The sequence below is a fragment of the Cryptomeria japonica genome, chromosome 6 (genome assembly GCF_030272615.1).
Source record: "Cryptomeria japonica chromosome 6, Sugi_1.0, whole genome shotgun sequence".
In the NCBI taxonomy this organism is placed as follows: Eukaryota; Viridiplantae; Streptophyta; class Pinopsida; order Cupressales; family Cupressaceae; genus Cryptomeria; species Cryptomeria japonica.
The window spans coordinates 376983542-377127720 of NC_081410.1; the positions used below are offsets into that span (position 1 = coordinate 376983542).

The window sequence follows — 144179 nt, forward strand, 5'->3', positions numbered from 1 at the left end:
GATCCTCAAATCTAACACCATTCACCATTTTGATGTATAGAAGGGAGTAGAAGAATTCGAGGATATATAGAGAATAGTCTCGCCTATATAAATCTGATCTGATCTTTTTTCTTATGCTGGCTCTGATAACATGTTAAGTTTTGATCAAATTATAATAGGTAGGTAATTTTAAATTTTATTTGAACTTTAATCTCCGTTTGATTTCAATTCAAACTATATACGATAGAGATCCAATCTGTAGAATGCATATCGAATTCACTGCAAGTGAATATCACAAACTAAATGTGTATATGTCAAAGATTGTTGTATATGTATCCACCTTTTATTGCTTATAGTTCTCTATATGAACAATGTATTTATTGCTAGCTGCTGATTATATATTTGCCTTATCGTATCATGTATATATCGTTGTCTGCTTATTATATCTCCGCCTTATTGTATCCTATATATATTCCTCCCAAAAGAATTGCATCGTATGATATAGGATACCCGAGGTCGTGACTCTACACGTAGGGACATGATACCTTGTAGGCAAACCGATACATTAATGTAATCGGTATTTATAACTAAACCAATTTTAAACATAATCAATTATGTGCAATGACACACATCACCGATAATTAGACAATATGGTGATAATAAAGATCGATAATGTAATATAGATATTGATGGTCGATTATACATATCGACAGCAATCATTTGCTAATGTTTTTCATATTGATTATATATATAGACATTAACTAATATCGATTGTAATATTGTTTAATATATTAGGCATTTAATATCGGTTTTCATTAATAGCTGATATACGTAATTGTCTAAGGTCGATAGGCCAATTAGACAATTACGTTGTCTCTGTCGGTCCTAATAGATTCTGACCGTAGCTATTCTATCATCAACAATCATGCCTTTTCATATTGCAAATTTATTCTTTAAGGAGATGGTGAGACTTCATGTCTACCAAAAAGTATAGTTTCAAATTGTAATACTAAGTTTGTAAGTCATTTTTGGAGAGCATTGTGGTAGAAGTTAGATACTAAGCTAAATTTCAGTTCATCTTATCATCCACAAACAGATGGTCAAATAAAAATTGTGAATAGGAGTTTGGAAAATTTGTTAAGATGCTTAGCTAGCAAGAGACCCACCCAATGGAATTTAATCTTAGCACAAGCAGAATTCACTTACAATAATTCAATCAATAGAAGTACAAAAAAGACTCCTTTTCAGATTGTTTATGGATATCACCCAAGAGAGGTAGATACTCTCAGAAATTTTGCAAAATACATATATCAATTGCAGCAAGAAGTTAGAAAGAATTTGGAGAAGAGTACACAGAGACATAAGGAATACATTGATCACAACAAAAGAAAACAAGAATTTTAGATTGGGGAACTCATTCTAGTGTACCTAAGAAAGGAGAGGTTTCCCAGGGAGCTTATAATAAGTTTAAATGGAAGAAGATTGGACCATGCAGAGTCTTGAGAAAAAATTTCAGCCAGCGCCTATGAAGTTGAACTTCCAAAAGGTATTGATATTTCTCTGATTTTTAATGTTTCAGATTTATCACCTTATCATGAAGAATCAAATGAAGATGAAGCATTGAGGATCAACAAGGAGAATGGCTAGAGTTAGGCCTGAGAGAGAGGAGGAATTTTAAGCTGTTAATGATTTCCTAACAGCAAAAGGACACGGAACAGGAGTACAGAGAATATCTGGTGAAACAAAGAGACAGAGCCATAGAAGAGGGTACTTGAATGAAGGAATCAGAAATGGCCAAAGAGGGAATTCCAGTTCCTGAACACTTAAAAGTTCATGAGTCTTCTACTCATGAAGATTTTTTTCAAATTGGGGTGCCTAATGCAGGGGCAAATTTGGTGTAATTCTATTTTTTGTTCCTTTTTGTAATAGTGAGGCGGTAGTCATTTATTTCCTTGCTGAGAGATTTCATTTTTTAGAGGCACCGAATCAAACTTACCCAAAAACAAAAAGAGAATGATTTATTGGCATTTTGATTGAGGCAGCTAGTAGAGGATGTTAATGGACTGTTATTTTAGGAAACATCTCATTTAAAAAGATACCATGTTACTTTAAAAGGAATCATGCTGTAGGTGCTGAAGGGAATCATCGAGTCATATAACTTCGAAGATTTTCTATGTTGAAGGGAGGTAGTTTGGTGGTTATATATGGTCTTTTGTGTGAGTCTTACTTCCATGTAATGGTGACTTCTGCTAATAAATATTTTGCTGGTTTTGCATGTGATTTCAAATTGTTATCTGCAATCTAATTTTATTTTCATTTGAGTTCTGTAAGCTGCCAGAATCAATCACCCTTCATTGGGTCCTTGACTATCAGACTGCTCATCTCCAAACCAAATACTATGGGTTTTTGCATTTAATTAACATATGCACCTCAAATAAAATAACTTGCTTAGGTAGGTATCTACTTAGGTTTATCATACTTGCACCATGTGACTTTCACTTCCCTAATTGGGTTTAGATGCATATACATGACTACTCATTTACATCACATCGATTGTACATCACATCTCTTGGTGGTATATCCGACATGCAAGCACTTGTCCCATTTGTTTGACCAATTTAGAATCATTATTATATATTTACATACTTTATAGAGCATAATTATTCTATCATCTTAAATCTCTTTAGTGCTTTCATTGAAGCTCCTTGATTTGGGATGGTTAATTCCATAGCCAGATCTTACAACATAAATGTCCTGCATTCATCACAACATTCTAGCTATTGAAGCCCTTCCCAGACATCCAACTAGTAAGGGATTATTTACCATCAATTTCTATCTAATCTCAAAGGTATACCATTGTTGCATGACATCCCTAAGAATAAGGTTACTAATCAAGTTGTGAGAAACTACAAATTTCAAGAAAATTAAAAGAAAACAAAAAAAAATAAAACATAATGAATTTCAATTGCATTGGCATGCCAGATTGTCGCACACAAATTTCCACATAACATAGCATACCTAGAAACTAAAAAGCAAAGAAAATTTGGAACAAAATTATCAGACCATCTGAAAACAGCCAAAATGAAAGAGATGTGCCTTATAAAGCAATATTTCCAAAATCCACATTGCCCCAAGTAATATAAGTCATTCCGTCAGGGAAAGTCAAGAACCTCTCAGGCTCTCAATTTAATGGAAGCTTTGTTTAATGTAATATTCCAAAATTAATTTATAATATTTTTTTTTGTATGCTATGCTTAAAACTGTACAATTTGAATTCTACCAAGCGGCTGCACATGATATCACAGGGTGATACAACCCAATTCAGGGAAAAACATACGCATACAATCTCTATTTGTTTCTGATTTATAAGGCTGATAGTATGCTCTGAATGGTTGAGGTATGCACAACTTGCCCCACTAATAATTAATCATGAGAATTCTTAAGCAACTATCAATGTCAGGAAGAATTATTTTGATTTCGCATGGTGCCACCAGTTATGTTCACTGCCAACCATGGCTTACTGCTAGATGAGCAATCAGGAAGAACTCTGATTCGTGTACCTGAAGAATGCTTTGTAGGGGGTGACATATTACAGGGTTGCTGGACCTCATCCTTAACTTCATTTCCTTGCACACTAGTCGTATTGTTTAGCAGTTCTTTCTTTGAACCCATACTAATTGCTTCTGAAGGTGGTGAATGAGAGACTGTAGAAAGATTTCTACCGAGACCAAGATGAGAAAACTGAACATGAAGTTCCTGTGTAGCCTCTTTTTTTGTGTGATTTTTTACATGAACTTGTTCGTGACCCTTTGGTTCATAAATCAATCTTTTCACTTTATCATCATGCAATTGTTGATTTGAAAAAGATGATCTTTTACCTGGATGAAAAAAGAATGTGAAACAAGGCATTAGTTTGCGATATTTGCTACCTAACAGTGTTTGGAAGCTTTAAATCATCTCAAGGCCACAGATAACTCTTTACTACGAAACACAGCAGTAAACATAAGCAACAAAGCTATTTTACCCTCTTCTTGTTTTATTTCATATTCTACAATAATAAACTGCACTCTCTTTGGACTAGAACAAAGATGATAACTTTGTCTTTGAATAAAACCAATATAATTAATTTATACAAGCAACCTCATTAGTTCCCAAAAACAATTTCTTCTTTTAACTTCAAGCCATTGATTCATTTCAGAATTGTCACCCTGTTGACCTCAAATGCTGTAGCCAAAAAATATGCTATATGTGGCTATATTCCATATTGCTTCCGGGATGGGAGACAGCAGGAATCATGGGGATGTGTTTTGGAGACAGCAAGAGACACAATTTAAAAAATGTAGGAAATGTCAACTATTCATATGATAATGCATTAACTGTATTCATTATATAACCATATTATATACATTACAGCTGAATTGAGAATTCACAAGTGACATACAAATTAACAAAAATTTAAAAATTAAAAAAATTGAATTTTGATTGTCATTATGCATGTATGTCACAACTACAAAATGACAAAATCTAGAAAATCTAGAAAATGATATATTCCATAATTCAGGGAACTTTTATCGATTGGGCAACTTTTTAAGTTGGTAACCATGCTTCTCTCTCTCTAAATCACTTTTAAATTTTTGCTGAAGGTTTTTAATAATTCGACAACTGACAAGCATCATATTATTTGTAATGTTCCCTATTCGAAGCTGTCATAGTTCAAATTATTTATCAATCATTAATCAAAAAATTGTCAATTTATCATACTAGATAATTAATTCTATCATCCCTAATCCCTAATTCTTAATTCAATGTACCAACCTCTGTTACTACTTCATCTTTAAGGAAGGAAGAGGGAGGATATGTATGTTACCAAAGCACTTAGAGACCAACTACAATAGGTTCCCTCAAAGTTTATAGATCCAAGCCCTTACCTCTCTTGGGTCTATACCCTCAAGGCTTATGGGTCGCTGATCCCCACCCTATCTTGGGACTTAACCTATTGCTTGGATTTAGATTGCCCCTCTTTGGAACATTGCATTCCCATCTTCTTAAATACTGACAGTAATAACATGATTTAGACTTAAGTATACTAATTTCTTATATATTATGATTTAGACTATAAGTATGACTGCCATACGTATTGTAGCCCATATTAGAATTACTATTAATTCTGCATAAAAACATTATCGAGCTTCATATATTAAGCATACTTATTAAACACATCCCCATGCATACCATCAAGAACGAGAATGTTACTGCCTGTAACTTAATAACAGTTCTGATCTGATCTGATATGATCAGTGGTGATATCATTAGATGCTTTTGATTCCTCCCCTTTATATCTCTCAGTGGAGGGAGAGGTCACACCTCTTCATCATGTATGTCCTTTGGCAAGAGACACACCCTTTCACCATTAGCACCCTTTGAAAGAGTGCAACTCTTCATTCTCTTCTCCCTTTTATATTTCATGTTTGAGGAAGTCACAACTTATCATTTCATGCCTTTTGACCATTCATTAACTTTAATCAAATTTTAATTATATTTAATTATATTCTTTTATATTTTAATTTAATTTTTATATTTATTCTTTTGTATTTTAATTTTTTTATTATTATTATTATTATTATTTATTAAATTATATTTCAAAGTAGGGACATTACACTCTAAATCACTTTTAAATTTTTGCTGAAGGTTTTTAATACTTTGACAACTGACAAGCATCATATTATTTTTACTCCAGTGATGCAATGTCATTGACAAGTTGCTTCGGATCTGTACAAAGCCACTTAAACCACAAAATTTGCAGCTGTTATATAAATGAACTGAAAACTCTGGTATACAATACAGAGGGAAACATTATAACCAGGTTTATCGACCATTTTCTGCCACATTGTAAAAAAATTCGGTTTCAACTATTAGCCATGATGACAGTACTATCATCACAATGAAAGGAAAAACAGTTTATGTGAGGTGGTGATGTATTGGCATAGAACAAAAGCCAGTTAGCATTTCATTGTTTCATTCTTTAACAAAGAGATCAAATTGATAACTGTATAGTATCCCAAACAGACCACAAATTCATTTGAGAACATTTGACTTTAAAACCAAAAAAATCACAGCTTTGTATGCAGGAGAACCCATATTAATTTGCATCCAAATCTTACAAGTGGAATGGATATAGAGTTGTGTCATCTAATTGTGAGAGTGAGTATTACAGTTTTACCTGAATCGAACCATGCCCGTTTTAACAGATCATGAAATTTATAATTTATTCCATGATTCTACAAGCTTTTTTTCCTTGGCAGATTGAATCAATGTGCTAGCTACAGCCATATGATATATTTAACAGCTACACTTAAATTATAAACTGGAAAAAGAAATGAATAATAAGTTCTGGGTTTTATATCCTGTGACTGCTGTCCATTGATGGCCGGCCATCCCTGGACAGCTGAGTGTCATTTTTGTGAAGCTTTCAGACATAAAAGGGATATCAGGACAGCAAAACCCCAGGACGCATCCTCATGTATCCCTGACATTAAGCTGCAGTTGATTTTGACCTCAAATAGTGTTTCATATAACAATGCTAGATTAAATATTTTTTGTATGATCGGTATCACAATTTCATTTTTACAGCCACAGATCCAAATTCATACAACTAAGTTATCAAGTCAGCAAGCAGAGGGTAATCTAGATTCTAGTCAATTCCATTGTTAATGCGATCAAAAGACCTAGCAAACAAACATTGTTATATACCCATAATTATCAATTGTTGAGATTGACATAGACCAGTAAAAAATCTTAATAGATCAAACAACTGAAACCAGAGAATGGCATGACCAAAAACTAACTTCATCAATCAATGGCCATGTTCAGGCTATGCCATTAAAAAGTTAATTCACAGAAGAGTCTTACAGTTTTCAAGAGCAGGCCATGCAACAGCAGCTGCACTCTTTTCTGCTTGTTTCTTAGTGTTGGCGTGTTTTCCTTCAAACGTCATCCCATCAAACTTCACAGTGCATGTGAAAACAGGCATATGTGGTGGACCAGATTTAGTTGTGTTGTACACTGGTAAAGCTTTCCCTTCTTTCTGTGCTTTTTCCTGCAACAAATTCTTGTACATAGATAACTCATCCTGTTCATTGAAAGTAACTATCAGATTCAAATTTCATGATATGCCAAGTTCAAGAAAGGATGATGATATCTAGCAAAATAAGCATCTGTCATATTTCATAAACCAATAAATGTTAACCCATGAAAGAAGCCGTAAAACTAGAGTTTGTACAAGCATTTTACCAAAGAAGAACCTTTCTCTAACAATGATTTGAGGGCTACTGTTGCAGCTGCATGTTCAGCTTGACGCAATGTATTGAAAAATCCTGGGCCCTCATATGTTTCACCATTAAATTTAACTGCTGCTTTGAAACGCAGTGCATGAGGAGGACCTTCTCGGATTGAGGAGTAACAAGGTAAATCAAAACCACCCTTATTGGCAAATTCTTGCAGCTGAGTTTTAGTCATATCTGCATGCCCACAAAGAGTGAACAGTGATTTATTTATTTACTTTTATAGATGTAAGGTACAGATTAACAGTCACATAACAGACTTGAGTTTTGAGCAAAGGAGTGAAATAATCAAATTCTCACAAATATGGTTGATGTTATCCGGAGAAATCTGTTTGACCTTCCTCTTGATACAGAGAGCAGCACTAAGAAGAAAAGAGAGTTTCTAATTATCTATTAGAAGATACCATTTTTGGAATGTTTAAGGAAAAATTCAAATGACTATGTACCCCTTGCATCCATTCTGTTCTAATAAAAAGCCCAATTTTTACATGTTATAACTTATATTAGTAAAGATCCCTCAAATTCGTTGTAGTTTTTTGTTATAAAATATATTACCTAAGTTTGTAACTTTCCTTTATTTTTCATTACAGCCTCAGGTTATATAACCAAATGGCCACAAATCATTTTTCAATTTTCAGTGTCCAGGAAATGTCATAAAGTGAAGATTACTTAAGAAACACCTCACAGGATATAAGCGGCATTACCGCTCTCATTCATACACCATCTACTCAACATTCCAAAATTAACATAATCCTTTTTTTCTGTTTGTGAAACTTAATATTTACTCTAAAAGGTTTATAGCCAATTCCTATGGTCTTTTATTAATTTTAGATAGTTTATGCTTGCCATGTGGACAATTATTGAAATATGGAATATAATCTGATTCCTCATCAAGGAATTCAGAATGAAGAATAGTGTTAAGGAATAAAAAGAATAAGATTTAAGAAAATGAAGCTACTTAATTTGCAAATATAATATGAATATGACTAAAAAAACATAACAGATCTATATAACTACCATCTGATCGCTCTCAAATCAAAGGAAAATAGGGAGTTTGCATCCTATTAGAAACAGAAACATCAGAATAACACTGGACAAAGTATTGAACAGATCAGAAGAATAGATGCATATGCATCTGCAGTGCAAATGATTTTCTTTGAGTTAATACTTCTCATTCAAAAAGTGATTACACAACAAATTGATTATTCTTTGTAATAGAAGTGTGAATCTTCAGCTATAATGCATTCATAGTATCTTGCATACTTTTGGTTGCTCATATTATATTTTTATTTAAAACCGTTCTTTTTCAATTTGTTCAAGAAACGCCTATTTTCCAGTAAGAGATTGTTGATAGTGGCATCAAGGCCACTTCCAAAGCTGATCTAACCACTATAATCAGTTAGGTTGTCCATTCAACTTCCCTATTTACTGAGCAGAGGAAACTGAAGCCCAGGTATATGGACAAGGCCCAACTCCACCCGTAAGAAAAAGTGGAGGAAGGAGGGATCCTCCAACCTCGACTTCTCTTTCCATCGGAGTTAATCTGCCACTCTGATATGCTCGCCGTGCATATTCTCTGATAGTGTCAGGGCCATTTGCTACCATGGTGTCCACGGTATGGGCAAATGTATCGTAAAGCTTTTTCATCATGTGAACAGGTGTTGGCTTGATCCCAGATGTCTCAATTACACAATTTTTGAAGCATAGACAGTTGATGTCTGTAATGTCCCTTTTTGGGATATTCCTAATTTTTGCCCTAAACAACAATTCCAACTTAAGATGAGGATTGCAATAAAATATAAATATATTTTATTCAAAAATGAAGAAATTTTATTATAGTATTCAACTTATAATTCTATTAATAATTCAGAATATAGAACTTATCTTGATTTTCTATAATAACTCTCCTTCAGACTGTCTTGTCAAAGATCAATAATACTCAGATCCCTAAATCACAGCCTATTCCTTGCAGCCAATAACATCATGAATTCCTTCAAAATGCTTACAAATAGCAATTATCAAGGTTGGTGATCATTGACTAGCCACGAGTGTGGAAGGTGAGCCACCCTTCCATCTCTCAGTCCATCTTGGAGGCTTGTTGTCCTCCTTGATCAAGCCCAAGAGCATGGAAGGCTGGCTGTCCTTCCAACTCCTATACAACTTGATAAGAACATGAAAGGGGGGTCGTCCTTTCATCTCTCATGGACTTGGAAGGGATTTGGTTCTTCCATTTGCCCACAAATTCAAAACTGATTTCTCAAGGAATTTGATTGTCACTTCTTGAAGAAGTGATGAGTGGATGCCTAAATGAGGTTGGAATGGATTGATTGTCATGACCACACTTAAGCAGCCACAGCCTTAATCAGATTGGGTCGCAGACAGTTAAAAAAAATAGACTTGGGCGATTAAATAAAATAAAGGATAGGGCCGACTCAAGGAAAAATGTATTAGATGGGAGGCCGACTCAAGAAGTAATGGCAGTGATTTTCTAGAAAAAGGGAACCGACTAGTTTAGACCAAGGGGTGGCAATTAACTTAATGGAGGGCCGACTTGATTTAAGGGAGATCATCAAGCTACCTTAAAAATTAATAAATTGTTGAGGGCCAACTAAGCAAATTAAAGATAATTATCAGCAGGGCCGCCTAAGTTTGATTTAGGATATTTATTGTATTTATAGATGGAAAAGGTGCAACTCTTCAAAGGGAAAGGAGGGGTTGAAGAGGTGTGACTCCATTCCTATTGAATGTATTAAAGGGGAAATATCTAAGAGGAGATAAGGAATTCAAAAATTCTGAGTTTGAAGTCAGATAAAGTATACATAATGAATCATTGAATGGAAAGAAACTTTGGTCTATAACCAGGAAAATCAGATATGACTCAAATAATCAGGCAATCATCCCAGCAAAGACAACAACAAGAACCAAGCAAGTGGAATTGAATAAGAAGGAAGACAGAGGCAGATTGATAAACTAAGGAAAGAGATCTGCAAATTCAGCATACAGCCATATTTGACCTAGTAGATATTGTGGTATGCATGAATATATGTTTAATACATAGTTCCCAGACTCGGACTCGGCTCGGACTCGGCAAGGCCGGCTCGACTCGTGACTCGGCTATGACTTGGCTACGACTCGGCAATGACTCGGCAAAATAAAAATACCCTTGAAATTAAGAGATTTTTAATGATTTAAAACTTGTTTCATGCACCCATTATTGAATAAAGCCCAATTATAATGTGTGCTAGCTTGTTATGCCATGAAAGGCATGCTGGTAGAGTATCTACTTGTTTGGGGCTTTTGTTTAGTATTTTCTTTGGCCAAATTGAAATTCTGGGAGCACCAACATGAGACATCATGAACATCTTCACTTGGAAACTGTAAGGAGTGCTTGTGTATGGTAGCATTAAATAGTGTGCTTGTTGAACTTAGGTTTTACCTTGGGACTATAGTTAACCTTGGTCTTTTTTGGACCTCTTAGTTTTTAGGCTATATATATGTTGGATGGAAGGGGGGATTGTGAGGCCAGAAGGGTTTGAAAATATGCTCCTCATAGACATGTCTCTTGCCAAAAATAACCTTGTGCCCCATGGGGGGATTTTTTGGGATGTGGGGATAGGTAGGAAATGTCCCCAACTCACCCCCTTTTTTCAAAATTTTAAGAAACATCCCTGTTGTGAGGTACTCACACATCGCCCCATTGCAAATGAAGACCCCCACTTTTTGCTTTCTAGAATTAGCTCTTTTAGTTTTGTTGTTGGTCGTTTTAGTGTCTTAGCCTTTGCATTGAAGGGATTGAGTTTCTCAAAGGTCATCAAGTCAGGTGGATCTCCTCAAGGTGGAGTGAAGGAGGTTAGGTCAGTTGAGTGATTAGGGGTTATTTAGATCATTCCTAGGGTTTTTGTGTAATATCCGATCATGCTTAAAGTTGCTAAATCAAACCTTGGTTGAATACATAGTGTCCTCCTAGGTCCCGTCCCTTACATCAAGGTTAGTTTGAATACATAGCGTCCTCCTAGGTCCCGCCACTTATACTTAAATGTTATATTCCATATACGAATCCTAACGGAGAGACAACTTCATGTTTTTTTTGTTTTTTTCAAGTCAAAACATTGACCTGTTGTGGCCGAGTCTTGGAGCTTAGACTTGGCGACTTTTGCCATAACTCGCCTGACTCGCCATAACTCGCCTGACTCGTGAGTCAGGCGAGTTATGGTCAAAACTCGCCGAGTCCGAGTCCCGAGTCAGCAAAACTCGCCAAGCTTGGCTCGACTCGCCAACTCGGCGAACTCGCCTGACTCACGGCGAGTTTGGGAACTCTAGTTTAATATGTATGCTTGATGTATGCAACATGATAATGGCTTTACTGCATAATTCCTCACATATTGATATAAACCATAATATGTATGTATAATAATGCATTTGATGCATAACCTTTCATATATCGAATATAGGCAATAATGCAGAATGTCTAGACTCCTTATCTGCTCATCCAATTGCTGCAATTAATCATGACGAGGTTAGCAAGGGAATACAAGGAGGGAGAAACTCATATGAGGTCCTCTTCTAAGTACACCACCTCATGGTGGATGGCTGGCGGCTTGCCACATGAGGCCAAGGGGGGCAAGGTGTATCCTGTCATTGGGCTTTAGATGGGAAGGATACTCCGGGCACCCTAATGCGGTTTCCCCTCCAACCACTACAATGGTTGATTATTGGAATGGATTCAAATAAGTCTCAATTATAAAAGAGCAAATAAGGTGGCACGAATAGGGAGGGCAGGTACAAGTTTCTCCACTAGGTACACCACCTCATGAAGGATGGATTGTGGAATGCCACATGGGGCCAAAAGGGATGGTATATCTGCTCTTGGGCTTAGTGTGAGGATTGCTTCAGGCACCCTATCATGTCTCCTTATCCAAGTCTCGTTACGGTTGAACCCTAATAATGAATTATAGATATCATATGATTAAGATGGTTGTGAATATATGTTCTTTAACCCTAGTAGTAATAATTGATTTTGTATATTGTATTTTCAATAATTGTTTAACATGATTGCAAGGTCTCAACCAGGATCTATCTTGCTTTTACATTCTTTGGCTAAAGTTATATCTCTAACTATATTATGTTTCTTGTTTATATTGAAAATGAGAATCTAGGGCTAAATTTAGGGTAATCCCAAAAGGGTGCATTACACTCTTTCTTGAATAATTGATATTTGAATGATTGAGACTTGTATAATTGATTGATTAATGGATTGTTGTTGAACGATTGATATTTATATGATTGATTGATTGAATGAATGAATGAATGAATTCCTTTGGTTTGATGATTTGAGGTATTAATGAGCGATGATTAAGTAACTGTTTATTAGATTTTGCTTCTGAGTAATAGTGCCAAAGACTTGGTGCCAAGTTTTCAAGAAAATCCAGAGCACTTTTTTAAGAAAAAAAATGCCAAAAACCGCAACATAGAAAAACTCGCCTAATGTTTTCAGAAAAACTGACTTCTTTTTCTTTATTTTTGTGATGATTGATGGCTAGGGCATGATGAGTTCGATGGGTTCATTTTCATCATTTTACCAAATATTTGAGTGTTATACGATTGCCTGTCCATAGCATATTTAGGATACAATAGTTTAAACTGCATTATTAATATTTATAGATTATAATATTATATTATAAATGTTATAGTATATTATTAATATTTATATATTATTTTTTAGGATATCAATAATTTGTGTTAAGTTCTTTCAAAATTCTGTGATCAAAATAGAAGAGATGGAGATATGATTTGAAAGTTGTATTTTATCTGCTATAGCATGTTTTAAAGATGCACCACACTTATCAATTTCGGTGTGTACATCCTCCTCAATGTAAGCATGCTATATAAGTGGATGAGGGGTTACGTAGTGAAGAGATATGTCTTCCCACGAGGGAAGACTCATCTCTTCCCTATGTACCTCTCACCACAGTATATAAACTAGTCACCGTTTACTTACCCGATCGAAAGGAGTGCGACTTGTTTGAGAATCGCTTTACCACCCGATATCATGAACGGTGTAATCGTTGGTCAAACGCGATAAGTTAACTTTGGTTTTATTTATCATTAGTTAACGTTAACATATTAGTATATGTAATCAAATTAATATATATATATATATATCGGAAGCATGAAATAGTACGACCGACGTTACAAAATTAACACTTCCTCTTAACTAGGGAGGACACATTTCATGTTAGAGATAACATCACAATTCATCCATTGATTGTGAAGAGAGGAGATATCACACCATAGTGATATTCAGAGATACGGTTCAACAATGAATATCAAGTCTCATGATACTCACCATAACTCATAGTTATCAAGTAAGGTATGTGCACTGGCATCAAGTCACCTGATGCCTACCATACTGATAATGATTTCATGGCATGGCCACGAATATTATGTTCATAATATTCACCATGAAGATCTCTATCATAATTATGGTTTATTTAATGATATCAACCAATAGATATCTACCATAATGTCTCAGAGATATATATACTATCATGACATGTCCACAGATATCAAGTCACATGATATCCATCAAGATAGTTAAATTGATAATTGTAAAATCGTCACCTTACAATATCAATTTGAAACAAGTGTTCATTATTGAAAAGTCGTCAGCTTTCAATAATGTTCACAGAAGGCCCATGCAGTCATGGAGTCACACACATGACAAATAAAAGAGTTTACACACTAAACATCTTTAAATATATTAGTATATCAGAATAAATGAGACTCTATCTCAAAATTAAATAACATCTTCAACCATACCAAGTTTATCTCTAAAGTGTTCAATCTTGATCCTGGAGAGAGGCTAGGTAAGAATGTCTGCAATCTGATCACCTGTACTAATATAATTCAGTCGGATCACATTCCTTTCCACCATATCTCGAACATGGTGATAAGGAATCTCAATGTGTTTAGACCTGTCATGAAATACTGGATTCATTGAAATCTTGATGCAACTCTGATTATCACAGTAGATGACAGTAGGATTTAAGGGCTGACCAAACAATCCTACAAGCAATTTCCGGAGCCATACAGCTTCTCTTGCTCCCATGGAGGCTACAATGTATTCAGCTTCTGTAGAACTCTGAGCAACTGAAGACTGTTTTCTACATATCCATGAGATCATTCCTGATCCTAAACTAAAGCAACATCCTAATGTGCTTTTCCTGTCAACTATGCTTCCATCCCAATCAAGATCAGTGAATCCATGTAGGTCAAGTTCTACATGTTTATATTTCAAACCAAAACCAATAGTCCCTCGAAGATATCTCAAAATATGCTTTGCAGCAACAAGATGTATTTCCCTAGGTTCACACATGAACTGACTTAGTGCATTTACAGCATAACATATATCAGGTCTTGTGTTTACCAAATACATCAAAGATCCAATAATCTGTCTGTAGAGTGTAGGATCTGCAAACTCTGATTCTGCAATTGTTTCCTTTAGCTTGTGCAGATTTGTCTCCATAGGTGTGGTCATGGATCTACAATCCAACATTCTAAATCTCTTGAGTATATCAATGGTGTATTTTCCTTGATTAAGGATTATACCATCTGTCTGCTGCCAAACTTCCAATCCAAGGAAGTAGTGAAGAATTCCTAAATCTTTCATATCAAACTCTGTGATAACCCCTACGGTATCACCTGATGTAAAATTATTTAATGTTAATTAAATAAGGTTATTGTAAATAAATGATTAATATGATAATATAAGTAATATATTAAAAATAGAGGAAATATATTTAATATATAATAAAGGAAAGTATTATTTAACATTTTAAATAATATATATAAAATAAGAAAGTGTTATTTAATATATTTAAAATATATATAAAATAAGAAAGTGTTATTTGTTATTTAATAATAAAGAAAGTATTATTAATTATTTAATGCATTTAATATATATATATATAATAAAGGAAAAGAGTTATTCATTATTTAAATACATCTTAAGTGGCAAGGTAATATATTTTCAAACTTAATATGACTAACTATGAAGAGCCCCCCGATCACCCCCGCACGAAGTGGTGCGATGGTAATCGCAGCCTTACCACCGCACCCCTTTATGCGGAAGGGGACCCGTGGAGGGGTACAACCCTTCACGGGGTATTAAGGGGAAGACAACCGTAGTGGAAGGGGAGGGGGAGCGAGTAGTATAACAGGAGAGACATCCACAGAGCAGACTACTGCTCCGAACGTAACAGGTAAGTGATAAAGTATTACTTTATTTATTAATGAAAATAATTAATATGTTAATGCTCAGTACTGTATATATCAATGAACATAGGTAATTAGTATGTTAATGCTAATTACTTTATTTATTAATGAATATAATTAATATGTTAATGCTCAATACTGTATATATCAATGAACATAGGTAATTAGTATGTTAATGCTATTTACTTTATTTATTAATGAATATAATTAATTAATATGTTAATGCTCAGCACTATATATATCAATGAACATAGGTAATTAATATGTTGAGGCTATTTACTGTGTATATTAATAAATACAAGTAATTAATATCCAAATTGACACATTAAGGAATGAATATGTTAATACAGATGTGATAAAGGAAATTAATGACAATGTAATGATAGTAAGACATACATGATATATATATGTTAACGAATACATATTAATGAATAGTTAAGAATGTATGTTAATAATGTGGATTATGAAATGGAAAATAATACTAAATTGTCACATGCAATATAAAGATGATTGAATGATGGAGGCCATAGGGAAGAAACTCCCTTAGCCTATTGGAGGGATTACGTGAATCCCTGGTTGGCAGTATATATATATATATATATATATATATATATATATATATATATATATATATATATATATATATATATATATATATATATATATATATATTGATTGTCTATATGCATATATGAATGGCTTGGTTGACAAGTTCATCCAAGAAGAGACAGATCTGGTCAGTCCCCTCTAATGGACTTGGGTGATGAGATACATCACCCAAGGCAAGGAATTGACTTATGGTCTTCCTTGGATGGCTTGGGTGTAAGAAATTACACTCAAGACAGGAATCGTATTAACTTTCAATCTCCTGGATGGCTTGGGTGTAAGAAATTACACTCAAGACAGGAATCAAATTAAACCTTGATTTCCTGGATGGCTTGGGTGTAAGAAATTACATCCAAGATAGGAATCGAATTCATCTTCGATTTCCTGGATGGCTTGGAACCAAGATGGGTTCCAAGAAGGCGAGTTTCACAACCGCCTAAGGACATACCTTTGTATGGCATTCGTATCCTTTTTATTAGATAAGAATTGTGATTAGTGTTAATTAAGTATTTTAAAGTTAAATTGCAAGTTGAATTAGATATAAATTTATACATTTGTATATTCTAACAATTTGTTTTGCAGGACGGCAATCCCTAACTAGTAGGGACATTACAAACTCAGAAGGCTAATTCTTTCTTACATCGAGAAATACAATTATCCTCTCCTGTGATTAGTAGATCATCAACATAAAGAATAAGAATTAATAATTCACCATTGATTACCTTGTAGAGATTTGGATCTACTTCATTCTTGAAAAACCCTAATTCCAAGAGATAGTGATCAATTCTTTCATACCATGCTTTGGGGGCCTGTTTCAGTCCATAAAGAGCTTTCTTTAATCTGCAGACATGTGATTCAGCCTTATGAATCACAAAACCTTCAAGTTGCTCCAAATAAACTTCTTCTTCAATCTTAACATTCAGAAAAGCAGTCTTGACATCCATTTGATGGACTTTCCATCCTTTAGATGCTGCAATAGCCAAAATTGCTCGGACAGAAGTGTATTTGGCAACAGGAGCAAATGTCTCTTCATAGTCAATACCTTCTTTCTGTGAGAAACCTCTGGCAACAAACCTTGCTTTGTGCTTCTCAATGCTGCCATCTGCTGCATGTTTGATTTTGAAGAGCCATTTAGAAGATACCACAGATTTGCCTTTAGGCCTAGGCACAATATCCCAGACATCATTATTCAGAATTGACTGATCAAGGCTAGAGGTGGAGTGGTGCAAAGTCTGTAGAGGCTCCCTTGTCTTACTCCAATGGTGTGGGCTTTCTTGATGGTGGAGTTCTTTGGCCAAGCAAGTACCTTTCCTTCCATAAAGGTTGATCTGTAACCCTTATCTTCAAGTGCAGAAACTGAGACAAGGTTTCTCTTGATACCAAGTACAAATAGAACTCCAGACAGCGGTAGGGATATGCCTAACTTTAGGTTGATATTGTAGGTTCCTATTCCCATAACTGGATAATGAGTCATCACCAATTGTCACTTCTTCATTTGAACTTTCCACAAGTGTATCTAGGTGCTCACGAAATCTAGTGATGTGTTGAGATGCTCCGTTGTCAATCACCCATGTGTTGAAACTGGAGGTGACTTGACTAGAGAGGGCTGAATAGAAGACTAGCTTCTCAGAATTACTCCCTTTCTTAATTTCTGCGATTGAAGCTTGTTGTTTGATCCTGTCTGGACACTTCATTGCATAGTGCCCATATTGGTCACATCTGAAACATTGTACTTCACAAATGTCTCTCTTCTTCTTTGAAGACCTCTTCCCATTTGAGTTGTTGTCCCTCTTTCTCTTAAAGTTCTTCTTCTTTCCTTTCTTGTGGGAATTAGAGTTTAGAACTTGAATGTCTTCATTACCATTGTTTTGTTTTATTCCTCTTGTGACAAGCCGAGATTCCTCTTGAATGCAATCAGTTTTCAATCTATCAAACTTAGGAAATTTAGAACGAGCACTGATTCCTTGAATGAACGATTCCCATGAGGTAGGAAGTCCATTTAGGGCCATCATAGCAAGTTCTTTATTGTCTACTAGATGTCCAATAGTGGATAGTTGATCCTCAAGAAATAGGATGTAACTGTTTCTCCTTTATTCATCTTTATATGGTGTAGTTGATTCTTTAGGGTGACAGCTTTGCTAGTGTTGTTGATTTCATAAATGTCAGATAGTGCTTTGAACATCTGAAAGGCCGTCTCATATTTAGAAATAACTGGTACAATGTGGTCTCTTACTGAATCCACAATTATCTTAAGGGCCTTCTCACTGTCCTTGCTCCACTGAATTTTCTCTGTATCATCAGAGGGTTCAGGAATTTCACTTTTGACATGGGAGTCAATTGTATTTTCTTTCAAAACAAGCATGATCCTGAATTTCCAAGATACAAAATTTGATGCTCCATCTAATCTATCTTTAAACCTAACTCCGGTTGCCATTAGGATTATGGGAATGTGATCTTAGTAAGAGCCTGGTGAAAGTTTATGAGATTGTTACAAAATTTTAATATAATCTTCCTTAACTCGCTCTGATACCATGTTAAGTTCTTTCAAAATTTTGTGATCAAAAAAGAAGAGATGGAGATATGATCTGAAAGTTGTATTTTATCTGCTATAGCATGTTTTAAAGATGCACCACACTTATCAATTTCGGTGTGTACATCCTCCTCAATGTAAGCATGCTATATAAGTGGATGAGGGGTTACGTAGTGAAGAGATATGTCTTCCCACGTGGGAAGACACATCTCTTCCCTATGTACCTCTCACCACAGTATATAAACTAGTCACCGTTTACTTACCCGATCGGAAAGAGTGCGACTTGTTTGAGAATTGCTTTACCACTCGATACCATGAACGGTGTAACCGTTGGTCAAATGTGATAAGTTAACTTTGGTTTTATTTATCATTAGTTAACGTTAACATATTAGTATATGTAAACAAATTAATATATATATATATATCGGAAGCATGAAATAGTACGACCGACGTTACAAAATTAACACTTTGGGCAAAATGTAATGGTATTTTAAAATGCTTGGGATATCCAGTCTGTTTTGCTATCGACAGGCTTCTGGAAACTATCATAGCGATTATTTTGTATCTATTTTTATGCAATATATAGGCTTATTGCCTTTTATCGAAATAAAAAAATATTTATATATTATTACACAAGGTTTATAAAGATTTTTATTGGGTCCACAAACAGAATCTGCAAACCCAAACCAGAACTGGCAATATAGTATTTTCTTGAAAATACCAGGTTACTGGGACATGCTTCAAGAGAGATTACTAATCAACAAGTTATTTATCATCACTGTATATACTTGATAAAGCATCCATCAAATGCTCACCTTGGAAGTGGTGCAACCCGGGCATAAAAATAAAAGATATCGCATATTGATAGTGGAACAATATAATTTAGTGTTTAACATTGGTATTGAACTCTCATTATGATCTATATATATGAAGCAAATCATTAATATGTTTCATAAATTCAATAACATGCATGTTTTTACAGAATATTTTTTTAATTTGATATATATTTTAATATTTGATAAATTTGCCAAGTTTTTGCCAAGTCCTGAGATTTTGAATTTTTTGGGGCAGCCGAGATATAGTTTAGTTCATGATTTTAAACTATGGTTAATATAGGTCAAGTTTGTGAGTAGAAAGTAGGAGTATGATTTGTGTATGTATTCTTCCAAATAATTGATGTAATGAATTTTCATTTGTAATAAAGATCTAAATTTTGTTCCCTTCAGCTGGTTAGCTACAGATATTTTTGCATCAAACAATAAAGAAGACAATACTGTCAATTTTTACTTCCATCTTATGCTTCTGCACTCTAACCTGGTTAAGTGGTTGATTGATGTTCATTTAATGTTGACCATAACATCATTTTTGGTAGCAGAGCTAAGATTTTTGGTTGAGTAAAACCATCCTTTGTGGTAATAAAGCAGATTAAAATTGTACATTTCTGAGGTATGAGAAGTTTAGGAATGAGCTAAATCCTATCATTATTGTATTGAGGTGTTGTGAGAAGTTGAGTGATATCATTCTAGCAATGGAAAAGAAAATTAAGTTGAGTCGAAGTGTGAGATATGGCTCACTGAGGAATATCTCTTGGAAGAGAAAGAGAAGGTCGGGCACCAATAGGAGTTAGTAAGAAGTTGAGAACTGCGCAAATCAGATTGGATGACATAAAAACAGATAGCCAAAGAAATTTTGCTACATGAACAAGTGAAGAATGTGATGTTGAGTTGGAACATCAAAGACCACAAGCATTGCCAGAAGATTGTGCACCTGCCAAAAAACTCATAAAAGTCATTTCTAAAATTGGAGATGAGTATAAATGGGATCTCACTATGTTTTCTAGAAGTTTAAATCCTCGGGAATTTATAGATTAGATTATAAAGAACAATATCTTGTGTATGGGCAGAAAAATAAATCCCAAAGAGTTATGTTCCCGTGCAACAAGTTGAAGGGTCATGTTTCTCTTTGGTGGAAAATGTGTTGTTAGAAAGAGATAGAAGAGGAATAGAAAAGATAGAACTCGAATAGAAATATTATTAAACTATGTTACTAGGTCCTATTGTCCAGCCCCCGGGTCATGATCCGGTTTGAACCAGGTCCGGATCCAGTTCGCTGCAGGTCCAAACAAAGTCCAACCTACAGCCTATGGGCTCGGCCTTGCCAAATCCAGGTGAACCCTAGGAGTGTTTCACCGAATTTTGAAGAAGTTGAGCCAAATTTGACGCAAAAGACAATTTTTTGACTTTTTTAAAAGTGTTTTTTTTGCCACAGAGCAGTTCTGACCCCCCACAAACCCTAATTTTACCACCATAAACATCGAAAATGTAAAACCTATTTCATTTATGTAGAACACAATGAAAAATAAAACCATTATGCTCCATTGTTGAACTTTCTTTTTTGCTTGCCATTGCTCCAAGAGAGTTGAAGATTCATTGTTGCATGCTCGTAGTTAGTTCTTGTGCTATTCCTACGTGGTTGCAAGTGTTGATTTGTTCTTAAAGACATTGAAGAGGAAGATTTCAACAAAAGAGGTAGATTTTTGTTGTTTTTTGTTTATTTTTCAATTTTTCCTTGCATTTTTTTAACGAATTGAAATGAACTCTCTAGTTTTGTTTTATTTTTTCATTTTGGTTTGTGGCTTTGTGCCTATCCATGTTGTTTATAGAATGACAAGTGCTTCTAGTGCTAGGAGCCAACCCCACTTTAAAACGAGCCCACGCTCTCCCCTTTGGAAATATGTGGAAATGGTACAACAATTTCTAGATGGAGAAGGTTTCACTTGGATTTGTTCTAATTGTAAAGCACAACATAACAGCTCATACAATCGAGTGAAAGCACATGTGTGCTTTATCCCTCAACAAGGCATCAAATTTTGTCTAGGCGCGCCAAAAGGTAAAGGCCTTCTTGCAGAGGCACAAGTATTGGCACATATTGAAGAGCAAGCAAAAGCAAACGAAGCAGCTAGGAGACAATCTACAGTTGCTCATCTTTTGGCAAAGACTAAGAAAGGATCGAAGGCCTCTCCATCACCTTCCAATCTTGAACCTACAGAGGGCCATCCATTCTTGTCTATACCTCAAGAACAACATGTGACACAGAAGAGAGCAAAGGGACTGTTGGAAACATCATTTCACAATGAGGGTAGACAGATTGACGAGCAAGACATAGCTAGATGTATCTATGCTAATGGATTGGCATTTAATGTTTTTCGCTCACCTTATTGGCAAAAAAAGGTGAGATCAATTAATGAAGCTCCAAACGGGTTCAAGGCTCAGGTTATGAGAAGTTGTGTACTTCTTTATTAGACAGATAGGTGAAACATGTACAAGACCTCCTTGAAGCCCATCAAGGATTCATCGGTTGAAACAGGGGTGTCCATCGTATCTGATGGATGGAAAGTTGCAAGAAATTGTCCATTGATCAATCTTATTGTAGTGTCCCCTTAAGGGCCAATATTTTTGAGAGCAATGGATTGTGAAGAGCAGGCGAAGGACGGTCCATTTATTGCTAATATTCTTTTCCAAGCCATTCAGGACGTTGGCCCTCGAAATGTTGTTAAAGTGATAACATACAAAGCCAAAAAATGTAGGGTTGTTGGGTTATTGGTTGAGCAGCACTATTCACACATTTTTTGGACACTTTGTGCTGCCCACTCACTCAACCTACTGCTGCAAGAAATTGGCAACAAAGTTGAATGGATCAAACAGGTGAATGCTGATGCCGAGGAGATCCAAATGTTCATCACCAACCACAATATGTCACAAGGCATATTTAGACAATTCTCGTGATTGGAGCTGTTAAAGGTAAGTTATTTTTAGATTTACTTAAATAATAAATATGTTTAGTAATTTTAATTTTTACTTATTTTCATTTTGAAATAGGTCACTGATACTCGTTTTGCCTCCAACACACCTGTGTTAAGACGAATTGTGAAGGACTGTGAGGCACTATCTAGTATGGTAATCAGCCCTAATTGTAGCATATGGAAGCAATCTAGCACTACAAAGACAGCAAACATGTAATGTCCCCTTCTCCTCAATGACCACATGAGAGTTGATTAGCCTATTTCACGTCATCCCGATAGGCTAATTAGGAGATATAAGGGGTGATATGTTGGTCATGACATTAATTTCTATTGGTGGAGAAATAAAAGGTGGAATATTATATTATATTATCATTTGGTGAGATAAGTTACTTTATGTTATAAAATAAAATTATAAAAGTGACTTTATTTATAAAAATGATAATAAAGCCATAAAGTGACTTTATAAGGAGTAAATAAAATAAAGCGATTTTTAATCCCACATTGAAAGTGGAAGCTCACCAGCGGTTTGGGAAGTCTTTATAAAGGAGCCTCGTCCTTCTCCAAGGGGACATTATGTGATTGTTTGATATTTGATATTTCTCCTTAGTTGCTGGTGTGACAGTGACAGCCATTTCTGAGGACGAAACCCCTTCGATATTTGTAGGTTGGACGGAAACCCAACTCTGCTTGTGAGGTGGATTCATTCAGAGTTCATCATTGAGCTTATTTGCAGAATTTTGAGCAGATTTGTGGAGGTTCCAGCTAGGGTTTGGACACAATAATGGAGCCATGTTGCAGGTTGAAGGTTACATGAATTTATATGATATTTCTAACTTGGGCAACCCCTTGTAGGGCATGTTTGGAAATGACTGCAGAATTGGGTATGTGTTACATGTATTGTTTGTAAATTTCTGAGTAGTTCCAGCATCAAATACTAATGTAATAAGTGCCAAAATTCACCATTCCAATACAAATATACAAGGGTTTACAGTTCCATTGTGAAAATTCTATTATTTATATTTATTGCATGTTCTTATTGTTGCATGCACAAGAATATTCAAGATATGAAATGAACACCAAGCATATATCAAAACAAATTCATAAATTCCATCAAAATTCAGAAAATAGGATATTTCAAAACATTAAGAGAATGATACTAGATGACACTTGGTGGGATCATACTGAGTACCTCCTAAGATTCACTGAGCCTATATTGAGCACGATCCATTATATTGACATGGATAGGCCTTGTCTGGGTGAGGTATATGATTGCATCCACTCAATGATTGAGAAGATGAAAGTCATCATAAATGAAAAAGAGCAAGATCCCAAAGAAACATTCTTTAAAGAAGTACAGCAAATCATTGTGGAGAGATGGAACAAAATGTCCAATCCATTGCATATCCTTGCCTTTGCGCTAAGTCCCAAGTATTATAGTAAAAAGCTCCTTACTAGCACAAGAGTTGCCCCATATAGAGATCCCAAAGTTGCTCAAGGGTACAAGGCAACCATTCGCAGACTCTTTCACCAAGACATATGGGCTGCAGTGAGTGCTAAATTCCTGAGTTTTGCAAACATAAACGATTGTGCTCTTGAAGCTCTTTGGAACAAGCATAGGGTTGATGCTCATAGTTGGTGGTACTACCATGGAGAAGCATACCAGCACCTACAACCTATTGCAATCAAAATTTTATCACAAGTTCTTCGTTATTAAAAAAAATCTTCTTTCTTATATTTTAATTTTATTTATAACTCTCAACTCTCTAATTTGAAAGTCTTGATAGGTTGTTAGTTCATCTTCATCTAAGAGGAATGGGAAAACATATTCCTTCATCCATTCAATAAAGCGCAATAGACTGCATTCTGAAAAGGTGGAGGACTTGATCTTTGTGCATTCAAACTTGCAGCTCCTCACACAAAAAATATTCCTACAAACAAGGGGAGACAAAGCAATGGGATATTGATCCAAAGCATACCAAGTTGGATGATTCAATTTCCCACCTTGCTGCACTTGGAGTTGACGATGGCCATGAGCTACCTAGTGATCATAAGACTAAGAATGCTATTACTGGTACCAATACTAGTGCCACTGCCAATGGCACTATTTGTGGTTCTTCTAATATACCACACCTTGTAGAGGATGATGATAATATTTTTGATGACCCGTATGATATTTGATCAGTGATGGTTGATTGTTGACATTTGACATTATTTTTATTTATTGGTGAAGCACAAGAATTTTTAGCTTGGCCCTTGCTCCAAGTTAGGCCACAAACAAGGAACCTCCTCCTGGGCATTAACGCATGTCCTCCTCCTCTTTCACATCCTCCTCTTCCTCCTCCTCCATGTCCCCCTCCTCCTCCTTCACGTCCTCCTACGTCATCTTCTCCTCCTCTTCCTTCTCTCTTTGTCCTCCCTAGGGTTTGAACCTTCGTGGCACCATTAACAATGCCACTTTTTCACCATTACACTGTGGGATTGACACTTGACATTATTATTTTTGAACTAAAACATTAATTTGCTGGTGTCTTTTGCTATGTTAGTTGAACTAAAACTTTAATATATATCGTAATAGTCGAGTTTTGACTATTAATATGGTGTAGTTTTCTATGTTATTTGACTATTAGCATAGTGGTGTATTTTGAACTTAACTACTGCTACATATATATTAATATTTATTTTACATGTTTTTGTACAGACGAACCCAACCCCCCCAAAAAAAATTTGCCCGAACCTAAGGACCCGAACTCAATGTCACGATCCTTATTATTTTTATTTTTTATTTTTTTTATTAATTGCATATGATTTTGAATATTTTAATAAATATATTTAATAAATTTTCTTTTAGTCATTGAATTCTAAATTTAATAAAATAAGAAATATCACTAATTAAAAATATTATTATTATTAAAAAATTAAACTTTTATTTTAATATTATTTATAAACTTAAAAATATAAATCCATATTATATTTTCTACTAAGAAAAAAGTAATTATTAAAAAAAAAGGGAAGAAATCGATGTTTTAATGTAAGTAATTAAAGATATCCATAAATTATATTTTCAAAACTTAAAATAAATAAAGCTAATTCATACATTGAAAATAGTAAGAATGAGTTTTAGTAAAGTTTAGTTTACTTTGCATATTCTTAAAATAGGGAAAGAAAGAATCCATGTTTTAAAGCATGAAGACTTATCCCACGTGATCTGTAAAGGGAAGGTTTATTTAAAAATTTAGTAGTTTTTAAGAAACTCAAACAAAACTCCTACTTTGCCCACGTAGGAAAATCATGCAAGAGTCTTAAATAAAGTTAAGACTAAAAGCTCAAAAAGGAAACAAGCTTAGTGAGACTTTAAAAAGCCCACATGAGAATAGGAAAGGCACGCATGTGCTGTGAACAACAGAATATTTATGTTTATCAAGAGCATGCTTTCAGAGCAGATGGTTTAAAATAGGCTTAGCTAGAGGCTTTGTTGATTTTACAGAGTTGAACTATGAAACTAAAATTAGAAGCATCAATGAAGATTTAAGGAGGAGAATATGAAAGTAAGGGCACTCTCCATTTCTAAGTAGGCGTAAGAAAGTTTTAGCAGAAAAAAAATAAAAAGAATTAGGAAAAAGTTTGGTTGAAAAAGCGATTTTGGGTTAAAGAGATTTTTGAGGTAGATAAATTCATTGTCTTACATCAGCTGTAGCTTTCATGGGTAAGTGGCAAATTCCTTATATATCTTGCATAGGAGATGCTCCTTAAAAATAAAAGTGCCGATATACTTTTCTTAAAATTATTTTGTTTTCCCTTGAAAATCTGAAACATCTTCTACTGAGTGTCACGGAAAATCCGTTAAAATACCACTGTATACATTGTGTGTTTCGTAAAGTCTGTGTATAAATCTCTTCTTTCATTAAATTAAATCATATTAGGCCTAAACTCTATACTTTTTCAACTTCTGAGATACTTGTTTAGGATTCATTCTTCAGGAAGAAATAATAATCGATGAAATAATTAATCTGAGCATGTGAATTACATAGGAAATGTTGAGTTTATGCTAATAAGTAATTGTACATGTCTTACATTAAATACTTGTGATGGGCCAAATATTGCAGTATCGATGATAGGCAAGATTGAAAAGGATACATTAGAGCTAGCAGCATATCAAACATAGAGATAGACATTAATTTAGTTTCGTTTGGAAGCTTTTATTTTATTTTGAGATATTGGTAGGTCTATAATTTCTTGGGTTATCTAGGATTAGTGTATAATACCATAATGATTTTTAAACATAGGACGTTTTTATTTACCAAACGCAAGGAATTATATATCATCAATATGTATGTGATTCCTAAGTGATCTAACGATCTACATATTAGAACAATATGGTGAACATTTTCCCTATTTCTTGAATCAAAGAAAGAATTACTATTAGGTGTACTTTTAGCATTGAATTATTATTTTTGTTATCTAATTACTACAATTTGATTAGATATAAACTAACATAGTGGGTAATCATTTGATAGTTGGTAAATTTAAAAGAGCCCTCTCTTAATTACTTTGAGAATTAAGTACAAATTTGTACTTTCATTATCTTATGGATGGTAGATCATCTATAGAGAATAGTGTCAAACATACTTACTTTTGAATCTTGTTAATAAGGAGTTAGTTTTGTATATTAAGCTATTTTAGAAAGGTCATTATAACCTAGATATCAAGGATAAAGATGTGATAATTCCACTAGGATTTAGATTTGGACTATATCCATAGATTGAAAGTGGGTAGAATACTAAGATAAAGATTTTCATTCAAAAGTGCTATTATCATCCTAAAATCCTCTTAATGAGTTTAGAATACTTATCATTTGACTGCATGATAGTGACATTATCAAAACCGTAAGATGAGGATATGTGCCATAGAAGATTATTTTGTGAAGGTTATCCTATGACAATGATGTGAGTATTTACATTATCTAGTAATCCTTTCTACATTTTTGGATAGATTATTATGCTATCTTCCTTATAAAGTTATATTCTTTAAATACCTAGTAAATTATCTTTTAGTGAAAAGAGAAGGACAATGAAGATTTGGTGACTAAATTACTTAAGAATTAATTAGACGTGGATAGGCATAGGCCAATGTATTTGTATGCCCATATGATTTCGTATCTACTCTTAATTCTCATGAAGATTTTGTGTGCTATGTATGCATGAAGGCATTTTGTTTTGTGCGCCTCTTGAAATAAGTATTTGAGATCTTTGAATGATTTTAAATAGGTAAGCAAGGATTGTTGCTTCTATCATTATATGTATGTTATAAGTCTCTTGTGTACCCATGATATCGTTACACAGTGTTAGAATGTGGATATATCATGCTACACAAATTCCATTACTCTTGCCAATGTCACATTGTTAGGATTCCTCGTGCTGGGCTGGGTATCTTTCGTTTCATCAAAGATTTCGAGGAAGTGTAAGTACTTCGTGGTAGGGTGGAAACGCGCTCCAGCAATGTTCTCGCCTATGATGTGCTTGAGGCAAACAGATGTTAGGAGTTCCTGTCAGGGTGGTAATCATGAGTTCTCGCATTTATTGTATTTGACCGTGTGGTCTATTGTAAAGGTATATGTTTCCTTATGTCTATCTTGTTGTCAACTTATGTAATTTGACTTTATATGTGGAAATGTAATTTCTCATCTCTAACCTTGTAATATCTAGACACGTGATAGTGTTTTATTCTTGATTGTGTGTATTTTGTGAATTATGTTATTTTGAATTTATGGTGGTCCTTACACTCAACCCCGAGCTCGAATGGGGACAGGCAACTTAGTTTTTAAACTAGAGGAAATAATTTTACATTTTGATTATCATTTGACTTTTTCTCAAAAAAAAGTAAAATTGGAAGCAGAAAAGGTTGACTGTAAAAGATTGAACCCATTCATACAACATGCCTACAACAAAGTTTATTGTAGTTCTGCAAGGCATAGTAAATTTCAAGCATGCCTTATATTCTAGCCAACAGAACCCCTACATCCCCTGTCATGGGCTAACATGAACATTGTCACAATGTCAAAAGAAGTGGGCAAGGAAGAGAAGTTTCTACAACATTCCAATAAGTTCACCAACAAGGTAACAAGTACTCCCACTCTAACAACAAACACACAATGAGTGTTCTATCTTCACCACACACATCAAGAATTCAAGGTTATATAAGAAATTCTAGTTACATCTTCAAATTTTCAAAAGGAATTCGTCAGTGCTCCACAATAGATGTTCAAACCTCTATGCTATGGCCCATACCCTATACTACACGAAACTAGAAAGAACACTTTTGTTCTTGACCTACCTTGTACTCAAGTCTACATCCAATATCCAATATGGAATTCTTTATGCCATATTTCACTCAACCATTTGAGCTAGAAGTTCTTTAGCATCCTTCAAAGATAGATCAAAATCATCTCCATACAGCTCAAGAAATTCAAATCACCTAATACCATGACACATACTCATCATGGCACACATCAAATATTTACCATGGTCAAGGAAAAACAACATACCAATCAAGCTAAGTCATATATACTTAAGAAACTCCAAACTCAAATCCCTCCACAAACACCCAATATGAAGGAGACTGTTGCTTCTAAAGAAAGGGTGAACAATCCAAACCAAGTCACACCACACCACATACTAACCTTTGCAAAAGAATGACAAGAAGCTCCAAAACATACCTTGTACTAAGACATTAATGTCACACAATCAGAAAATAGTGCATCAAACACACAACACCATGCCTAATGGTTCATGCCATCTCATGCAACTCCACAATCCAAGCACAACTAAACTAGCCCAACAAAAGTTAATGTACAACGCCTATAGCTTTTAAAATAATAACTAAGAATGAGAATATGGCAGGTGAGGAAGATTGAATGTAAAGAAAACAATCATGGGCATATTTAGCAAATAAGGAGCTACATACTGTTTGAGTCATTTGATAGTCCAGCTAGTAGATCTTGGGAAAGAGAAGGAATGTGACTTTTGAAAATGATTGAGGATTTCAAAGTAACAAAATTTGAAGGAGAGAGGCGGAAGATTTCAAGAGAGTGGAAAGAGGAGTGGAAGATTTCGAGGGAATGGGAAGAGGAGTTTTTCGCGATCTGAACCGCAAATGATGGAGAAATAAACAAGTATTGCTCACCCATAATAAGGGTAAGGAGAATTTTGCTTCGAGGAATGTTGGCCCTAGATCTAATGACCTTAAAATAGTAGTAATAGTTATCAAAATGGGAGGTTCTAGAAAGCCAATTCTAAATTTGTTGAGCTAGGGCTTAAATCTAGAAATTCAAATTTTTTAGTAACACAAATTCCCAATTTAGGGTTTCTGTTATTAATCTCAATTTGGCCCCAAGACGTACAATAGATCTACTAGACCTTCCTCCTATAGACAAAATACAAGATTTGACAACTAAAGCTCTAATAGCTAAGCTTTGGAATTTGAGATTAGCAAGATCTATAGTAATGAGTTGGATTAGAGAACATTGGGGTTCAATTGTAGAAATTTGGTCTATTGCTAAAGGATTTTTCATCATTGTGTTTATTGAAGAGGAAGCAAGAAAAAAGGTTTCAAAAGGAGGGGTTCGGTTTTTCAACGAAGCAGGGTTACATATTCAAGCTTGGAAACCTAAGTTTGATCCATATTTTGAATGCACTAGCCTTGCTCTAATTTGGATGAGGTTGCTTAATCTCCCAAAGGAATATTGGGATCTAGGGGTTTTAGTGAAGATTGGAAATGCCCTAGGAGTCTTCAAAGAGTTCGATGAAAAAACATGGGTAGATGATCTAGGTCTGTTTGCTAGAAATTGTGTTCTAGTGGATGTTTCAAAAAAAATCTGAATTATAAACCAAATTTCAGAATTTGGAATCTAGCACCAACAAAATTATGTGGAGAAACCTAATTCATTTTCCTCAATGTGCTATAAATTTTGTCATCTCTAAGAAAAATTTCTCTAGTAAGAGCCATTCAAAGGAGCTAGAAGATATATCCATTGAAATTCAAGAAAATCCGGGAATGAAGAAGGGTTTGCTTGTTTCAAATGACCAGACAGAAAAAAAAGGATAGCTGGTTCCAAAATAATAGAATGTTAATGAAACGAATTTAGAGAAGGAAGCTGGAAAGTTTAATGAGAGAGAATAAATATGGGTGCTGGTCATGAAACAATAGGATATTAATGAAAGAATTTCAAAGTTTATTGTGTCCCCACCAAATGTTTCTGAGGAGGTACCAGATCCCTTGAATCTGGAAACAAATAAAGATGGGCAAAGTATTAACTCAGCTCTTTTGAAGTTATCTACTAATTAGGATCCAAATGAAGAAATTTTAAATAACCTTGCAAACGATTGTTAAAAGAAAGTAGGAAATGATTTAATTGAGGCGGCAATGGATGATGTGTTGGTAGATTTGGAACTAAATTAATTGTAAAAATTATTTTTCTCCCCGATGGAAGCAATATGGCAATTTGAAAATTCCTTTCATTCTCAGAGTAAGCAGAAGAGAAGAAAATCAAAACAAGCAAATACTCAAGAGGAAGTAGTTGTGGGTCTTCAAACTACCCTAGGTAGGAACTTACGATCATCTTGGAACCAACAAAATTCCTATCTTGCAATGTTAGAAGCTTGAATGCCCCTAACAAGTGTCACTTAATTGTCATTTGGACTTGTGTTGTATCAACATTCTTCTCCTTCAAGAAACAAAATTGAATGCAAAAATTTCTGAATTTCTCTTTGATTAGTGGTATATTTGGGAGAATTGTTTAGTACAATCTAGTGAACTGTAGATGGATTAACAATCCTTTGGTCTGTAAGAATTGCAAAGATTGATATGATTTCTTCTAGCAATAATTGGATCCTTTGCAAAGTGTCCAATCTTTCCTCATATCTACATTTTTATTATTTAATGTTTATGGACCTTCCTATTTGTTTCAAAAAAAGCTCCTTTGGAACTTTCTTTACAAGTTAGACTGCTCCTTTGAAGAAAAAGCTATTTCTGATTTGTGGGCACTGTAATGCCATTTACAGACATAATGATAAGTTTCGTGGGATAAATCAAGTATCTAAGTCTCAAACTAATTTAATGTTATTTGTTGACTATAATGGTTAGTTGATGTTCAGTGTAGCAATGGTGTTTTCACATGGTCAAACAAAAGATCTCACTTTCTCGTATAGCAAAGCGTTTGGACAGGTTCCTCCTTTCATCTTCTTGGCTTCAAAGGAATCATAGCTTACAATTGCACCATCCTTCCTTATTAGGTTTCAATCATTTACCCATTATTTGTTCAATATTTGAAGACAAGGCTCCTAATAAATGCCCCTTTAAATTTGAGGTGATGTGGTTTTGTGACCCCAAGTTCTTAGGCCTTTTGGAGTCTTGGTGGAGCTCTGCCCCCTTTGTTAAAGGTTCCCAGATGTTTCAGCCTTGCTCGAAATTTAAAGTCATCAAATCAAAGATCAGAAGTTGGAATAGATTCTCCTTAAAAAACATTTTTGAAGAAAACCTTTGTATAAAGAGAAAATACAGGATCTTAATGATAAGATCATTAATTGAGGAATGGATCAAAACCCATTCTTAGCTGAAAAGAACCTATTGCAAAAGCTTCAGGAAATACATTACCAAAATGAAATCTTCTAGAAACAGAAGTCCTGGGAGTTATGACTTAAAGAAGGAGATAGAAACACAAAAAATTTCCATGCTTCTACCAAGATAAGAAGGGCATACAGTCAGATTACACATATATCAAGTCAGAAGACAATCTGCCCATTACAGAAAATACTGGAATTTGTAGAGGCAGTCCACTTTTTTGAGGATTTACTAACAAGAAATGTTATGCATGTGGATGTTGATCTAGGAACCAAATCTTAAATCATGTCCCTTGTCTATTATCTGGTGATCAAAATAAATCTCTTATGGCTCCCCTTCCTCAAGAAGAAATACGAAGTGTGATCTTTTCAATGGAAGGGAAAAAGACCCTTGGTCCAGATGGCTTTCCTCCAATCTTCTTCCAGAAATGTTGTTCCTTTATAGGGAGAAAAGTATGGGTAGCAGTGGAAGAGGCTAGACAAAACCAAAAGGTCCTCAAAGATGTAATCTGAAAATCAAAAAACATCAATTCATTTGGTGATTCCAGACCAATATCATTATGTACCACAGTCTACAAGATTCTAACCAAAGCTTTATCAGTCAGATTAGGTGATTTGATCCCATACATCATTTCTTCCAAACAAGGGCATTTTGTTCCTAGCCAGGAAATCTTAAAAGGGGTCTTAATTGCATGAGGTGATTCATTCTATCAAGGAGGATAAAATATATTCCAACAGAGGGAAGAGGCAAATGAAGGGCTCCGAAAAAGTACGACTTTATTATTGCTGAAGACGTATGATAAGGTCAGTTTAACCTTTCTGCTAGAAACTTTTAGAAAAATTTGGGTTGAGATTTGATTGGCGTAAAAAGATTATGGCTTGCATCTCCTCAACAAGGTTTTCAATGCTAGTGAATCGTACCCCTATTGGCTTTTGTAATTCTTCTTAGGGTCTAAGACAAGGTGAACCGACCTCCCCACTTCTTTTTATTATAATGGCAGAAGCTTTAAGTAGAATCATTTCAGCTCAATCCAATCTTGGACTTTGTAGAGGGATAAAAGTGGCTGATAACCTAGATCCTATTGCTCATCATTTGTTTGCTGATGATACTCTCCCTTTTGGTTTATCAAATTATAGTGCTGCCACCTCAATTAACAGGATTCTGGGCAACTACTACAAGGTCTCAAGTCAAGCTATTGGTTGAAACAAATCTAAGATCTTTCTCTTTAAGACCTCTTCAGTTATTATGAGCTGATTATAAGATTACTTGGTTTAAAAAGGAGTCTGCCTTGCACTTATCTTGGAATTCCCCTTTCTTGTGGAGGGATAAAAACTAGATTTTGGGAAAAGGTGGTCTCCAGACTCTCCACTATTCATGCAAAACTTACCTCCTGGAAGAGTAGATAGCTCATTTCAGTTATGTTGCCCAAATTTTGTCTTTCTCCTCAATTTTTTTGTCTTGATCCCTATGTTTTGAACTTTTGTGTGAAAATCATAAACTCGGTCATTCTCACAATTCCAAAGGTTCTAAGTGCTTAGTCATTTTTACAGATTGCCGGGATTGTGTTTTGGTTCAAGAACTCTCGTTTGGAGTCCAAGAAATCCTTTTGTACTAACTTAAGCACTCATGTTCCTTTTCTTTGAGTACCGTCAGTTCTTCATCCTAGTTCAAGAAGTCATGTCAATCTTTGACAACTCCTCCAGCACTAAGTCAAGAGTTCCACTTTCCTTGTCGGACTCCAACGTGTAAACAAGAACTAAATTATGTTTTCCCTTTTGATGTCTTGGTTCAAGTTAGTCAAGTCTTGCAGTTCCAAATGGGGCATCGGACTCCAACATATACACTTGAACTCATTTTTGTTTCCTTGTTAGCGCCTCTTGGTTCGAAGCGTTCAAGTCTTAAGGATTCAAGGTCGGTCATCAGACTTCAACAATGATTCTCGAACCATGTCAGAGCCCAATCATTAAGTTGGCATTAAAGCACATTAAGGGAAAACAAAGTCCGAATTTTGGAGAAATGTAGTATGGTTTTGCCATAATTCAAAGAAGTCCTGAACGGAAAAGAGATTTTCGGTTTGGTGTTTCTGAATTATCTTCTTTCGTTTGTGGTGTGCAAGGAATGAGATGCTTTTCTTATAATACTGCAGTCTGTGTGCTAAAATTATAAGGAGAAAATCTCGATACAGAAATTGTCAAATTCATGATTTTATATTATCTTCCTGTTATCAACTTTTGGTCTGTAGATTAAAGATTGGTAATAACATTTTTTTTATAAAGTTTAAAATACTCTGAGTCTTTTTGTGGAAAGAAAATTGTAAGTGTTGTTCAAGACAGATTTTTCAATGTTTTGTTCTTTCAAGTTTGTTTTTTTTGCATTTGCTGTGTGCTTGTATCATGGTGACGAACAAGTATTAGATGCCTTTTCTGCTTTAACGTCACAAGCATACCTAAGTCTTTATATTGAAAATAAAAAAAAGGGATTCAATTTAGTCCTAAGTGGGAGCTGTACCACATTAAAATTCAAAGGGAAACTAATGTAAAAAAGTTATATCGTTTACCCAACTGTTGCTTTATTTGAGTCTCTCAGTTTGGGCAGTAGGAGTCGTTTACTCATGTTATTTTGATAAACGAAATCTGTTAAACAACAAATTTGTAGAATTCTTCTTATCAAACCGGAACTTTCAGCTGTCCCTATTTATATGATGTCACACCTTCTAATGCCTGCCAAGATTTCATTTTTTATTAAGTAAATCCTGAGAGCCTTCCTTTGGAGTGGGAAAGGGGATGTTTGCCCTCTCGAGTGAATACTTCAAGCATAAAGTACGTAATGCAGAATAATGCCATAGATATCAGACAAGTATCAGATATGTTATTCCATTCATAATTCGTGTGTTGCAAGTTACATTCTGAAGTATATAAAGATACCAAGGGGGTGCGAGCGCCAACCGTCGCACCACAACTGCCACCCCTTGGTTGCCAACTAACCAAGACAATTACAACTTAATTAACTAGTTTTATTTTCATGTACAATATTGCGTTCATTTACAACCCTCAGAACCATACGAAAGTCCATGGCGCACATCATTTCTGTGATATTTTATGATGTCAAAACCCTTCTTCTCCACTCTAATATTTTCAGTGTCTTGGCTCCAGATGTCATCGAATAATTTTTCAATCTCGTCGTCGTCGTTTTTTTTGTTGTTCCTCTGTAATGTCCCCGATGGCACCCCGGCCATACAACCTCCCCGTACGGTCAACAACCTCCTTACCGTACGGACACACCTCCAGCGTACGGACAACTTCCCGTGCGGTCAATATCCCTCCATCGTACGGCTGTGTTTGTTTGTGCGGTGTACTTGGCGTGCGGGTGTGTGCAATCTCCTTCCTCCACATTGTTTCCATTCTTTATTTATTTTCCTCTATTCACCTCTTCAATTGTGCGGGTTAAAATAGCCACCGCACGGTGACCCGCTGTGCGGTGCAGTGCCACTGCACGGTGGATGCGTGGCCCCACCGTACGGTGCACTTTGCCTCTTTTTTTTCTTTTTTTTTTTAAGTCGTATGGTCACCTGGCGTACGAGTTCTTTAAAATTAAAAAAAATTGACCCAGTCGTACGGTCAACTGTCGTACTGATCCGTACGACCGTACGGTGTTTTTTTTGTGTCCAAATTCGGCTCGGGTTTCGTGCCTCAGGGATAGCCCTTTCTCAGTTTGCCTCGCCCGAGAGTCTCCTGCTTTGGTCCCGTGCCTCTTGAGTCGCCTACTCGGCCTCTCAGGTCCCCTTCCATCCTATCGGGTTCCCCTCCGGACTCTCGGGTGTCCTTCCGGCCTCTCGGGTCCCCCGCGCGCTACTTGTGGTAGGGTTTCAATTTGGACCCGTTGGTGGCAAGTCTATTTTCAATGGCCATCCGAAGACCTGGAACCACAAATTCTACAGGGACCACGGTCTCCTTCCCGTACATAAGAAGAAGAAGAAGAAGAATAAAGATTTTGAAAGCTACGGCCTTCCACACAGGGTTCCAATCATTGCTGACACAATTGATCTTAGGATTATCTACGTCACCGAGGTTTGGGGCGTCTCCCTTCCAATATTCACTGTATTCTGGCAGGCACACCTCCTCTGTTACTTGTGCTGGTTCCTCTACTTCGAGCCTGTAGCTTTGGAACATTTTGTAATCCTCCATCTGCCAATGGAAGAGCCCGTTCAATGACCCTGTCTCATCCTCGGAGCACTCTCCTAGTTTGAGAATCCCTTCATCATTGGGCTCCCTGCAGCCTCGTCCTTCATTCCTCAGGTTGCCTTCTCCTTCACCCTCCGATTCCGAAGATGATGCCAATTCCTCACTAACCAAATGTGTCCCGAGGTCTATGATAAACTTCCTTCCTCCATTCTCCATAGACAGAGTGTTCTTCTTCCAGTTGTGGGTGGCCTTGGCTGCCACCAGCCACCCTCTCCCTAAGATCACATCATATCCTTTTTTCTTTAGTGGGATTACCACGAAGTCCAGTATAAAGGGTTGCGTCCCGATGGTAACTTGTTGGCCCATCAGTGTCTCGATGGGTTTGATTCCATGTTGATCTGCTCCGAGCAGACTGAATGTAGATGGCCACAGCGTCGGCTTCCCCAGCTTCTGCCAGGTTTCTTCTGGAAGAACATTCACTCCTGATCCACCATCGACGATGGTATCGGTTAGAATGGTGCCAAGGATACCCATCTCCACAATGGTCGGGTTCCTTCCAGTGTTAACTGCCAGCAGCATGGGGTCTATTGCAGACCCCCCAGGAACATCTATGCGGTGGTTGGTATTGGTGCGTGGTTGGGAGAGATTATTCAGCAACACCGTTCGTAATTGAGGCATCGTCTGGAGGAGGTCGTGTACCTTCACAGGCACCTCCAGTTTTAATTTTAAAATTTGATTTAGTATAGCATCCTCCGCCTCCGGTTGACTGGAAGTACTCGTTGGACCCTTCACCTTCGCCCCTTCTCGTATCTCTTTCTCAATTTCTTCCCGTGCTTCCCGTGCCCTTCGCTTCTCCATCTCCGAGTCTGGGCACATTACGTGTCTGGCTTGGGCGCGGGTTACGGCCAGCACTGCCTCTTCTTTGGTTTCCTCGACATTGAGCAAGTTGACGCCAAACTTCGGGCAGGTGGCGTCTTCGTGGTCTCCCAGTCCGCACCATTTGCACAAATATTGTGTGGCCTCTCCCTTCGGGCAGTCTCGGGTGAAGTGCCCCCACTGGCTGCTAGCTCTGCATTGTACCATCAGTTGATCTTTGGAGTCGTATTGGATCTGGCTCCTTGTGTTGTTATTGTTGTTTCCTCCTCCCCACCGATTATCTCGGTAGCCTCCCAAGGTTGCATTGTTGTTCGCTTGTTGGCCCGTACTTGCTGGTGCGGACGTTGTGGCCTGCTCCGTGAACAACACCTGGTTCATTTGCGTATTCCGGATTTTCATGTTGTATGGGCACTCCTTGGTGGAGTGCCCCATCACTTGGCAAATCTTGCAGAATGCCTTCTTCGGGCAAGTACCCTTTGTGTGCCCCTCCTCTTTGCACTCAATGCAACATATGTCCCCTTCGGTCCGACCGGTGCTTCTCATTGTTTTGAATTCCCTCCTCATTCGCTCCATGTCTTTCTGGAGCGCTTGCACCCGTTTGCCAGCCTTGCTGTCGCTGCTGCTTTCCTGTGACGAGTCATCCTCCTCGGACGAGCTATCCTTCTTCTTTTTCTTCGATGTCTTGGTCTCGCTCTCGAGATCCATCGCTCTATTGTATGCGTCTTTGTATGATGTAGGTGGAACGATTTTCATCTTCTTTCGGAGGGAATGCTTTAGTCCCTCCACGAACCATCGCTTTTTCAACCCATCTGTTGGTTGACTCTCCATTTTTCCCAATAGTTCCTTCAGCCACCGACTATAGGCTCGGACAGTATCGTTCTTGTTCTGCTTCGTTCCATAGATCTCGACGACTATTTCGTTGTCATCTCTCAAGAGGCGGAACTCTATCCCAAACTCCTTCAGGTCGGGCCATGTGCCGACTTTGGCCTTATCCATGTCTGAGAACCAGTCTATGGCCACTCCCCTTAAAGTTGCTGGGAACTGTGTTACCCATTCGTTTTGGTCGGTAACACCATTCGCTAACCATATGGTTTCACACATTCGACAATGGCGGACGGGATCTTCCTTCCCGTCACCATTGAACTTCGGCAGTTTCTGTTTACTCCCCATCGATGGGGGTCGTCTTCTTAGAGGTGGCTGTGGCCATGTTTGTGCCCCTGCGCCGCTCCCTCCGGTGCCGGTGGTGTGTCCTGCGTGGGTAACTGGAGGTACGGTGTTTTGCCAGCCGAGTGTGGCACCTATCGTACGGTTATCCTCCCCTTCGTTGTCACCGTCGCCCACTCCTGGCTCCCTTTGGTGATCCTCACTTTGTGGTGTAAGGGATAATTTTTTGAACCGATCCCGGGTCTCTTCGACTAGATCTCTCCTTAACGTTGTTTCCTCCAGAAACTCTACGTGTTCTGGCGACGCGTAGAAATTTCTGTCAGCTTCTGCACCCTCCATGACACCTCCTTGGTTCCCCTCGGGCCACCCTTCGGCATGTCGTCCTTCGGCAAGTTGCCTCAGCCTCCGTCTACGTTCTACTTGCTGCTCCAGAATCAAGGCCCTCTGCGCAGCCTCCCACTCGTCCGTTTCTGCTTTTTTATTTCTATCTTTATTTAATATATTGGACATAAATCACTTCCGTACATAGCAAGCACACGCCATGTACAAAAAAAAACTTTTATTATTTTTCCTTTCGGCCACAATTTATCTCAACATTGTGCCGGGATTATAGAAGGGTTCAATTTCCCCTTCGTCGATTGTTCCGTGGGTGCGTCGTCGGCCTCTAGGTTCATCTCACCGACAGGTAGGCCCATCGTGTCCTTGCGCCATCTGCGTCTTCTGTTCCCTAGTACATCTAGGCAGCGGCGCCAAATGTTTGCCCTCTCGGGTGAATACTTAAAGCATAAAGTACGTAATGCAGAATAATGCCATAGATATCATACAAGTATCAGATATGTTATTCCATTCATAATTCGTGTGTTGCAAGTTACATTCTGAAGTATATAAAGATACCGAGGGGCTGCGAGCGCCAACCGTCGCACCGCAACTGCCACCCCTCGGTTGCCAACTAACCAAGACAATTACAACTTAACTAGTTTTATTTTCATGTACAATATTGCCGCCAACAGGGGATAAGGCTAAAATAGCCTTGATGACTTGGGACAAAGTCTATAAACCTAAACCTGTTGGGGGCTCAGTGATAAGAGATATCGTTAATCAGAATATTGCTCCGTGGGCAAAATTAGCTTGGAAATTATACTCTTCCCCTTTTGCCAAAAGATGCCATATTTTATAGCACAAGTATCTTAACACTTTGGAAAATGCTAGAATCATTAAAATTTCAAATCCCCCAAAGGGCTCTGCTATATTTTGGTATGACCATGGAATGGGTATGAAATTCTGAACAATCGAGTTGACATCTCTGAAGCTAAGAATTTCCTTTTAAATGAATGGGAGAATAAAGTTGAAGACTATTTTGATATTTCTTGGTCAAATAATATCCCAACTGTGCCCTGGAAAGATTTCTCCATACATTCATTCACAAAAATTCAAATATGTATTTTAAAGGAAATTCCTTCAAATAGGAAGATATTTTACTCAAATTGTGAAGATAAATTAAAAAGAAGAATGGGCTCTGCCTCAAGTTCTTATTTTGTTAATTTGGCTATTGGAGTCTAGCAAAAAACAATCAAGATCATAAATGGACTTTAAGACTTTGTTGGGACAAACTGTGCCTTCTAAAAGCAAGTTCCTTTACATGGCTGGCAGCTCAGAACAAGATCCTTTCCGAGGACAGATTGCAAAGGGTTGGCTTGTTTATAGATTTTAAGTGTTCATTATGTAACAAGGAAGTTGGTACGATTGATCATTATTTCTGCATTGTCAGTTTTCTTCCAGATGTTGGTTTTAACTTTGGGATCGTCTTCATTGGAAATGTGCCTTCCCAATGTCTCTACTTCAATTATTCTCCAGTTGGCCAGACCTTTATCAAAGTTCCACTTTTGGTTGCCTATGGAGGACTACTATCTCTCTGCTAATCTAGCAAAGTTGGAGAGAACAAAACTCTAGAATTTTCAAAAATAAAATATACTCTTGTGATTTAGTGATTCTTAAATTAGAGCTTGCAATTTCTGAGACCGTGATGTTTGTTGTCACTCTTTCTTCCCAGCTTAACACATACTTTTCATCCTGGGATTTGGCAATTGTTAAAAGTTGGTCCTTTATAAAATTTCCTCCTCCTCGTGTTGCCACTAACATGAAGAAAATGAAAAATCTTGGACAGAACGTAAGCTAGGTGAAATGCTCTTCTTCTTTGGTAAAACTTAACTTCGATGGTGCTTCTAGGGGCAATCTGGGGTCTTCAAGATCAAGATACATGCCTCCAAAAAGCTCCCTCGTAGCTCAAATAACGAGGCAAAAATGCATGCCCTTTCTCTAGGTTTGGAGCTTGCTCTTAAAAAAAAATTGTCTTAGAAGGAGATTCAATGATTGTGATTAATGGCAAATGATATTAAAAAAGGTAATTCAATTCCTGGAAGCTTTCAAATATGATGCAGCTTGTTTGGGATCTACTGAGCAAGTTTGATTATTTTGAATGTCAACATTGCTTTCATGAGGCAAATTGTCTTGCTGATAGGCTAGTTAATTGGGAAATTGATAAAAAAATTGCTATCTTCTAAAGCTTTAACATAAGCAATTGCAAAGACATTTGTCTACCTTAAATTGCTTCGAAAGAAAAGAGGATCTCAAAGTGATGAGGATTATATAAATCACATCCTAACTAATCTATGTTGAATAGGGGTTGGCAAATTTTGTTTGAGCTGGATGATCAAGGATTTTGTATTTGAGGAGATCCGCCATCATCATTTTTGTACCTTTTTAACTTCTCATCAATAGTGATGGAATCATGGAAGTCATTTGAGTGGTTTGACATGTTCGAGCTTGAGCTTGTTATGTCACTCTTTTTAACTAACATGTATGTTTCTGTGTAGATTTGGTACCTAATGGAGGCTAATGCTGAGGTAGTCCTATGCTGGTGGAGTAGTTGTCACTCTTTAGTAGTTTTGTTGTGTTCTATTTCTCTTGCCACTTGACAGTTGTTCGTATGACACTGTTTTCCATTGGTTTCAAAGAATTTTGGCTTGTGTGATCCTTACATTGGAAATCATGTTCATATGTGCCTACTTAGAGGGTATTGATCCTCATAGTGATATATTTAGATGCACTCTTTTTCAAAGCCACAATTTCTAATTGTGAAGTACTCTAAAAACAACAGAGTTTGCAATCCAAAATGTTTTTGGTAGAGAATGGATAATCATCCATTTGATAAGGAAAATCTTGAAAGGGTCTATATTCTTCTGTGTGATCCAGTAGAAGATGCTATTCGCATGATTGTGTGTATAGTTCTTCTTAACAACTACTTCAGTTCGGTCCCCTTCATAGTTGTTGCATTAACTTTCCTCTCCAACGCTATGGACATGGTTGCTGATATTCAAACAGTGATTTGTGTGGCCACTAATTTCCTATAGCCTTCTATTTACTCCCATGCTAGTTTGGAGGAGGCGTAACTTCAAAGCATATGATGCATCAAGTGTCATTGTTGATATTGGTGGTATTTGCTTGTGTGCTCTGCTTCTAGAGTCCCCTTCAACTTTACTATGTTCTGCTCGCCATGAAATTGATTCTTCAAGATGGTGGTGAACATGTTAATCTCTCCATCTTGGACTTAATTTATTTTGATATTGATGATGATTTGTTCTAAGGAGGACAAGCTTCTTTAATGCTCGATTATTTTTATGATGCATTCTACAAAGAAGGTCCATGACCATGTTCTGCCATTACAATCTATGGCCCCTGATGAGGCTAGTTGTAGTGGTGGGGGATTGATTTAGGTTGCATTTCTTGTTTTTTGGGGAGGAGGGAAGGGTAGAAGCTGAATTTTCTTAGAAGCCAAGTCCTTAATGTTTGAACTCATCTATTCATGATGGCTTCATTTATCTGTTTTTTGTTGTAAATTCAATAATTATTAATATTTTATATAAGCAATTCTTACTACTTTTTTATCAAGCAAAAAATAACAATTGTACCTTTAGTCTAAGTTGCTGAATCGGGTACGGGAACGGGAACCAGTACATGTACGTGGGTACAAAACGTCGGTACGGCAGAAATTGCTTTGGGGGTTGGGTGCGTTTATCATATGTATGTATATATATGTAGCTAAAAAATGAAAATAAGTTTAGAATGTCATATACCAATACATATGCTAAACAAAACCATTACAGCTTTCAAATTTTGAAACATTACATACTAATTTAAATTCAGTTTTCAATATCAAAAAGATCAAACTAGAATTCTCATGATAGATAAGTTCTGAGTTCACTAATCAGCACTGTAGGTCTTAAGAATATCAAAAAGATCAAACTAGAATCACTAAACATTTCAGCATCTAAAACGCGAACCCTGGATGTACCCACAGGAGATTTGTTTCAGAATCCGATTCTGGTACGTTTCGTCCCTGGAATCGCCTGGAAAACCCCACGACTCAGCAACTTAGCCTTTAGTGAGTTAAACATGCCACATTGGAACTTCTTAGCATGTTGCACCGTGTTAGACTATGCCTTAACTACTCACACCACAATAATACCCTTTGACAACACTATTACTACATGGAAGGCCAGCCATCGCACCTACAATGATGCGACTAGTTAGGCATTACTTAACCATCAAACATTTTGTAACCAATTTAACCTAACTGTCATTATTGTGATGTAGCATATACATTTGTAACATGCAAAGGCTAGGCAAAATAGGATTACAAATTAGACATAGATATTTGCAATTAGCTTAAGAGTTGACTTCATAATATAGGCATAGCTAGAAGATAGTGATAATACATCTCTCTCAAGAGTATGCCATGCATAGAACATGGGAAATAGTACAATTTATTGTTTTAGTTCTCTTTCTTCTTGATTTGTCTCTATACGCTCTTATTTTACTCCTTGTCAGCATTATTTATACCTTTTTAACACATCTAAATGTACACAGTTCGGAGTTTTGATCCCCAAAGTCTAGCTATGGAGTATTCCAAGGTTTCAAATCATTAGTGATCATTTGTAGTGTAATAGTAGTAGTGCCACAAATTTTCTTTCCAACTATTGAGGTTATAATAGAGAATTTTTTTCTTGATTTTTCTCTATAATCTTTTCTAATCTTTGTCAACTTGATCCAATAATTTCTTTAACTCTCCTATACCTACCTATTGATCAAAGTGTCAACTAAAGATTTCAAAAACATAACAGAGCTTACCATGTCTCTATTGATCGTTGCAAATTGAATTTAGCAACATGTCCATGCAAATACTCCACTCGTATCATCATCATACCCTACTTAAGCCAACAAAGTTTGTGGAAACTTGGAAAACTTTATCAAGACCATCAATCCTTTCCTCGCCATTAATTTATTTTCCTTCCAAAACCTCTGAAAGCCCCTCCACCTCTTTATCATCTTATTTAACCTTTTCCAGCATAGTTTTGTCTTGCCTCAAGGTCCAATGTTTGTTTTGGAAGTGGAATGGATTTGATTTCTTAAGACATATCATATGGCAAAAGGCTAAATAATTGACCTTATTTCTATAGCAGCAACAAATAAATTTTGCAGCTGGTGCTGGCATTGCTTTTTCAGCAATCACCTTGTTTTGTTGCTTCAAAGCCATATCCTTTCCTAATGAATCTGCTCCTCCCTTCAGCTGATTGGTATTGTCTTTCCTATTCCTCTAATATGCTAGTAGTATTCTGGCCATTGCTGGGCCAATTCCCCAACCCTCATCATTTATAGAATTCTTTTGCTTCCCAATGATAGTTCCACTAGGTTCAAAATGACCTGTGTCCACAACGAGCAATGAAATTAAAGTTATTAGATTTCCCCAGTCCATGATATTGATTGTAGGTAAATTTCTGGATTCAACCATGTATAATTTATACACAGTTGAATCCAGAAATTTACCTGCAAGCAATGAAATTCACAATTTTAATTATGTTTGTATCTCATCAATTCTGCTTGAATATACTGTTAGAGGATAATCTTACCTGTCATATTTCTTCCCTTTTGTGATCCTCTATATGTATCTCAAACACCAAAAATCCATTCCATATTAACAAATATACTCACCAAGGAAACTTCCACCTATTAACCATATTAATGAGTGCATCCACACCCAAACCAGGATGTTTTTAAAATTTAGCGTACACAGCAATGTTGGAGGCCCATACAATTGCCACAAACTAACTGGTTTGTCATGTTCCATTGTGTGACTATCATTGTTGGAGTCTTGTAGCCATTGAGTTTAAACAAATTAGATTCACTCAGCTCTGAAGATTAAAGATTTTCTAGAGGGCCTCCATGAAACCCTTCTAAACTTCCTTTTCATCGATGATAACAATCCTACCAAATCTCACCACAGACCATTTATTGCCTATTTGGCCACGAATAAGGAGTATTCAGCTTATCCCTCATTGATAGATGGGTAAACATGCGTATGGTAGAATTGTGGAGTGGGATCTATTTAATCACGGTCCTCATCTAGCCAAACATGCTATTTATGCACTATAGATCTCTTCACAGTTGGGACTGTCAGAATCCTCACATATGATGATGATAACAGAGTGGATATAATAGTTGTAATGTGTTCACATCTAACTAAAATGTATCATTGACCAAAACCTCTTTCACCCTCTTCTCCTGCTGTGTCATGGACTCCCCCTACCTTTGTCATGATCAATAGTTGCAAGGACTCCAACTCAAATATCCTCTCCAATAAAATGAAACTCAAATATCCTCTCCAATAAAATGAAGCACAACACAAATCTAGCCTTTACAAAGTTGAGGATGCAGCCTTCATCTGGTCAAACATGCTATCTGCACACTAGTAGATCTCTCTAGCGTTGGAACTGTTACAATCCACATATTTAATGACACTGAAAACAAGGGATACAACAGTAGAGATGTACATGTCTGACTAAATAGCATCATTGACCAACTTCTTCACCCTCTTCCCCTACTCTATCTTGGACTCTCCCACACAGTTCTCTTCTATGTCATAGCCATTAGTTACAGGGGCTCCTGCAACTAAAGGATCATCTCCAATAAAATAATGTGGAATGCAAAACTGGCCTACACTGCATTGAGGAATTCCTTCCTTGAAAAGGAAGGAAAAAGAGGGCTAATGACGTGTGGTGGTTGTAGATGAACATCTAGATTCTAAACCCCCTAGCATCTACAATAACCTATTTGAAAATCAAATTACCCAATGTCCCTGCACTGTTCATTTGCATGCAAGCAACATGGGGTCCGATTTCTGTGCCTATAGATAGCCTCAACTAACTTCCTAGTTCCACTACAAATATATGTTGCATTTGCCACCATCAGCATTACATCGGAAGGACCGACCTCCTCAAAAGAACCTCTCAAATTTTGAAACTAGAACTATATGTCCTTGCACCTTGCAAAACAATGAATTAACATAAGTACGGGCATTCCTTACATGTAACTATCACATTTTGTGAGCGGGCAAAGACTAATGTCCATCTACCCATTAATGATGATGTCATGCTCATGTGTCATCCTTGTAACCTTCATCTCCTCCATCATGTAAGAATGTCTTATTTCCAAAAATTGCAGTTCTCAATTTCATTTCTCCACAAGGGTGCATATAATTGACCTTAGCATGTGTTGACAAAAGCCTCCATGACATGAGGAGATCAAGCAACATAAAAAAAAACCATTGTTGGCAAAAAAGACTATGGCAATTGAATCACCCACCTCCCCTCTAGAATGCACATGGAACAAATTTGTAACCAAGACTGAAGTAACTACTAAACTAATGACCTTTCATTTCCATCTCAGCTCCACTACTTTACCTCAAAAGTGGAAATTGTAGGAAGCATAAATACTTATCTAGAGGTCATAGAAGGAGATATTATCAAGATGTCTCATCGCACACTCTTGCCATCTCTACGCTATCCTCAAGTGTCGCTTAGTACAAGGCCTAACTACTACACCAAATATATGTAGGAGTGCATTCGTTCTTACTAGCATATTAAAAAAACCCAAGAATAACCAGTAGTTAACCACGGCCCAAACTTGGGACCATTTGGTTATAACCAATCAACAAATTTTGATACAAACCAAACTTAAGAGTGAAAAAACATGACCCTTTCCCATTTTTTTTAAAAAAAAAAACTATCCTCCTCCTTATAAATCCTAAAGTTTATAATTTATTTTTTCAACTTCGCACTGCAAAATCAAAGTTTTTAGTTCTTTCAAAAAACAAGTGAGCAAGTGATCAACAAATTAAGGCAAACATCAAGCACTACTGGTTTTAGTTTGTCGTATCCCTTTTTCACTAACTTTTGAGATACCAAGCAAAAGAGGTAAGGTTTGTAAGGGCTTTTCTGTCTAGGTTTGACTTTAGATTCTATGATTCTGTTGGGTTAGAGATAGGAATTTTTAAATTAGAATTTTAAAGTTTTAAACTTGTAACTTTAAGATTAAAACCTAATAGTTAGAGTTTATATTTGACCAATGCTAAACTTCCAATTGTAAACAAACCCTAGATGTTAGGGTTTAAACTTTCAAGTTAACAATGAAACCCTTAGTGGTAAAAAATAGCAGCCCATTTTTTAACTAACCTTAATTCCTAATCCTAAACTAAAAATTTTAGTTAAGGGTTACTATTAGGTTTTTTCTAATTTTAGAGTTTAAAGTAAAAGTGAAGTTAGTAAGTTTATTTTGCTAAGAAAAAGGTTACTAAAGTTTTAAAGTTTACGATCAGACTCAAGGTTAGGACATTTTTTACTAACCCAGCTGTAATAGTATAGGGTCATTGTTGGATGTTTAAAACATAAGAATTTCACTTTTAGTTTTTCTAACTCTAACTCTAACTCTAACTCTAACTCTAACCCTGACCTATTTTTTTGGTTTGAAGTTAGGATGTGAGCTTTATTTTTACTAAACGTTAAGGTTCCTATAGCATTTGTCTATGATTTCAGTTGATAATAATGTGGGAGAAAGATTTTGAATGGGCATGAAGCAAACCCTTGCCTGGTTGGCATAGGCTAAAATGCAATTCTTGTAGGAATAAAAATGATAATAATGTGGGAGAAAGATTTTGAATGGGCATGAAGCAAACCCTTGCCTGGTTGGCATAGGCTAAAATGCAATTCTTGTAGGAATAAAAATGATAATAATGTGGGAGAAAGATTTTGAATGGGCATGAAGCAAACCCTTGCCTGGTTGGCATAGGCTAAAATGCAATTCTTGTAGGAATAAAAATGGTGGGACCATTCATAGCTTTGAGTATTATTTAACAAAGTTGTCAATGCATGATGTGAAGGCTTGTAGAAATTGCCTTGATGATGTAACCCACAAAGCCTCATTGTCTCTTGAGGCCTTTGCATTAAGCAAGACTAACGTCCACAAGGTCATTTGGTGACACCAAATTTGGAGAGACATCATTGGATGAGGATAAACATCCATGGAAAACTCATGCTAATACTCTACACCGTCTTGCTCTTTTATAAAACTTAGAAGTGGTGGGAACAATGTAAATGTTTTTTTCTACCTTCCACCACACCTAGAGCACAACCATCTTTGGAGAGCATGAACAAGCTAAAAAGGCAAATATCCAATTGCACTATTACTCAAGCATCCAATTCAACTTCACAAAGTATCCTTATTGGTAATCAACTATGCTACCCAAGGACACATCTCTTGTCTAATTTCCCCATCCCCTATGGGATAAGCTTCAAGGATGCAAGCATGGGTAGGAAATGTCCCCACCCCATCCTCAAATTTACAAATTTTTCGGAAATTATCATACAATAAATTTTGTATAGGAATGACCAAGTACGTCAAGGGATGACTAACTATCCCCTATAGCCCAAGTAATTTTATACTATTTTTTTCAGAGATAAAGGAGATGTTGGCACTCCCTTACAAGATCTACTATTAAAGATATGGTCTCGTATTTTGTATTAATGGGATAACAGTTAATTTGCCCATTTCAAAGTTTAAGAGATGTGTGTATAGGTTTCAAGGAAAATAGGGAGAGAGAAGGATAAGCCTTGTCATGATACCCAATTGTTGTGCTTATACTAAGAATATGAAAGAAGAATGAGAGATGGATAGGAGTAATGATATCAAAGTGTGATGATTGTACTATGAAGCTCTGCGATAGTATCAATTGCTTGAAGTAAGCTATCCTATATATTCTATTTGAAAGAAAAAAAAAGTGTACAATGTGAGAAATGGTAGAGTTGAGAAATAAATCTAAACTATTACTTCCTACCCAAACCATCAAAATGTCCCAAATCCATAAGTGATGGTCATGTTGTACAATTCCCATACTGATTACAATGGAGGTGAGAAGAAATTGGCATTATGTTGAGGTAGTTGGGAAGTAGAAATCTAAAATTGGACACTAATATGACAGTTTCACATGAAATGATTTCCTATTCCTACAAGGACATATTGCATCGCAAAGTTTGACCTTAATTGCATGCTACATCCATACTCTCAAGTACAAAGAGATAAGAACGTTTATGAAAGGTTGTTTCTAGGAGGTTGTGAATCTTGTCCTCATTTTTGCTCAAATGAGTTTGAAATTTTGAAATGTATTGTGTTTCTCAACTCTTTCTCTAGATATTCCAAGTTTCATAGACATATTCTCGGTCCTACATTGGACTTTTATCCAATATTGCAATTGCAAACTAGAGAATTCCAAATTTTCTTCAAGATTGTTAAAAATATTCTCAAGAGAATGGTACACTAAATTCAATCTTCTTAATGGTGTCATTTTCAGCATATAATGTGTGTACGCATATATATAAATATAAATTTATTAATTTAGTATATATATTATATAAATGCATATTATAATAGTCATTCCCTAGCATCCCCTAAAAAAATGGCCTCACAAAAAATTCATCTTGGAAACACATCCCCCCATCCCCTATGATCCTTATACCAAAAATTTGGGGGAAAATAGGGAACAATGATTGTTCACACTATTGTTGCAAGTCCTACTTTCAAAGCCCCATCATACAAGAGCCTTCGAGTTCATATGTTGAAAGATACACCAAAAGATGTTAGTAAGATACTTGCTAAGCATAGCAAGGAGTTAGCAATGCCAAGTTGCACTTTAATGTCAAATGGGTGGACTAATATAAGAAATCATACATTGGAAAATTTGTGGCATTTGAGAGTGGCACAATCTTCCTCAAATTTGTGGAAATATATGATAGAGCAAAATAAGTCCACACACTTTTTCCCTATTTTATAAGGTAGTAATTGAGGTTGAGCCACAATACACTAGTGCAATTTATCACAAATAATGCAACTACTTATGTGATGACAAGCAATTTTTTGTTGTCGAAGCACCATACATTATTTTGGATCCCATGTACAACACATTGTCTAGGTCTAAACCTTGAAAACATTGGCAGAGGACTAAATCTATGATAGAGAGGAGATCCATCACTAAATTCATAGACAATCAAACTAGGTTGGCCAACATAATGAGATCCTTTATTGAAGGAAAGGACCTTAGTTGACCATATGTGATTAGATTTATCACTAACATTATTGTATTACAAATTATATGCACAAAAGATGAACCTAAAATGCATATTTGCTTAATTGCATTTGACTGAGTCTAGCTTTGCCAATCACATGGATGGCACCACTATTGGATACCTTGTTTTTGATGAATCATTTTGGATGGATGTATATGAGATCGTACAAAATTTAAATCCCTTATTCAAAGTGTTGAGATTGTTTGATGGGTAAAAATTCCCCATGGGTTATTTTTGTGAGGGCATAGATAGAGCAAAGGAGGTGATAAGACCCAAAATGCAAACTAACAAAGACAAATATATGCCAATATACTACATTATTGATGCTAGATAAGATCGAGAAATACATTGTTAACCTCCATGTTGCTAGATATTACTTAAATCCAACATTCTCTTATAGTGCATCATTTAAAGGATGATGCAAAGGTGACAAAATGTCTACATAAGTGCATTACAGCATTTTTTCTTCATGCAAAGGACTAATGTGCAACTTTTAGAGCGTTACCATTGTACCAACACATGAACAGATTTTACTCCAACATATGTATTGTAAACTCAAGAAAGACATCAACAGCATGTATTATAATTTTTATTTTGCAATCAAACTTTCAATACAATCTTTTTGCTTATTAAAATTTTGAAAAACACTATGGATTTATTAAAAAAAATTAATTTTGTGACTAATCTAATGTTAAAATAATGTTGGGGCTACAGTGACAAATAAAGCAGATCATTTTGTTCGATGGAAATGTATATTATAAGACATCTATGCAATTCTTCCACTTGCTAGCATTCTTGGAGTATGTTTGAACATATACTCTAAGAAAAGCAACAACTTGAGCTACTAACAAATGAATGATTTGGTCTCTGGTCAACATGTTGGGACTTGATCTGAAATTGCCAAAATTTTCTAGAACCCTAGCTCCTTTGTGCATTTAGGCCTCATTTTTCCCATCACATATAACCGGTCTGAGAAATCTTTGTATGGGTCTCTATTTGTCAAATTTGTCCAAGTGTTGTTCTCCTTCTTCCCTCATCTGCCTATCATATGTTGAAAGTTACAAAAATCTAAGAATGTTCTAAGTCTCTAGTGTTATTATTCCTTTCATGGCATCTATGAAGTTGCTGACTTTTTATGGTCTACTAGACATTTTCTATTAGTCTAAAGCCGAAAAACTCTCTCCATCCTCTTAGTTGAAATGACTCTAGGAGAATCTGAAGATAAGCCCATAATACCACATTCCGACCATCTGTTGTGAAACTCAACTACATAGTTTTAAAGTCCATGATATATGGACTTAGAGTATGCAACCACTGAACACCCAACACAACATTGATCTTGTCAATGTCGATCACATAAAAATCATCAATAAGGGAGTAAGTAACCAAAGTCATACTCAATTGTGGAACACGATTAACACAATGCAACGTGCCATTTGTTGTCCGCACACGAAAACCATCATGCTCCTCAACTTCTAAACCCCACTTCTTCACATAGGACGCATCAATGAAGTTATGGGTAGCCCCACTATCAATCAACACAACTTGTTGTCCCTGCTTAATGCCCCTTACTTTGGAGGGAGACCATGCGGTAGATTTGAAAACACCACACTATGCTTGTCCAACACACCCTCTATGTCAACATGATATCCAGTTGTCCAATATCAATAGACTTATCTGAAATGAAACATTGAACTACCTATTGATGGGTGTTTTGGCAATTTAGAATGATGAAGCTTAGGCTTCTCCATCCACTTGCGGTTGACAGTAGTTGTACATTCATCCGCTCTTGCGTGGTAGAATCTCAATGCTTTCTCTTTATTCTTGTACTCCATGGAGTGGTATGTGGTGATTCCAAATGCATATGAGATCGCTCTTGGAGTGAGGTTAGCTAGCTGTCATGTCCCCTCCTTGATCGGTATATATATTCTAAATGAGGTAAGTATTACTATTGATTAATATAATGATTAACAAATGATTATTTTTTAAATTTATTTATTTACTAAATAAATTATTTGATTGATATATATATTAATATTTATTCTGGAAATGTGATTATTTAATATATATTAATATATATAAATAATATTAATGTATAAATAAAATTAATATATGAAATAAATTATTAGAAAATGTGATTATTTAATATATATTAATATATACAAATAATATTAATATATTAAATAAAATTAATATATGAAATAAATTATTAGAAAATATTAATATATTTAAATATATTAAAAGATGAAAATATGAATACTAAAGCATGTTAAATTAACAGGCGTAACTATTGACAATAAGATTGACCTTTACAATTAGTCTCTAGCGATGGTGATTAATTAGGAGATGTGATAACATATTAAGGGTTTGTAACGACTTGAAGAGGCACACGGGTTATTAAGAGGAGACGTCATGATTTAGGAGGGGATGCCACCATTCATGCAGTCACCCCTTGATGAATGGTCACCACTCCTCCCACCAATAAAGAGATATAAATAGAACAAACCCAGCAGTCAAAGGGGCATCGATGAGCGGGCAGAAATAAAAATATAAGCAGTCAGCCGAAATCTAGAATTCATTTCTTCCTATGTCGTGGTATAAGGAGATATGAATGTCTATTTTATGTATAGATGGATGCCTAAATGTTCATGTGTTTAATAATGTGAATCCCTATGTGCAATTACCGATCAGGTTGGGGAAGAGGGGAGGTAAGGAAGAAGGGAAGGTGTTCGTGGAAAAAGGGCAGTCTGCGAACAGCAAGGGAAGAGGTAGGAACTGCAGGTTACGAAGAGGTAAGTAATAATAAATATAATTAAATGCATATATTAATATATATGTTAATAAATGAATATTTTTATATATATATATATATATATATATATATATGTTAATGAATATAACAAAGTGCATATTTTAATATATATGTTAATAAATGAATATTTTAATATATATATGTATGTTAATGAATATAATTAAATGTATATTTTAATAAATGAATATTTTAATATATATATATGTTAAGGAATATAACTAAATGCATATTTTAATATATATGTTAATAAATTAATATATATATGTTAATGAATATAATTAAGGCATATTTAATATATATGTAATGGAAATAAGTAATGGATATTTTTAATATATATGTGAAAATATATTAATGAGCAGTTAGAAATAAACGCGAGTATATGATAACGGATGTTTTCTGAATATATGTTATGGAATACATGTTAAGTTAGGAACATGTAAATGAAGATTATGGAATGGAAAATGGTAATAAATTGTAAAATGTAATATAAATGTGATGGTATGATGGAGGCTATAGGGAGAAAATTCTCTTAGCCTAATAGAGGAATTATGATAATCCCTAGGGCAGTATATATACTGAATACCTATATGCATATGTATGGCTTGGTTGACTAAGTTCACCAAGAAGAGATGGATCTGGCTGGTCCCCTCTGAGGACTTGGGTGATGAGGTGCATCACCCAAGGCAAGGAATGGACATAGGGTCCTCCTTGGATGGCTTGGGTGTAAGAAATTACACCCAAGACAAGAATCGAATTAACCTTCGACTTCTTGGAGGGCTTGGATGTAAGAAATTACATTCAAGACAGGAGTCGAATTCACCTTCGACTTCCTGGAGGGCTTGGATGTAAGAAATTACATTCAAGACAGGAGTCGAATTCACCTTCGACTTCCTGGAGGGCTTGGAACCAAGATGGGTTCCAAGAAGGCGAGCCTCACAGTCGCCTAAGGACATATCTTCGTATGGCTTCATATCCTTTTTATTAGGTAAGAATTGTGATTAGTGTTAATTAAGTATTTTAAAGTTAAATTGCAAGTTAGATTAATTATATATATATATTTGTTGTATTCTAACAATCTGTTTTGCAGGACAGTGGTCATCTAACTAGTAGGGACATTACACTAGCAACTTGTCGTCAGGAGCTAAGATCGTTCTTCTCTCTAGGTTGTAATGTTTCACACACTCAATGATTAATTTTGGACATTGGATGGAAGGAGGAAATCCCCCTGCATGGACTATTCCACTCTAAACTATTGTTCGCGCCATTGCTGAAGGAACTACGCCATCACACCCAAACATCCTTCGAACAAAATCTTCTAAGTTGAACGTCCCGAAGTTGATGTCACCAACATTCTCCCACTTTGACTGGATTTTGGATTCGAGAAGAAATCCTTTCATTTCCTTCTTGATCAGCGCATGTCTGGACCTAGTTGCGACCTTGACTTCCGCCATTCAATTTCCTGGAATTCTAAGGATAAATAATGTTAAAATCATTCCTTTTTTAAACTTGGAAATTTTATTAATCCATCCTATAGTCTAATCTTTCATTGCTAGGATTAATAAAATTTAAATCCAAAATTCTTGACTACAAGGAAAAATGGACAAGTCTATAGCGTGATTTTGGTTGGACTGATTGCATACCTGGAATTCCAAACTTGGAAAATAAATAAATAAATAACTGACCTTGCTAGGAAAGAATTCCAAGGTAAAAAAATGATGAAGAAGAAAAACGCCTTGATCAATTCGCCCCAAATTCTCCTTCTCCTCAAAGTTGCACCTGCTCTTCTGGCTGTGAATTCCCAAGTTGTGAGGTTTAAACGCAAGCCTTTTCTTTCAAAACTAACAAGACGAAAACCCTAAAATGACGACGCTCTAAATTTAGAGACTTAGTTTTATTTGCATTACCCCTCAATACTTGAAATTAGGAAAGTTACAACGACAATGCTAAGAGACCTAAAGCAAACGATCAGGTGAACAAAAAATGAGGGGGTCCCCATTTGCAATGGGGCGATGTGTGAAAAGGTCACAACACTACCCACTCGGCTTCTAAATGCCAAAAGACTATCTCCATCCTCTTAGCTGAAATGACTCTAGGAGCATCTAAAGATAAGCCCTATAATACCACCTTTCGACCATCTGTTGTGAAACTCAACTACATAGTTTTAAAGCACGTGACATATGGATTTATAGTATACAACCACTGAACATCCAATACAACATTGATCTCATCAATGTCGCATCACTAAGGGAGTAATTACTCAATTGTGGAACACAACGCGACGTGCCATTCACTGTCTGCACACAAAAACCATTATGCTCCTCAACTTGCAAACCCTACTTCACATATGATGCATCAATGAAGTTGTGGATAGCCCCAATATCAATCAACACAGCAACTCGTTTGTGCTTAACGCTCCTTACTTTTAAGGTGTTAATGAGTGGTAGTGAGGGCTGCAAATGCACCCTCCATCTATGCCAAATCATCTTGGTGCTCATATATGTCTATCTCCCCATCCATCTACTCATGTTGCTCATCAAGAACTTGTCACTCCTCCACCTCATCATCGGTAGGTTACTCTTTTGTCTCACCTCGTCCCTCTAATCATGAGGTGTACCACCAACTGGCCTAGACATCTCACCCACTGGTCTAGTATATCATGGTTTCTTGTCCTTGTTGGCAATGTGTTGTCATTGATGTTAACCTAATGTCTGACAATATATATTGTCATTGATTTTTGACATATGTTGCATTGTCATTGATGATATATCCAATATGATGATTATCAGTGTATGAGGAGATTGTTATTAGTTGTTGTCACTATTTGTCAATTGTCGTTACTGATATGGAGAACATATGGATATTGGTTGTAGATGCTATGTGTTGTGGATGTCCACCTTCTTGGTGCTTGATGTCTACACTTAGTATGATGTGCTTGATGACAAAGATGGTATGATGATGATATCATATTAAGATGAGGATTAGATGCACTAAAAAACATTAAGATGAGCATCAGAAGCATGGCAATAATGGTTTCTTGTCCTTGTAGGCAATGTGTTGTCACTTATGTCAACCTTATGTCTAGCAATATAAGTTGTCCTTGTTTTCTAGCAGTTGTGTGGTCACTGATGATATGTCTAGTATGATGTATGAGGAGATTGTTAGTAGTTGTAGTCACTATTTGTTAATTGTTGTCATTGATATAGAGAACATATGGATATTGGTTGTAGATGCTTTGTGTTGTAGATGTCCACCTTCCTGGTGTCTGATGTCTACACTTAGTATGATGTGCTTGATGGCAAAGATAGTATGATGATGATATCATATTAAGATGAGAATTAGATGCATTGAGAAACATTAAGATGAGGATTAGAAACATGGCATTAAAATGGAGATATTTATGTTGATCTTATGTATGCTACCAAATGGTGGTTATATTTCTTGTTTGTGCTTGATTGAGAAAATGATGTTTCTGAGACTTTTTGGTCCTTGGAAGATTGATGAAGAAAGTTGTTGCAAGAATGTATGCTAAAAACAGTTTGCAACAATGCTCCACATTTGATGATATGATCTTGCGAACTTGAACATAATGTTTATGCTTTGCGGACATTGCACTTCTGTCTTTTCTTGTCCCTGGTGTTGCAGCTGATATGGTTGGTTATTGCAATTTGTTGATAGTCTAGTTGTCTGTCAGAATTGGTCCAGGAAATGCTTCGCATTTATCCGCATTGATGTTTCACCTTGGAGGACATGTTTGTGATGTGTCTCAGTTCAAGTTTCAGGTGTTGATGTTGTCTGCAAGAGTTGATTATGATAATATGTTCATGACTCATTTTCTTGGCCTTCCAGAATGAAGTGTTCTATATTAGTTGTATTGTGCTAGTTTGTGGATGTTCAAGGAACGTCCTTGCTTGCTCCAAAGGTTGCTAGAAGATCTGTTTGTTGGTGCATTGTCTGATATTTGTGTTTCAAGGTAACTGTTGTGGTTTGGCCAACAGAAGTTGTTCTCTTGCTTACGGTGTATCCTTGGGTGTCTCCACTTGCATTGAAGCTTGTGTTACATTGCATTTGGGTCCTACCTTGGCGTGTGAGGATCCACATTGGGCTTATTCATTCACAAGATATACTTTTGGGCTTATTCATTCACAAGATATACTTTTGGGTCCTCTCTATCTCTTGGATTGGACTGCTATCACCACATTTGGGTTTTGGAGGTCGACTTGATAGGACCTATGTTAGTCCCTTGTTTTGGTCGACCTAATTAATATTTGCAATGAAGAAAATGATATATATATATATATATATATATATATATATGTAGAAGATCAAATCGATGTTGATGGTGTGTATATGTAGAAGATCAAATCGGTGTTGATGGTGTGGATGTGAGTGTGGACCAATACATGCAATGCGCTTACATGATCATATCATTTTGCGAAGTCAATGATGCAAAGTTGAGGTAGAAATGTGTGGTGATTGTTCTAAAGTTGGTCGCTTGAGACAGGGATTCAAGGGCAGCTTCATACTTGGAGATTGTTGGAGGCAGTGTTGTTGAAGGTCTATTCATCTTAATTCATATATTCATGTACCTTGCTCAAAGATAGTGTCTCCTTAGCAAGTCTTGTATCTTGTCCTGAGGCAATGCGTCTCAGCCTGCAAATCCTTTATATCTTGCCCTAAGGTAGTGCACCTCAGCCTACAAGTCCTTCAAGTAGCAGTGATCTTCCTTGGCAATCAGCCTAAAACAATATTGTAATCACATTCATATATTGTGAGTTGACTCTCACCGTGGTTATTCCCTATTTGGGTTTTTCACGTAAATCTGGTGTTCTCTTGTGCATGGTGTTCATTGTTTTATCTTTCATTGTTGCTGATAAGATTAAAGTTAAGTTGGTATTGAATTGTGGTATAAAGTTCAAGTGTTTTATCAAGATCAATTCACCCCCTCTCCCCTAGTCTTGTGGTGTGTTTAACAATTGGTATCAGAGCCAAGTTCCTCTGGAATAAGCTTAGCCACTTGTGGAAGGTCTAGAATGGCACAAGAAGGATCTTACAAGATACTCAAGTTTGATGGCATGAACTACTCCTTCTAGAAGATAAGGATGGAATCGTATTTGATTTCTATGGGGTTTGGTATCTGGAACTCAAATGTAAATGGTTATACTGCTCCTACTCAGCCAAACACTCTGGATGAAATCATAATGCATGAGAACAATGGAAAGGCAAGGAATGCAATCGTAAGTGGTTTGGCTAATTCAAAACTCTTGAAGGTGATGAACTACAAGTCTGCTAAAGATGTCTCAGAGAAACTTTGCAGTATATAAGAAGGAGATCAGAAAATAAAACTAGTCAAGTTGTATAACTTCACAAGTAAATTTGAGAATCTATTGATGTCAGAAGAAGAAAATATTGATAGCTACATACATCAAGTAACTGAAATGGCAAATGGAATTAGAGGCATTGGTGGTAAATTGGATGAAGATCAAGTAGTGAAGAAAGTACTCAGAACTCTTCCTATATCCTATACTCCTAAGGTGTCTACCATTGAGGAAAGTAGGTATTTGGATGACTATACAATGGATCATCTCTATGATGTACTCACTGCTTTTGAGATGAGAGAATTTGAATTGAATAATCCTAAGAAAAAGCTGCATTCAAAGCTAGTAAGAAAGTGGAAGACATGGCTGATCCTAATGATGAATTTAACAATGTGGAAGCAAACTTTGTAAGAAGATTGAAGAAAGGCACCAACAAAAATAAAGGTAGGCTACCCTTCAAATGCTTTAATTGTGGAAGAATTAGCCACTATGCATCTGATGTACTTTCAAAAAAGATAACAACAGAAGAGGAGACGATAAAAAAACGGGACATGCCTAAAAGAAGCTTTTATTCCAATGAAAGTAGTTATTCATCTGAAGAAGAAGAATGTGATGATTCAATGATGAAACATTGTTCATGGCTATAAAAGTTGATAATGTTGATAAATGTAAGGAATCCAATGCTCTATCTAACAATGAAAACAATGAGAGATCATTAATTATGTGGGCTGGCCTTTATGCAAATGAAGAACCAAATGCATGGGTGATTGACAGTGGATGTTCTAATTACTTGACTGGTGATAGAAGAATGTTCATTAATCTTGAAAGGTAGAATGGTGGATCAATTTAGTTTGGTGGCAAAGAGGCTGCTCAAATTTGTGGTAAAGGAACCATAATCATTGATGGAAAAAACAAGACAGAGGATGTTCTCTATATTAAGGGACTGAGACATAATCTTCTTAGTGTTAGTCAAATGTGCAGCAAGGGATACAAGCTTACATTTCATGAGAATGGATATGAAATCAAAAAAGAAAGCTCAAGAAGACTAATTGCAAAAGGCACAAGGACTAATGGAAATACCTATCACCTAAAGGAAGCTAAAGGAGAAAATTGTTTGATAGCATAGAGCAGTGAATATTGGTTTTGGCACAAACAGATGGGACACATCAATTTTGACAACATAGTGAAGATCAATTCTACACAAGCAGTAAGAGATATGCCCAAGATTATCAAGCCCACAAACACTTGTTATTTTTTGCTTAGAATTCTTCAAAACCTTTGAAAATACAAAAACAAGACAGCATTTGCATCAGTAGAAGAGTTGGAACCAGCAGGGTTCTTACAGATTCTCCTTGAGCTCCATATGAGGATAGATGTAGAGAGAGAAAGGGTTGTTGAATCCTTCATATACACCTTGCAATATACTAAGATTGACGAATATATGTTCTATCATGACATAATAGAAATGTTGTCTTGTTTGTTGTGCAGGTCCCAGACCAAGCTTTAGTTGACATTAGTGTCCTTCTATTGTTCTCTCTATGTACTAAAATTGTGATTCTAGGACAGAATATAAGAGGGTCCCATTAGGGGACATTACACAAATTGATAACTTAGACATTCCCTTGGTTGGATGGAGATATTGTATATTCAGATACCTTACAAGCCCCCGTTGAATGCAATGGTACATATTTGTTAAATACTTCTGGTTAGCCATGGAAAATGATAAGGAAGAGTATCCCAATACTTGAGCTCCTTAGGTGAATCATCTAATCCAGACTCAAAGAGCAGAAACAACAGTTCAAGGAATGAAAGATGAGGAAAACAATGATATGGAAGCCATAGATCATAAAGTATTTAAATAACAGATGTAGCTCCAAAATCTGTAAGAAGGGTACACGGAAATGTCTGAGACAACCCTAGAAACGTTTCTCAAAAATAAGTGCCAATACACAATAAAATCAATTGCTGGAAACATAGAGTGACTATGCTCACTTCTCAATCAGGAAAAATGCCTCATTTTATGGATTTTAATTTCACCTGTTGATGAGGAAAAATGCCTGATTTTATGGCGTTTACCTCAAAATGGAAATATATTAAAAATAAATAAAAAATGGTATGAAAATGGTAGAACTAGAAAAAGAAAGTTCAAAACAACACTCTTTCCATTCATTGTCAATTGTTTGCTAATTCGCTTCAAATGATATAGTTATTGTGAATTATTTGAAAAAAAACATTTGGCAGGTGAATCAAAATTCAGAAACAAAATGCAAACTGTGGTCAGTGTACCAGAAATAAACTGAGGAGTTGACATTATCCCTTTTGACTGTTGGTTAATCTCCTTAATCCACTGCCTCTCTTCTATCATACCCGTAGCCATTTTGTGTGCTTGTTCTCTGTGTGTCTCATTACATGAAACTTCAGGGGTTGAGCTGAAGTTGCCTGTACTTTGCTTATCTGTTTCTTTTCCTGAATTTTCAGACATTGAGGATCCTTGAAAAGGCACAACCTGAATATTCAATCGGGGACATGACAAACAAGGAGTTTGTGCTGGTTGTGATGTCTCAGCTTGCAGCTCACTCTTTATCGGCAGTGGCACATTTGCTATTCCAGACTCAGATATGCATGACACATCCCCTGCTTCTTGTAATGTTTCCTCTTCCCTATCACGATCACCTTTCTGCTCTTTCTTGGATTCTTTTTGCAAATTTGACGGTACTTCAACAGGACCCATTTGTATTGCAAGTGAATATACACTGTCATTTAAACTTAAACAATACAATGTACAAATTGAAAAAAATCACCAAAAAATTCTAACTGGTGAACCACAATTCAGAGACAATATGCCCAGAAAGTGACATTCTGATCAATATATACCTGAAATAAACTCAGAAGTTGATATTATCCCATTTGATTGTTGGATGACCTCCTCAGTCTGCTGCTTCTCTTGCATCGTACCCACAGTCATTCTATGAGCTTGTTCTTTGTTTGTCACATTATATGAAATTTCAGGGATTGAACTGTTTCTTACTGTATTTTGTCTGTCTGCTACTTTTCCTGAATTTTCAGATTTGGATAATTCTCGAACTTTCACAACCTGAATCCTTGAGCTGGGAAATGGCACAAGAAGAGATTGAGTTAGTTGTGATGACTCAGCTTTCAGTTCACTGTTTTCCAGCACATTTGCTATTCCACCCTTGGAAATATGTGCCACATTCTCAGCTTGTTGTAATGTTTCCTCTTTCATATCACCTTGCTGCTCTTTCTTTGATTCTCTCCGCAAATTTGATGGCATTTCAGAAGCCTCCATTTGTACTGCAAGTGAGTATATATTGTCATTTAAACTTGACCAATATCAAGTGCATTTAGAAACAAACAACCACCAAATTCTAAATAGGCTTTTAGTTTAGGAGACTACTCACACATAACCTGTCAGAAAAAAGTTAACCACCAAATGCATAAAAGATAAATCTGATTTACATAACAAATTGAAAATTAAAAATCAATGCCTGCACCAAGATTTAAGAGGCCCTGTTTGTTGACCAGGTCCCTGTATTCAGCAACTCCGCCATTCTCCAATTAGTGACCAATGTGAACTGATCCAAAATGAGTACGAGAGCAAACCCAACCATTCAGACAGAAGGAAATTATAACTTGACCAATATCAAGTGCATTTAGAAACAAACAACCACCAAATTCTAAATAGGCTTTTAGTTTAGGAGACTACTCACACATAACCTGTCAGAAAAAAGTTAACCACCAAATGCATAAAAGATAAATCTGATTTACATAACAAATTGAAAATTAAAAATCAATGCCTGCACCAAGATTTAAGAGGCCCTGTTTGTTGACCAGGTCCCTGTATTCAGCAACTCCGCCATTATCCAATTAGTGACCAATGTGAACTGATCCAAAATGAGTACGAGAGCAAACCCAACCATTCAGACAGAAGGAAATTATAATGGAATGAGATTCTCAACAAAAAGTACACCACTTTGATAAGAATGTGCTTGTAATTTTAGGACAAATTTTCACCACCAATAATCACAAGGCGAGAGAACCCAAAAAGCACACAAGCACCTTGAAGCAATCTTCATAACAATGAGAAGAATTATAATATGCAAACCCAAGGACTTGGGGTGGTTACCAAATGATAAATCTAAAATAATTACAGTGGAACTGTTCTCATCTTAAAAACTTTAGAGCTACTTTCATGTATTGCCTAATGAAGATGCAACATACTCCCTAATGCCAAAGGCAGGAACACCCAACACTTGGAGATCAAAATTGTGTCAGTCCACAAAAGCAGGAAATGCAAAATAATGATGAGCTGGTGCAAAGGTCAGTACACCCATTCACAATTAACATGTATCTCATGACATTTCAATGAACCCGTATCTGAAAGTACAAGGTTGACTAAAAAGCTAAGTTGCAGCAGGGATTGAAAATGAGCAATCGGAAACTTTGAGAATATGAGAATCTAAACCACGGCCAGATGGATTAGGATGTGGCAAAAATGTTGGTTGGACACCCCATGAAACCATATCAGAACCAATGGAAACTTTTGAAAACTCTTGAAAGCTTTATTAGGAAACAATTGGAAACTCCCAGAGGACCAGAAATGGTATTCCAAGCTTAACATAAATTGCAGAAAGTTTGACTTCCAAGAATCCAACAGAGAAAAGTTCTAGAGACTCGTGAAAATGGCTGGAAACATGAAAGTGCATTTCCAGCATATTAGAAACAGCTCTAGCATGCACTGCTATAATGTCAAAGGCTGGCGTATTCTAAGATAAGTTAAGAAACAACAAGGCTAAAAGTGCATACCCAAAACAACCCTGAAGCAAAAGATGGGTCTTCTGAGAACAGGTCACATAAATTCCTGTCACTTCCAGGACTCAAACCCACAGATGTGCATGCCCAAGAAGCATTAACTTGTATTGAGCGAGTCATCAGTCAAGCTTAAGCTGTAAACCGTTAAGTCTTTCATTACTGCATCCCAGTCCAGAAACCCTCGGGTGACATGTTAAGTGTTGAAATTGGTTATGATACACATCTAACTCTGACAGAGAACTTTCATGGTTACAAGAGAACTGATCCAAGTTCAAATCCCAGAATCGCATGTTGTATGCCAAGAAAGCTTGAGAGTTGAGACCTCCACTTGAGAGAGGCTACAATAAATTCAAAAATTGCAAGTGCCCCATTCAACCCCCTAGCTTGGTGCTAGGATAAGGATGTACATTTAGAAGAGAATTGATCCATGTTTAGGCACGCAAGCAAATTTAAAAGTGAGCACAAGCCAAACCCTCAATGGATAAGGAAAGGAGAACGATGAGCGTTGAACCCCTCAAACAATCAGGAGAAAAGATTGGTGGCCTGTATCCACTCAGTCAGTGGGAAACAAATTCAGCTGACCTCAGGTGATTTACACCCTCGGCCTCTTCTTCTCCTAGTCGTGGCCAGCTGATCTCAGGTGAATTACACCCTCGGCCTCTTCTTCTCCTAGTTGTGGCATACAGCCAACGGATGAGACCAGATGCAAGTCTTGGGTACCTTGAAAGAAGATGATGACTGGTATCTAAGCCATTGGCTAACCAACATTGAAAAATTGCCATTAAAAAAAAAATTAATGTATAGTTTTATCCCTAAGGAATACGAAAAAATAATGGTTGGGTATAACCAAAATCAAGGCAAAAGAACCCCTGTTAGACATAATGCCACGAGACAGGTTGAGGTGATTGTCAAGAATAAACTGCAATAACTCTCGTTTCAAGCAATCATGGCTAGACCAAATATTAAAAGTAACATAGCTGACTTCAGGTAGTTTACTGTGGGTGCAAGCTCACCTAACAGACTTCGATGGAACAGACACCCTCAACCATAACATCACCAAACAAGGAGAATATGCCGAAAAATTAACTTCAAATGCAAAAAATCAGCTCTTTTTATCCCCGCGAACCCTGTTGTGACACCCACCTCCCCAAAAAAGGTGATGCCAGACAGACTTCATGACTATCTAGCGAAACGCTTCTGGATAAAAGTGTGTTATTTTGCATCGACCTTGACACTACCAGATACATGCCAGAGAGGAGAAATTGGCAATAAACAGTCTTTTTTAAACCACTTCTACTTTAACCCCAAGAAAGACCCAAAAACAGTGTATGTCCCTCAAAAACGACGTAAGTGCACCCCTAATAGAAATGATTTGAACAACCAATAAATATAACTCTGTCCATTCAGGCAAAGATGTAAGAATAAACTTACCACTCACAGGCTCCTTCATTTTCTGAGGATTGTGTTCCGATTCGAGTGACAATTGGCTAAGAGCGGCTTCTGCAGCAGCAGTCTCGGCCTGTTTGGCGCTTCGGCAGTAGCCGGGGCTGTGATAAACGTGCCCATTGTATGTGACAGTTGCCCTGAATCGAGGTGCATGGTCCGGCCCATCTTTAGTGGAGGTGTAGATGGGCAGGCTTAGGTAATGCCTTTGTGCGAGTTCTTGCAGCTTGTTCTTCGACATCTTTTCCCACCTCTCTCAATTCAAAACAGTCCGAATTGGTAGTTAAAAACGTAAGGCTCGCCTCGAATGCCTGCAATGTGTAATCCATTTTGTCACGAAACGAATCAAAGATTCCTGTTTTTCATTGCCCATCTGCTGTACTTTTGATAGCCAAATGGAATCCGTAATTTATTTATAATTGGATTGCAGAATTAGTAATTTACTCGTCCAATTATGGATTGATGCCTTTCATTTGCTTCATATTGGGATTCCCGTTTGATATTGAATTTTTGCATTCACATTTTTTATTCGATAGGGGAAGAGCATCAATAGATAACATAGTTCTAATAACGGTTATCTTATTGTGAGGTTGACCTCCCAATAGTTATCATAGTGAAAATACCATTAATAAATTTGTTTTGTACTATTAACCGATCATTTTTTGTAATTTTTAGTTCATAGTTGGCCCATTTGTGCACCACTATTGGGACATTTGGCACCAAGTACTAGCGATTTTGAGTTGAAAGTTAGTGGAACATCTTTAGTTAGGTATCAAGCGACACTTTGAAATGTGTATTTTTTGACCTTTGTGCGCAGAACTGATTCCACAACGTGCATCGTTACTACCCACAAGCCAGATCAATAGCTATAAAAAATTAAGTCGCATACGAAGACAACTAAAAAATAATAATCAAAATCCGATGTATTGTTTAGGATCTGTGGGTGTGTGAAGTTAGCTATGACAACTACTGGTGCTCTTCCCCTAGTCTGTCTATTGAGTTTTTGCAATCACGAGGCGGAGAGTTCCATCTGGTCATATGTACCTAGCTTCGAATGTAATCAATACTAAATAAAGTTCTTTACATTTAATTTTTTCATTATTTAAATTTACAAATACTTAATTTTGAATTGTAAATTTGAATAAAACAATATATTTTTACAGTAAAATCTATAGATATATATCTTATTATATTGTAATTAATTTATTAATGTTATATTAATTTATATTATTATCATTATTATAATATTTTAATTAATATTTTAAAATTATTATATTATTATCTTTAATTGAATTGTGATGCTAATAATTATATTATTTTATATTATATTCAAAATATTTATTACATTATATTATGTATTAAAACTAATATTGTATTGTATTTTATGTTATATTGTATCTAATTATCTTATTATATTGTAAATAATATTATATTATTATGTCAACATATAATACTATTATTTTTTTATTTTTTTTCAATTTTAAATTTATGTATTCCAGACTAAATTCTTGTACATTGGACTCCTTTATAAAGACAAATTCATATTCCTTCATGACTACGGCTAATCTAACTTGGTTATAAAACTGTGTTATTGATTTTTCCAAAAATCACAGATCGTGATCAACAGAATTTTCTTGGATTTGATTTTTCAAAAAAAATTGAAAAAATAAATAACATGAATTTTATAAACCCTCCTTCCTTCATTTACTACATTTTTCAAATTCAAAACAATACTAGAAGCCCAAGCTCCCTTTATAAGACCCAATGCTAAGGCATATATGTATTGTACTATCCAATGGCAGCCATGAAAGAGCTAACCAATTAGAGAGTGAGGTTACTAACTTACCCTTGAGTTATATCCATGGACCATCCTGAGCGAGTACAGATCTGCTGAAGGGCGTCCTTCCACTCATCGACCTCTTCTCTTGGGTGTCGATCCGGATGGCCATAATGTTTGAGAAATGATGGGCTATAGGGGCTTGAGTCCTTGACAGGATATCTAACATGAGTTGGATCCATATGATAAAACAGAGGAATGATCAAGCCAAGAGTGCTCAACATTGCAGCGGCCTCCTTGAGACACCATGTTGAATCTGCATAACCTTTGGAAAATACAGGAATGCGTATGGCGCTGCTCTCGATCGTTGTTTCCAAGCTCAACCCAATCATTTCTCCCTTCTTCAATTTCTCAGTGTCTATAAAGACATGCAGTCCTGCTGCAGATAGAGCTTGAAACAGATGATCAACCAGAGTCTTTCTCACATCTTCTCCCCTAAAACTCAGAAATACATGATACCTCTTATCGCTTTGGAAGGCAAGCTTAGATGTGGGGGGCTTGTATTGTTCCATCTTAAAGTTGGATCTGTAGTAGAGAAAAGGCTTACTAAAGATAGAGAGAAAACAGAGGACTTAACCCAGATTTTCTGATCTTGAACTCAAACATACAAATGTTCAACTCCGTCTACACGTTGCCCTGCTGTATCTACCTATATATTGCAAATCGAAGTCGACATTGTGTAAAAGTCAAAGGCCAGTGTGCCGAATGTCATCGTCTTCTCTTCAATCACGCCAACTTACCTGGGATGATAGGTGTGCTCGCTTTTATTTAGTGCCAGGTGTGCCGAATTTCATCTTCTTCTCTTCAATCACGCCGACTTACCCGAGACGGCAGGCGTGCTCGCTTTTATTTAGTGCCAGGTGTGCCGAATTTCAACATATAATACTATTATTACTGTATATGTAATAGTAATATTATTAATGTTATATTGTATCTAATTATCTTATTATCTTATAAATAATACTATATTATTATGTCAACATATAATACTATTATTATTATATATGTAATAGTAATTGTAGACGTATAAATCTGACCACTTTTCTAAATGAATATTTAATATTTATTTTAACCTCATTCTTCTTATTAATTAAATTCTATTTAATTAATTTATTCACATTCATCTATTTGATTAAATGAATTACTCAATTTATTTAATTAAGTTCAACTAAACCTTTTCTAGTCTTTAATTAAATAAATCATTCTATTTAATTAATTCTTTTCCCCCTTTTTTTAATTAAATTTACATTTAATTAAATTGATCCTTGCAAATAAATAAATCTAATTTATTTATTTAAATCCCCCACTTGTATTTATGCAAGTTGCACCTATTTTGTTGAAATAAAATAATTTTATTTTAATTAAATTCTCTTTGCCTTCATTTGCATTTTCCTACATCTCCCACTTGCCTCCTAAACCCCTTCTAGATTCTTCTAATCCATTCCAAATTAGCCTAATCCATCTCCTAATTATTGTCACATTCCTAAGCAAAGAGAAGTCACTTCTCAAAGCCTCCAAAGTCTTTAATAACCATTAAAGGCTTTATGTCCTCAACAAGTTAACCCTCAAAGTCTTCCAAACCATTTAAGGCTCTTACATAACCATTAATGATTAACTCAACCTTCTTGCATGGTTAGAGACTTTCTCTCTAACTCAACCCTCATCTAACCCAAGGGTCTCATCAAGCATTCATGGCTTTAACCTTGGTTATTTCTTTAACCCTTGCACAAGAGTTTACCCCTTGGGTAAAAGATTTATCCACTGGATAACCCTAACCTAACCTTAACCCTTACCTCCTAAGGTGACCTTCATGTCTTCTCAAGCATTTAATGCTTCTTTCATCTTCTCTCAAGCAACCTCTTGTTGACAATTGTCACCATTTCATTGGTGAGAATTGTGAACATGGATTGATTAACTTTCAATTCTAGCCTTTGTTGAGATTATTCAATCTTGACCATTCATTGCTCTATTTTCCCTATAAATAGAACTCTCATTGTTCATTTTCACAGTCAATAATCTTTCATGCATCAAACTTATAGTCTAATTACTAAGCATTTTAGCCTCTCTTTGTTAAATCATCATAATAGCATTTAGAAGCATTCTAATATCATAGAATATCCTTGTTAGACTAGTATATCATTGCTAGGATAATTAGCTAATCTTATCATCATCTTTATGCTAGTTTAATCATCATAGTTTCAATATCATACATGGCTTAGGAATGCATTCATGCATAATAATCAAACATCACTCGTTCTTGGAGTTGTCATTCCTAAGTCACTTTGTTCAGTGATCTGGGAGCAAAGACATTGACTTTAGGGATCCTGTGAGATAGAGAACAATGGGACACCCCTTGGAAAGTTGAGTTATTTCAATATAGTTCCTATAACTTGCACCAAGAGTCTCATTGGTGTGTGGGCCTTTTGAATCAGACTTTTACGTTTTTGTCGCCCTCATTTCCCGCATACATTTTTGGCACCCACCGTGGGGCTCATCCCCATAAATCATATTGTTTTTGATGCAAGACAAAGATTACAAGCACATTGGAATACTATTTTAGCACGTCAGGAACTTTTGTTAACACATCTGGGGCAAACGGTAGCGCTTTCGGCATACTATTTAGCGCATCAAAACCTTTCTTTAGCGCTTTTGAGCTTACTGTTAGCACATAACAATTTACTTTCCCTCTTGCGCGTTGGGGTAACATTGTAGCGCATTCGGTAATCAGTATAGCACATAGGAGTCATTATGTAGTGCATCTGTAACTTTCTATAGCGCTTCTATGCAGAAGTCCAACGCGTGACTCTGACAGAAACAAAACATAATTTGTAACCGAAGTGAAAGTTTAGGCTTGTATAAGCTCATCTAGGATTTAAAAAAATTTACTGACTTTTATGTTTATTGCAAGTTACTAATCTTTGTGTGCAAGTTGAAGGATTTTATTTAGGCATTTAATTAATTTTGTTTCTAACTTTAAGTTAGTTTAAAAATAGTTCATTTTCCTATTGGTTAAAAAGAACTACAAAATCACTTCATCCTGCAAAAGTTAAAAAGAATTACAAACTCACTTTTAGTTTTGCAAAGGTTAAAAAGAATCCCATTTTTCCTTTGGTGTCGATTAAAAAGAATTACAAACTCACTTCATTTGCAAAAGTTAAAAAGAACTACAAACTCACTTTCAGTTTTGCAAAGGTTAAAAAGAATCCCATTTTTCCTTTGGTGCTAGTTAAAAAGAACTCCATTATTCCTTTGGTGCAATAAAACAAATAGTAAAACCTGGCAACATGCGCTATTTGTGAGAGAACTGCTCCTTTATCTATCAATACTTATATCTTTTGATCCATCTAGTCTCAGCTAAAATCCATCGCCAGAACACTTGTTCATGCAGCATTATCCTGGACATACTTAGCATAGTCACTGTCCTTGATTATTCAGAAACAGTTCTCCATATCATATCCCTTCATGGCTTGATGATCAACATCTACATCCACATCGATAGATATCTATGACTAGGGGCAACATTCCTCTCACTTTTTAGCATTTTGACAATAAATGACAAGGATCGCAACATGCTAAGAGAACTAATGTCAACAACTGCTCATCAGGCTAGAAAACCATACCATTATCCAACTGCAACTTTAACACACACATGATGGATGATTTTTTGAAATGATTTGTTTACATATGGCCTGAAGTTTTGACTATTTTATATCTTAATTTTTGAATCATTAGATCTCCTGAGCTACTCAAGGATGCATTAAGCTAGAGAAGCAACGAAGAAATCTGATATTTTGTTGGTTTTCAGTCTGTGAGGCAATCATTCGTACAGTGCAAATTTGTCTCGAGACATGATTGGAAACATATCATTGAAGACATTTTCCATTTTGCACATGGTTAACTCTTGTCTATTTTACACAAGCAACACTCAGGTCATCTTGGTTCAATTATACCTCGATGCTTCTGTCGTCTTGCAATATAAAAAAATCCATGTAAGTTTTACTCGGGTCGTTATGGTTCGATTATACCATGATGTTGTATTAACTTCCAACATATCAATATCTCAATTATGACAAACAAAATAGAGCACAAACAAGTGACTAAATCAGAATGACAACGACAGAATTAAAGTGACCATTTAGTTGCATATCATTTTAAAACTTGCATTTAGTTGCATATCATTTTAACACTTGCATTTAGTTGCATATCATTTTAACACTTACATTTAGTTGCATATCATTTTAATTTTGCATTAGTCTCACATCATCATCATTATCATACATCTTATTTTCAAGATACATCAACATCATTATCATACATCTCATTTTCAAGATCACATCAACATCATTATCATACATCTCATTTTCAAGATACATCTCATAGATCAAATTAATCAATGCAATGCATAATCACATTCTCATCCAACTCATAAAATCATAAATCATACATCATCATCAAAATCAAGAGCATTATTATCTAATCGTCAATCTCATATCAAAACATAATGCATATCATAAATCTATCATCATCAATAAACACATCACATGTGGATCAGAGAAAATCAGTGTTTATACATATATATATATATATATATATATATATATATATATATATATATGTACATACATATACATATACATATGTATATACATGTACATGTACATATATGTATGTACATGCATATATACATATGTACATATACATACATATACATACATGTATATGTACATGTATATGTGTGTACACATATACATGTACATATATATGTATGTATATGTATGTATATGTACATATGTATATATACATGTACATATATATGTATGTATATGTATGTATATGTATGTAAATGTACATATGTATATATGTACATGCATATATACATATGTACATATACATACATATACATACATATATATGTACATGTACACATATACATGTACATATATATGTATGTATATGTATGTATATGTACATATGTATATATGCATGTACATACATATATGTACATGTACATGTATATGTATATGTATATGTATATATATGTACATGTATATGTATATGTAAGTATATACATACATATACATACATATATGTACATATGTATGTATATATGTATATATGTATATATATATATGTATATATATATATGTACATGTATATGTATGTATATACATACATATACATACATATATGTATATATATGTATGTATACATATATATATACATATACATACATATATATACATATATGTATGTATATGTATGTATATACATACATATACATGTACATATATATATATATATATATATATATATATATATATATATATATATATACACACACACATACATATATGTACATATGTATGTATGTATATATTTATATATGTACATACATATACATATACATGTACATGTACATGCATATATACATATGTACATATACATACATATATATGTACATGTACATGTATATACATATGTATATGTATATGTATATACATACATACATATGTATGTACATATATATATATGTATGTACATGTACATATATATGTATGTATGTAGATATATGTATGTATAAATATGTATATGTATATGTATGTACACACACACACACACACACACACACACATATATATATATACACAAAATACAACAGAGACAGGTCTCTCAAGTATGACTATCTCCTGAGGTTGACGGTCTCGCAGTAGATGTCCCAACCCTTGGATCTCCACCAGGTGGATCACGACGGGTAGGCCCCTTAACACCTTTGCTCTCTATTCTCGTATGATTGCGGTCGAATCGACTGGATGTCACTGCAACATAACTGGGAGCTATGTAACCTCTAGGGACCATCTCCTCATATAAACACCTGTAATACTCAGCCTCCTTAGCTGAATATTGTATCTCTCTTAGCGTGTCCCAAAATGAGGCACCAATCGTCGCTCTCTCCAACCTGTCAGCAAGATCCTCTACCCGACCCCGACGCTCTCTCTCTATATCCCGCTCTGCAATGATCTGCATAATCTGGCGCCGCTGGGCTAACACCTGTGCCTGCAACTCCTGCATTGTGACCTGTAGCACTCTAATCTATTAATCCTATCGATGGGTGGGTACCCTAATCTGAACGGGTATCTATGTCGTGGTCCCACCCACACTTGTCCCTGATCGAGGTGTCGGTAGAGGTAGAACATCATATCTCCTCCTCTGGGAAAGTCGCCTATCATCCTCTATACCACCCATTGCCACTAACGCTGCACCTACCCTACCAACCCCACCAGCACCAAGAGCGAGCCCTCGTCCTCTATCTCCTCCTCTCCCTCTATCACCCCCTCTCCCTCTATCAAATACACCTTTCACATCTCCTCCTCCACCACCTCCTCCATCATCTCTACCTCCCTCTCCTACCTCCTCTCCCTACTCATCTCTCCGTCTGGCTCTCCCTCGCTTATGTGGCTACTCATCCTCATCATCATCAAAAGCAACTAGCATCTCCGTCGGATCAGATATGCATGCCACTGCATGTGCCACAAAGTACACTGAAAACTCCTCTGTCATCCCAACATCCACAACCCCAGCCCCATAATCCCAGATCTATCCTGCCAGCGTCATATACTACTCCATCACTGCTACGCTATCCAAAGTAGGTCCCCACTCTAGCACATCCTATCTTCGATAAGCATATAAACAGGCTCCTTGTGGCATCCCCTATTGTCTACCATACTGTCGTTGAACACAGTTATGCAAGAATCGCTCAATAATAAAGGGCGTCCGCCCGATTAGGTACCTCGACATATATACATATGGCATCTCTAGCCCATCCTCTGCCCACACCTCGCAATCCATATACAGTCTCCAAATGACCATATCGATATCATCCAGTGCTCTTCACCAATGCTCTAGTTTGCCCATCTTATGTTGAACAACTACACCTATGTACCCATAAACATAAGCTCACCCAACTAGCCTATCCCTGTCTGCAAGTGGTCTCGACATAGGAATGTGCTCCCAGACCCACACCTATAACAATGTCACCCCAGTTGATAAACTAGTATATCCTATATATACCACCCGATGAAGCTCTCTGTAAATATGGGCCAACATACAAGACCCCCATGCAAACCTGCATCCCTGGATCACCGTGTCCTCTAGAACCAATCCCCATTCTACGGCTAGTCCCTTTGACCTACGGTTGAGACACAAAAATCCACCAATAAAACCTGCTAATATAGAGGGCAGCGGAGTGTAACTAAAATCTAAAAACTCCTGCTATGGGATCTCATACCCACTATTTTGATCATCCTGGAAGATGCGATGGAGAGCCTATGTCCCACCCTCCATTCTTCTCATAAGGTAATAGAGCCCCAACTATAGGAATCTCCAGGATTCGATAATAGTCCAAAGGTGTGACTATCATCTCGCCCATAGCCAAGTGAAAGGTGTTCATATCACTGTGCGACCTCTCTACCAATGTTGTCAATAAACCCCGGTTAATGATATACCGAGGCATGTCTAATAATGAGGATAACCCACATCTCTCGATCACATCTCTATAAACCTGTGACAAATGTGGAATCAATGACCATGGTCTCAGAAATCGCTCTCGAGACTGGAGCATGCCAAGCTCTGCCTGCAAAACAACAAATATCCATCATCAGTTCCCAAATCCATCTGATATATCAAATCAAAGAAAAATCAACTTGAAACAACGAAGCATCTCAAGAACACACTATCAATCAAAGACCCCTATCAAGAATCAAAGACCCAATCGAGAAATCAATCAAGAACCATATCGAGAAATCAAATCAAAGATCCATATCGCAAGCATCATATCAGGATTCATATCGGAAATCACATCAAGACTCATATCACAAGCATCAATCAAAGACCCATATCGAGAATCAAAGACCCATATCAAGAAATCAATCAAAGACCCATATCGAAAAATCAAATCAAAGACTCATATCGCAAGCGTCAATTAAAGACCCATATCGAGAAATCAAATCAAAGATCCATATCGCAAGCATCATATCAGGATTCATACTAGAAATCACATCAAGACTCATATCGCAAGCATCAATCAAAGACCCATATCGAGAAATCAATCAAAGACCCATATCAAAAAATCAAATCAAAGACTCATATTGCAAGCATCAATCAAAGACCCATATCAAGAATCAAATATCCATATCGCAAACATCAATCAAAGGCCCATATCGAGAATCAAAGACCCATATCGAGAAATCAATCAAAGACCCATATCGAAAAATCAAATCAAACTCATATCGCAAGCATCAATCAAAGACCCATATCAAGAATCAAAGACACATATCAAAAAATCAATCAAGAACCATATCAAGAAATCAAATCAAAGATCCATATCGCAAGCATCATATCAAACTCATATTGCAAGCATCAATCAAAGACCCATATCGAGAATCAAAGACCCATATCGAGAAATCAATCAAAGATTCATATCGAAAATACAAATCAAAGACTCATATCACAAGCATCAATCAAAGACCCATATCGAGAAATCAATCAAGAACCATATCAACAAATCAAATCAAAGATCCATATCGCAAGCATCATATCAAGATTCATATCAAAAATCACACCAGGACTCATATCGCAAGCAACATCAAAGGACTCATATCGCAAGTATCATATCAGGATTCATATCGAAAATCACATCAGGACTCATATCAGATATCAAACCACATTCATATCGACAAGCAAAATCAAGATCCATATTGAACTCAAAATCAGGATCCACATCAAAAATCAATTAGCTTGGCATGCCATATCAAAAGCAACGCATATTGACAGCAACAAACTCATATTATCCTACACCAGCATATCATAAAACAGACATCATCACAAAGCAGGACTTGCATTGGCTCAGGAACCATATCAAAACAATCAGTAGACACATATCAATATTTATGACATCTATCTACTCTATTCAACTCACGACGCTTTCTTCACAATCCTTTTTTTATCAACTTTGGACCCTACGTGCTAAACCAGGGCTCCTAAGCGCTAGGCTTCCACTCATGCGCTATCATTTTTCATCAATGTGTTAGAAATCATATTTTACGCGCTAAAACCCTACCACGCACTAACTGTTAACCCAATGTGCTAACCTACCTGACGCACTACTCAGCCTACCCCATGTGCTTCTATGCAGACCCTATGTGCTAGAATGTTCTACGCGCTAGCCTATTTCCCATCCGCGCTACTGTATGCTACCCATATGCTAAACTACCTAGGTTTTCGCTATGCGCTAACTTTCCTATCGTATGCGCTAGGAAATTTAACCTATGCGCTAACACGGCAAAATCTGGTACAAAAATTGAACAACGCGATCAAAATCAATCAAAAATGCAGAGAGATTTCGACCACTTACTGGTGGGCCATAGGCGGCGGGTATCTGGTGTCGCCTGACGTGCTCAAATCGATGCGAGGAGTATGGAATTGGCATCGTTGTCAGAGCTCCAAATGTCACAATCGCAAAGAGACAAGTGTGCAAATGATTTGTCCAAATCACTTTTTACCCTTTTATAGGGTAAAATCAACAAGGTTAATAAGTGGGTCATGCATTTTCCCCACTTTTTCATTTTTTTAACCTTATCAACATCATTTTCGAGAGATGAATCAATACAAATACATTCAACGTAGACAATATTCTCAAAATACAAATAATCCAAAAACGCTCATCACCATGACAAATTTTCACTAAAATCTTGATTCATCTCTCGAGGGGGCATCATCAATATCGTTCATCAAATCAGGGGCATCATATTGACATTTCAACACACAACATCATATCGACAAATTTTGACAGCATATCCGGCAAATTTTCTTTGAATTAACATGTGCACACACGTCACTTCAAAGGGGCAAAATGTAGACATATAAATCTGACCACTTTTCTAAATGAATATTTAATATTTATTTTAACCCCATTCTTCTTATTAATTAATTTCTTCACATTCATCTATTTGATTAAATGAATTACTCAATTTATTTAATTAAGTTCAACTAAACCTTTTTTATCCTTTAATTAAATAAATCACTCTATTTAATTAATTCCGCTTTCCCCCTTTTTTAATTAAAATACATTTAATTAAATTGATCCTTGCAAATAAATAAATCTAATTTATTTATTTAAATCCCCCACTTGTATTTATGCAAGTTGCACCTATTTTGTTGAAATAAAGTAATTTTATTTTAATTAAATTCCCTTTCCCTCCACTTGCATTTTCCTACATCTCCCACTTGCCTCCTAAAACCCTTCTAGATTCTTCTAATCCATTCCAAATTAGTCTAATCCATCTCCTAATTATTGTCACATTCCTAAGCAAAGAGAAGTCACTTCTCAAAGCCTCCAAAGTCTTCAATAACCATTAAAGGCTTTATGTCCTCAACAAGTTAACCCTCAAAGTCTTCCAAACCATTTAAGGCTCTTACACGACCATTAATGGTTAACTCAACCTTCTTGAATGATTAGAGACTTTCTCTCTAACTCAACCCTTGTCTAACCCAAGGGTCTCATCAAACATTCATGGCTTTAACCTTGGTTATTTCTTTAACCCTTGCACAAGAGTTTACCCCTTGGGTAAAAGCTTTATCCATTGGATAACCCTAACCTAACCTTAACCCTTACCTCCTAAGGTGACCTTCATTTCTTCTCAAGCATTTAATTCTTCTTTCATCTTCTATCAAACAACCTCTTGTTGACAATTGTCACCATTTCATTGGTGAGAATTGTGAACATGGATTGATTAACTTTCAATCCTAGCCCTTGTTAAGATTATTCAATATTGACCATCCATTGCTCTATTTTCCCTATAAATAGAGCTCTCATTCTTCATTTTCACAATCAATAATCTTTCATGCATCAAACTTATAATCTAATTACTAAGCATTTTAGCCTCTCTTTGTTAAATCATCATAATAGCATTTAGAAGCATTCTAATATCATAGAATATCCTTGTTAGACTAGTATATCATTGCTAGGATAATTGGCTAATCTTATCATCATATTTATACTAGTTTAATCATCATAGTTTCAATATCATACATGTCTTAGGAATGCAATCATGCATAATAATCAAACATCACTCGTTCTTGGAGTTGTCATTCCTAAGTCACTTTTCTCAGTGACCTGAGAGCAAAGACATTGACTTTAGGGATCCTGTGAGATAGAGAACAATGGGACACCCCTTGGGAATTTGATCTATTTAGATACAATTCCTATAACTTGCACCAAGAGTCTCATTGGTGTGTGGGCCTTTTGAATCAGACTTTTACATTTTTGTCGCCCTCATTTACCGCATACAGTAATATTATTTTGTTCTTGATATTATATTTTTGATTAAGGGTAAAGCATGTTTTGAAGAGACTCGAACCTTATTTATAAGAATTTGTCATTGTAATAAACACAATTAACTAGTAGCCTGCAATTAGCTAAAAAGGTATCACCACACAAATAGCAAAGAGAAAAGCTCATACCAAAAAAAGATTGACCACTAACAGAGGTTTTTGAAGGCTTCAGTAACCTCAACCTCCAACTAGTTAATATTTAGATACATTATATTCATATCCTACACATCAATTTTAGCTTTACTCAACAAACTTCTTCAAATTACCATGATAGTCACTGTGCAGGCCCTTCTCAGCAGCCAATCCTTATCAACACAATCTAGATCAACATAGACTTTAGAAGCTTGAAGCCTCCTCCACTTAACAACCAAACACTTAATGCTTTCAACACTATTTTGAATTGCTTTAAGGTGGTTCATATTAACAAAATTATCAAGACCATAATGAACCTTTTTCATTCTGGCTTCAAGACCAGCAATATACCCCTCGTAATTTGTCTTTAGAATGTTGATGTCTTTGGCAACATTTTCTAGAATAGTCAACATCTTATTGTCCTCCTCATCCGACCTGGAGATACCATCTTTTCTTTGAAGAGATGCAATTTTGCTACGCATAGAGAAAAGTCTAATATTGATCTAATTAATTTTAAGAAGAAAAAAAACCATATTGACATTCTAAACTAGTCCACAACAACACCCCTTCCCACACCAAGTAAGTCTTCAAGATCTTCACACTCAAAATTAAGTAAAGGGGAGTCCTTTTGAAGTTCTTGGGAAAAGGGAAGACAACCTGATCTCACTTCGCCAATTTAAGGGGGAGATGGAGTAGAAGAGGTCTCCCTCTGAAAGCCTTTACCCACAAGAGGATAATTGCGAGCTCTAAAATCAATCTCACCCCTAGAATTACCCTTCTCACCCAAACAAACACTCGTAAACTCCTCACCAATAAAGTTAGAAGTAGTCACATTGCCTTTATATTTTTTCTTTATGTTACCCTTCACCCTAGGGGAGGGAGAAGCATTAGTCCCTTGGGATTCAAACTTGTTGAAGAGTCATAATGTTATGGTTCTTGTATATGGTGAAAATGGATAACAATAATAACAATATTGAAAGGCTAAATGAATTCAACCACAAAACCCTAGCCTAACAATCAACAAAGATCCACCATAACATATGAAGATTACCTAAGACAATGCAAATCACATGAAATCACAAAGATTATACCATCACATGTCCAATAGGGTTTTGATCTCCATTCTTCCTATCTCCATCGATCTTGCTTGATATATTTGCTCTCAGATTTTATATGCACAAAAGCTCAACAAAGAACGGAATGTGGTTGCAAGTAGGATCGTATATGCCAAGTAGTCAATTGATCAAGTAGTTAGGGTTTGATAATGAAGGAAGCATCTTCTTATATAGAAGACACTATATGAAATGGAGGGATAAGATTGAGAGGTGTAAAAGGAGGTCGGCTATGATTAAAGGGTAGGTAAAAGAAATAATAAAATAATGAAAGGGGTAGGTAGTGTATGAATTAAGAGATGAATGACATGTGTCATGGGTAGAAAGGGCTAATGAATTAATTAAATAAATAAAGATTTATTTAATTAATAGAAGAAGTAGGATAATTAAATAAATAAGATATTTATTTAATTTAGGAAAAGGATAATTTAAATAAATAAATAAATTTATTTAAATGAGAAATAAGGCTAGAAGAGGATAAATGAATTAATTAAATAAATAAAGATTTATTTAATTAATAGAAGAATTAAGCTTAGATAATTAAATAAATAAAATATTTATTTAATTAGACTGGACAATTTTAGGTGTCTACATTTTGCCCCTCTTTGAGACAATGCGGCTTGTCGTGTTGTTTCAAAGAAGATAAGATGAACTGATACAGAGTTGCCCCAGGATGGGAATGATATGCCCCTTCGAGAGATTGGATGAAAAAATGTTTGAAAAGATTGCAGACAATCTCTTGATAAGAAAGAAAGGCTAGAATGGACTGACCAGATAAAGTGACAGAGTCACGGGATAATGAAGACTGACTCAGAAAATGAAGGCGAGGGCTAGGGTAGGCTATAAGATAGACCACGGGGGAAAATACATCCTCATTGTCATCTACACATTCACAAGAGCATATTGCAGAGCGAAAATAGAGCAAGAGCAGTCAGCAGCGATGGCTTTCACTCATAGATTCGACCGCGTTCGCCGATTTCAGAGGCCAGCAGAGGCAGGAGAGCCGGTAAGTACCACAAAACCTCCTTGTACTTTGACGCATTTAATTTTGTCATTAATGCATGCTAGATAGAGCAATAAATGCGCTTAGAATAGGGTCCAAAAAGTGTCAAAAAACGTCCAGGCACGTCTGTGCAGAGCATAGGCACGTCTGTGTCAAGAAGGCGCGTCTCTGTTTTTCAAGCGCGTCTATGCAGTCTTTGAGCGCGTTTATGTCATGTAAGCGCGTTTGCGTTTGAAAAGTATGAATTTGCATCTTCTAGGTCAAATCGACAGTTCTATGATGAACATATACTGTCGATTGGATAAGCTGCTGAGGGGATACACTCAAGCAAGTCCTCTAGGAAGACTAGGATAGATCAAGGCACTTTGTGATGAACAGTGAGTACCAAGATAGAGTACTTTGTGATGAACAGGGAGTACTGAAATATGAGCAGCACTTTGTGATGAACAGGGAGTGCAAATGTGAGTAACACTTTGTGATGAACAAGGAGTGTCACACACGTAGTACTTTGTGATAAACAATGAGTACCACTAGGATGAATAGTAACACTTTGTGATGAACAGTGAGTGTCACTAGGATAGATAGCAATATGCATTTAGATAGCGAGTAGCATTTTGTGATGAATAGTGAATGCCACTATGACTGACATGAGTGATTTGCTTGACTGCAGGAGTATTTGCCGATGCTGGAGTCACGGGAAAGATTCCCGTCGACGCAGAGGTTGCGACCTGAGTTGTCGCTCGAGGACAGAGCTGCCATCGAGGAGATGGGTTTGAGACATGTGCTGTATGTGCCTGAGTTTCGGGCGAACATGGGACTGCTGACTGCATTAGCTGAGAGATGGCACTCTGAGACGTGCACGTTTCATCTGCCGATGGGTGAGATGACAGTCACCCTGGAGGATGTGTACAGAATTATGAGGATACCGATCGATGGGGAGCTAATCCCATACGATCGAGATGGCGACAAAGAGGCCCTGAGATGAGTATTCCAGGACCCTGGACTGGAGATGAGGCCAGGACACGTGGCATGGGACACCATGATAGCCACCGGGTTAGCATTGCCGACAGTGATTGGAGGAGCTATCAGTGGTTACCTGTGTCCGGACAGGGCGACACGGGGTTTAGCTGTGGGCTGGGGAGGAGCACTGGAGATGTTGGTGACACAGCATACCAGATATGCCTGGGGACCATGTGTGTTGGCCCACTTGTATTATGAGCTTCATCAGTTTGTTTATCATGGATCAGTGGGATTGGGCTGCGGAGTTACCTTGTTGCAGGTATGGGCTTACGAGCATCTGCCGATTACCCGATCGATACACTTCAGGGGCAGAGGTTATGGACGCAGCTTTGTACATTTGTATGATATGATCACATCGCAGCCACAGATTGGCAGGCTAGAGTATTGGCGGTGGGTGATTGATGATATTGATGAGGTCATATGGCGACCATATCTGGGCTGCGAGCAGTGGGAGGATGACGCAGTTGAGCTTCCCTACACCTTTCAGAGTAGGTATTTGATTGGGCGGACGCCCTATGTGCTGGAGAGGCAGCTGGTAGACAGGATTGGCCGACAGTTTGGCCGGATTCAGAGGATGTCGCGGGGCTCAGGCATGTATGCCCGCACAGTGAGAGATCAGGCACAGTTTGGGCCGTTACTGTCATATGATCAGGCAGTGACACAGTTGGTGGAGATGATACCTCTACCCTGGGACATGTGGCCAGAGATCGAGGACGTCGGCATGGATGTCGAGTATATAGCTTATTGGGCAGAGCATCCGTTCCCACGGTTGATAGATCCAAGAGAGGCACTGGAGGGAGATGGGGGGGGAGATGATGATGATGGTGGAGGTGATGGGGGCCGAGGCCGACGGAGGAGGAGGGGAGTAGTTGGAGAGAGGAGGGTGGCAGCTCGGAGGGAGGGTGGTGAGGAGAGGTAGGCGCGGGTGGTGAGGGGTCGCGGTGGATTGCCGCTACAGGTGCCAACAGCACAGGGACAGGGACAGAGACAGGTACCAGTACAGGCACCAATACAGGTACAGGTACAGGCACAGGGGCAGGGGGAGCCACAGGCAGAGGCAGAGGGGGATGACCCGGTGGAGGCCGAGCTGCTAGATCTGAGGGAGATCTGTCAGGGCCAGGCAGATGAGATCCAGGAGCTGGAGAGGGAGAGGGAGAGGGATCGGCTTAGGACGAGGCTCAGGGATACTGAGCGAGAGCAGGATCAGGCTATCCAGCGCTACACAGAGGCTGAGACAGCACTGAGGGCAGGGAGACAGGCAGCTGAGGGCAGGGAGACAGGCAGCTGAGGATACAGGGGCAGGATACGCTTATGTCCTGCGGGCAGGAGAGGAGATAGCCTACTGGAGAGACCTCTACTATGGTGCAGTGCCAGCAGATCAGCGGGCGAGGAGCTTCCATAGACCGTCGCGTACAACGGCAGCTACGGGAGGGAGCCGGAGGAGACAGGTATCGAGTGGTGGGGTTATGGGTCCTCCACCACCACCAGATAGAGGGGACAGGCGGGACGATCCTGGGGCGGGTCCTTCAAGGGCTCAGATTCCACCAAGGCCAGCGGCTCCGAGGGAGGGAGTTCATCATAGCCTTAGAGGGCTCCCTATGTATCAGTTTTGTACCACTTTTGTATTGTAGACACCTGCGGGTGCTTTTGTAGCCATATGATTTTGACATCATTGTATCATGACACTTTTGATTATATATATGAGATGATTCATCTTTGCGGCAACTATATGCATGTGTACCTATGTGATGAGATGTTCTTATGTGATGCTTATGCTATGGATGCAAATATGTATGTAATGCAATATTTTTGTTCTTTTATATTTTATATGTGTATGCATGATGCAAATGTGAATGTAAGTGTAGCGTCCTAAAATTGCGACACTAGCAATTTCGACTGCATTTCGATCTTCACGATGGCGACGCAACACGCAACCTGAATGGAGACCCCGAAACCTGATTACGACACTGAAAACTGCATTTTTCAAGCACCCTGGCCTGAACCTCCTTGCACCCTGCTGTCCCGGGAGGTGGGACCAGAGCGCCCAGCGCCCTGGTCCCTGGGTCCTATTTTGGGCCCGGTCTCCTTTGGACTTCGGGTCTTTTTGTTTGCAATTTGGAAAATAAACTTTCCTGGTCGGCCTAAGGTCGGGAAAATCAATCTATCAGCCCTAAATGACAAGTATATAAACTACATTTTCCTCTTTCATTCGATATGATGGAAAAGGCGTGGAAACTATACTCAAGCATTCAAGCATTCAAGCATTCAAACATTCAAGCATTCATTCCAAGTCTCCATTCAAGGCTAAGTGTTGCATTCAAGACAAGGATTCAACCATTGAAGAGGAGATCACATACTACATGCTACATACAAACATACAACAAACAACATACAACATCTATACCTTCGCACATAAGGATACAATCATCCTTAGAACAAGGTATTAGTACTTGTTTTACAGTCATTTACATTTACAGCACTTGCTCATTTCTTAGTTAATTCCAAAACCGGGGTTTGACCTAATGGCAAACCCCTAATCCCTAACCCCCCAATCGTCTTCGCTTTTCTGTGTGTAGGTTGCAGGTACGCGGCTGAAATTGAAGATCTGGAATCCTTGTGCAGAGACGAACAGATCCCCCTTCGTTTCGCGGATTTTTCGGAGGACCGTGGCGCCGGGCGCCATCGTCCCGACAAATTTTGCTCAAATTTGCAGGACAGCGCCGTATCGACATTTTACTGCTAATTCCAGGTCCGCAGCTTCATCCTATATGCCTATCTCAGTTTATAAGCAAATCTTTGTCACTTTCTATGCATTCCTAGCCTAATTCTCCTATGCACATTCTTTACAAAAGAGGGTAGCCTTGCTTTCTTAACCCTTGAAACTCATTTAGCATCCAATCTTGCATTGCGTGGGATTGGATCTTGTGGGTTTCAACCCCTCTTTTGAATATAAAGTCTCTCCCCTAAGTGAAAACCATCAACCCTAGCGAATCTCCCTTCTCTCTCCTCGGAGTTGGAAGAGGGGAGAGCAACTAGGGTTCGATCGCGATTTTCCGCTTTACATTTTGGTGAACCCGACGTGAACATCCTTTTTGATTTTTCATGCTTAGATTTGAAAAAATTGATTACATTTCCATGTTTGATCTTTTGCAAAGTTTTAGAGGTGATTGCATAAAAACCCTAAAATTTCTTTTTAGTAATTAAACTTGTGAAATATTTGATTGTTAATGCTTGTTTCAGATCTGCCCTTCTATTACAAATTATCAATTCATATTTGTGCTTTAATTTTGAAAATTAAGTGGTTAAGTGTCAAAACCCTAATTTTTGAAACCCTCTTGATTCAACCTTTGTCCGACAATTTCACTGATCAAAACATCTCCAAATCAGCTGTAACTTTGGATTCCGCAATAAAATCACAATATCTTTCATCCCTGAAAATTTGGAAAAAAGTTGCGAGGACCGTGTGCACTCTGAGCGCCATCGTCCCCGACATTTTTTCCGAAATTTCGGGAGCGAGATCTTACTGTATTTTCCTGCTAAAATCCAGAATTTTGGCTGATTTTATCAATTTTAACACCTTCAAAATTACAGTCAAAGTTGGTCTTGTGATTGCTTGGATTAAGGCTTTTAAACATTCAAAAATCATTGAAACTGAAATTTTGTGTCAAAATTGTGTTCTTACTGTCCTAAATCTGAAAAGTGTGTTTGCATTCATTCGAAATTTCAGTGCTTTATTCAAATTCTTACAATTTGTGACTTTTGAAATTAAGTGCTTAATTACAACAACTTTGATTTCCGCTTTCAAAATTGAATTTTGCATGAAATTGAGTCAATTTTTGAATTTCAAAACTTGCATTGCTTTTGACATTCCTTCTAAAATCATAAAATTCAAAATTTCAGTTTCCCTCTCTTTTTCAAAATTCAAATTTTGCATTTTTCGACAATCTTGGTAGGGTTCAATTTTGAGATTGCAACTTTAATTTGGCCTATCTACAGATCGTAAAATCACTCAATTTTTTCAGATTAGCTCTAAAATCATCATACCTTTCATCCCTGCAAATTTCGAAAAAAGTTGCAAGGACCGTGTTGCACTCCGAGCGCCACGGTCCCGGACATTTTTTCCGAAATTTCGGGAGACTGTCGTGATTGCATTTAACAGCTTAAATCCAGAAGATTGGCTGATTTTACTGAAAATTGCTACCTCTAAATTCAAAATTTCCTCTTCCTTTCTAGTGCATGAGTTTTACAACAATAAGCCCTACTTACACTATTCCCGTTAGACGAAGTCGTAGAATTAAGTCTTTCCGAGGTTTAATTACCGAGGAGATGGAACCTAATTTGAATAGCCTTTTTAACGAGGACATGGGTAATTCCTCTAATCCTCCTAATGATGAAGAAGCTCTCCATGAGGTTTCTGTAGAACAACTTTCGAAATTGGATAACCAATTTGATGATTTTCGACAATGGATGTCTCATGAATACCCCGATAGTCAAGCTCTTCCTTTAATTGAGGGTCTAAAACGTATGCTTCAAAGTGATAAGAATGGAATTGATATTTTGCGTGGTATTGCACACATTGTGGATTCGAATGTGATTCCTATGAAGAGTTGTGCCGAAACTTTAGGTTATACACAACCTCCTACACAAGTCAATCATTCTATTCCTTTGATGACTTCTATTGCTAGCATACCTACCTTTACATCAAACATAATGGCTACTTCTATACAAGACATTCCTCCTGTGATCACCAGTCATGGGGGCAATCCTCCCTCTTCTTCAATTAACCCTCTTCCTTCATTTAATCCGACTTCTTCATTCATTCCTTCAATGAGTGTCCCTATTATATCTCCACAAATGAACATGATGCAAGGGGGCAATTCATTCAATCATTCCATTCCTCCTTGTAGTGTTCCTCCTGTCCAATCATCTCCTATGACTAATTATCATAGGGTCCCACCACCTTACTCTTTGCCTTCTTTCAATAACATAACACCTCCATCTCAATCTAACACATCTAATATGAATTCTTCGACTGAAGCGACCATTAACAATCTTGCACAAACTGTCTCTTCTTTACAGCAACAAATTGCCTCTATGAATCAATCTAAGTTTAGTGTGCCCACATTTGATGTTGCAAGCCCACTTTCTCTTGACATTGTTCGAGCTATTCCTCCTAAACATGTTGAAATTCCGCATTTGGAGCTTTATAATGGTAAAGGTGATCCTCTAACGCATGTTAAGACTTTTCAAACAATATGTACTGATTTTGCTTATGACCAAAGGTTGCTTGCAAAACTGTTCACTAGAACATTAAGAGACAAAGCCCTACAATGGTATTGCTCGTTGCCTTCCTATTCTATTACTTCTTTCGAACAACTTGCAAATGCTTTCATTCAACAATTTCAAAACAATATAAGTCCTAAAGTTACTTTGATTGATTTAATGCATTGTAAACAAGGTGTTAAAGAAAAAGTGACTGATTTCATTGGTAGATATAAGCATTTGTATGCTCAAATTTCTTTTCCAGTGCCTGACAATGATATTCAAAGAATCTTTATTTCTAATTTACAAAAAGATATTCGAGACAAACTTCTGTTTTCTGAGTTTACTTCTTTCCAACAGTTGTGTGCAACTCTTCACAATTATCAACTGACTGTGAGTCAAATGGAACAATCACATCCTATGGCTCCGAGTGATAAGGGTGATAGCAGTCAACAACCATTTGGGAAGTTTAAACCGAACAGAGATTCCATCAAATTCAATGAAAACATCATCAACAACAATGTGAATGCAGCATCAGGTGTGCCTCCTATTTCTAAATTTTTCAAGAAAGAAAGAAAGTATACTCCTTTGAATGAATCATTGCATAGTATTATGAATAAGTTATTGGAACAAAATGTGCTTACTCTTCCTCCTATAAGGCAAATTGATCCTACAAAGATTACTTCACCTTATTTTGATAACAAAGCCTTTTGTCAATTTCATCGTCAGCCTGGGCATGATACTGAAAAATGTTTTTCTTTAAAGGGTAAAATTCAAGATTTGATTGATAATAATACTATTTCTGTTTCTGGAGTGAATGATAAAGGCAACACATCGGTAGCTCCTCCTAACCAAAATCTTCAGATTTTCACTGATCCATTACCTTCTCATACCTCTAATGCAATTGAGGCTAATGATTCCTCTCTCTCATCTGATGGTCTTGTGTCTATGGCTCCGAATGTGATTAACTTTGTAGAGCAGCAAGAAAACCCTAAAGAACCTTCCATCACATTTGATTCCAGTGAAACCATTAGGGCACCTGATGGTCCTTTATACATAGTTGCAAAAGTCAAGAATACACCTTGCCGTGGAGTGCTTATTGATCCTTCGTGCATGGTTAATGTTATTACTGAATAATTTCTTTTTACTTTGCAATTGAATCAAGTGATCTATGACAAAACAGATGTGATTGTGAAACTATTTGATGCATTTTCTTCTCCTGCAATTGGTTCTATTACATTGCCTATTGAGGTCCATAACAGATCCCTTGATGTGAACTTTGCTATTATTCCTTCATCCGAACAATTTCGTGTGAAGCTTGGCTATCCTTGGCTATCTTCCATGAAAGCTATTGCTTCTCCTATTCATAAGTGTTTGAAATTTCCCCATAATGGTGAAGTTGTTACTGTCAATCATAGTCTCTTTAAACCAGCTGAAAGAACTTCTAGCGTTCCTATTGATTACTTTTGGCCTAAACAATTCCAATCTCTTCCTCCGCGAAGTGATCATCTTTTCAAATCTTATCAAAAGTGGAAAACAGATATGATCCTATCTCTAAGTGAACCTAGAACACCCAAACTTGATATTCCTATCATTCTTGAGAAGGAAGTTCTCCCTTTGAAAGATAAAACCAATATCTTTCCTCAAGAAGATTCCCAACCCATCCCTATGGATGTGACTATGTCTATATCTAATAAACTTCCTAAAGGTAGACCCATCCCTCCTCGTCATGATGGACTTGGTCTTCTTCCTAAACCAAATATTCCTCCCTTATATGGAGCAGTTCCTCCTCCTTCCTTTTATAGAGAGAAGAGACCTTCTTCTCCTATTATCCAGCCTAAGAGACCACAACCTAAACACCCAAGTGATAAGGATGAGAACATTCCTCCTCCTCAATCTTCGCAACTTCCTACTAAGACTAGACGAAATTGTTCTACACGTGAACGCCGGCGAAAGCGTCGTCTTAGAGCTCAAACTTTGCAATCTCCAAAAATATCTTCAACAAGCATTATTCCATTTTCTCCTCAGTCGAGAATTGAGCCAAAATCTCCTAAACATAAGATGCATGATGGTCTTGATCCTGTGCGAGTTAAAGACCCCATTTTTATAAATCTTGATGATGCTATAGATGAAAATGTTATTCATGATGAAAATGTTATTCCTCTTGCTTCTGATAGTGAATATGAACTTGTTGATATTGATAACCATTTATCTAATGAATTTTCTAAAGCACTTATCCTAGCTCCTAGACAAGAACAATGTGGCTCGGAACATAAACATAGCCCTTGTTTGGATCTTGTGATAGCTCCATCTGCTGTGTTGAATGTTCCTCCTCTAGCGTGTTCCCTACCTTCCCGAAACATTGATCAGCAAGATCGGGGGGTAGATGACATGCTAGACTAGTTACATTAGCATAGCAGATTCTCTCCTCCTCTCTTGTGTTACTTCTTCTATATGTTATTCTCATTCTTCTATTTGTTGTCCTTAGTGTTGTCTACTTGAGGACGATGCAAAGCATTGAGATCTCTCGATCTCTCTCATGTTGACTCAAAAGACACATGTGTTCCCTTCTTCTAGGTGACCTTCCTTGATTGGGGAATGAAGAACAATTATGCATACATACATATGATATACTTGAATTATCATACAGCATACTGACCCCGAGGAAAGCGAAGTCACCTTGTGCTTTGTGTTTTGTGTCTATTATCCTTGGGCTTATCTCACACTTGAGGGCTAAATCCTTGTGATAACATGCTCCTTTCCTTTTTCATTTCTTATATGTATCACTACGTTAAAACAATCACCCCCGGTGAGGCGTGTGCGATCGCTTTAACGTAGGGGGGCATACATCCCGTTCATATCTTTTCAAGATACTTGAAAATTTCTTGGCAAATTTAGCTTTGCCTTGAAAATTTTTGATATCTTTCTTGCATGACTCATAGTGAGGGAACCTTACTACTGACAGTCATGGTTCTCCCTCGTGATCTTCCCTTTTACTTTGTCAATCGAAGTCGTAAGATCCTTAGTCCACTGGGGGCTTGGTGTATCTTGCCTCCTTGACGTGGTGAAAGTCTTTCAATGATTGTTCCTTGTACTTTACCGGAAGTATGAGCATACATACTCCCGCTAAAGTGGGGGCTAAATGTAGCGTCCTAAAATTGTGACACTTGCAATTTTGACTGCATTTCGGTCTTCACGATGGCGACGCAACACGCAACCTGAATGGAGACCCCGAAACCTGATTACGACACTGAAAACTGCATTTTTCAAGCACCCTGGCCTGAACCTCCTTGCACCCTGCTGTCCCGGGAGGTGGGACCAGAGCGCCCAGCGCCCTGGTCCCTGGGTCCTATTTTGGGCCCGGTCTCCTTTGGACTTCGGGTCTTTTTGTTTGCAATTTGGAAAATAAACTTTCCTGGTCGGCCTAAGGTCGGGAAAATCAGTCTATCAGCCCTAAATGACAAGTATATAAACTACATTTTCCTCTTTCATTCGATATGATGGAAAAGGCGTGGAAACTATACTCAAGCATTCAAGCATTCAAGCATTCAAACATTCAAGCATTCATTCCAAGTCTCCATTCAAGGCTAAGTGTTGCATTCAAGACAAGGATTCAACCATTGAAGAGGAGATCACATACTACATGCTACATACAAACATACAACAAACAACATACAACATCTATACCTTCGCACATAAGGATACAAACATCCTTAGAACAAGGTATTAGTACTTGTTTTACAGTCATTTACATTTACAGCACTTGCTCATTTCTTGGTTAATTCCAAAACCGGGGTTTGACCTAATGGCAAACCCCTAATCCCTAACCCCCCAATCGTCTTCGCTTTTCTATGTGTAGGTTGCAGGTACGCGGCTGAAATTGAAGATCTGGAATCCTTGTGCAGAGACGAACAGATCCCCCTTCGTTTCGCGGATTTTTCGGAGGACCGTGGCGCCGGGCGCCATCGTCCCGACAACTTTTGCTCAAATTTGCAGGACAGCGCCGTATCGACATTTTACTGCTAATTCCAGGTCCGCAGCTTCATCCTATATCCCTATCTTAGTTTATAAGCGAATCTTTGTCACTTTCTATGCATTCCTAGCCTAATTCTCCTATGCACATTCTTTACAAAAGAGGGTAGCCTTGCTTTCTTAACCCTTGAAACTCATTTAGCATCCAATCTTGCATTGCGTGGGATTGGATCTTGTGGGTTTCAACCCCTCTTTTGAATGTAAAGTCTCTCCCCTAAGTGAAAACCATCAACCCTAGCGAATCTCCCTTCTCTCTCCTCGGAGTTGGAAGAGGGGAGAGCAACTAGGGTTCGATCGCGATTTTCCGCTTTACAGTAAGTAATGCAGAGGAATATGATAATGCAAGTGTAAATTGTGCTAACAGGTGTTGTGTGCAGGATGTGATGCAGTTGTGATATCTATGTGTATGTATGAAATGCTTATATGTGGTAATGTAGGTGCAGCTACCCGAAGTGCAAATGTTTTTGGTGTGTCATTATACTCAGTCATTTGATAGCAGGCTACGCGGACTCGAGAAAGACGATGGAAGTCAATCAAGAAAGGGGGATGGAAGATAGAAGATATGAAAGTGAAAGAGCTTCTTGTGCGTTATCATCATTGAGCTTTATTATGGCAAAATAGGTTATGACAATCGAGGCATATGTTCGACCCAGAAAGTCATTGTACTTGTTTGCATGGAGATAAGACAGTCACAACAAGGAATGCCCCAGTTCACACTAGACTCATAGTGTCCTCATATCCTTGGACAAGTCATAGCATTACTAAGAGACAATCCACAGATAACAAATACAAATAGGTGACGATACCTCATCCTCGCCTTTCTAGTCAAAGACATCCTGGAGATAGAATCTCTAGTCAAAGACATCCCGGAAAAGCTAAAAGACATGTCACCAGAAAGATAAAATCAAAAGAAAACCAAGACTCGACACCAACATCCACTGTAGTCCTCAAGTTTAGTGTCTCTTGTCACTTGTATAAGTCTTATTTGATTGTGGTCACAATGTTTACTTTCACAGAAAGGATAGATAGCACTGAACCATAATGTTGTCTGAGTCTGTTGAAAGATTTGATTTGTTGAAGCCCATTGTTGCTGCTATCTTATCTGAAACTGACTGAATCCATGAAACTGATACTTTATTGTGGAGAAGATGAAACTTTATTGCGGATCTGTGATGCAAATGTTGCTTTATTGCGGATTGTGTGCGGATAAACTGAAGAAAGCTGGAAGAAATTGTACTCCTTGAAACATGTGATGTTCTCAGTTCCACACCCATCACTAGACGTAGGATTTGCCTTAGCCACAGATAGGATCTGATTTATTATGGATGGAAAGGGATGAAAAGGAATGTTTATTATGAATGGCTAACCAATCTTGGGTAGATCAATTGACAAGCCATGATGGGAATAGGTAAGTTTATTATGAACGAATAGGTTGTGAGTGTGTGCAAAGTGAAGTGATGAAAGAGAATCATGAAGGAGGGAGGAGCAATGTCTCTACGCATGGCGCTGGTGACCCATTTTTCACCATGGTACTTGCCCAAGGCGCCACCGAAGTGGTTTTCACCATTGGACGAAATTATTTCTCTTTACTTTTTTGATTTTTCAAAAAAAAAAAATTGTGTCACAAGGCACCTGTTTGCCAGGGTTTCACCAAGTAATGATTTTTTTGTTTTATAATTTTTTTTTGTATTTTTGAAATTTTTGATTTTTTTGTATTTTTCGAATTAGAATACTCTGAAGAGCTATGTGTAAAACCTGCGAAGGTGCATGCTATTGATAGGATCCTCCAAAGGTTCACCTTCTGTAGTTGAAAGCTGATATGCACCAGATCCATATGCTGTTGTAATGATGTAAGGACCAAGCCAATTTGGTTCGAACTTGCCCTTCTTCTCTCTGTCTTGTTGATTTTTAGGATTTTCTCTGAGAACTAAGTCACCTACCTCAAATGTGCGAGGCTTGACCTTGTGATTGTAGCTGCGACTCATTCATTGTTGGTAAGCCTTGAGATGACTATAAGCAGTTTGTCTTCGTTCATCCAATAGTTCCAGCTCTTGTAAGCGAGAGACCCTGTAGTCTTCATCACTGATGATGTTTTGCAAAGAGACCCGTAAAGAGGGTAGCTCAACCTCAATAGGCAAGATGACTTCAGAACCATAGACTAGTGAATAGGGTGTAGCTCCTGTAGGTGTACGGACACTTGTGCGGTAGGCCCAAAGTGCAGGATTAAGTTGGATATGCCAATTACGACCAGCATCGTCGACTGTCTTCTTTAATATTTTAAGGATTGTTTTGTTAGACGCCTTAGCTTGGCCATTACCTTGGGGGTAGTATGGTGTGGAGAAATGATGGGAGATATGGAAGCGGTCACAGAGTTCGCGACCATCCTGATTTTTGAAGGGACGACCGTTATCAGTGATAATGGAAACAGGAATACCGTATCGGCAAATGATATAGTTGAGGATGAATGTAGCAATCTGTTTTCTAGTAACTTGTGTGAGAGGCACGGCTTTAATCCATTTTGTAAAATACTCTGGGGCAGTGATAATGAATTTATGACCATTGGAAGAAGGAAGGTGAATCTTACCTATGAGATCAAGTCCCCACTAACAAAAGGGCCAAGGAGACGCAAGTGGTTGAAGTTCTTGTGCTGGCGCAAGTATGAGATCTCCATGAATTTGACATTGCTTACATTTCTTGACAAACTGATATGAGTCTTTCTCCATATTGGGCCAGTAATATCCAGTCCTGATGAGTTTCTTGGCCAAGGTAGGACCACTAGCATGTGGACCACACATCCCTTCATGCACTTCCCGTAACGCAACCTGAGCTTCGTCGCTTTCTAAACATCTAAGAAGAGTGCCATCTAGACCTCATCGGTATAGGATATCAGCTAAAATGACATATCGAGAGGATTGGCGAATGAAAGTGCGACGTTGGTTATTTGATAGATCAGGAGGTAAAGTATTGTCACGTAGGTATGTGAAAATGGAACCATATAACTAGGATTTGGGACCGACAACGCATATCATCTTAGTAGGCATGATCTCATATGAAGGGACCAAAAGGTTATCCACCAAGAACTCATAGCGGGTCTCGTTTGGAGGTAAATCAATCAGTGAAGCAATTGTAGCCATGGCATCTGCGGCGCGATTCTGCTCTCTTGGTATCTGCTCAAAGTCTATCTTTGTAAAGTGTTGTTTTAGATCATCCACCATTTGTTTATAAGGCATTAACTTTTCATCTTTTGTTTGATAATCACCAGTTGTTTGACGGATAACAAGTTGGGAGTCTCCAAAAACACGAAGTTCTTGGATCTTCCATTGAACTGCAATTCGTAATCCTGTTGTTAATGTCTCATATTCCGCTATATTGTTAGTGCAAGGAAATGATAAGCGGTATGATTTAGGTATAGAATCCCCTTGAGGAGTTATAAAGAGGATGTTAGCTCCTACCCCATGCTGTGTATATGAGTCGTCAAAGTATAGTTGCCATGGCTTTGCATGTGACATTGTCAAAATGGATTCATCTGGAAATTCTGAACTTAAAGGAACATCATCTATCATGGGAGCATCTGCTAATTGATCTGCAATGGCTTGTCCTTTTATTGCTTTTCTGTCCACATACTTGATGTCGAATTCACTCAGTATCATTACCCATTTGGCCAGTCGCCCAGTAAGTGTTGCCTTATTGAGAAGGTATTTCAATGGATCTATCCTTGCAACTAACTTTGTTTTATGAGTAAGCATGTAATGTCGTAATTTTTGTGAAGCAAAGACCACAGCGAGGCATGCGCGCTCAATTGGTGTGTAGTTTAGCTCATATCCCACCAATGTGCGACTAATATAATATACTGCTTTTTCCTTGCTTTCAACAATTTGTTGCGCTAAGAGTGCCCCCAATGCTGTTGGAGTAGCTGAAATGTATAATAACAGTGGTTGATCTGGAACTGGTGGCATCAGAACTGGCAGATTTAGAAGATAATCTTTGAGCATCTAGAAAGCCTGTTGATAGTTGTCATCCCATTTGAATTTGATGTTTTTATGTAGCAGGTGCTGAAAAGGATTACACTTATCTGCCAGTTGTGCTATGAATCTTCGGATGGACTAGAGTCTGCCTTGTAAGGATCGAAGTTGACTGATATTTCTTGGTGGTTGCATTTCCAAGATAGCTTTGACTTTTGTTGGATCCACTTCAATTCCTCTTTTGGATACAATGAATCCTAGGAGCTTCCCAGAGGTTACTCCAAAGACACATTTCTTAGGGTTTAATCTTACCTTGTATTTTTCCAACCGATCAAAGGCAACTGAAAGTATGTCCAAATGTGTATTTATGTCTATTGATTTGACCAAGAGGTCGTCAACATAATCTTCCACAGTTACATGCATGAGATCATGAAAGATAGTAGTCATGGCTTTTTGATATGTAGCACCTGCATTCTTTAGCCCGAAAGGCATGACATTCCAGCAGAAAGTTCCCCATGGACAAGTAAATGATGTTTTGTGTTGATCCTCGGGTGCGATCCTTATCTGATTATAACCAGAGAATCCATCCATTAATGATAGCATTTCATGACCTGCTGTGAGATCAACAATCAAGTCAATGTTCGGTAATGGGAAGTCATCCTTTGGACAAGCTTTGTTAATGTCTCTGAAATCTGTGCAAATTCTGATGTTGCGATCTGGTTTACTGATAGGTACCAAGTTGGAGATCCATTCAGGATAATCAATTGGGCGTATGAATCCGACATCGAGTAATTTCTCAAGTTCCGCTTTGACTAGTAATGCCACTTGTGGATGCATTTTTCTTAATTTCTGTTTTACTGGTTTTGCCACTGGTTTGACTGTCAGATGATGTATTACCAAATCCGGATCCAATCCAGGCATATCAGCGTATGACCAGGCAAAGTTAATTTGTCGCTCTTTGAAGAAACTTATGAATTTTGACCTTTCGGACTCTGTCAGTGATTGAGCTAGGAATATGTTGTGTGGAACCTCTTCTGTACCGATGTTTGTTTTAATAGTCTCCTCTACCAACATGGAAGATTTTTCCTCATATGATGCTGGGAGAATGTCGAGCCTTCCATCTTCGGGTGCCTCAGAGAGGTTTTCGCCCTCAGATATGTCCTTTCTTTTTACTTTTTTGGGGTCAGATAGCGCCACAATGCGGTTTTCGCCATAAGACCCTTGATTTGTTCTTATTTTCACATTTTTGCGACTGGAAGGTCCGACACCCTCACCAAAATATGCCACGCTATTGAGTTCTATGGTGTATCCCGCTTTATGGTCTCTAGGGGGAAGATCGTCTCGTATGCCTAGATAATCAATAAAAGCTTCATCATTTCGGAATGTATCCAACTATGCAGGTCCTTCATGATCCCAATCAATGAGTTGGTGGTGAACAAGGGGAAGGCCGTTAGTGTCTTCGAAGTTAGCGGGGCTAAGAGTGAAGATGTGGTTATATTCGGGTATGTCAAGGTAATCATCAAGGTCATCGATGGCACTCTCCTCATCAGTCTCGATCACGAGCGAATCCAAATTATCATCACTAGTAGCGCATTCCGGAACAGGTGTTCTCATCCTATGTGATTTCAACCTAGAACCTTGAGACAAGGACTGTGTAGACTCCTCATGGGTTGTTTCTTGACCAACTCTGAATTTGTTATAAAACTCCTCCTCTTCTGTGGGTTCACCTGGCTCTCTGAATGTCTCGGTGAGCTCGTAGTCACTGGAAGACTTGTCGGAACTCCATTCCCATTCGTTGGAATCCGTGGAATAGCGATTCTCTTGTTGAATTTTGGCAACTTTGATTTGTAAGGCTTCTTCTATCCTTTGCGTGTGGACCTTGGAAGTTAAGAAACCAAGTCCTTTCGAGCGTTCCTTCTTGAATGTCAATTCAGGTTGTAAAGGTTCAATGATGCCTTCCTTTCGTAACCCCAGAGGACTTTTTCCATCATACCCGAATTTTTGTAGAATTTTGAAGCCTTTGCCATATTTCTCACATGGTAGATTTATGTGGTCTTGTGTTTCCTCTTCATTTTCCTTGAAAAGCATTTGGTATAAATCTTCCTCTTCTAGTTCACCCCATCTTTGAAAGGTAGTAGGGTCCCATTTGAGCGTCATGATGGAGATTTGCTTGTTAGGATGTGGTCTTCCATATTCTTTTGGGGAACTCATGACTTGTCTTAAGTACATGGTCCGATTGAAAGTATATCCCCCCATGCCTTTGTCCTGAAACTTGCCTTTAAGCTCACCTTGTTTTGATATCGAAGGTTTTAATGACTCAGGATCAATGTATGTCGATGAAGGAACAGCCTCACGATTACTAGGAATGATGGTCTCAGTCTTTGATTTCAGGTTATTGCAATATATGAATGGATTGGGATCACCGTTAACTGTTACTTCCACTCCATTATGAGGAAACTTAATGCATTGGTGATATGTGGATGGGACTGCCCTCATTTCATGGATTCAAGGGCGTCCTAACAATATGTTATAAGTGAAATTTAAATCCAGGACTTGACAGACCACATCCTTTGTAACTGGCCCAACTCTGAGAGGTAAGATGACTGTACCCTTGGATGAACGCTCTTCATCATCATATGCCTTAATGGTGATCTTGTTTGTAGAATTCACAGCTTTATCAGAATATCCCAATTGTGTGATAGTGCTTAATGTGCAAATGTTTAGACCTGCTCCTCCATCTATCAGGACTCATTTTATTCGATGTTTGTGAATGAAGGCTTCAATGTGCAGTGGTGCATTATGTGGCTGACTTACAGAGGCGTCATCAGCTTCCGTGAAAGTAAGTGAATGTGGAATGGAAAGGTATCCCACCATGGCTTGAAACTGGTCCACGTTTAGATCAGTAGGAATAGCAGTATCTCTCAAGATTTTGTTAAGAATGGCTTTATGTGTGAGAGATATGCGTAATAGTTCAAGAATGGAGATGAGCGCGGGTGTCTTCCCTAGCTGTTCTACAAGGTCATACTCAGGGTTGGTTGATGAAGAAGCGGTGTTTTTAGTTGGAGCACCTTGCAAAGTGATTTTGCCTCGACGAGTTGTAACATGACATTCAGAGGTAGGTTCGGAAGAAGATCCAACACCTTTTAGGACAATCCTAGGTCTCTGGGTAGAATTCTCAGATGCTTTGTCCTTGATGATAATAGTAGAGACGTAATTGTCCATCGAGATGTGATTGATAGTTGAATCATAGTTGTAAGATGCTCTGGTATAGTTGGTTTGATCCTCTATGTCTTTAGCTTTTCCCTTGTCATGTTTTGGGAATGGTTCCTTAAACATCTCATGTTCTTGATTGGAGGAATGTCCCTCAATCTCAATGTCACCTCTATCAATGAGATCCTGTATGATGTTCTTCAGTCGATGACAATTTCCTGTCTTATGACCCTTGCTCTTATGAAATTCACAATACTCATCATCATTCCACCAATTTGGTTTGACCTTTGGTTCATATGGTGGAAAATCTGGAATAGTGATCACCTTGTTTGCCACTAACTTTTTGAAAACTGACTCAAGTGGTTCTCCCAATGGGGTGTACTTCCTTCATGATCTAGAAGTTGTTTGAGTATTCACTTGATTGTTTGTAGAACTTGATCCAGAAAAAATGACTTTGGGTCGCATTGTGTTGGCATCAACAACACCATCATTGACTGTGTTCTTGTTTTTATTCCAAAATCTTAGCTTGTCTTTTCCTTTAAAGTCATCTTTGTTTTCCTTGAATATCTTGATGACTCCTTGTTCAATTAGGACCTTTTCTGTCGCTAAGCCTTTTTCAATGATGTCCTTGAAGGTGGACAAACAAGCTTTCCTTAAGTCATAGCCAATGTCTTTGTTAACATTTTGGGTGAACATTTCTACCATTTGTTTTTGTGGAATTTCACAAGAGCATCTGCTGGCTAGATTTCTCCATCTTTGTAAGAATGATGCAAAAGACTCTCCCTCTTTTTGCTTGGTGTTGCACAAAGTAGTGACTGATATGTCTGTCTCTATGTTGTAGGAGAAATGTTGGATAAATGCCTCTGCTAGATCACCCCATGACTTAATACCAGGTGGGAGTTGGGAGAACCATTCCATAGCTTGAACCTAAGCTTTGTGGGAATAATCTCATCAAATATGTCTCTTCTGCTGCTACCTCAATGCAAGCTGTGAAAAATTGTCTTATGTGTGCCTTAGGATCCCCTTTTCCTCTATACTTATCAAATTTAGGCGTCACAAAGTGTGTAGGAAAAGGAGGCATTGGAATGCTCTTGTCAAATGGATAAGGACATATGTCTCTCATTGTGTATGTTGGCTTCGGTGTATTTATGTCCTCCATTTTCTTTTGTAAGTCCCTGATTTGTTGCTCCAAATTGCTCTTGGGTGGAGATCGACTTCTTGGACCATATCCTGTGTTTGATGTACCCATTGGAGGAGGAGCATGTTGCATATATGGATGATATTGATCATACACATGTTCATATGGAGGAGGTCTGTAATGATGCTGTGTATATGGACCACTTGGTATAGATTCATGTTGAGGAACCCCATATCTATTTTGCGCATGTATGCCATATTCTACAGGCATGTCATGTTCCATTGTGTTGCCCCCAAATTTGACATGAGGTTTCCTTGTGTCCAAATTTTGAGCATGCCTTTGAACATCCAATTGTTTTGGTGGTTGATCCTTAGCATTGGTATGTGATTGAGCATATCTGTCTGCATAAGACTTCCATAATGGTCTACGAAAGTGAGTATCATATGCTTGACCATATGTATGTAGGACCTCTGGTTTTTGAAGCAAAGTTGATGGTGATTCAGGTACCATATGTGGTCCTCTATTTCCTCCACTATTAGGTCTCCTTTGATCCATATTGGAGTGAGGTTGTTGCAAAGGTCTATGTTCCATTATTTGAGACATGTCAAAATCATGAGGTATCTTGGCTCCACTTTGTGCCATCATTTGTAAGAAGTATTGTCTATCCCTCCTCATTGTTTCCTCAACCAATCGATTGAAATGGGGATTCATAATGGATTCTTCCACATCTGCTGAATGTACTGAAAAGTTGTCCACATTGTCATTGTGTGTAGCATTGTTGTTTATAGTGTCCATGTTCTCAACATTTGGAATGTTTCTATAGGCATCCATGTCAGGTAATGTAGTATGATCAGAATTGAAAAAGATCTCATTGTCATACTCATAAGAACTCATGTTTGCGGACTCTTGAGCCTCTTTAGTTTCTCTCCTAGATTTTTGAAGACGGGTTTCAACCATGAACTAGGTATTGACCGAGATGTGAGAGACTAGATGAAAAATGGAAAGAGTATGGAAGACCAAGAGTTGAATGGAATGTATATGAGTCTGAAGTGTACTTGTAATGTCCAAAGTGTAAGACCAAGTATGTACGTAGTAGAGTAGGTGTGACTTCCAAAGAGAGGATAGTTTCTCTTGATGAGGTAAGTTGACCTTGACTCTAAGTAAAACCAAATAAGACCCAAAGGTAAGAAAACTTGATGAGGGACCACTTAGCAAAGTGTTGTTGTATGTAGTATGTTGACAAAGTATGATGAGGACAAGCAAGTGACCTTTTGACTCAAGTTTAGACAAATGTGAATGTAGTGAGAAATGTAAAGCAATGATGGACTATGTGAGACCCAAGGATAGGTTGAATGCTAGATGAAACCCTGGAGAAATGACCTAGGAAGCTCAAGAATTCTGAAACTGACTGTGTTTGTTTGGTGAAATATAACAGTTTTTCAATTCTGGACACAGACGCACCTGTATACTTCACAAATGCGGTTTCCCGACATAGGCGCTGCTCTGTTTAACACAGACGCGCTTCTGAGATTTTTTTTTTGTTTATGTTTGCTGGACTATAACAGTTTTTCAATTCTGGACATAGACGCGCCTGTATACTTCACAGACGCGGTTTCCCGACACAGGCGCTGCTCTGTTTAACACAGACGCGCTTCTGAGATTTTTTTTTGTTTGCCAAATGCAATGTTGACTGTTGGAACATAGACGCGATTCTGTCCTTCACAGATGCGGCTAGACAACACAGACGCTATTATGCCCGACACAGACGCGTTTCTGCAAATTTTGTGCAATTGTTCCAATCTGTGAAGTTGTTTTGTTGTGACCAAATCTAACTGTTTGACTGATTTTCGTGACAAGAGGACACAGTGTTGATAAGGACTCAATGTTTGCAAATGTCTAGACTCAAAATGACTCCAAGAAAAGTATGTTGTTTGATGTAAAAATGTTTTGCATACACTTGAAAACACAAAAGACACAATGTTTTGTTGTTTGGTCTTGAATGTTTTGAATGTTTAACATAAGTCAAGCACAATTCTTATGGCTGGCCAAGACAATAGTTGTTGATCCCACATGGGGTTTTACCCCCGAGGCTACGCTATTCAGAGCGGATACTTAGATGCTTGACCTCACTGGCTCCACCCTCGGCACTCACTTCTCGGGTCAACCAAGCATCAGTTCCCATGAAAACTCCCCATGGCGAACTTTGTATCTCTACTAAGAACCGTATGTGTGTGGGCCGCTACCAGAGGTCCGACCTCCTGCCCCAACAACTAGAAGGATTTGGGCTTCTAAAACAAAAAGGTGCTAGTAAGGGCATCCGCTCGTGTGGCCATACATGCAGCACTTTCAGCTCTGTAAATACAGAAGGCTCCCAGCCAGTAGGGGTTACGCCCTACAACTGATCAAATAAATTTGATCAAACGGGTTTATAGGGAGACATAGTGTCGGTATGAACTAATCAGCACACGTTATTCATAGTTTTCACCATGAATACATTTATTTATAGTGTTTCGGAAGAAGATGGATTTTCTTTTGCTACCACTTGGGTTGTTCTCTTCTCACTAGTAGTCCTAATGACCACACGAGAAGACAGGCCCTCTAAAGATTAAACAAAAAGAGCCTATTGCTCAAGACACAAAAGACAATGATTCAATTTTAGTGCACCAATGGAAGTGTTTGCTAGTCTATGAAAACAAGGCACACAATAAAAATCCAAAAACCCTTGCCAAGGACCTGCAACAAAGATTTGTTAGTAGTTTGGGTTGTTTCAAATGATAACCCCTTCCTGCAAGTACACAAGTTAGGTATATTTTAAAACCCAAAAGACTTTGTGAAAATAGGGGCCTTCAACCAAACGATTTTGCTTCCAAGACAAGCTGCACCAATTTTGTTAGCTAGATCTGAAAATGTTAGTCCAAAAATAAACCAGATCTGAAACCCTAAATGCAAAATTCGAAAACTGAATCAATCAAACTTCAAAATTCTGAAATGGGTGATACACAGACACAATTACCCTCAACGCAGACGCGACTCTGCGACACAAACGTGGATCTATGAGACATAGACGCGGATAAAAAAACACAGACGCGATTCCCAGACACAGACGCGGATAAAAATGACACAGATGCGTTTCCGTAACATAGATGCGCCTTTCGGAAACTTGCAAAATAAAATTTTGTCAAGAACACAGACGCGCCAGAAAATCAAAAACGCGATCCGAAAGTATGCAGACGCGAAAATGTCGAAAATGTTGTCGGAAATGCCAGATCTGCAACTTCAAACACAAAATATGCAACCAAAGGTTAAATGCAAAAGGGACAAGAGTCCCACCGGACGTGCCAAAATGTATATGGTGAAAATGGATAACAATAATAACAATATTGAAAGGCTAAATGAATTCAACCACAAAACCCTAGCCTAACAATCAACAAAGATCCACCATAACATATGAAGATTACCTAAGACAATGCAAATCACATGAAATCACAAAGATTATACCATCACATGTCCAATAGGGTTTTGATCTCCATTCTTCCTATCTCCATCGATCTTGCTTGATATATTTGCTCTCAGATTTTATATGCACAAGAGCTCAACAAAGAACAGAATGTGGTTGCAAGTAGGATCATATATGCCAAGTAGTCAATTGATGAAGTAGTTAGGGTTTGATAATGAAGGAAGCATCTCCTTATATAGAAGACACTATATGAAATGGAGGGATAAGATTGAGAGGTGTAAAAGGAGGTCGGCTATGATTAAAGGGTAGGTAAAAGAAATAATAAAATAATGAAAGGGGTAGGTAGTGTATGAATTAAGAGATGAATGACATGTGTCATGGGTAGAAAAGGCTAATGAATTAATTAAATAAATAAAGATTTATTTAATTAATAGAAGAAGTAGGATAATTAAATAAATAAGATATTTATTTAATTTAGGAAAAGGATAATTTAAATAAATAAATAAATTTATTTAAATGAGAAATACGACTAGAAGAGGATAAATGAATTAATTAAATAAATAAAGATTTATTTAATTAATAGAAGAATTAAGCTTAGATAATTAAATAAATAAAATATTTATTTAATTAGACTGGACAATTTTAGGTGTCTACAGTTCTTTTATAGATAGTTTGTCATCTTCGGGGGTTTCAGTATTTGCTAATGGACTTCGTAAACATACTTTAATCGATCTTATATGCTTGTTTTGATAAGTCTTATTATCTGTAGCTGAAACCTTTATTTTGACAGAACCATGAAACTTATAAATGCAATTATAAGTATTTACTACTTTTATGAGTGACTAATGAATATGTTTAAAATAAATGATCATGATGTGTGGATAGAATGTTTGCTCTAAACTTTGCATGGCAGCTATGTGGAATAATCTTTATGAAGGAACATGGTCTCATTCATAACAAAAGGGTAACATGGACAAAGGATGGACAACAAGGCAGGAAGAGTTCAAAAATTTGTTGAAGACTTGTTCGCTACTGTCCCTGCTCAAAACGGAGTCTACAGACTAATTCTGATCCATTAGTAAAGACTGTTAGTTGTCATGAGGGATGTTAGAGAGGATATAGGGAATATCTACAAATGTTCAAAGAAGGACAAGAGTCATGATTATCTTAGCTTTCCTAGATTTTATGAGTTTTAAATAAGCTTCCACCTAGATAGTAGGAAGTGAAGCGTATGTTCTGGATTGTTGTTAAGGATGAATGTTATAAATCCTTGGTGCATTTCCGTGTTAGTTAGTTCCTGATTTCATATTAAAGTAATGTTATGTTGTTGAAGTTGATTCTTGAATAAAGAAGAGTATCTACTTTCCAAGTTAATGTGGCGTTTTCGATATGGTTGTGGGCTTAATCAGTTAATTTCTGTTATAGTATTTATTCCAAGAGACTCTTCCAAGGGGGGCCACTTGGTGAGAATTCTGTATGGTTGTCTTTTATGCACTTTGTTCTTTAAGTTGCTTAGTTATGTTTCATTCACTTGCTTGTTGTCTGTTCCCATAGCCATAATCTGTAACTCTATCACTATTCCTGCAGCCACGACAAGGCAGAATAGTTATTTATGCACAAGTTGAAGAATTGGCATTTTGTTAGTAGAGATTAATGTTATCTTTAAAGTCATGTTTTCAAGAAATTTCCTTTTTTGAAAACAATTGTTTAATCACTTTCAATTGTCTAAAAATAGGATAGACTTGTTCCTATATGTTCTTAGTGCATATACTTTGCAGTCCCATTTCAAGTTACACATCCTCGGATTGATAAATAAATGAGTCAAAAGAATGGAATTCAGATAGCTGCTCAATGGAAACTTGTGTCTCTAGTCTGAGTACTTAGCTATGTGTTATAGCCATTGTTTTCCACCCACATTTTTGGTGTTGTGGCCGAGGATGGCAAAAACCTGAGAGTTTATGGGAACAATAGGATTTCATTTGTCAAAATAGTATATTAGTAGCATTTCATCTTTAATATAGTATAAGTCATTTATGTTGTTGAATGTAGCACAAATGTTAGCCTTTCAAAATATGTATGTATCGAAGAAGAAGAGATCCCCTTGGGAGATTCCTTCCTAATTTGGATAACTCTGACGAATATCCACCTAAAAATCCCACTAAGCTAGAACTTGACCATTTTGTGCAACTCTTTGTAGACTTAGATAGCTTAATTCCTCCACCGGAACCACCACCTAACGAAGATCTAACCGTTGCATTTGTTGTATACCAAGGCATTATGGCTGGCAGAGGCGGTGGTGGAAATTATCCACCCCCACCCCCTGAACTAACCTTCAAATTTCTCATACCTCCTAATGAAAAATACCCTCCTTTTGCTCATCCTCACTTTTATGGCCTTATTACAGAAGATCCAGAAACCTTTCTCTTTGAATTTGATGTCCTATGTAGAAGCTATGATTACACTACAGCTGGACACTGCCTCCAATTGTTTACATCCACCTTGAAGGATTCTGCTCTCCGATGGTTCATGTCTTTAGGAGAAGATTCTATCAGTGATTGGGACAACATGACAGAAAAAAATCATTAAGAAATACAAAGATTATTGTAGGGGAAGTGATATGAGGGGAGATGATATTTTCAGGATGTAGCAAAAAGATGAAGAGTCCCTAGAAGATTATGTAGGAAGGTTTCTCTTTTGTTTGAAGAAATCCCAACATAATCAGCTAAGTGAAGATTCACAAAAAATGGTCTTCTTAAGGGGAGTCAATGAAGAAAGTATAGATTCTCTAAGCCTTATGGCTGGATGAGATATTACTCAAGCTACATGGAGTGACATACAACTAGTCTACCAGAATTATTCAAGAATTGCATTGAGAAATCCCAGAGGATCCAAGTACATGTCATCGGGAAACAAATCCAACTCTGGAGTTTCAAAAATGGAGTTGACCAATCTGCTCAAAGATTTTCAGCAGGACATCATCAACAATATGGCCACACAAATTGACACTCTCCAAGACAAACAAAAACAAGAAGCCGCAGAAGAAATACTATTTGAATTTTGCCCACATTGCAAACAGAAGAAAAAGGAGTGCAGATGTAAAAAGTTGGCCAGTATTGACAACAAATTGCATCAACCAGACTTTCATCAAATTTAAGATGATGAAGGACAAATTTTATGTGGCACAAAGAAAACCATGGGTTCAAAGACAAGGTATGCCACCTGATCCTTTATCTTTTAATAGTCCATATTCATATGCATCCAGTAATTAATGGCAAAACCAATATCCTCCTAATATTGGCAATTATGGGAACCCTCAATGGAACTATCAACCTAATTCTTGGTCTAGACCTCAAGCTCAATGGCAGCCACCTCAAATGAATTGGCAGGCTCAGTAACCTAGCTGGCCCCAACAACAGCCTTGGAGAGGACAATAATGGCCTAACCAGGTTAATCAACCTCCAACCTCTCAACCAGTTATTATGCCACTTGCAAATGTTCTGCCAAGACCTACACAACTTCCTACCTAGCCTGCCCCTAATCCTAACAATAAACCACAACAACAACCTATGTATTCAACAGAGTTTAACCAATATTTTGCCTACTTAGTTAATATCAATGATGTTCATCTAAGATCAGGAAAAACTTTGCAATCATCAGCTACTCCAGTAATCACAAAGTTAACCAACGAGGAGGAAGAAATAGTTGAACCAACCCCAGTTTTGACACCTAATGACCCTAAGGATCCAAACCCTCCATTCCCTCAAATATTGGCTCAACCAAAATCTGCCTGAGCCAACATTTGATTTTCTGGATCAACTTAAGCAAGTCTCCATAAAAATTCCTCTTTTCCGGGTCATTAAGGATAACCTATATAAAACAAAGCTCTTAAGGAAGCTTGTTTAAAGAAACCTGGACAGAAGAAAAAAGACCCTACAATAGTTCATGTTTTGGGTAAACTAGTTGACATCATGATGGGAAAAGTGATCATACCTAAGTATTCAGAACCTGGTAGTCCAGTTGTTTCAATTATGATAAATGGAGTCATGATTCAAAATGCTCTCATAGACTTAGGAGCTGCTATTAATGTAATGACCAAGGAAGTTATGACAAGTCTAAATTTGGCCCATATAAGATCCACTCATACAATTCTCTAATTAGCTGATAGTTCCACAGTTAGACCGAATGGTATCATAGAAGATATTGTAGTAACTCTTGAATCTTGGGAGTATCTTGTTGATTTTATGATTCTATCACCTAAGACTGCTTTGGGAGGCTATCTAGTTATTTTGAGAAGGCCTTGGTTGGCTACTACAGATGCTTATATTGGTTGCAGATTTGGGAACGTGACTATTTCAAATGGAGATAGTACAAAAAAATTGACACTCTTTCTTCCTGCTCAACCTTAAGAAGAATCAAAGAACTTTGTCTGGCTTAATTTGGGAGCTGAATTGGAATAAGATGCTAAATCTATGGTAAAACTTATGATAATTGATAGAGGTCCTCTTCTCCATCTCTATGATGAAGATCAGTTGTTGATACAAGTGTTGAATAATACATGTACACAAGAAGCTCTAACAAAAGATACTGCTGGTAATTCTGAATGCTATTCAAAATATCTATTACAAACATTTGATTTTCTTACTCCATCATCTTACACCTTGTTACCTCAATAAGTCAAGCTACCTAGTGTGAATGAAGCCTTAATGAAAGAAATGACTAAACAAATTTGAGTGGCAACTGGAAAGCAACTAATTATTAACAATCAATTCTCAGCACAACAGGAGCAGTCATGGAGAGAATTGTTGTGGGAAAAGCAATATGCCTTTCCTTGGTATTATATTGATACGGTGAGCCTAGATCCTAAGCTATGTACTCACATAATTTACATTCAAGAGAACACTAAGCCAATCAGAAAGCCTTAGAGAAGAGTTAATCCAACCCTTAGAGAAATTGTGAAGACTGAATTACAAAAGCTATTGGATGCCAGATTCATCTACCCTATCTCAGACAATCAATGGGTTTCACCATTGGTAATTGTTCTTAAAAAGAATGGTAAATGGAGAGTGTGTGTATATTACAGAGAATTGAACAAAGCTACAAAACAAGATCACTTTCCACTACCTTTCATTGATTAGGTACTTGACTCTCTAGCAGGTAAGAAATATTTCTCATTTCTTGATGGGTTTAGTTGTTATAATCATATACAAATTGCACCAGAAGACCAGGACAATCGACAACTTTCACTTGTCCCTGGGGAACTTATGCTTACTTTGTCCTTCCATTTGGGTTATGCAATGCTCCAACAACATTTCAAAGAGCAATTCTAAGTACTTTTGCAGATATCTCACACAATTATATGCAGATCTATATGGATGATTTCACCATATATGGTGATGAATTTCAAGAAGCACTTGATAATCTATCTAAGGCACTGCAGAGGTGCCAAGATCATAATTTGTCCTGTTGGTTGGAAATTTTATACACCTGGAGAAATATACAAAATTGTGGCTTTAACCACAGTGTGTGAGTAAAACTCTCCTAATTAAGGGAAGGCTCCCCTTATCTATATCTAATCTAAAACTAAACAAAATGAAACAACAGTCTTTCTTCTTTCTTCAAGAAAGCCAATATCCTTTTCTCTTCATAGAAAAGTGATAGCAAGTTAACTTAAAACAATAAATATAGAAATGAGACCTATTTGTGGGATTTTTGGAACATAAAGGGAAGCAAAGTTTCCATGAAGGCACAAAGACCTCTGTCACTTCCCCGGGACGAGAAAACAGAAAGAAAGCTCGAAGTCTTCAACTATCTATTCTCCTATCAACCTTTTTAGATGATTTTTTGCTAACTAAGCACAATATGTAGCAACTTAAAGTCTAACTACATGATGCACTTCACCTTACATGCACAAGTCTTAAAAATAGAAGCAACACAAAGTCTACAAGCTATCTTCCCACTTGAGCTTTCCACACTAGTTTCAGATATGATAAGCAGCTCAAAGTCTGCAAGACCAAATCTGAAAACCAAACATATAACTCTAAATACAATTAGCTACTCAAAGTCTGCAAGATTGGCTTTAAATCCCTCTTTCACAATAGAACAAAATTCAAAATCAACTCTAGAAAATGTCATCACATAACAACTTGAATTGGCACAAAGTCTCAACACAAATTGTCTCTTTTATTGAAAGCAATTTGATTTACATCTAAGCTCAAAGTCTTAGAGTGCACATACAAACTGTCAGAATTTTGTTGCATTGCCAAAAAGATAAAGATTGCAATAGACCCCTCAAGTATTTATAGAAGAGGAGTCATGAGAAAAAGGTGCGAGGATCCTAACTAACTTCAAAAATTCTCTCAACCACCAAGAATTATTCAATAAGTAACTATGACTTATTCAAACTACAGTCCTAATTGAACACAACTTGTAGTTGCTTTACATGTAATTGCAAAAGTGCAAGTAATGAGTTAACTTGCAATTACAAAGTTATTTTTTTTTACATGCAACTTTTCAAAACAAAATTACAAATGCATAACTAAAACTATTCCATGTGTCTAAAGACGTGACTCTAACTGCATCATCCTTTATTTGTGATGATCTTCATGTCACTTCAGGATGCTAGAACTTGAAGTATTCTGGATTGGTAAAGACATTTTGAATCGGAATGGGAATTTGCATCCTTGTCTTCTTTCTTGGGGTAGTACTATCTTTTCAAGAGGGAAAGGGTTGCCTTCCTCTTTTCATGTTATGACCATCTTTGTCTTGAAAGCATTCTATGCTCTCAACCAGGAATTGTTATTGTATCTCTTCTTTGTATCATCCTCCATTCTTGAAATTTGCTTGCAAAATAAGGCCCATGCCTTAATCCATTGATTTGGTAGGTTGTGTGTGCAAATTGGACTAAGAAGGGAAGGGATAAATTGATGCAAAAATGGGCTCATAGGTGAATTTCGGGTTTTGGAAGCTGCATTATATGTGTGGGGAAAGCAAGAGCATTAACTTGCAATTGTGGAGAACAAACATGCAAATTCATATGTGTACTGGGTAACTACAAGTTTGCACTTGTGATTGGACCTTTAAGACTCATTTACAAGTGCTTTTTGAGTGCATTTTGAACCAATTTCGGGTTTTGGATGGCTGACCGCAGGTAGACTTTAAATGAGGAAAATGAATGAAGGTGTGAAATGAGTGGATGAAATGGTGGGAATAGGGATCTTGATATGAGGGAAATGAAGCTTATGACCAAAAACAACAAGTGCAGATGGTTATGAATGGATTTTTGAAGAAATTTTCCATGTTGATCATATGAAAAATGGGAAGAACTTTTACTTGTAATCAAGTTTTAAAAACCCGATTTTGGAAGAATGGGTATTTTTCATCTTTGAAACTTGGAATTTCAACAAAATATGGTTAAAATATTACAACCATAAAGGAAGATCAATTATTTCCATCTTACATGCAATCGGGGTTTTAAATCCCGAATGCAAGTAAAGAGAGAAAATGGGGAAAGACAATGCAATTTGTAAATTTCTTTGCAAACTTGGAACAAATGGGAAAATCTCTCACAAAACCGATTTTAGGCAAGAACAAAACAAAACATATAACTATCATGAAGAAAAATAATCTCTTATAGACAAAAGAAGAAGATTCAAACCCTAGCCACGTTTTTGAAAAAATGCCATATGTATCAAAATGCCCATTAAAAACATGAAGAATCGATCAAGTAAAACACCCAACCTCCACGCCTAGGCAAGACAAGCCAAACTGATTTAGGAAAGACAAGATTCGTGGCACTTGAATGAGGCAAATTGTGGCATTTTTCAAAAACATTTTTGTTGTTAAAACACCATAAAACCAACGATAATGTCTTCCAAATGGCATGAAGAGAGTTGGAAAATGCATGAAAATAGCAAGGAATCCAAAACACCTTCCTCCTCCTAAGATTTCTCCACAAAAATTGGTGGAAATTGTTAACAAAATCCTCTAATATTGTTTGTCGGGTTTTTGGGAAAGAATAACAAGTTTCATTTTACATGTAATAGTGAAAAGCGGGTTTTAATTCCCATATTACAAGTTTAAAATGTTACTTTTCTCTCAACAAGACAAAATCGAGTTTTAGAAGTCCAATTGCAAGTTTAAAATTTCTCAATTTACACTTTATGGAGAAAATCGGGTTTTTTGGGCACAATAGCAAGTTTAAAATTATCACTTTATTCCATTTCTAAGCAAAATCGGGTTTTGGAGAGAGATATGCAAGTTATAAATAACTTGTAAAGGGAAAATAAAATCCCTACAACAAGTTTTAATAACTCAGCACATGTAATAGGGGAATAAAATCTCCATTACAAGAAAAAGACATTAAAATAGGGGTTTTTCAAAAGAATTACAAGTGAGTTTTAAATATGCAATTTAAAATTAACTTGTAACCTATCCAAAAAATCCCTATTATGACTTAAAAAGCCAAAAAGCATCAAGGGGGAAATAAAAAGTAAGTTACAAGTTCTTTTTTTTCAATAAAGTGCGCTTGTAATTAGCCAAAAATTTCCCTACAAGGACCAAAACAAAGGAAATCATTAAAACTTGCAATTCAAGGAAAATTTCCCACCTGCAGTCAGGGAGAAAAAAAACCTGAAATTGAAGGAAAGACATAGCAAGCGAACCCAGAATGTGATGAAATTTGAAACGTGGTTCAAGGATGGACTGAGGATTAAGCCAGTCCAAGGATTAGGTGAAATTATGCCTCAGGAAGCGTGCAATAGAGTAAAATTTTCATTTTTGACAAAAAATTTATGTAATGGTCCTTCATTTTTTTAAACAAAAATGAGGACAACATGTCCCTCAATAGCGAGAAATGCTTTCTTATGATGAAAGAGGGAGTAGTCCTAGGACATTACATTTCAGCCAAAGGAATTCAAGTGGACTTTGCTAAAATTGAGGTAATTCAAACTCTTCCAATCCCTACCAAGCAAAAAGATGTACATAGTTTTTTGGGGCATGCTGGTTACTATAGGAGATTTATCAAAAATTTTAGTACCATTGCAAGCCCTTTGTATGGTCTTTTGTTAGAAATGTTGACTTTCAATGGACACCATTATGTAACAAAGCATTTCAAGAGCTCAAAATAGTACTCACATAGGCACTAGTCCTACAAGGCCCCAAGTGGAATCTGCCTTTCTATATATATACTGATGTCTCTGGCCATGCTGTGGGAGCAATTCTTGCTCAAAAAGAAGGAGCCTTAGACAATGATGTCTATTTCATTAGCAAAAATATGCAGGGAGTTGAACTCAATTACACTGTCATAGAAAAAGACATGTTAGCAATTATATATGCTCTCAATAAGTTCAAAAATTACATTACATGATACCAAGTCTTTGTTTAGACTGATCATACAATAATAATATACCTTATGAACAAGCCAGTTATTTCAGGAAGGCTGGAAAGATGATTTCTCTTGATGCAAGAATTTGATATTACCATCATCGACAAACCAGGAAAGATAAATGTTGTTGTTGATTTTTTATCTAGACTTATACACCAACTCGATGAGCCTTAAATAGATGACTATTTTCCAGATGAGCATTTGTTTGCAATCATAGTGCACATACCATGGTATTCAGATATAACTAATTACTTAGTTACGGGTAAGGTACCTAGCTCTTTTTCCCTAAAGGATAAAAGAATTTTGATTGAAAATAGATTTCCATACACATGGGTAAATGGATGTTTGTTCTATACTAGACCAAACAATGTTATGAGAAGATGTATTCGAGAAGATGAAACATTTGACATCCTCCATGCATGCCCTGATGAACCTTGTGGTGGTCATTTTGCAGCCAAAAGGACAACCATCAAGATACTTAACACATGGCATTATTGGCCTACTCTACATAAGGATGCAACTAACTGTACTAGAAAATGTGATAGATGTGAGAGGATGAGGAGCCCAACAAAGTTAGATGAGAGGCCACTATATTCATAGGTAGTTGGTACCCCATTTGATAAATGGAGTATGGACTTAATTGGTTCAATTGATCCTCCATCTAATGGAAAATCCTACATCTTAGTTTGCACCGACTTCCTAACTAAATGGGTTGAAGTCAAAGGAATGAAACATGCCAGGGACAATAAAGTTGCAGAGTTCCTGTATGAGGATATATTTACCAGATATGGAGTACCTCAAGAACTTGTAACTGAACAAGGTGCACAATTCACATCTAACCTGATTGCTACTATGATAGAGGAGTATAATACTAGACATATTAAGTCTACACCCTATCATCCTTAGGACAATGGTCAAAATGAAGTGACTACCAGAGAAATTGAGGCCATCCTCACCAAAATAGTTGCATTGCATAGGAAATATTGGGCAAATCGCCTCCTAGAAGCAGTCTAGGCCTATTGAACATCCTGGAAAACAACAAAAAGGTTTACACCCTTTGAACTAGATTATGGTAAACATGTTGTCATACCCATTTAATTTGAGCATAAAACTCTATGTACAATAGTACAATTGGGTATGCAATTGTTAGAGGCACAATAAGAAAGAATATTGCATCTAAATCAATTGGATGAATTGCGGAAATCAACATTGTAGAATACACTTTTAGTCCAACAACATCGTATGAAGTGGCATGATAAATACATCAAACCTAAAACTTTTCATGCTGGGGACTGGGCTTTATTGTATGATTCAAGATTTAAGGATAACTTGGGGAAGTTACAAACAAGGTGGCTAGACCCTTATGAAATTGAACAAGTGTTTGATAATGGCGCAGTCAAGTTGGCCACTATTGATAATGCATGGTTCAAACTGCTTGTCAATGGCCACAGAGTTCGCCTATATCATAAACCAAGCACTAAGGAAGAGTTTCTTCAATAATTTCAACCACTTTCGACTCTTCCTGTAGCCATTGAAGGTGAGCCTCTGGGTCCACCATTTACTTGATGATAGTTGTCAAAAACTCATAATAAACACTCCATGTCTACCTGGAGTTTCTTTCTTTGTTTCATTCCACGTCATCTCCATCTCATTTCGCTTTCTTGTCTTTCATTTCACTTCCACTACCATAATTCTTCTATGGACATTTCAATAATAATTTTCTCTTATATCACACGTGCCAGCATAAGTCACAATGCGCCACAGTCACATCACAAAGCATGTAAGTATATTTACACTTTCACGATTATGACTTTTTCTTCATATTTTTTTGTCATTTCATTCAAATTTTAAATAATTATGATTGCATTCTAATTTCCTACCCTTACGCATGTGTGGACAGTACGTTTATCTTTAGTTGGGGGGGATAGATTGTGAGATAAACTATTGCCATTATTAGACCTGTACAAATTAGAATAAGCATGTTAACTCAGGTTAAAGGAATGAGTTAGTTTTAAATCACATTGTTAAAGTCTAGTTTATTCCTAATTTGGCAAATTTTAAAACTTTTTCCTTTCAAGTCGAGTCTGTGTAAAACCTTGTTCTATTTGGAAGCCTGCCTAGTACACACGGTTTTCTTTTGTTGTCTAAAAGAAGAAAGCTTCATATTTTGGGTTTAACAGAAAGAGATTTTCTTGAAGAAAGTAACAACTGCAGTAATGGGAGGTTCCCTTATTAAAAGAGAGCCTACATACCACACTCTAATATTACAAGATGAGGATAGTGAACCTGTGTATAAAGGATATGGGTGGTTAGATTATTTCCTAAAATTGCATACTTATGATGATGATGTAGCTCTCGAATTTGCACAATTTTTGAAGGATGATATGGTTGTGGTGAAAAGGTTGAGGATTCTTGTTATAGAGGAGTGTATTGATCAAATTTCTGGTTTGCCTAGGGATAGTGAACCATTTCCAGAAACTAATGATGCCAGGTCTGCCAGAGTGCAATTTACAGAGCATGGTGACCCTCCTTTGAATGTCACTAAGAAAGGAACTAACATGTTGTCTCTTCCACCTCTCTACGCTCATACGATAACCTATATTATTAGGTACATTACTTGTGAGGGGAGACAATCTCAATTGCATTCGGGTCATTTCAAATTGTTGTGTCATTTAGGACATGGTAGGCAGATGAATGTTCCAAATTTCCTTTACAATATACTTAAGAAAATGGCAGCTCAGGTACAAAACGGTAACCTTCAATGTGTGTCTCACGATTGCTTAATTCAGTTATTGGTTGAGCAAGCCCTAGTAGAAAGCAACCCTAGGATGCACTGGGTGGATTTTCTGGCGATTAGCGGAGCTCGTCCATTAAGACAAATTCTTAGCTCTAGAAAAACTGCAGGGGCTTCATCCTCTAGACCTACTAAGGATCACAATGAAAATTCTTCTGGTGATGATGAAAAGCCACTCAAAAAGTCACTCAGAAAGTTCCTAAAAAATAGAAACCCTCATCCAAGAGTAAGAAGAATGAAAAATTAGTTATGGGAACTAGGGTTCAGAAGAATAAGAAAGAAGGAAAATTTTCTAAAAAGAAGGAAGCAAAGAGACCTACGACCTCTGCAAAAACTTAGGAAATGGGAAACTGTGCAGCAAAAGATGGATCATCTAGTCGAAAAAGGAAAGAAATGGAAAGACCTTTTGTAGGAAAGAAGCCTACAAGAACTAGTCATAGGCTGAAAAAGAAGTTTAAAGGGAAAGTAGCTGCAGGAGAAATAATTGAAATTTTGAGTTCAGAATTTGATGAGGAAAAATCTCCTTGAGGAAACTCTCCTAATATATTGTCTCAATCCTCTTCTTCTTCACTAGAAGAAGAGCAAGAATATGAAATGTCTTATTCAGAAGAGTTCTCAGAAGAAGAAGTGGATACTAACACAGGAGGCAATCAAGAATTGGGAGGAGAAAAATTGAATGAAACAAAGCATGAAATTCAAAACATGGCTTAGACTAATGAGGAGGAAGAAAAGAATGAAGCAGAGGACAAACAAGAATAAATGGAAGAAGAAAAGGATGAAGCAGAAGAAGAGGAAGAAGCAAAAGATGAGGAAGAAGAAGTGCTGGGACATTTTGGAGAAATCAATTTAAACATTGATTCAAACATTGGCAACAACACTTCTAGACCTCAACAAACCATTTAGGATAAGCTTGATAATGAAAGAACTATTGCAAATGGGTTAGCAAATCTGGCTGAGGCTGCTGAGAAAGTGAATCAGTAAGAACAACAAACAAAAGATAAGGTAAGTGTGCATGTTCCACCTTCTTTTCTTGGGGATCAATTGCTTTTGGATTATTGTGAATATTAGAAAATGAGGAAGAATGGAAAAGGGAAAATGGGGCATTAGAAAGAAAAGTGTAGGAAAAAGATGTAGTAATAAACAAGTTGGAAGATAGGATAGATAATTCAACTACTCTGTTACCTCAGGTAATAGAATTTAGGCCTCCTCCAAGAGTATATTCTTTTTATTTGAAGGAATTACATCTTTCCTACAAGATAGGTAGGGAGTTGTCAGGACTGAATTCATCATTAATGACTCTTGATGAATTTTTCAATGCCTATAAAACCTCTCCTCCTAAGCAAAATAATTTACTTGGTGAATTCTAGCTTCACAACTATGCTATTCCATACACACCCCAGTTGAACCCACTTCTTTCTATCAGAGATGTTCATCTTAGGGCGTTTATGTCTTATATTCAAAATTAAAATATGAGGGGTGAACAGGTTAGAGAATATATGGATATGTAACAAGTTGTCCCATTACCACTAAGGGTTGAAGTAGGGGACGCAGATGAAATTTAATATAGATGGAACCAACTTACTTCTGATCCAAGGGTTAAAAGAATGATTTTATCATTAAGAGAAGAAGTTCACACTGAATTTGAACAAATGGCAGAAACATCTGCAAGAACAGTGTATGGACATCTGGCTCGGAGGTGGAATGGGTTACCTGAGAACTTGAAGAAAGTAGAGTCACATTCTTTGAGAAACTATCATGCAACACTCAAGTAAGCAACCACCTTTATACATTTGGGGCGGTAACATTAAGAAAAGTGGATTCCTTTGATCCTCCAACCACCTATGTTATGGTGGCCTATTCCTCATTGGGAGGAATTGCAGTATTATGATGTGGAATAGGAACAAGAAAGATGGGAGAATATCAAAGAGAACCAGGGGTTCTACTGGAGCCCTATTGCTAAGACATGAGAGGAGACTTCTGCTACTGACTTGGATTGGAAATCAAAAGACATATGTTGAGGGAACATATGTTGGTGGACCAACAAAACATTTAGTTGGGGGGTGTGATGAGTCATAGTTTTATGGTTCTTTTATAGATATTTTATCATCTTTAGGGGTTTCTGATGAGGAGGCAACAGATCGGAAGGAGGTAACCTTAAACCAGCCAACCTTTAAGACATTAAAAACTTAACCGGTACTCCCTAATTCCAAAGATCCTTACACAACACCAAGTCAAGAAATGGTTCAATGACACCAAACAACACCTTGGAAAACCCAAAGGCTCCACTATGTCCACTTATAGACAACTAACACTTCTTAAGTTCTTATGTGACTACCCACACCTTTGCATACAATGAGTGGGCTACTACTAGGCTTTAGGGTTTGAATGGCCCACTTGACCAATTCAATACAACGATCCTTGGAGGGGTGTTCTCACAACACCTTAACACAAATGAAACATGATTTCATGGTTTATTTCCATCGGAACATCAATTTTGACTCACTCGCCGACAACCTGAACCGGTTGCTATTAGGCCTCCATTTGAAGGAATCAGGTGATAACTTTTGACACCCTGTGGATCTAGGCAAACAAATTATATTTCCAACCCTTTTAGGAGTTCTCAACAATATCTCAGTTTCTGATATCGGATCTGTTAGTACATATTTTTACAAAATAATTTTATGCTATATGGAGGCCTTTTTCTTTTATCATATGAGCATTTATTGCTAGTTTGTATGTGCAAGAACTTTATTAGCACAAGTAAAGTTCTCTAAAAAGATTAGTTGTTTCAAGAGTATCAAGGTATCACTTGGGTACACTAAGGGCATGCACTAAGTATATACTGCACAAGGAATCCATTATGGAAATGTTTGTCAGCAGAGAAGTCATTATGGTATGATCTAGTATTGTCTTCTAGTATGTATCAGACCCTAAGAGAAAAGTTGGGATCACCAATATTCAGGATTGATGGCTCATTTGTGCTGAATTGCAAAAATTCAATTATCAGCATAAGTAATCTCGATGAAATAGCATTGGCAAGCAAAAGAAGGATTATCGACATGACTTATACCGATAAAGCAGAAGGTGGATGCATTGGAGCACTTAAAAATACTCTGCGCGATGCGCACTCTTGAAAAAGTCATACCATCAGGATAGCTTGTTCCGATGAAGCAGAAGGCGATTGTTTTCTATCGGCATATATTGGCTTATCGGCAAAACGTAGAAATTGTTATACCGATAACCTATGAAGCCATCAGTGTAACTTGTGATGATAAGGCAAAGCGGATCATGGACTTATAGTATTAGGAGATCAGAAGTAATGAGAAAAGTCTATCCCGATACCCAATGACTAAAGGGAACCGAAGGCGGGCCCATCAGAAAAAAAGACCATATTGGAGTATTCCAAAAATGGTTAGGCCGATCCCCAATGACTTGAAGAATCAGAGGGTGGAACTATCGGTATTACCTATACCGATAAAATAGACTCGGAGGTATAAAGCATAAAGGTGCATCAGAGACTTATCAGGACTTCAAGAGGAATAGAAAAAGGCTATTCTGACCCCTAATGAAGTTAGAAGCGCCTACGGGGATATTGGTGTAGCCTATAACGATAAAGTAAACATTAAGTGAGGACTCATCGGGACATTGAAAGAAGAAATTTTATGCTATGCCAAGTCCCGATAGGACTGTTAAGGCGGATGGTGAGTTGCTAGGAGTTCTTCAGAGTGAGTTATGCCGATAACGCGGGGGACTTAGTTAGAATGCGGATTGGTATATTGAGATCATCGGGGCATCGGAGGGACATAAAATGAAATATGTTGATACCCGATGGGTTAAGTAAAAGAAAACCGAAGGTGAAGGCATCAAGGAGAGTTATATCGATGGAGCATTAAAACAAAAAGCATAGCCGAAACTGAAGGAGTGCTCATGGGGATAAAGTGAACCATCGGGATAGGAAAAAAATTGCCATCCCGAGACCTGATAAGTTGGTCGGGATAGCTTGTGCTGATCAAAAGGTGAAAAGCAGTAAAGTCATAACAAATGACGCCAAACAATTGAATCGTTGAGAAAAGTCTCACCGATTGGCCATTGGAGGTCCTGATGTGAAAAACTGACATAATGGCTTAAATTAAATGCATCTATTGAGTAGGTCCGTCGCCACACGAAGCAAATCCATAAAGATTGTGGTAGCTAAGTACAAGAATGGACTCCCTAGGATATATAACCAGTGTTGCATAACAACATTTCACATAGAGCTATTGCAAAAAGATATCTAGTATTTATTGAGAAATATTATGAGCTACTGAGCATAGAGTAAAGAAATTTATAGAGATGGAAGGGTCAAGCTCAAAAGGGAAGTGAAAGGTTGTTGAAGTATCCAGTACCACGACAAAAAAATTGAAGGGTGAAGTCAGCGAGGCTCAAAGAAAATTAAACCAAGATATGATAGATCAGATGGGCTCTCCAAGAGCTAGGTCGTGCAGAGCTAAGGTGATTTTTCCTATTCGCGACCAGTTGGAGGACAGATACAGAGAGATTGGAGATGTACTCACAACAGTGCATGGGCACGAGTTGTTTCTTTTTCATTACCTCTGTAGGGATGAGCCTATGCCAATTTCAAACCCATGGAACACCAATTTAGGTAAACTCGTGGTACCTAATTGCTTTGTAAATATTGACTTATTGAAGCTCCTAGTAAGACATTATGATGCAAACAAACGATGCATTTTGTTGCCTAATGGGACTACTTTTGTTCACTTTGCAGTAGCTACAATTCAGGAAGTTTTTGCTGTGGATCTGGAGGCAAATGTGCCTTTATCATTTGTGGATTTGGAAGAAGAATACAAAAAAATGGATATTACATATCAGGGTTGGAACCTCACTATCCACAAAGCGGAGAAGGGGAGGCTAATAAAGGACGATGGTCCTCCTTATGATATGACTATTTTCAATAAGTATCTACAGTATACATATATGGTTTATGGCTAGGTTGGAGTTGAAGCTCTTGATGTGGCAAACATAGGACCGTTGGTTTTAGCAGCAGATATCTAGAGACATGAGCCTAGAGCTTTTCATTTTGCTTCATACCTGGTGGACAGACTGCATGAGGGCTTCATGAACTTGAAAGATAATCCAGACAAGCATTTCAAGCATTATTCGCTGTTAATGCATATTATTTTATTTTATGGGAAATTCAGGGGATTATGCTCAGAGGGTTTGAATGTAAATATAGTAGGGAAGAATGGACAAGATCAACCAGCGCAGTTGTGGGTTTCTTTCTGGGATTACAGATATGTGAATTTTCATTACTTCAAATTTGAGGAATTCTTTGTTAAGCCAATTTTATTGCTCTTTGGTGAGCCTTTGCAGGGATCATTTTCTGAGGATGTCAAGAAGTTTCTTAGGCCTCGCGAGCACAAAAATCCAAAGGTTAATAACAATTGGGGTGATTGGTACTCATGCCAAAACTTCACTTTTGTTTGATGCTATGGATTTGAGGGTTATCTCTATGTGTTACCAAAGCCTGCATTAGACAAGATTGCTTTTTTGGAAATTGTAAGGCAATTAAGTGTCTTTAATGCCAAGCATTTTGGAGGTGCACACAAGCAAGCCTTCCTCCCTGGTACACTTCATTTCCAGGATTTTAAAGCTATATCTACCAGAGTATATGAAGTTATTGACAAGAAGCTGGTAGATGAATACAACCTATTCCAACACATGTCTAGAATGCATTATGATCCCAAGGGTTACATCCATACAAGCAGGAAGAGGCAAGAGTTGGGAGATTATTTTCATCAAGAGGATGAATTCAAAGACATGTGTAGAAATAAGGAGGTGGAAGAGCTTGCAGATGTTATGGAGACCTTGGAGAAGAAACTAGAGGAGAGAAGGCAGATATTAAAAAACATGGAGGAAGAACTAGCCCAAAGTGATTCAGGGGAGAACGAAGTAGTTTCCAAGATCCGAGCACCTGAGAAAGAAAAGGATCCAAAAGCATAGGATAAGCTCATCATCGCACTAAAGTCAAAAACAAATGAAAGAATGACAGAGCATGTTTCTTTTGTATTAGATGATCAATTCATAAAGTCTAAGGAGTTCAAATCATTCCTATACCATTTCAAGGGTAAGAAATTAAGGTAAGCAATGCCAAATATTACCACTGAGAATGAGGAAGAAATGAAGAAGAGGTTGAAGGAAGATTTCGATACGGAAGTTGAGACTATGACCCCACAAAAGGGGAGGCAACTACTAGTAGAGGCTGGAATAATTGTGTTTCCAGGTTGGGACATGAGTGCCTCATTTATCTTTGATTTTTTGTTGCACTCGGACAATAAGGACATGAAATTGAATATTCAAGGAGTAAAAGATATATTTATTGGATCAAGGTATGATCCAAATGAGGAAGAAATGTTGTTGTGGGACTTATACCCTCCCCATAAATGCCCAAAAATCATAGATGCGGATAAAGATTTTGGTCACATGATGACCCTGAAAGTTGGAGAGGTGGATCCTATGATCACGACTAACATAGGTATTAATATTTCAAAATTCCACAAGGCCCAGATGAAACATGAGATAGCAAAGAATAATAAATATAAGGCCTTATATGAAGAAACCCTTAAGAGGAGTGGGCATCCGATCCTTCAAATTATTGATTCAGGAAGTCAATGGAAGAAGAAATTTGAAAAATTAGCCTATGAGCATACTAAGTTGAAGAGGGAGATGAAGAACATCAGGGTTGACACTGCTTGTGTTTTGCTGAGTAAAAGATATGAAAATATGGAGAAGGCGTTGGATGAGTTCTTGGAAGTATATCAAAGGAACATGGACAATATGGTCTCAAACACCAAAATTCGAGATAGACTTAACTTGTTGCTATAAGATGCATCGACCAGGGAAAAAGTAAAGAAGAAGGTTTAGGGTTTGCTCATCACACATGATGAATTCACAAAGGAATTGAAATTTAAATTCGATGAGTGCCAGCAAATTGTTCAGCGTGGGGTTCCCCGTTTGTTAGACAATGTAGGGGTAATTGATAAGACCATATGGCTTTCTGAGTGTAAGTCTTTACTTAGTGTATCCCAAGCCATTGCCAAAAAAGATATCCTTGATATGAATGACATGACCGACCAGTTCGAGAACTTTTACATGATCGAGAACACAGCCAGGGATGCAATCTTCAATGCTACAACCTACAAGGATGTGGGCTATTTGCGACATATTCAGAAGTGTGGACAACGGCTAGATCGAAAGTCTTAGTTCATTGTTTTAGTTTGTGTAATGTAATTGATGATTTAATTAAGCTGTTTAGTTGATGTTCAGTTAGTTGTTAGGATAATGGAAGGGTGTGTCCTTCCATTCATATCTCTTAGCATATATATTTATAATGAGTCATTTTGTATGTAAAGGCATCTAGTATTCAGAAAAAAACGTACTACCTGGGAGGACTGTAAGTTATATGTATTAGGGAAGTCTATAGAACAAAGAGGTATCTTTGTATGCAAACAGACTGTAATGGAGTATTTTCAAGTGCAGCTTGCGTATGCAATCATATTTTAAGGATTAATATATGAAGGTTCATTGTTTCTTTTCCTAAGTATTGTGCATACTTCTGTGTTGATGAGTTATTTTGTCCTATTGATAAATCTGTCATATGATTTGCTATGACGCGCCATCACATGTTGTTACATTAAACTTGAGATTGGGTTCTTCATTTTTGTGTAGCACATACTGAAACCTTCATAGTTAATGATTAATATTGTCTCAGGAGTTGATCGGATTTTCTATCCACAAAGTGTCATAAAGACCCTTGGATAGAGGCACTGGTATGCTATTTATCTTTTAAGGTTTTGGTTGGTCATGCGTTCAAGGTCCTTGATAGAGAAACATTCTCCCTCAATTCTATATGAACTGATCTTTACATATTTCTTTTAAGTCCTGAAAGCATTCTCATTCTCCAAATACTATTATAATTATTTTCATTTCTTTTCAAAGGCATTTACTTACAGCACATAATAAAGCATAAATTGCAGAAAAACAATTTGCCAGTTTTTGTAATTTGCTAAAAGGCTTAAATACACTTTAAACAATCTCTTTTGTGCTTGAGAGGAAGAGGTATACCCACCTAGGTTCAGTGGAGCCTTAAGTGCAGAGGGATTTGGTCTTCGACCATCCCTGTTCATTGGCCAAGGCTACTTGGATTAGTTGAGGATTTGGAAAACCCTTAAGTTTTCCAATATGTGGTTTTGGGAACCAACAAGATCAACTTGCAAATATCCCAACCGATACTACACTAATAGACCTAATAGGGATACTAGACCTATTTGATTGAACGCCTTCCACAAAGTGGTTTGGTTCTCCTAGTAGGTGACCATCATTGACCATGACATGTTATTTAACCCTCCAAAGTACTCTTCTACCACATTCAAACCTTTTTCAGTGCTCTACCTCTCAATTCTCACGCACTGTACTCATCAAACAAGTCTGTCACATAGAGATGCCAGACCTAGGGTTAGTTCTCCATCCTCTTCACCCTGTTGTATCCTCTTAATGGCTTTTGGAACTAACATATGATATAGTGGCTTATCACCTCCTATAACGATAGAGTGTTCAGTTAAGGATTGATAGGCCGAAACCCATGATTGCAGTCAAACCCTAGGGGTTTAAGGGTTTTAGGCTACCCGATAGAGATTTGCTTGTAGAATAGGGCAACAGTCACTTCAAAACTTCACACTAAAAGCAAAACAAAGGTAAAAAAATCTAGTTACAGGATCTATGCCACGATTATTCTTGCCAATCCACCTTCAGTATGCAATCAACATAAATTAGACGGTTTTTTCTGAGTTTCCAACAGTTCTTGATGCTTCAATTTCTTTCCAAATCAACCAACACACATTATTCGGTGTTTGGGGCCTTTAAAGGTGTTTCTCAAATTACCACAACCTCCTCCAACTATTTTTCAAATTGACTGACCGTTGGAGAATCACGACTTACAAAAAGTGCAAAATTATCATGACAACAAATTGACAATATGACAACTTTTGCATAATTCAACCAACTTAGACTCTAGACTATCATAGTCCCCCAAAATGATTACATTTGATTCTAAAACATAAAAAATGACTCAAATAGACTTGTGGTCACTTGATCCCTCATTTTAGACCATTTTGACCCTTATTGACTCAATTTTCTCTACCAGACCCTAGATGACAATTTGAACATGGACAAACTTGTCACAATCCTAGGACATTGAATTACAAAAAGGACCCATAGGGTCTTATTACATTTCTTCTAGCTAATTGAAAATCATCTTGTTCCTAGTTCATGCCTTCATAGGTAGGTGCTCCTACACCATACTCCCCAGGTCAAATTTGTCTCAAGTCCTCTTAGAGACCAACTGCTGCAAATCACCACCCTACCTTTTGATATCTTCCTCCAACATCTAGGTAGCTTCTAAGTTCGGAAGGCCCTGCCATTTGACTAAGTGCTCAAAATAGGTCTTGTGCCTTGTTTTCTTGGCTTCCCTACTATCCAAAATGCACTCCATCTTAGGTGGCTCCTTAGGTGATAAGTGCTTTATCAATTCTTCACTTTCCTGAACAAATTCACCTGCAAATTCTCTTGCAGTAGGACTCCTATGCAATGTTAGATCAGAAACATTAAATATAGGTGAAATAGCAATATCTCTAGGGAGTTAAAATTTGTAAGCATTAGGACCATATTTATCCAAAATTTTACAAGGTCCAATTTTTCTCATCATCAACTTGCTATGGCTTCCCTTGGGCAGCCTGTCCTTGGTAAGATGAACCATGACCATGTCACCCACTTGATACTGCACATCTCTCCTTCTTTGATCCACTCTTGCTTTAATCTTTTGATGGTTCTGTTGTAATATATCTCTGACTTGTTGGTGCACCTCTTTCATAGCCTTTGCAAACTCATCAGCATGTCCACTCCTTTTGTCCAACCCCTAGACATCTCTCGATTCAAAGGATCCTCTTGGATGACTACCATACACAATCTCAAAAGGACTCAGACCTGTACTTCTGTTTATTGAATCATTATAGGCATACTCTACTTGAGGTATCACCAAATCCCAACTACTGCCATGATCCTTTGTCAAACATCTTAGAATATTTCCCAATGACCTATTCACAACCTCACTTTGGTCATCGGTCTGAGGGTGATCGGGTGAGTTAAAAGACAAATTGGTACCCAAAATTTTCCATAAGGTTCTCCAAAAATGCCCTACAAACTTGTTGTCCCGGTCAGAGACAATGCTCAAAGGCAACCCATGGATTCTAACAATTTCTTTGATAAATAATCCTGCAATATAACTAGCATCATTTGTGGTTTTACAAGGAATAAAGTGAGCCATCTTACTGAACCTGTCTACCATAACAAACACACTGTCATGACCTGTCTACCATAACAAACACATTGTCATGACCTGTCTTTGTCTTGGGTAATCCCATCACAAAATCCAGACTCAAACTTTCCCATGGTCTACTTCGTATAGGCAAAGGTTGGTACAACCCTGCATTGGTTGAGACCCCCTTTTCTCACTGACATACAATACAACTCTCCACAAACTTTCTGATATCAGTCTGCATCTTCGACCAAAAGTAAAATCTCCTAACTAGGTCCAAATTCTTAGTTATCCCAAAGTGACCTCCTAAACCACCACTATGTTTCCCCTTTACTACATTATCCTTCATTGAACACCTAGGGATACACAACTGACACCCTTTGAACAAAATACCATCCTGCAAGGTATAGTAAAAAAAATCTCCATGAAAAGAATTTGCAAACTCACAACATTCCTTATATAATTCCTTGAAATTTTGGTCCTCTTCATACAATCCTTTGAGTTCTTCAACACCCATACTCTGCAATTGCACTTCTTGCACTATCAACACCCTCTTACTTAGAGCATCTCCAACCTTATTGACTACCCCTTTCTTGTGCTTGATGATGAAGGTGTATGCTTGAATACTTTCAACCCATTTCATATGCCTATGACTGAGCTTCTCCTATCCATTCAAAAAACTAAGAGCATGATTGTCAGTATACATAATAAACTTCTTAGGAAGCAAGTAATGCCTCCAGTTTTTCAGAGCTTGTACCATGGCATACAACTCTAAATCATATGAGGAATACTTCCTCTTGGCTTCATTGAGTTTTTCACTGAAAAAGGTCACCGGTCTCCCCTCTTGGCTTAATACTGCTCCTATAGCTAATCCACTTGCATCACATTCAATGGTGAAGACCTTACTGAAATCAGACAATACTAGGACTGGGTACTTGGCAAATTTCTATTTTAAACACTCAAAACTCTTATCTGCTTCTTTGGTTGACACAAACTTCACCTTACCACCACCCTTGATGGTTTCTAACATAGGTGCACAAATATCACTGTAATTTCTAATGAATTTCCTATATAATGTTGCCAAACCATGAAAACTTCTTACCTCTCCAACTGTCTTAGGTGTAGGCCAGTTCAGAATAGCCTCTACCTTGGAAGAATCCATCTTCAAGTCACCCTTAGAGATGACAAAGCCTAAGTACACCAATTCCTGCTTCATGAAGTCACACTTTTCTAAATTTATCATCAACTTCTGCTCCTACAGCCGCTTCAAGACTAGCTCCTCCTTTCTCTTACTGGACACCAATATGTCATCAAGGTAGACTACCACAAATTTCCCTATAAACTCCTGCAACACTTCATTCATTAGTCTCATAAAGGTGCTAGGGAAATTTGAAAGACCAAAAGGCATCACAAGCTACTCATACAACCCTTCATTGGTTTTAGATGCAGTCTTCCATTCATCCCCCTCTCTTATCCTTATCTGATGGTACCCACTCTTGAGGTCAATTTTTGAGAAATAAGTAGCCCCCCCTAAATAATCCATTAGGTCCTCTATCCTTGGAATAGGAAACCTATATCTGATGGTTATCCTATTGATAGCCCTATAATCAATACAAAGTCTCCATTTCCCATCCTTCTTTGGGGCTAAAATAGTAGGTACTGCACATGGGCTAAGGCTCTTTCTCACCAATCCTTTATCTAGGACTTCTTGAATTTGCCTATATATCTCTTCATTTTTTTGTGGGGTCATTTTATATGTTCCCTTATTAGGAAGTACTGCTCCCGGTATGAGGTCAATCTGATGACTAATATCTTTGATAGGTGGTAGGGATTCAGGCATGTCTTCCGTAACCACTCCTTTGTACCGGTCTAGCAGTTCCCTGACCTCCTTAGGTCCTACCTCACTCACACCCTTCTTCCTTTATTCCTTGGGATTCACAATCAAAGCAAAACCTACTCCACCTTCCTCCTTTAGTGTATCAAGGATTTCTCTTTCCCCTACCATCATCACACTAGATCCTACATACCGTGGATCCTCTTCTACCACTGACTGTATCCTAAAGGTCACACCATCCTTTTGGAAAGAGTAAGCATTCTTTTCTCCATCATGATGAGCCTTTCTATCAAACTGCCATGGTCTGCCAAGCAAAAGATGGCAAGCATCCATTGGAAGGATGTCACACAAAATTTTATCCTTATACCCCCCAATACCGAACTCTACCCATGCTTGTTCATTTATGAGTATGTGTTACCCTTTGTTCAACCAACTGACCCTATATGGACAACTATGGGGTATTATTTCCAAGTTCAACTTGTTTACTACTTCCAAAGATACAATGTTATCAGTAGACTCTGAATCTATGACAACTTTACAAACCTTACCTTGAATCTTGTAGTTGACTCTAAACAAAGTCTTTCTTTGGGGTGGCTTAGTCTTCACTAGTTCCTTTAGTAGTGTCCTGTTGACCATTAGGTTCTCTCCAATATTTGATGTCAAATTTACTCCAGGAGATGTCACACTCCTTGCATCTTCTTGAGTCAAAGTTGTTCTTCTCTCACCACCATGAGAAGTTGAGGCCTTCTCTGGATACTTGTAGGTTGGGTGCCCCATATGATTGTAGTTATAGCATCTCATACTGGAGAACTTGGATCCTCTCCCTAACCCATTTGTCCCACCTCTTCCATTAGGTCTTCTCCCACGATAGCCTCCTCTGCTACTTGAGTCCCCAACTTGCTCTCCTTGGCTAGACTCACCACTAGACCTTTGGTTAGGACCTCTTCCTCAAAAATTGCCTTTGCCTCTGAAACTTCTCCCTCCTTTACCTCTATTACTCTGCTCACTTCTTCTTTTTAGTTTCTCTTCTTCCCTTAGGACCAATTGAAAACACTTGTTCACTGTCTCCGGTGCCAAGATGCTAATCTCATCTTGGATGTTCATCCTTAGGCCATTCAAGTACCTGACCACTTTCTCTGACTATTCTTTTTGTCTCTTTGATCTGAGACTGAGTTTATGAAACTCCTCCGTATATGCATTCACATCAAGGTCTCTTTATCTAAGGTTCTGCAATTTTCTATACATCTGCACTTCATAGTCAATGGGCATGAATTGTGCCTTGACTTTAGCCTTCATCCTTTCCCAGGAGGTTATCATAGTTTTTTCCATCCTTAACTCTCTCCCCTTGTACATAGTTCCACCATGTAAGAGAAAACCCCTTCAACCTTGCTTTTTATAACTTAACTCTCTTATCTTCTGGGATTTCTTTATACTCAAAATGACTGGTCAATGCCTCAATCCAGTCTATCACCTCTTCTACTTCCATACTTCCACTATATATAGGCAACCCATCAATGGTGTCCCTATTGACTGACCTCAAGGCATCTACAAATGCCCTCTGATCTACAAGTATCTCCTATACCCTCTTAGAGGATTCCTCATCTTCTTTATCCCCTTCTTCATCAGTGTCACTTCGATCTTCCTTATCCTTAGTCTTTTTCAATTCTTCAAGCTTGGGCTCAAGCATCTCTTCAATCAACTTCTTAACCGCATCTTGTGACATACTCTTAGGAGGCATTTTGTCAGCCCCTATTTCAATCTCTTCCTCTAACATACACTAAGACCACACCACCCAAGTGATCTTCAAAATCCTGCTCTATTACCAATATGATGAGGAGGCAACAGACCAGAAGGAGGTAACCTTGAACAAGCCAACCTCTAAGACAAACAAACTCAACCGATAATCCCTAATTCCAAAGATCCTTACACAACACCAAGTCAATCAATGGTTCAATGACACCAAACAACACCTTGGAAAACCCAAAGGCTCCACTATGTCCACTTACAGACAACTAACACTTCTCAAGTTCTTGTGTGACTACCCACACCTTTGCATACAATGAGTGGGCTACTACTAGGCTTTAGGGTTTGAATGGCCCACTTGACCAATTCAATACAACGATCCTTGGAGGGTTGTTCTCATAACATCTTAACACAAATGAACTATGATTTCATGGTTCAGTTCCACCAGAACATCAATTTTGACTCACTCGTCCACAACCTGAACTAGTTGCTATTAGGCTTCCATTTGAAGGAATTGAGTGATAACTTTTGACACCTTGAGGATATAGGAAAAAAAATTATATTTCCAGATACCCTTTTGGGAGTTCTCAACAATATCTCAGTTTTTGGTACTGCAGCAACTTGCAGATATCCCAACCGGTACTACACTAACAGACCTAATAGGGCTATTAGACCTATTTGACTGAACGCCTTCCACAAACCGGTTTGGTTCTCCTAGTGGGTGACCGTCACTAACCATGAAATGCTATGTAACCCTCAAAAGTAATCTTATACCACATTCAAACCCTTTTCCAGTGCTCTACCACTCAATTCTCACGCACTGCACTCATCAAACTAGTCTGTCACATAGAGATGTTAGACCTAGGGTTAGTTCTCCATCCTCTTCGCCCTGTTGTATCCTCTTAATGGCTTTTGTAACTACCATATGATACAGTGACCTATCATCTCCTATAACGACAGAGTGTTCAGTTAAGGATTGATAGGCCAAAACCCATGATTGCAGTCAAACCCTAGGGGTTTAAGGGTTTTAGGCTATCCGATAGAGATTTTCTTGTAGAATAGGGCAGCGATCACTTCAAAACTTCACCCTAAAAGTGAAACAAAGGTAAAAAAATCTAGTTACAGGATCTATGCCATGATAATTCTTGCCAATCCACCTTCGGTATGCAATCAACAAAAAATAGACGTTTTTTTTCTAAGTTTCTAACAGTTCTTGATGCTTCAATTTATTTCCAAATCAATCAACATACATTCTTCGGTGTTTGGGGCCTTTAAAGGTGTTTCCCAAATGACCACAACCTCCTCCAATTGTTTTTCAAATTGACTGACTAATGGAGAATCATGACTTACAAAAAGTGCAAAATTGTCATGACAACAAATTGACAATATGACAACTTTTGCATAATTCAACCAACTTAAACTCTAGACTACCATAGTCCCCCAAAATGATTACATTTGATTCTAAAACATAAAAAATGACTCAAATAGACTTGTGGTCACTTGATCCCTCAATTTAGACCATTTTGACCCTTATTGACTCAATTTGCTCTACCAAACCCTAGATGACAATTTGAACATGGACAAACTTGTCACAGTCCTAGGACATTGAATTACAAAAAGGACCCATAGGGTCATATTACATTTCTTCTAGCTAATAGAAAATCATCTTGTTCCTGGTTCATGCCTTCATAGGTAGGTGCTTCTACACCAATTTCTATATTTGTTGATGGACTTCATAAACAAACTTTAATCGACCTTATATGCTTGTTTTGATAAGTCTTATTATCTGTAGCTAAAACCTTTATTTTGACAGAACCATGAACCTTATAAATGCAATTATAAGTATTTACTATTTTTATGAGTGACTAATGAATATGTTCAAAATAAATAATCATGATGTCTGGATAGAATGTTTTTTCTAACCTTTGCATTGTAGTTATGTGGAATGATCTTTATAAAGGAACATGGTCTCATTCATAGCAACAAGGTAACATGGACAAAGGATGGACAACAAGCTAAGGCAGGAAGAGTTCAAAAATCTATTGAAGACTTGTTCGCTACCATCCCTGCTAAAAAAGGAGTCTGCAGACTAATTCTGATCCATTAGTAAAGACTGTTAGTTGTCACGAGAGATGTTAGAGAGGATACAGGGAAAATATACAAATGTTCAAAGAAGGACAAGAGGCTTGATTATCTTAGGTTTCCTATATTTTATGAGTTTTAAATAAGCTTCCACCTAGATAGTAGGAAGTGAAGCATATGTTTAGGATTATTGTTAAGGATGAATGTTATAAATCCTTGACACATTCATGTGTTATTTAGTTCTTGATTTCATATTAAAGTAATGTTATGCTGTTGAAGTTGATTCTTGAATAAATAAGAGTATCTACTTTCCAAGTTAATATGGTGTTTCTGATATGGTTGTGGGCTTAATCAATTAATTTCTATTATAGTTCTTATTCCAGGAGACTCATCCAAGGGGGGCCACTTGGTGATAATTCTATATGGTTGTCTTTTATGCACTTTATTCTTTAAGTTGCTTAGTTATATTTCATTCACTTGCTTGTTGTCTATTCCTACAGCCACAGTCTGTAACTCTATGATTGTTCTTGCAGCCATGACAGGGCAGAATAGTTATTTCTGTACAAGTCAAAGAATTGGCATTTTGTTAGTAGAAATTAATGTTATCTTTAAAGTCATGTTTTCAAGCAATTTACTTTTCTGAAAGCAGTTGTTTAATCACTTTCAATTATCTAATAATAGGATAGACTTGTTCCTATATGTTCTTAGTCCATATACTTTGCAGTCCCATTTCAAGTTACACGTCCTCAAATTGATAAATAAATGAGTCAGAAGAATGGAATTCAAATAGCTGCTCAATGAAAACATGTGTCTCTAGTCTGAGTACTTAGCTATATGTTATAGCCATTGTTTTGCACTTACACTTGGCAGCCTCTGAATTTCATTCATCCTCATGCTCCTCATTCATAGTTTTCATCTCCATCCCATCCCTTGTCTCATAACCCGAATCCTCAATGACATCCAGAGAAGGAGAATAGTGTTGAACCCTAACATTAGAAGGAGAGGAAGAGCTTTGAAATACTCCAAAATGAGGAGGATTATACCCTCATGAAGAATAGGGTTCCTTGCACATTTGTTATGTGCTTCTTAATCGCAAACTTCAAAGAGGCAAGCAAGTAAAACATAAAAGAAACTTTCTAATTATGCCTAAAATGGATCAACAGAGTGAAATGAAAATCCAAAATTGTAGTGTATCTACCATCGAAGGTAAAATATTGCATAATTACCTTCACCATCAAAACCCAAAGAGGTTTAAGAGACTTGACCTCTTAGCCCCCATTAGCTTTCGTAATCAACTTGATGTCCTCTTTTCTTTTGAGTAATTTCTGCATGGCCACCTCCAAGGACTTACTATCTCTAAACATCTTCCTACCCTCCATAGATAACCTAGTAATCTTCATGATGAATTCTTCTAAAATATCAACTTTTTTCCCATAAACAAAGAGTGTTTGGTCCTTTTTAGCCATTGAAGAACAATTTAGAAGCCTTAGGGTCAAATCCATGGAGGAGCTCCAAGAACAGAGTGACACCACCCTTCTCTAGAATATGCCACACTAGAGTATTTCTTCTCACATCATCTCACATTAAAGGCTTGACCCTATTCCTCTCACCACCCATCATGATGACAAAGAAGGAAAACACCAAAAACACCAACAATAGGCTACCCCACATGCTCTTTGGCACCTTACAAACCCATAAAACCACCTTTTCATTGCCTTTGAAGAAAACTTTAGCCAAAAGGATATCCACAATATCTGTGAAAATCATTAAAAGGCAAAAAATACTCATACCATCATTAATTAAATCGGTCATCCACATCATGAAAGTATTAAATGGCACTTCCAATTCGACCATGAAGCATGTCATAATTGGTGATATCTTCAACATTAGGTTGAAGGGGTCCATACCTTTGCCATCTAAACTCCTCACTCCTAGTCACACTAATGTTAGCAAAGAAATTTGCAAGGGAGTTCCCTTCCCTATAGATATGGGAAATATAGACCTCATAAAAAGAGTTAAGGAGATGAAGTGAGTCTATTAGTAAAGTCTCAATAGACCAATTCAACTTTTGAACTTTCTTAAGGCTCTAAATAATATTAAGAGAATCACCTTCAATCCACACTTTCTTGTATTCCCAAGAATGATTAAATTTAAGACCATGATAGGCAATAGCCACTTTAGCCAGGTGATTAGTCTGGATTCCTTCTTGATATTATGTTGTTATTATTATTATAATATATTATTATACCAAATTATTATTATATTAATCTTATTGTTATTATATTTTCCTTTTGTATTCTACAAAAATTATATTTTCAATTATTATAAAAAATATCTAATTATGATCCATTATGGCTTGCTTCATGCATTTGTTGGGTATTTTTTGAAGAATATTTGTTTTGGGAGTGTCATACAATTCATGGTTTTGGTTGTTCATGATGTTTTTAGACTGTTGTATGCTCAAATTCATTTTGTAGGCTTGTTCCTGTTGTCCTCATTTTTGTAAATAAAAAATGTGAGCAGCCCCCTTTGAATTTTTGTTAAAATTCATTCTTTGAGTCTTTTTGCATGCTTCCCAAGGTTGAAATTTCTCTCAAATCTTACCAAATTTGGGTGTGTCCCTTTTTCTAGCTTTCGTTGGTTAGTTCTTATTTTTTTAAGTCTTCTTTTTTGCATCTTTAGTGCAAAATCGGGTTTCAAGGGTCATGTTGCAAGTTGGGGGACTTTTTAACCACATTGCATGTGAAACTTGTTCACTTGCAATCGGGTCTCTAAGACCCGATTACAAGTGAATAGGGTCTTTTTAATTGTGTTGACATGTGCAATCAAACCCTTAGGACTCGATTGTAGCCTTTTCCTTAAAAAGCTTAAGTCATTTGAAGTTGGGTTTCTAACCCTCAACTACAAGTTAGATCATAAAGTTGAAAGTTTTTAAGAACTTGTAATCAAGGAAATATAACCTGACTTCAAATCATATTAGGTGCTCAAAACACAAACACTCTCCTTTGTATTTGCATCAAGCATTGAATGACTTGATTCTCTCGCATTTTTGAAGGGATTCAATAAATATTTCAGTGTTTGATTTCAAGAAGGAGTGTTCTTCTTTTGGATCGCCTATATGTAGTTCTTCTTAGGGTTTTAAGTGTCATTTGATCTTTCAATGCTGCATTGGTGGTTTGAGTGACTCTTTCTAAAGGTTTTCCATTTTTCAGGTATGTATCACCTTATTCTTTGTGGTTTCCATTTGCCTTTTCTCCTTGGGATCTTGTTTAGTTCTCTTGCATTGTCTTTGATAGCCGAATCATGAGTGTTGTCGAATTGGATGTCTTAAGGAAAGAGTGTGTTTTCTTCTCTTTCATTTTGGTGCTAAGTTTGCCCATATTCATGGTTCTCCCTTCATCCATATGTCACCTTAACTTGTAATTGTGTCTACACAAGGTAGTCACTTATGAGTTTTTTCTTCATGCGCTTGCAAGTTTTTCTTGTTCACTTCCTATCGGGTCATGCAAACCTGATTGCAAGCTTTTTCCTCTATTTTTGCTTTACTAGCAATCGGGTTTTCATGACCCAATAGAAAGTCTTGGTCTTTACATTTTATTTCTGACTTTGGCTTATAGTCGGGTTTTCTTTCTTTTTGTGCAAGTCTCAAATGCAAGAAGACTTGTAGTCAGGTCTTAGAGACCTGACTACAAGTATATCCTTTGCATATTCATCCCTCTCGATGCTCTTGTCATAAGAAAACTCTTGCACTTTATGTGTTTTTCACTACAAGTAATGTATTGCCTCAAGAACTGGATCTATCATGTATTATTGCAAGTCAAATGGATAGCGAATGCATATACTATTCATTTGCAGTTGGGTCCCCAAGACCTGACTATAAGTGAGCTCTTGGCATATTTACTTCTCAAACTCTTATTGAAAATGCAAGTTTTTTTTCCAATACAAATCATAATATTCACTCACAGTCAGGTCTTGGAGACCCGACTACAAGTGAAATACATTGTTTTATGCATCTTGTTTGAGTGCAATCGAGTCCCCAAGACCCGACTGCAAGTACAAAAAATGATCATTTCTCATTTGCTTAGTGAACTCGTTTCACTTACAGTCATTTCCTTTCATGATAAGATGCTTTTCAAAATGTCATGCCACGTATTGTCCCCTTGTAGTCGGGTTTCAGACTTCTTATTGCAAGTACACATCCTCACTTACCTTCAAACTTCACTTTTCCACTTGTAGTCAGGTCTTGGAGACCCAATTACAAGTGTGGAATGTGTAGGTTTTTCTACTTGTAGTCACCTCCAAGAGATCCAATTTGCCCTCCCATCGTTGTCCAAGCTCATCCATAAAGAATCTTTGAGTCAGTCCAAGTTGTTTCATAATGAAATCCTTCGTAAGTTGTGGTGTGAGTATTAGTTTTCAAGGCTTGAAGACTATGGAATCTCCAATTGTTGTTGAAGATCTTCTTACCCTTTTGAATTTTCATCACAGTGTTGCAGATTCTTGTTCAATGTTAGAGGAGCCAACATCACCTCCAAACAAGAAGATGAAATATAAATATGACAAATACCATAATGATATTTCTCCCACTCAAGTGGTCTCTCTCATTGATGATATCTATGGCACATAGATTGGACACGTTGACATGTCTAAGTTCTTGGAAAGAATAAAAGGTTCACCTACACATGGGATGTAGTTTCTCTCAAAGAAACCATATTCATTTGGTTTCATCTTTCCCAGTGGCTGCCCTAGAACCTGAGTTTGTGCTTGCACACGCATCTCACTTTGATAAGGGGACTAGAAAAATTAGAGATGATGATGTGATCATCATTATCAGATTGGATGCAAAGACTATTGATAAGATTTTCAATCCCCACAACTCTAGTGTATGCAGATATCACAATGAAAAGTACCCTGGATCACTATAATCAGAGAAGGTCAGATTGCATTAGGTATATTAATGCTAAGTGGTTGAAGACTCCTCAGACTTGTTTTTCCATATGGCCTAATCTTTATCGTTGCGAATTCATTGAAGAAGTTGGCGATATGATCACCCTTCTCAACAAGATTATGGGTTTGAAACACTCTAACGTGTTTGATATTTGCATGTACAAATATATCATGATCATAAGAAAGGGGCAATCTCACATTTTCTGGGGAGAAATCATAAGCGACAACCTGCATGAGTAGCTGTTGCAAGTTCCCAATATCCTCACCTTCTATATGAGTTCATACTTGGTGTATATTGCAGTGTCACTCAGACAATTTCTTTTTCTTTCTACCATGGGTGACAGATCGCTGGTGCCAGTATGGAAATATTATGATCAACTGACTCTTAGGCCCAACAAAATTCATTATAGAAGACTGTAGGACGCGTTCTTTGGATACTTTACGTGTCTCTTTGATAAGACCCTAAAAAATAGAAGAGTCTCTGAGGCAGCCTGGAAGTTTAGGTAAATGAGTATGATAGTTTGTTTTTGCAGTTCCCAACTTTCACCTACATGAGAATTGGATGCTTTGAAGGCCAATTGTACATGTTGCCGAGGTACCCTACAGACAAGATCATCATGATTGAATTGGAAAGATAATTTATGGTAGTTCATGCAGTACAACTTGCCAACCATAAGCTGGGTATCAACATTTATTCACACAATCCATTGCAGATTGGTCAGTACTCTTTGAACACTTCAACAAGAGCCAAAGCAATGGAAACTGAACTTCAAGAGATTAAGTTGAAGATGTTCATAGCAAGGAAGGATTTTTATTACTGAGGAATGAAGGACAAGATCAAGAGGGCCTTCACCTATGTCCATCATCTGGAAGATATCTAGGTTGATCTTCACATTGAAGAAGAAATCAAAAGGATGGATTATAGTCGGCTCACCTCAGAGCATATTGTTGATCTTGATTTGACCCAGATTCCTGAAGGCATGGTAGATGATGGAAAGATCCTTGATCTAGAGTACATAGGACAAGGAGTTGTTGAACCTCCTCTTCCTTCTCCTCAATGGTCAAAGAAAGAATATCACTCTATCTTTGATAGAATTCAGCCCATTCTCGCAAACACCAATGCATGGCTGAAAAACAACAATGCCAGAACTATCAAGATCAAAGGTGGAGCATAAGTCAATTCAGCTGGACATGTTGGATGAAGATCTGAGGTCAGGATTAACTCTAAATAAGGTGCCTCCTCTTCTGGCACATGAATCAAGTTGAGAGTTAGTAGTGCTTTGGTTATCCCTCCTCCAAAAGTGTCACTAAAAGGGAAGGCGAAACCAAAAGTACAAATTTATGTCATTGAGGATGCTGACAATGATACTCGTGAGGAGAACACAGCGGGATCACCTCCTTCTATGGGTTCAAAGTCTCCTCAGACAACCCTTCCCAAATTATCATTGGATGTACCTATGTCTCCAATCGATACAGATATAGATTCTTTCTCCACTGTTCATGTGGAACCTATGGAATCAAGTACATCTGCTTGTACTAGCATGGAAGTACCTGTTGAGACCTCTCACAGTGACTTGGAGAATGTCTTTGATATAAATCCCTCATACACCATCATGTCTAATGTTTCTCTACCTGAGATTGATACTTCCACAATAGGTTTTGATAAGTTCATGATGGAGGCAAGTCACGATTTCTCATCCGAGCAAACGCTCGTTGTTGTTCAGACATAAGCCCCTCCTTGAGTCACAACTATGATACAGGAAGAGCCTGTTTCTTTAGAAACCATAGTTATTGTCTCTGATGTAAACTCATTAGAACTACCCCCATGTCTGAGTTCAATCACACTTAAGAGGAAGAAGCAGGAGATCTCTCCTAATATCTTTGATTTTCAACAGATTGCGAAACTTAAGCCTAGAATTGCTAAGAAAGCAAAAATAGTTTCGTGGGTGGTAGTGGACAAGAATAGAATAAAATATCCAGAAGTAGTGAAGTCACTAGTTGAGAAGCCACCAAAAGAGATGCAGTTGTCAAATTACAAGCTTAACAAGATAGAACTTGGGAAACAGACACTATCCAGTCTCGAGCATGATGCCCAAGATTTTATTGCTTCCTTGGTCCAAATCTACGATGAGCTGCTTGCAAAGAAGGATGATCTCAAAGAGAATAATACACAAATCATCATAGTGATTCAAAAGATCACAAACTCTTCAGAGCAGGTTGATCCTTTGAATAATCCATCAAACAATTGGAGAAAGTTGCTCGAAAGGCTTAAGGTAGTTGATTCTTGGGTAGATCAGCTGATTGATCAGAGTACCCAAGTGGTGAAGAAAGCATTGCATGTTTTGAGTAATGTGAGAGTAGCAAAGATAAAGCTGATCTAGACCTTGGAAACTTTCAACCAAATTCTAATTTTAGTTGAGAAAGACTTGAAGACCTAGCATGAGATGGATTAGATCAAACTTGAAACTCTATGCAATAATATAGTGATTCTGAATAGGGAGAGATACATAGAATTTGAAGAGCTCATGACAAACAAGTCATTGGTCATCAAGTATCTCATCAAATATGTGTAAGCCACCCTTGATATGAGTGATGAAGCTAAGAAGGATATCATCTCCAGTTTTGACAAAGTATCTTACAAAATCATAAGTCATGATGGAGAACTTCTCATTGAAAATATGATTCTTAATGACTTAGTATCAAGCCTTCGTCAAGAGTTAGAGTTGGAGAAGTTTGCGGTTGCTTCAATTCACAAGTTGATGAATTACCAGGTATTCTTTGATAAAATATAAACTAGTCTCGAAGAACACAAAGAAGCGACTATAAGGTGCTTTGATGTCATCATCAAGACCACTGCGGTTGCCAAAAATACAACAGGCCCAAATCTTGATGAGTTGTAGAGATCTATCAACAATTTCCAGTCTTTTAGAGTTAGAAATGTAAAGGAATAAAAAGTGTCTCATGACACTCTTTGTTTTATGTATATTTTTTTTTGACAAGTTACATGTAAAGACAAATTTTGTGATTGCAAGTGCCACTTTCACTTGCATTCTTGTAAAATGTAATTACATGTAAGGCAACTACAAGTTGAGTTAGATTAGGAATGTAGTTGGAATAAGTCATTGTGGTTGAGAGAATTTCTCAAGTTAGTTAGGATCCTCCCACATTTTTGTCAAAGTCCCTCTCCTATATATACACGAGGGTGCTCTATGTATTTTTATCTTTTTGGCAAGCAAGTAAACTCTGTAGAATTTTGCACTTTTAAAGACTTTGATCTTTGAAGTTGTAAATTATTTATTTTCAAGTAATATCAAGGAGTTGGAATTTCAGACTTTGGGTTGAAGCCATATTGTGTGTCCTTTGTGTTCTTATGTCATATTGGAGCATTTATTTATGCTTATTTGAAGTTGTGGAAGGTTGTTAAGAAGAGCTTCACCCCAAAATATCTGCAAACTTTGTGTTGTAAGTATCTTAGGTGGAATTAGTTTAGTCTGTTGTTAGTAGCTCAAAAAAGTTGCAAGACTTTGTGCTTGTAGTAATTCCCATCTAAAGTAAATTGAAGGTGCATCATGCTTGCAAACTTTGCACTGCCATATGTTGTACGCTATTCTTGGTGCATCATACTTATAGGCTTTGTGTTGTTATATGTTGCAGATTGTGCTTATTACATCATTATGAAAAGGGTGGATAGGAATTTAGGAACTCAAGACTTCACACTTTATTGTTGTTTTCGCATATTGGAGGAAGTGAGGGAACTCTTTGTGCTTTTAGGAAACTTCATTTCCTCTCTTGGTTTTATTTTAAATTGCTGCTATTATTACTTAATAATTGTTGCTTCTTTTCTGTGAAGAGAAAAGAGCATAATCTTTTTTGAAATAAGAGAAAAGGTTGTTGTCCCATCCATTTTAGATTAAATTAGTGTTAGTTAAGTGTTAGAAAAGGGGGAGCCTTCCCTAAATTAGGAGAGTTTATACTCACATGTTGTGGTTGAAACCATAATTTTGCACATCCTCGTGGGTGTACAAAATTTTCAACCAACAGTTCCCACTCATTAGTGTAGATTAGCAAGATGTTGGAGGTTATTCAATGTGTGTTTCATCATTTTGGACACTTTTGTAATAATGTTGGGTTGGTATTTGGCAATTGGTAACTATTTGAAGGTGTTTTATGCATGTTTGGAGTGGTTAGAGGTTACTATTATTGTTTGTGACTATAATAGTCCATTATCAGACTTGATAATGCTCAAATTTATATATCAAACCTACACATTTGTGTTGTATATCCTTGCTATAATTTTGGGTGTGTTTGAAGGCCATTACGATAGTGCTGGATAATATTGGTGACAATTTAGTGCTCTATTTGATAGGTTTTGATGCCAAGAAAAGGTGCTAAATCAATCCCATGTATGATTGAAAATCATTCACACATATATCCATGTCCATGCCCTGATAATTAAAGGTTGTTTGAAGATTGTAGGGTCATTGTCTTGTTGATCTAAGTCATTTGGAAGTGTTTCACATCGAAAGCCATATTTTGATGGTTTTGGGCTGCCTAGATCTATGAGAAGTGAGCTACAATATAACATAATAGATAATGCTTATCCCAATACATTTACATGGTTCATCTTTGCATAAAGATGTTACAATGATTGAGTTCACACAAGTTCATCCACTTAGCTATTTCTATTGACCTAGGCATTTATCCCGTCTCATTAGATCAAGTAAATATAATGATATAATAAGATACTAAAGTCTTTGATTGCCATGAACTCTCCTTTACCTGCAACCTATGAATTGAAAACATGATTTAGGTGCTATTTTTGCCCAACCACGAAGCATAAGCTTCCCCAAAATTCTTCTCAACTAGAAGAATACCCGTCTTTGCACGAGGTACCTAGCAATCTAGAACCCACAGGTGAGATGGATTTTGGTACAACATGATGTATCTAACATACTATTTCACACACATAAAAAAAGATATGCATCCAACATCATGATATGGTAGAGAGTAAAAGAAACACAATCATTCACAAGATGATTTTAATAACCTTTGGCCAAAGCATCTTTTAAGCCAACTACTGACAGTACCAGGAGGTATACCTAAGGAAGAGACCTACCCTTCTGTTGGCATAACTGATGGTGTTGGCACAACCGGTTCATCACTTAGTATTGTCATTGATGACAAACACTTACTAGTGAATAAGGCCAAGCTCATAGACAAGGAGGTGTGGTAAACCTCAATGGTTTACTCATGGCTGCAAACAATATGGAGGATTAAGTGCTTCCCTAATATGCATTATTGACACACTTAAGCAGTGTGTTGGTCAAAGACTAATCAGTTGAAGGATAAAAAGAGTAGCTGACTGGTTAGTCAAGCATCAGATAGGTGTTGAGATTAGTTTCTTAAACTAGCTGTTGAAATGATGATGTGGTCACAGGAGGTGACTCAGATTGCAGTTTAGTAGTCTTATGTACGACGAGAACACTCTAGACAGATAGGTGATTAGTCTGCTTGATGTTCAGTAACCGGTGGCAAAAGATGAAGAGTTACACTGGTGAATTGGTGATACAAGTTGAAGGATGCTATCCACTGAGAATCTCAGAGCAGTGACCGATAAGTTGGATGTGATGACCAAAGGTGAGTCAGTCAGGGTGAGATATCATCAAACAAACTGCTAGTGAAGTCTATAGTAGTTAACAACCAGTTAAGGCGAGATTTGTGTGGATTTTTCAGTTCGCATTAAAAAGAAAGAACACGACCCAGAAGTTGCTAAAATTATGAGTTGCAGTGGCAGATAAGGATGAGTTTCTGGCGAGAATGAGGGAGAGCGTGTAGAGAAAGTGCAGGAAGATTTGAATTTCAAATTTATCGAGTTTTAGGTTTGAACTCATTTAGGAAACAACAGTTATATGTGTTGGCAAAACATGGTATAAAGGTTTTTAGCGAAAACCAAAAAGTTTGATCATAAAATTGCTAAGTAAAATCTAGAAGAGAGGCGATTCAACAAGGTGAGAAGAGTACAAAACTGCTAAGTGAATAGCAGAGTGGTGAAGAGAGTGTGCAGAGATCAGATAGTTTGAAGAGTAGAGAAAGAATGCAGAGTGCATAACAAGTGTAACTGGTGGTCAAAACAAAGAGCTTCAATTGGATCTGATTAAGCTAAGAGTAGCTATTATAGCAGAACATTCTCTCTGTTGTTTTCTAATAACTACAAAAGTAAAATCCCTTAACCGGGTGGACTTTAACATGTCTCTTTATAAAATCCCTTAATTGGGTGACATCTTAATTGATGATCCTAAGTCCTTTAATAAGGCTATCTCTAACAGGGCAAAAGTTCTAATAGGCCTTGAAGAAAATCCTTAACCGGGTGGCACCTGACAGTGTCTTTGTAATCTCCTAATAGGGATGGCTCCTTACCAGGCGTACTCCAGAAGAGTGCAGATTTTGTGAGTTTCTACTCACACTGTGGTTTTCTCCCTTTTGGGTTTCCATGTGATAAACCTTGGTGTTCATGTGTGATTGATTTTATGTGTGCGTGTTTCTTATTAATTCTTCTTATACTGATAAGTGTTAAGTTTGAATAGAAACTTTGATTAAGGTTAAATCTGGTAGAGCCGGTATAGTGTTGATTCACCCCTCCCCTCTCAGCACTGGTTGGGACCAACACCTTCTTTGTTTACCCATATTTGGCACTCGTCGATATAACATCATTATTGTAGCGTCCTAAAATTGCGACACTTGCAATTTCGACTGCATTTCGGTCTTCACGATGGCGACGCAACACTCAACTTGAATGGAGACCCCGAAACCTGATTACGACACTGAAAACTGCATTTTTCAAGCACCCTGGCCTGAACCTCCTTGCACCCTGCTGTCCCGGGAGGTGGGACCAGAGCGCCCAGCGCCCTGGTCCTTCAGGACCAGGGCGCCCAGCGCCCTGGTCCCCCAGGACCATGGCGCCCAGCGCCCTGGTCCCCCAGGACCATGGCGCCCAGCGCCCTGGTCCCCCAGGACCATGGCGCCCAGCGCCCTGGTCCCCCAGGACCATGGCACCCAGCGCCCTGGTCCCTGGGTCCTATTTTGGGCCCGGTCTCCTTTGGACTTCGGGTCTTTTTGTTTGCAATTTGGAAAATAAACTTTCCTGGTCGGCCTAAGGTCGGGAAAATCAGTCTATCAGCCCTAATTGACAAGTATATAAACTACATTTTCCTCTTTCATTCGATATGAGGGAAAAGGCGTGGAAACTATACTCAAGCATTCAAGCATTCAAGCATTCCTTCAAGCAATTGATCATTTCAAGTCTCCATTCAAGGCTAAGTGTTGCATTCAAGACAAGGATTCAACCATTGAAGAGGAGATCACATACTACATGCTACATACAACATACTACTACAACATACAACATACAACATCTAAACCTTCACACATAAGGATACAAACATCCTTAGAACAAGGTATTAGTACTTGTTTTACAGTCATTTACATTTACAGCACTTGCTCATTTCTTGGTTAATTCCAAAACCGGGGTTTGACCTAATGGCAAACCCCTAATCCCTAACCCCCCAATCGTCTTCGCTTTTCTGTGTGTAGGTTGCAGGTACGCGGCTGAAATTGAAGATCTGGAATCCTTGTGCAGAGACGAACAGATCCCCCTTCGTTTCGCGGATTTTTCGGAGGACCGTGGCGCCGGGCGCCATCGTCCCGACAACTTTTGCTCAAATTTGCAGGACAGCGCCGTATCGACATTTTACTGCTAATTCCAGGTCCGCAGCTTCATCCTATATCCCTATCTCAGTTTATAAGCGAATCTTTGTCACTTTCTATGCATTCCTAGCCTAATTCTCCTATGCACATTCTTTACAAAAGAGGGTAGCCTTGCTGTCATAACCCTTGAAACTCATTTAGCATCCAATCTTGCATTGCGTGGGATTGGATCTTGTGGGTTTCAACCCCTCTTTTGAATGTAAAGTCTCTCCCCTAAGTGAAAACCATCAACCCTAGTGAATCTCCCTTCTCTCTCCTTGGAGTTGGAAGAGGGGAGAGCAACTAGGGTTCGATCGCGATTTTCTGCTTTACAATTATAAGTCATTTTCAATGCAAAGAATAGTAGCATTGAACAAAAAAGAAAACTACCCTTCATGGTAATCACTAATTCCCTAAGAAAGTGGTTGTTGAGCATCAATCATATAAGAAATATTACTTTGGTTTCTAATACAATTTTATGAAAAAAAAAACTTGCATTTAAGGACAATGTAATGGATTTACTATAATAAGTGGTTGATCAAATATGGCCCGAAAGATGACTCATATAATTGGTTGACATAAACAATATTCATTTACAAGTACTTTAATTTTCAACAGAAAAAGAGGATAAAACTTTACATTATTTCTTTCATAAAGATTAGTAGAAGGTATATTCATAAAAAAAAAAAATTGCATTTTGTGTACTAACTATCATAAGAAGAAAAATAAACACAAATTTTTGCTTATCTTCTTATTTTATGTATTCCAATAAAACAAAATAAAATAAAAAAATTACACTTTAATAATTTTTTTTAACTCATAATTACAACTTTATTTTATTTACTTCTTACTTTAACCATATATCAAGATTTACCTATATATTTCATTATTTTTTTACGATAATAATTTAATAACTTTTTTACCTACTATTTTTTAAACAAATAATTTAATAAATTATTTTCCAAATAAAACAATTGTTAAATACTTTTACTAATTTATTTACCCAATGATACAAATGCTTGCCTAGTTTGAGTGGTTGAGTAACTAATTTGGAAAGTTTTATTTAATTTCAAAAAATTCTCTTTCACGTGAGAGATGTTCGTATAACTCTTTCACTCTTGTAATTCTCTTTTAACATAAATGAAAGTGTGAGTTAATGAATATAATATTTTCACTATCTAAATAGAGGAATTAATCTTAATTAATCTTTCCCTCCAAAATAAGAATGGTGTGAAAAATTGTTTCAAACGAGAATGGCATGATGCCTCCTAAAATGAGAATGGTGTGATTGTCCTCTATCCTCTATTGCTCATGCATTCTTTCATGATTAAAACATGAAATGCATGAAAGAGAGAATATTCTTTCTTTATTTAATAAGTTTTAGTTAATGTTAATAACTAAATCATATGATAATTATTTTCTTAAAATAAGAAATTAATAATTATATTTATTTTC

General features: G+C 37.1%; 2 protein-coding genes across 4 annotated transcripts; both read right to left on the bottom strand.

Moving 5' to 3' along the window:
• Window positions 1-3046: 3046 nt before the first annotated feature.
• On the bottom strand, window positions 3047-64796 carry LOC131072210 (uncharacterized). 3 transcript variants are annotated; one of them, XM_058008296.2, is made up of 6 exons: window positions 64266-64794; window positions 60879-61316; window positions 60291-60719; window positions 7270-7496; window positions 6889-7108; window positions 3047-3857 (listed from the first exon to the last, which is right to left on the bottom strand). In XM_058008296.2, exons 1-6 carry the CDS (start codon window positions 64516-64518, stop codon window positions 3436-3438), a joined length of 1989 nt encoding a protein of 662 aa, XP_057864279.2. In that variant the 5' UTR covers window positions 64519-64794; the 3' UTR covers window positions 3047-3435. The 3 variants fall into 3 exon arrangements, with proteins under 3 accessions (XP_057864279.2, XP_057864281.2, XP_057864280.2); XM_058008297.2 differs by lacking the exon at window positions 3047-3857 and adding an exon at window positions 6136-6516 and having other exon boundaries at window positions 64266-64796; XM_058008298.2 differs by lacking the exon at window positions 60291-60719 and having other exon boundaries at window positions 64266-64795.
• A 1323-nt stretch (window positions 64797-66119) lies between these two features.
• LOC131072194 (disease resistance protein Roq1-like) lies at window positions 66120-66626 on the bottom strand. Its single transcript, XM_058008268.2, has one exon. The coding sequence runs from the start codon at window positions 66624-66626 to the stop codon at window positions 66120-66122; it is 507 nt and encodes a 168-aa protein (XP_057864251.2).
• Between the last annotated feature and the right edge of the window lie 77553 nt (window positions 66627-144179).

Coding starts and splice junctions, on each gene's coding strand:
- LOC131072194 (XM_058008268.2), bottom strand. CDS start 66,626: ATGGAACAATACAAGCCCCCCACATCTAAGCTTGCCTTCCAAAGCGAT.
- LOC131072210 (XM_058008296.2), bottom strand. CDS start 64,518: ATGTCGAAGAACAAGCTGCAAGAACTCGCACAAAGGCATTACCTAAGC. Junction 7,109..7,269: donor TAGAGAAAGGTTCTTCTTTG/GTAAAATGCTTG, acceptor TTCAATGAACAG/GATGAGTTATCTATGTACAA. Junction 3,858..6,888: donor ATGGCCTGCTCTTGAAAACT/GTAAGACTCTTC, acceptor TTTTTCATCCAG/GTAAAAGATCATCTTTTTCA.